This window comes from Acipenser ruthenus, chromosome 19, assembly GCF_902713425.1.
Source record: "Acipenser ruthenus chromosome 19, fAciRut3.2 maternal haplotype, whole genome shotgun sequence".
NCBI classification, from domain to species: Eukaryota; Metazoa; Chordata; class Actinopteri; order Acipenseriformes; family Acipenseridae; genus Acipenser; species Acipenser ruthenus.
This window is the reverse complement of record NC_081207.1, coordinates 30,033,655-30,149,554: the sequence shown is the minus strand read 5'-3', so window position 1 is coordinate 30,149,554 and position 115,900 is coordinate 30,033,655. Positions and strand designations below refer to the sequence as shown.

Genomic DNA, 115,900 nt, shown 5'->3' with positions numbered 1-115,900 from the left:
ATATAGAACGTTAACACTATTTTAAAAAGAAAACCTTTTTTTTTTTTTTTTTTTTCCTCTTGCCGTGATAACTGTATGTTTAACCCCTTTAAGAAGGGATTGAGCGCTTGTTGTGCAAACGGTTTCTTAAATACGTTTGAGAGGGACTTGAGTATCAGGAGGAGGAAACTGGCAGTTTGGACGACCAGATCCAGCCTGTCAGTACATTTTAAACCTTGTTTCGTGCACCTCGCTGCAAAAATAGAAAGTAAGAATCATTTTATTTGTGGGACATAGATGTCCCTTGCACCTTAAAGGGTTAATCCGTGCATTATACCATACTGGCCTAAGTGCAGTTTGACCTCGGACCCATGTCTACAATAGTGATGTGCTACGAATCATCTCCACAATACAGAAGTAAAGCATTATGGAGAAAGAGCAGGCATTGTGTTCACTTGCATCTCATCCCTTCTCTTTTTATAACTTGAGATCAGTGAGATACAGGACTCTATTGTAGTGTGGAAGCCCAGGGGCTTGCACAGTTATTGATCTTGCTGCTTTCTTTAAAAGTGAAAGCGCGGCTCCAGCACAGCAAGAAAGATGAGCAGACCTGAGAGATTCTTTAAGAGCAAGGAGGATTGACAGGGTGGTGATGATGAGACTGAGCAGAGAAGTGAACAGAAAGGAAGTGGGAATGTCTTTCAGGGCATTCCTTTGGGAGTCTGCTTCTCCTGAGAAAAGAAACAGTAATACATTCATTCGTAGATGATTTAGGATTCTGTAAATATTTCAAATAATTCTGCAAAACGTGTATTTATTTGTTTCCAGAGGGGGGTGACATTGTGGTGGTCCAAAAGTTTAAGGTCTCTGGTCCACTTCCCAGCACCCCAACAATTATGTATTTTCCTATTTAGAGCCCAATCCTGTTCTACCTGCTTTTCCCAGAATGCTTTCAAACTAACCATTCTCGCTAAAACCATGATAGGGCAATCATTGAAACGACATGCACCTCGAGAATGGCAGTGGAAACGCAGATTTACATACATGAATTGACCCACATACCAAGACAAGACTGCTGGACTCTTGGATTAGGTTTGCAGACAGCACCTGAACCGGTCTGGTACCGAACCATGTTTGCCCAGTCAGTCCAAGTCCAGGGGCCAACGTATCAATCCTTGACCTTCTGTCTAGATCAGTCTGGGGGCTTTTCTGATGGATCTCGACCACCTGTCTTACTGTTATGTCCCTGGATTCCCCCCCCCCCCCCCCCCCCCCCGCCAATTCATTTTCCTTACACTCTTTCAATACTTGGAAGCTGTTCTGCAATGATTTAGACCCTTGTTACTGTACAAACTTTCTTTTCATTTACAAAGCATCTCAAATATCCCACAGGATCCAATTTCAGCTTCAGCTTCAGTGTAACAGCTGTGATTCTAATGGCTGGAGTGCTTGTACAAGGTGTTTCAAAAGCCTGGCCCTGGAGGCTAAATAATATTGAAACAATCCTGTTCTCAAGCAATTATGAAGTGTTCTGTGTTCTTTTGATCTTGTAACTGGTTAGAGAATGAACGAGCTGTGCATTAACGAGGGAGACGCGTTAGAAATCCCCCTGCTGGTTTTCCTGCTCTTGTTTGATTTCCTCATTCTCTCTCCTGGGACATACTTTAACATTTTTTTTCTGACAAATCTAATTGGATGTTTGTCTGCATTTTTTTTTTCTTGCTAAAAGTTTCCTTCTAACTTGAATTTTATTCCACAGTTCCTTGCTTGGATTACTCTCCTAAGACCGGTCTTTATGTTTCCAGTGTTGGTTAAAACAAGAAATAGAATCCAAAGATTTATCTTCAATATCAAATACAAATACAAATTAAATTCTAAGTCAGTTTTTAATCTTGTTGTTCGGCTCTTTTACCAGCAGGTGGCGTTTCTGTAATATGAGAGTTTTGTCCAACCTCCTAGTTTTTTACGTACAGGACATACCTGATAAACTGAAGAAGCGCAACAGTTTGGTTTATAGAAGGCCAAACACGTACAGTTACAGAGGCGGGTGCATACTTTTATGAGGGGGGGTCAAGACTTTCATGAAGGGGAGGGGGGTCAAGACTGTTATGAAGGGGGGGATACCTGATACTGAACATACACTTAAAGTAAACAATATTGTGACATTTTTAAAGAAAGGGGGTGGGGGTCCGGACCCCGGATCCGCCCATGCGTTATCATGAGGTCACGATTATACTTTAATTTAGAAATTTAACCCAGTTTTTGTAGAGTTCCAGAAGTTCCGTGCCAAAGCTGTGAGAAAACAAAACTGCATTATAGAATACATACATAGATAGCAAACATAACGTGTTACAATTAAACACGCGGTGACAGAACGGGGATATAGAAATGGTTTTGCAATGTATAGATTGGACTAAGAAATGTATTTTAATTTCTACGGATTTTATGGTTGAGGGTTTTCATTTCTGGACGACTCCACCTTGCCGCAGTCTGTCCGGAGGATTGCACTGGACACAGAGAGACCGAGACTAGGTATAGTTGCCGCAGCTGGTGTTGTGAATCAGGCCGCCGAAACACACCTGCTAGAGTCCGGCTATTTCACAACACCAGGGTCGCATCATACCGTTAGCATCATCAGAGGGCTGGAAACCCTGGACACCTGGAGACTGTCAACACTTAAAACAATACAAAGTGTTATGTTCACTCATTTCCAACTTTGAAAACATTTTTTTAAATAAAAAAAATAAATCTGCGCAAATGATGTGTATGCGTGTGGTGTTTTGGTTGATGCAATTGTCTTTGCAGACCACGGTACAGTTACAGGAATATCTTAACTTTAATGTAATTGTATTCTGAACCGCTTAAGATACACAGGAAATTGAGCGCTGCTTGTTCAAACGGGTTCTTCTTAAAATACATTTGAGAGTGATTCGAGCATCACGAGGAGGAAACTGACAATCCGGATGAGGAGATACAACCTGTCAGTAAATGTTAAACCCCGTTTCGTGCACCTCATTGGAAAAGTAACAAACAGCAACGTATCTGTGTGACACATAAACCAGGGATTAAAACGGTAAGGGAATGTGTGTGTGTGTGTGTGTGTATATATAATCAATTAACACAATGCAAATGTTACATACAAGAGCAGATCAAAATGTACACTACACTATATCCAATTATGAAAACCATTTCAAACTGCCCGCAACGTTTATGGTGAAATGAAACGGACTGCAGTGAAACAGCTCCCAATGATTTAATACATGTTTAATGACTCTATAGGGTTTGCTTATTTTCAAATAATTAAACGCCCCTGCTTTAGTGCAGAAGAATGAATGTTGTCACTCAAGCTGGGCAGCTGATGCAGTCAAATTAATTGTTAACTGTTGCCACTAGAAACTCGTCCAACTGGTTGGTTTTTGGCACCTGGCCACATCTGATATATCGTCTCAAGATGCTGAGATATTTGGCTGGATTTTATTTTAACTGTAATTTGACTCTAAAGTTATTTTTAAAATGCTGTACAGTGTATCTCAAAATGTACGCAACCCCTGGCAGCCTCTGCGTAGTTCAGCACGAGGGCAGGATTGTGAATTAGATAAAAAAAAAAAAAAAAACACAATGACTCCGCGGAACTGGAAGCGGAGACGGTTGGATGCGTTCAGGCGAGTAAGTCAAAAGCGCATGACAGGGCTAATGAAAATCGAATGGGTTTTATAGAGGGCTTCGGGGCGTCTTTCAACTGGACTGGAACCTGTTTCACAGTTCACATTACAGCAACGACACCCGCCGCTATCAACAGCGACACGGTTCATGGAGTGTTACTGAAAAACAGTCGGGGAGACCCGGGACAGTTGTAACACAGGTCTCTGGTTCATATATCATAATACTGACATATTCTTGTTTGATAAAGCCTATCATTTTATGGATGTTAAAATAAATTTAAAAGTAGGACAACAACAACAAAAATGCCTTATGTGAACATTTTTATTTTTTAATAAAGATATTCATTTTTTGAGTTAAATAAAAACATCTGACCCTGGCCATGGAACACCTTACATTTCAAGCCCTCTTGCAGTATGTATATCAGCTCTTAAAACAGGATAACTATGGGGATTGGCAGAGGACAGAAGTAAGTTGTTTGTATCAAAGTCTGGTCAAACTAGCTCAAATCATATGTGCGTAATGGAGAGAAAGGTAAAAAAAAATGTTACAACTGTCCCCATTCTCGCCTATTTTTTTTCAATAAACATAAATGCACCATATGGCTACTGCGTTGCGTTTATGTAACACAGTCGGTGCATATGTTACAAATGAATACATACATAAACAGGCGCACTAAAGTATATAGGAATTTGTTACATTTCTTTTAAAACAATGGAAAACGGCTTGAAAACTATACCCCACACAAAGAACGATATTGTCATAGAGTGATAATTCGTTTTAATATGTAGACACTATGCTGGGGGGGTTCTGGTACATTTTAAGAGTCGACCCCTGAGATTATTTTTTAATTATGACGCTTTAATGACCAAATAACAAAAACCTGTGAGAACCGTGTGCAGTTACGCACTGCCAACACTGCACCGAACTGCAGAAACCTGTCTTGTGACCTCTAATCGAAGACGCGGTATCTAAGTTAAAATCTCAGAACACAATTAACGTGTGACTGCAATTTGCACAGTACAGGTACTTACATACCTTAAGGGGGTAGTTTTTTATTTTTTATCTTACATGGAAATCTTATCAAATCTAACCGCGGGGCACTGTCTTGTAAGAATGGTAATAAGGGGTCTGTGCGCACCAGTACCTGCCGGTTTACCGCTGTATAAAACGACCAGGTATTGTAATAGTTTACCATTCCACTCTATCGTCGCTGAAAGCCGGCATGGCAGACCTCCCGTCGCACGAAGTTACGGTGGACGCGCAGTTTGGGCACAGCAGCTTTACTATCAATAAACTCATGGGGACCGAGGACAGCTCCAGGTACCGCTTTGGGACGCCTGAACTCGGCGCCGCTGACACCTGGGACAAGAACAGCAGTACCCAAACGAACACCTTCGGCTACAATACCCTGGACGCGGTGCCCCAGTATGACCACTATGCCAACACCATGGTCAAGGGTGTGAATCGCTGCCACAGACCTTCGCTCGCTCAGCTGCATACTTTCATATACGAGGTCGGTGATGAAGACAACTTTTTTCGTCTTCCTTTTGTTAAACACGCATCTAAAGCAGCTGGAACACGGAGTCACTTTGTGGCTTGGAACGTGGTTTCAGGAGACTAGGTTTCAGGCCCCTGCACGGCACACCAGGGGAGACTTGGGGTTTGATACAGCAAGGTTGCCTCAGACTAGGTCTTCCGGTCTCCTGGAACCATTTCAAGCCCCTGTTCCTAAAAAAGGGGCTTTGTGTTCCCTTAGCTTTCGTTAGACTTTGTATTGCATTTGTAAACATCTTGCTTAACCCTAAATACACGCACTATACATGCCCTGCGGTACCACTCTGGTGGTGATTTAATGACAGGCTACAGTAAGTGTTGGGAATTAGAACCGATAGTCATAGTCCCAGTACGACCTGCTCAAAACCAGCTCACCTCCGCTCTGCAGCAGACACCACTGCTGGGCACAGCTGGCATTACCCTTTTCACCGCGAGTTTACTGTCAAGTCACTTTAAAGTTGCATTCTCGCCCTGTTTCTGCTCTTCAGCCGGATGGGTTTCAGCCGCCCAAGATGTATGACGCTGCGGACGATGCCGAGGGAGGAGAGGCCGTCAAAGAGGGGGAAAGTGCCGATAAACCTCTGGGAGAGCCGGTCAGATTCGGCTGGGTGAAGGGAGTCATGGTAAAACGCATTATTATTATTATTATTATTATTATTATTATTATTATTATTATTATTATTATTATTTTTTTAATAAAATCCATTAAATAGAAGTTGATCTGCGTGCATTCTCTAGAAATTCTCCTTTTAAATCAATAAATAAATACTGTTCACAAAGCCTGCAAGGATTGCAGGTTTGTGTTTGTTTGTTTGTTTGTTTAAATGTATTTGTCTTTCTTATTCAGATCCGCTGTATGCTCAATATCTGGGGAGTCATTCTATACTTGCGGTTGCCGTGGATCACTGGTCAAGCAGGAATCGGTGTGTGGGTTTCACTATATTATTGAGTATAATATACATATAAAATACATCCGTATTAACTATCTTATGCTGTAACTCGTGTGTTAACATAGTTTAGTGTGCCATCATGCTTAAGAACAACGGCGATGTGCACGTGGATTCGTCTTTGTGTTTAAAAAGGTTCGCGGGTATAATACTAGTAGCAATAACATTACTACTGTAGTAGCAAGCATAATATTACTTGGGCAGGCGCGCTAAATCTTCTCAAGTGCTACTGAGTGTTGTTCGCAGGAATAATGACCTTTCTAGAACCCATGGCACGTTAACCGCTCGCATGAATCTGTCGCCTTTCAGGATTGACCTGGGTCATCGTGCTGCTGTCCTCCAGCATCACCGGGATAACAGGCTTATCAACGTCGGCCATCGCTACCAACGGGAAAGTAAAAGGAGGTGGGTAGAGCTTTCTATATCATCGTCAATATATATATATAGAGAGAGAGAGAGAGAGAAAGAGAGAGAGAGAGAGAGAGAGAGAGAGAGGGAGAGAGAGAGAGGGGGGGGACTACAGGAGGCTGTTAATATAAGTTATACAGTATAACCATTATAAGGGTCACACTGTAAGCAGTGAGTAGGGGGTTTAAAAAAGAGTTGTGTTTTAGTAAATGTAACGAGCTGTGTTTTGTGTATATTATGTAAACTGCAAACTGTTTCACCTGCAGAGAGACTGAAGCGAGGCTGCAGTTACAGGGTGATTAGAATGCTGTGGTGCATTTTCTAATCCCCCTGTGTAAGTGCTGTCTGCACCTCTTTGAAGCAGCTTGTCTTCCATCACCTTTCAGGTGGAACGTATTTCCTGATCTCGAGGAGTCTGGGGCCGGAGCTGGGGGGCTCGATTGGTCTCATTTTTGCCTTTGCCAATGCAGTGGCCGTGGCGATGCACACGGTGGGCTTTGCGGAGACCGTGCGGGATCTCTTGAGGGTGAGACCTGCTTTTAATCGAGCCATTATTTGTTTCCTTAGGTTATTCACAAGCCTAATCAAACTCCCAGGAAACTGTTTTACAGAGATATACAGAATCATGATTAAAAAAAAAAATAATCTGGAGTGAATAGTTGAAAAAGGCATGGTACAGCATGACAGTTTTCCACAGTACATGAAAAAGTAAAACATTTGTTTTAAAAAGGCAATGCATTCAGTGATGTCCAGTTCATTATTCCGATGTTTTTCTTATTTTACCCAGGAATATGATTCCACAATGGTAGACCCCACTAATGACATCAGGATTATCGGAGTGATCACAGTGACCATTCTGCTTGGAATTTCACTGGCGGGTATGGAATGGGAGGCAAAGGTAATATAGTTTACAGTGAAATCCATTCACAGTATATCCATGGCCTCTTTTATTTAAGAGATTTAAAAAAAAAAAAAATTAGACGGCATTAATTTTAGCCGTTAAGACAAACTTGAAATGAATTGGCATCTCAGTCCAATTGAATGGAAAGGTCTGGACATGGCTGGACAGGGCTGGACGTCAGTATTATAAACTCATCAGCCGCGAGGAGGAGATCCATTACCGTGTAACAGAGCAAGCGGTTTGCTTAATCCACATATTATTATCAAATAATTCCTCGGACTGAATAAAGTTTATACCAACAGAAAACAAACACCCACACTCTCATGTGTTCCCTTGATTGCATACATTTCTGCATTTATAAATAGGCAGTTGTTTGAATTTGTGACACCTTTGCGTTGGCAGGCCCAGGTTCTGTTCTTCTTCGTTATCATGATTTCTTTTGTAAACTACATTGTGGGGACCATCATCCCCGCCACCCCGGAAAAGCAGTCCAAGGGATTCTTCAGCTACCAGGGTGAGCCTTACAAGATTCATTGATCTGCTGTGTAGCAGATAGAACGACCCGTGTGAATTCATGCACTGCGGGAGCAAAGTGCACGCAGAATGCAGCATTGATCCAGGCAACAGCCTGCAATTACACTACTCACCTTAGCTGTGCATTTATTAATAATGTTGACTGTACATAATCAATTTATATTTTGTTCTTCTGTAGGATTTCTATAACAACCACCACTTGACCTCATTCAAAGTTCTATAGAATTTCTATAGAATTTCTATAGATTCTTTGATTTATATACACAGATGTATAGTGCATAGCATGTTGTTTTTTTTACTGGAGCAGGAAACTAGCCTCAAAAGCCATACTCAACATGCATATGAAATATGAGCTCCAATGGCTGTCTAATGATAGACACACACATGCATGGCATATCTATTGACTGGTTATTAACATGGAACAAAACCTCAGCAGATGGTTAATTGCATATTAATTAAAAAAAAAACTTATTGATGACACTCTAGCCTAAAAAAAAGCGTTGCCCATGTTTTATTCCTAATTTATTCATTTTTTATTTGTTCTAAATCTTTTTCAGCTGGAATTTTTTCAGAAAACTTTGTGCCAGATTGGAGAGGTCCCGATGGAAGTTTCTTTGGAATGTTTTCCATATTCTTCCCCTCGGCCACTGGAATCCTGGCTGGAGCCAACATCTCAGGGGATCTGAGGGTAAGGTAGACCCCTTATATTATATGGAGGGCTAGTGAAGGACAGTGAAGCCACCTTAATTTGCAGAACACTTTACTGTATTTACAAACATCAAACATCTTAGGAAAACCAGCAGCTGGGGGTTGGTAGTTACTCAGTTGTTACATAGAATTCCAAAATAGCAGCACCAAACCCAGAAGTAGGCTTCTAAATCTGTGTAAAAAGAACAAACCCACTCTGTTTTACTGTAGGGTGTTTAACAGAATCCTTTCCCTCTGTTGTTGATATGACAGGACCCGGCTGTTGCAATCCCCAGAGGGACAATGCTGGCTATTTTCTGGACGACAATATCATACCTTGTGATTTCTGCTACCATTGGTGAGTTGCGTCTCTGCTCTTCAGGAGAGTGCACTGTCATTTGTTATCAAATAATCCATTCGACTGAATAACATTCACACCAACAACTAGGAACTGTCTGGGCAGTGATCTGCTCTCCCAATTTGTAAATGACGCTCTGCTTGGTTTGAACCCGTGTTTCCAGGCTCCTGTGTGCTCAGGGATGCCTCTGGGAATATAAACGACACCATTGAGATGCCCCCTATTGGCTGTGAGGGGCTTGACTGCAGTTATGGATGGAATTTCACAGAATGTGCGAAGAATCATAACTGCCAGCACGGTCTACTCAACTACTATCAGGTACCTGCATTGGTCTTTGAGTTTTTATTTGGAGTGTTTATTTGCAGTTGACCAGCTCAAACCCAGCCCTGTCGCCGCTGACCCATTTAATCCGGTGCTGAAATGCTCTAGATTGGAGTATTTCAGATAGAGGAAAACTAAGAACGAGACGGGCAGGTTTAGTGATAGATGCAGTCATTCTAGATCTCTTCGGGTAACAGTGAGCGTCTCAATGAAAAACCATCAATAAAGTGTGCAGGCCTGGGGTTCAAGTGAGGACTTGTTCAGAAAGCAATCCTTTATATTCTTTTTGTTTGCCCTCCAGACCATAAGCATGGTGTCTGGGTTTGCCCCCCTGATCACAGCTGGCATCTTTGGGGCGACCCTCTCCTCTGCGCTGGCCTGCCTCGTATCAGCACCCAAGGTCTTCCAGGTAAGATCACCTTGCAACGGATGTCACAGCACCTGGAGTGAGGCTTTGCAACATTTAGGAAATGTTTTTTTAAAAAAACGCTTTTAACATTTTTTTTTTTATTTCTCTGCCCCAAGTGCCTTTGCAAAGATAACCTTTACCCTTTGATCGGGTTCTTCGGAAAAGGTTATGGAAAGAACGACGAACCAATCAGGGGATACATGCTGACCTACGTCATCGCTGTCGGCTTCATTCTGATTGGTAAGCGGGTCTCTCACCTGGCTGGCTGTGATTAATGTGTGAAGGAGATTAGCAGGCTGGCATTGAGTAATATAAAGATGTGTCTGTGTGCTGTGCAAGGGGAGCCTGGCTCTTTAGATACAGCCTCTCTGAAGCTGCAGATGTGAGGTGCAATCCCCATATGTGAATCATGCTGGATTTTTCCTAGAAGTCTGGCAGGGTTGTACATGACACAGACATGGGATTAATTAGGATGAGGAAGCCTCTTATTCTAGAGAGCCGTTCCCCTCCAGGCTGATTATCTAGAATAAATTATTGACTACTAGTAAACCATTTATAACAAGGCTGGAGTAAAGAACTTATACATATTTCAATAATTACTAAGTAAAGGTTGAATTTCACGAAATGTGTCAATGAATTCAATAAGATACCTTAAGCCAGTTCATATCTGTTCATTCCAGTCGATGATCCCTCGTCCCTTATTTGGATTGCTTCTCATGAAGAGCTGTTTTCTCTTTCTTCATGCAGCTGAACTGAACACTATTGCTCCCATCATCTCCAATTTCTTCCTGTGCTCGTACGCTCTTATCAACTTCAGCTGCTTCCACGCTTCCATCACAAACTCCCCGGGTATGTATGCTCATGATCCCTGTTCATCCCGTACGTCTGCACAGCCCTGTTCTGTACTGTGTGTAACAGCTGTGTCCCTGCAGGCTGGAGGCCGTCATTTAAATACTACAGCAAGTGGGCGTCGCTGCTGGGAGCCATCATCTCCGTGGTGATCATGTTCCTGCTCACCTGGTGGGCCGCTCTGATCGCCATCGGGATCGTCATCTTTCTGCTGGGTTACGTGCTCTACACGAGACCAGGTACCCTCTTGCACCAGGGTGGCCAAAGCTGGCCCTTCCACTCCAGGTCTTTGTTCCAACCCTGTTCTAAATTGTTTGAACTAATCAAACCTCCATCCAGACCCTGAAGTAATTAAGTATCTCATGCTACCTGTTAAACCTGGAGCGACATGGCCCTCCAGGACTGTGATTGGACACTCCTGCTTTACGCAGACCCTTTCCATCACAGCCGTTAAACTGGGCCGTGTATAACGCGACGCCGTTCTGTTTCATTTTCCTGTATTCGTTTCCTATCAGCTGTGGTTCTCCTGAGGTATCTGCGCAGTGCAGAGTGCAGCAGGTCACACTGATCGCTCCCCAGTATACAATGCCTTGGTGTGATGCACATCTGATATCCGTGCAGTTTGAACAGGGTCTCTAATAACTCTTTCATGTGTGTTTCAGCGATCAACTGGGGCTCTTCAGTGCAGGCAAGTTCATATAACAGGGCCTTGTCCTGCTCTGTTGGCCTAAATGAGGTGGATGACCATATTAAAAACTACAGGTAAAATATTCATGTCTTTCATAAGATCTTTCTAAAATATATATTGCATGTCAGATATATTTGTATATAATCAGTCACTGCAAGCATAATTGTACCATGTTAAGTTTCCTATCTATGTATGTATTTCATAATGAATATGAGTTTTTTTCAAAGTTATGGCCGGGCAACTTCTCGAACTCCATAGAGATCACACAAAATTGACCAAAGGGGATATATATATATATATAGTAGTAACTTATTGTTTTCCTTTTCTGCTCATTTTGTTTTCCGTTTGCTTCAGGCCGCAGTGCTTGGTCCTCACCGGAGCTCCTGGTTTCCGTCCAGCCATGGTGGACCTTGTTGGGACCTTCACTAAAAACCTGAGCCTCATGACATGTGGGAACGTGATCATTGTGAGCCTTCCTCGTTTGTTTTATTGCCGTTGTTCCATTAGGGTTATGCTTATTAACTGAAGGTGCTTAATTAGCACTAGCCTCTGGGGTGGTGCTGGAGGCAAGACAAGGGATTGCTCACGCTCTGGATTTCAGGTGTTGTGTCACACATCTCTGGAACACTCCCAGAATCCTGACCCATGACGCAGAGCATCCTTGAGTGGGTTATTCCTCCCTATCCATTCATTACAATGGGGGTGCCCAGAAAGAGGCTGGACGGAATAGTTTCACATGTAAATGAAGTCATCCACTGGAAATAATCCCAAATAAGTACCACCAAATCCATTTGATCTTTAGAGCACAAGCTGTATTTATGTCATTTGATGCGTTACGTTCAGACTTTTGCGGTTAACAAAATCAGAGTATGTCACTGTAAACAATATAGTTCAAGAGAAAATTAAAACAGGTAGATACAGTCATTTAAAAATGCTCCAAAACATTACAAAGTAGTAGCCTGACCTCAAATGAGAACAATGGCACTTAATGCGGTAAAACAAATAAGATGTTTTAAACGGCAGGGCCCTCGTAAGCAGAAGATGCCGGAGGTGAGCCGTGCAGATCGCCATGTGAAGTGGCTCAACAACAGGAAGAGCAAGTCCTTCTACACCGGCATCGTCGCGGACGACTTACGCAGCGGAGTTCAAATCCTCATGCAGGTAACCACGCCTCTCTGCGTCTTTACATGAAGGCATTCAATGAACTCGGCTTCCTATGCTAACAGGGGACTAATGTATTCTCCTTAGGCTTCAGGTCTTGGAAGAATGAAACCTAATGTTCTGGTAATGGGGTTTAAAAACAACTGGAAATCAGATAACCCCAGCAACATGGAAAACTACATCGGCATTATCCAGTAAGTGAAAGCATTTCCGTAAGGGAGAAAAAACGTACGGGGGAGAAACTGTGGATTCAAATTTAAAATTTAAAAACCTTTAGAGAATAAAAAGAGATGGCCCATAGCCACACACGCTTGGCTGTCCCTCGATGGTTCAACAGAGAACACAGCAGCAATCTCCACTTGACCTCTGACCTCTCAAACAGGGCAGCTACTCTGATTGCCGCTATTTGTGCTTTTGTTTCCTTTTTCCAGCGACGCCTTTGACTTCAATTATGGAATCTGTTTATTGCGCATGAAAGAAGGGCTGGACATATCTAGAACGATGCAAGCGCACTGTAAGTTATGAGTTAAGGAGAGGGCCGCTTACAAAAAATTCAGTTACTTTGCTAAATATGTACAAAAAAAAGGATATTTTAATTGAACCTGCCCCATAGGTACTAGTCTTCGGGCGTGTGCAAATGGCAGGAAGTCTTTGTAATCTCAGCAGACTGGACACAGGTCACCTCACCCCATTTAACATGCTGATAAGTGCATTTACCAGTGGTAATTCAGTTAACTCTTGAGCTGTGAAAAAAGCTCTTGGGGGGGGGAAAAAACACTATAAATTCATGCCTGGGTGCTCAGCAATTTGAAACTACTGACTGTGCTTTGTGTTTATCAGTTAGCAGCACTCCCTTATAAAATGTGCACAGTAATGCTGCAGTTCCCCATGCTTTTTCCATAATTCTATTATGCATTAACCATAGTCTGCAATGATTTGCCATACCTCTCCGGGCTTGCAATGTATGTCTGTTGTGTTTTCATGCTTGTACTTTGCTGTGCTCTTCTAAGCTTTATCACAGCAGTAACAATGTGTGTCTCCACAATGAACAGTTAACCCCAGCTTTGAGGCTGGTGATGACAGCCATGGCAATGGATCTGTAGCAGCTTACACCGTCAACGGTACCTGTGAGTATCAATAAAGTGAAATCCCCAGGCTTAGCGAGCAGCGTCCCTTAGACCTGAACCTGGTATAGTGTGTCTCGCATCTGTTAGATCTTCTGTGTTGTGATTCAGCACTGATAATGTGTGAATTAAATCAAAATAAAAAAAATACACATTTGCTTATGTATTTCCTAAATTTTGGGGGTTTTTTCAGCTAAAAGTTAATTGAATGGGGCTTTCAGTCCCAGTGATATAATGTATTTAAAAACAGAATTAGGATGGGTAACTAAAAAAACTTTTGTTCTCATTTCAGTGGATCCAGAGGCCTTAGCTGCCGAGCAGCAAACCACCACTGTGTTCCAGTCTCAGCAGGGCAAGAAGACAATCGATATTTACTGGCTGTTTGACGATGGAGGTATGAATGAAGAAACTTCAACTGGGAAACACCCAAGCCCATACTGCTTCTATCACAAAGACACACTGTAGAATTCTGTCATGTGATCTAAGCACTGGATCACACACCTACTGTATACACAGCATAAAATGAACTGGAATTTCTACAAATCCTAAACCGTGATTGGTCGATTTCTCGTGCGTGACTTACAGTAGTTTCTAATTGCTCAGCCATACTGTGTGTTTGCACGGTTCTGTATGGAGACGGCCAGTGTCCCCTCTGTAAACTGCCCTTGTTGCTGCCCGCAGGTCTGACTCTCCTCATTCCCTACCTGCTGACTCGCAAGAAGCGCTGGAGGAACTGCAAGGTGCGAGTGTTCGTGGCAGGCCAGCTCAACAGAATGGACGAGGAGCGGAAAGCGTGAGTGTCTCTGAGTGCGGGGGTTGAACGCCCCACTTGCACAGCATCTCCACAGCTTTTTGCTGTTTCTCTGTTTTCTTTACTTGAGAGTAGCCGTTATTTACTTCATGCTAATATTGGACTTGGCTTTCACCAAGATAAAACTGGATTTTAGTGGTGGGGACCAACCAAGACGTAGCTTCACTGTAATATATGAGCCTTCAGTGTTTTTCCGCCAGGTAACGTGGACTTCCTATTGGCCCGCTGTTGATGGCTGAAGTGTCATGTCGGCTCCAGGGATCAGCCTATTTTCGGCCTCCCTGGTGCATCAGCACACACAACGGCAGCGATGCTGGCTCCAGGGATCAATCAAAGTGCGGGCTCATAGTGTCTCAGCATGGCAACCGTCTGGAATGGGCTTGGTGGGGCACTTCGCAGGAATCATCAGGTGGGCACCTCCCGTCTTCGGTGTTTCATCAACTAGCCCACGACACCTCAGGAAGGCTCAACTGATGCTGGCGTCGCAGCACCACACCCCTCACCAAATCCAACCCAGCCCAGCCCAGTTTACTTACCTTAGCCCTCCAATCTTTGCAGCCTTCCTGTCCTTGTAGATAGAGCCTGTTTATAGACTGTCAGACCTAAAAGAAATGCTTTCCCCTTGCGTTCCAGGTTTATAGCGCTCCTGAGTAAATTTCGCCTTGGATTCAATGACGTTCAGGTGCTTCCAGACATCAATCAAAGACCACAACCTGAGAAGTAAGATCTGGACCGATGAAGCTGTTAAGACTACAGCGTTGCAGTTCAATAATGTCCTGACAGGAGGGGTCTCTTATCAGTAGAATTATTATTTGTAATTAAAACGTAGAAGTTCAAAGTGCATTACATAAATGATCCGTATTTATATATTCAGTCATGGAATATATGTTGGTCAGTGGGGGTATACGGTATATATAATTCATGTCTGGAGAACTGTTTCATCTCTGCATTTCTCTGATAGCAGTGTCTTCGTGCCTGTTTTGTGTATGTATAGTGTGAAGAGGTTTGAAGACTTGCTGGGTCCATATAAGCTGAATGATGATTTCAAAGATGAAGCCAAAATCAATGAATTAAAAAAGGATTTCCCTTGGAAAATATCAGATGAAGAGATTCAGAAGAACATGCCAAAGGTAAAAACTACTGAAGAAAATAAATACAAGAAAACTAGACTCACTTTTTGACCTTCAGGGTATCTCTTTAATCACCATACTTTAAGGAATGTTTTTAAAGAATTATTTTTTTAAAGAATTCTCTTAGGTTTAGTGCTTTGTATAATTATATTAAATTAACAAACCCTTTGAACTGCAGACTTGAATTAATCAGAATGCTTTAACATAACATTCCTTGAAACAGTCTTGTGAACAAGGCCCCAATATTTGTTCATTTTCCCTGCAGTCGCTTCGACAAGTCAGACTGAACGAGATCTTGCTGGATTACTCGCGCGATGCTGCCCTTATCGTCATGTAAGTAGAAAGGGCAGAGACACACATATATTGTAACTGTATTAAATATTGTAAAAACACGTCACTGCACTTTACAGTCCAACCAAAACACCATTGTGTAACCGAGTGGTAAGCAGCGTAACCACTGTGCAAAAGGATCAGACCCCTTGAAGATGGTATCGTCTTGGGTCACCAGCAGGACTCCATGGGTGTGCATTATATTTGTTTGCATGGGAGTACGGTAACGTGCGTGATTTTTAAATCAGTCAAAATGTTTTGTTGTGCAGGACCATGCCCATCGGCAGGAGGAGCGAGTGCCCCAGCTCCCTCTACATTGCCTGGCTGGAGACCCTGTCCCAGAATTTGAGACCCCCGGTCATGCTGGTCCGAGGAAACCAGGAGAGTGTCCTCACCTTCTACTGCCAGTAACACGGACAGTCACACTGCAGCATGCCTTCAACATACTCGCACTGACCCTCATTCAGTGAGCCACCCTTACCTTAACACAGCAGCAACAGTGACATCGAGCTGTAATCTTAAAGTGTACAAGTGAAACTACAATACAACTGTTTAAATTAAAAAGAAAAACTTGAATGAAATTTGGACTGACACATGAACGTTTTGTCAAGGTACGTTTGTCTGGTCTATTTGATCAAAACCCTTAGCTGGCAGGCTGAATTTTATTGGAGGATTTTACAGCACTGAGGAATCGCCCTGAAAACTACTGTATCTGCACACACTACTGATGCATGCTCCAATAAAATGCAGATGTCTAGATGGACACTTCTGTGTCTCTTCATATAGGAAGTGAATTATCATGCCGCAGTTACACATTCAGGTGGCTAATGCAGCAGCTTGCAAATGGACTTTGATGTTACACAGCAACAGCTATCTGCTGCATTATCAGCAGTGTTGAATGAGGGGAAAGGGTACAGAAGAGGTCAGAGCTGTAGGTGGTTTATTTAAATACAATTTGAATAATCGCATTTGTATAATAAAATATACTGAGCATCGAAAGAAACGTATCACTTATATTTGAGCATAAAAAGAAACTTATCACTTATATTTGGATAAAATTCACTAGATACGATCGAAAAATCGAAGATGCTGCAAAATGATCTGTCGATCTCGGGCAGGTGTTGTGACTCTTGGTCACCCAGTTGGTGGTCATTGACAGAGTGTGTCTGGTTATACCATCTCGCCAGGTTTGAAATCACTGGCTGTGAGCACCCAAGACGGCGAGCCACAGTACGCTGCCCTAGTCCAGCCTCCAACATGCCGATCGCACGAAGGCGCTGCTCTCTTGACAGACGTGGCATATTGTTTTTTTTCTGTGATTTTCTTTATTGCTTTTATTCAAGCTTGCAATTCAACAGCTGAAATCACTCCATATCCAGTGTCCAATCAACTGTCTCACTAATTAGGTGATTAAGTGCATATGCTTCAGTCATAGTCACTCAAGCGTGTCATGGTCAAGGATGAATGATCATTCATATACCTTATTTTTTTCAAAAATAAATGTGTTATAATAGTGATAAGTTTCTTTTGATGCTCGGTATATGTAAGAAAGTGGTGCAATTTTAAATTTAATTTTATACAGTATGCATAATATATATATAAATATATTAAATTCCACTTTGTGTGCATTTCTCAATTCTCCTCTTTTAAAATTAAGTTTGTAGGTAAGAGTTTTATTTTATTTATAATAAAACTGAAAAACAATGCTCTGTAGCAGGAAAAGTTTGTTTATTTAAGTACATTATTAAAATAAATAAATGTTACGGTTGCTTGCTGTATATCGTGACAGACAACTGTGTCATATATTGATGTATAGCATAGCGCTGTTCAGAGGGCGTGTAGCTGGGGATCTCTAATTAGTCTTTAATTCCCCATGAAAGCCCTGCACTCCCGCTGTCTAGTGTTTTCGTTGTTGTCGGAATCCTGACTGATAGTGTACTCGTTACTCTGCTCAAACCTCTACTAAGATCCCTTCAATATCAAAAAAAAAAAAAAATCTGCAAGCTTACCTCCTAACAAATGGAAAGACCTTCTGGATATGACTCCTCCACCAGTCCGGCTGTCCGACCTCCCGACCCTCCTCCTCTCGGTTTTGGCCTGCTCCAGCCCTGCCATCCAACCTTGTTTCTACCCAGCCTTCAGCTAGGCTCAAAGAGCGGTTCCGTCAGCCAGCCCCAGTTGCAGCTTCATTATAAATATTGGGTGACACCTAAGCTGCTGAAAGTCCTTTTCGATAACTCTATCCCCATCCCCGTCGGCGGACACCGCATGTCTCTCTTTCTCACTTATTGCCAAGCTTTGTCAGCTGAACCGATCCTCCCTCCCTACCTGCAAGCTTCTGCTGTCAGGCCTTCCTTCCTCCTCTGCCCGGTGTGGGGACTGCAGTCCGCCAGGACTACCGGAGGTTTTCCCCTAAAAGGGTTATTTTCCTCCCCACCGAGCAGCGGGCACACACACAGTCACACCTACCAATAATCCCTAACCACCTCTGTTTGTCCTAGTCTTTTGTATATGTCATGCGTCGGCATGTGTTCTTTGTCATTGTCTCACGTGCAGGTGTTTTGCGGAGAGCTGGGGGTCCATCCTTTGGAGGCAAGTGAATCTCACTTCCCCGACCTCAGATTCAGGCATCCACCTACCTTCCTTCTAATAGGGGGGGGTTCTCACCACTGAGTCAGAGTGGACCCCCAGCCACACTCTATCCTATCGCAGCTCATGCGCTTTTCTTACCTCACCTAGTGAGGCTCTGTTCTATTCATCCCTCTCTTCGGGACGTGGCCGCTTTACACTTCCAGTGCTCGAGTCCCATACTAACCTGCACGCTTTCTCTTTACTTCAGGTCCCAGGCAGTATAAGGCCAGCGCTGTTAAGATCTTTCACAGTTTAGAATTATTATTAAAACAGACCTCCCTGTCATTACTGAATTGAGAGAAGCGCACAGCTTTGCTCCTACCAGAATTGGACTTCAATCAAGTAATTAGGCACCTGGTGTGAAGAAGCAACTCCTTGTGACTGGCACTGACCTGCACCTTCAGCCTTTACCATTGTTAAAGCAGATTCACACACACAGCTTGAGCAAGGTGAGGCTGGCCACACGGAACAGAAAAAGCCTCCTGTGTGTTTCAATGTGTGCTGTTGGTGCTGGGGCACTGCCTTGTGGGTATTTAATGAAGTGTGTTAATGTGTGTGTCTAGTAATTACTTTATGGTATCTGATACAGAGAACCACAAACTCGCCTCCGGGCAGCAAAGCATTAAAACAGACCTTTTAGTCTGAAGAGATATTGGTACATGTTAGCTGTAAACAGAGAGGCCAAGCTTGGGTGATCTCAAAGAGAGTGACTTTTTCCAAAGGGTATATGTATGTCAATGCAGAAGGTGCAAGAGGGTGTATGTATGTCAATGCAGAAGGTGCAAGGGAAGTTGGCACAACCAGGAGAACAGTTTTAAACTGAGCTGTTTAGCACCACGACATTTCATTTACAGGCTTTTACAACCAGTTATTATTTATCACGAGTTAAACATCTGTCCCTGTTAGCACAGGATATTATAGATACTTACATTGTATTGAAATACAATGAATGCACCTAACAGTCCATTGGGGTGCAAGAACTAAATAGAATTACGATGAGATTTTAAAATCAGATCCAATAAAAAAATGAATAAAAGTCAATTCAAGTAAAATAATTTATTTCAAACGTCCAAATGCGTGGAACAAAAAACCAAGCAAATGTCACATTTGTCTACCTAAAGAAAGGATACGCCGATTACGCTAGTTTTGTAACATAGCTGTTGTGTTTTTATAGAGGATGTTTTATGCCAAAATTAAAAATAAATAAATACAACTCAAAATTAAATAAATATAGAAATAAATAAACACACACACACACATATACATGCATCTATTTTTAACTTTGGCATAAAATATCCTCCAGGTTTACCTTTAAAATGAATATTATTATTATTTGTTTACTTAGCAGACGCCTTTATCCAAGGCGACTTACAGCTGCAGAGTCACTTACAACTACGTCTCACCCGAAAGACGGAGCACAAGGAGGTTAAGGGACTTGCTCAGGGTCACACAATGAGTCAATGGCTGAGGTGGGATTTGAACCGGGGACCTCTTGGCTACAATCCCTGTTCTTTAACCACTGGACCACACAGCCTCCTATGTTTAAATGTTTAAAGAATATGTTTAAAGAATGTTTCAATGCTTTTTTCCTAACCCGTCTGCTGGCATGTATCCATATAATTCAATATAAATTGCAACTTGCAAGAAACAATTAAGGTGCTATACAAATGTATTGTGGTTTGTTCATCTTTTCTGCAATGTACTGTACAGTGCTTTGCGATACTTTTGTGTAAAAAGCGCTATATAAATGCAATAAATTATAACAGTTGGGAGGGTTAGTTGGGAGGGTTAGGTAGTTTGACTCCTTACCGTTACGTACCTCATCAGTAAAGCGCAATACCATGTGTGGCGTGCGGGCAACCAAACACTGCACCTCGGCTTATGCGAGATTAGACAGCTAATTTACTGTATTAACTTTGTGGTTATGCTACCTCAAGCACACACCTCGGGGGGTGGGGGTTGATAACGTGGAATATAAGCGAATACCACTTTGAAACCTTATTATATTTACTACTTCCTAGAACAAGACAACAGGACATGAACTGCAGCCTCAGTTTGCTCAGTTTTTACCACACATTGCATCACATTTCACAGCCAGACAGTCCCCAGCGCTACGCAGTGATATCGCAGGCGTGGCAATCGAGAACCTCCACGTCAGACCAAGCGCACAGTCCAGCCAATCACAAGCAGCCAACTGCGTTTTAGAAACATGCTTTTTTTTTTTTTTTGATTACATGATTACATTAACGAAACTTCCTGTTTTGTACTTTGACTGGATAGGAAACTTTCACATACGTACGGTGGGGTTTCGGTTTTATAAATTAAGACCGAGTCTTTGAACGTTACAGTTATTTTTAAAATATATATAAATACTATTGACTCAGTTGTGTAAGAGACGCTGTTTTGTTGGAATCCGTTGGTTATTTTGTTCTGCTCCTTTTTTGGTTGGAAGAAAAAAACGTAAACACAACAAGGGCGAAGTGAACTTTTCTGTCAAAGAAACAAATAAATAATGGAGCTTCCACCAAATCTCGCAGAGCGAGAACAGCAGGCTTTGACGCTGACGATCAAAACCCCGAATCAAGCGTTCGGGGATCAGACCGTGCCCGGAGTGGTGCTGACCTGGACCGTGAAGGAGCTGAAGACGCATTTAACCAGGATCTACCCCAGCCACCCGGTAAGTTCATAATATAACCCAAAGCAAGGCCTGGCGTAAACACAGCACCGGCGTTTAGATCAGCGATAACGTTTGATCCAGGCTCTCCTGGGTAAATATTGTAACATTTTGTGTTTTAAATATAAATAGTTGTTAACATTCATGCATGTATAAATCTAAACCCCCAACCCATAACTTCAGGGCTAATTTTTTTTTTACAGTCACTGTAGTAAGCCGACAGCACTATATTTCGTATATCTAACTTGGTATTTTATAAGGACTATTTTCCCCGTGTACAATACTAGTAGTATACGCCGCTGAGTGTCGGCTAAGTTTTGTTATTATTTATGTCTTGGCAGACTTACAGTTGTTACAAAATATTACAGTACAAAATATACCTTTTCAAAATGTCAATATAAGTGAAATTAAGTACAAACCTCTTCATGTTTGGGCCCTAGACTGTAAAGGTATTTGCAATGTGTTAAATCCATATAGTTTACAATAATCAATACAAGACAGGCTTTATATGTTAAAACAGGCATTCTAGGAAACAACCATACCCAAATGTACCTGTGAGGGAGTTTGGTTACTTCCTGTCAACCTTGAGGAAGTATAATGCATTCTCATTAATCTGATGTTCTCTTTGCACACCTGTGTTGTTTCTCTGCTAGCCTGAAAAAGACCAAAGGCTGATCTATTCAGGGAAACTGCTGCCAGACCATCTGCACATGAAGGACATCTTTCGTAAGGTAAGCTGGGAGATTTTCTGTAAAGAACACTACTGCTCCGTGAATTTTATAACAATAAATAATATTAACAATCTGCTGCATTATCCGTTTGTGACCTGAAACGGGCGTTCGTTGGGAAGATTCCAGCTAGATGCATTTGCCTAAGAAATGAATCATGTCCGGGGACCAAACTCTGCACGTTGTGGAACAGAGAGCTGGAATGAGATCTGACCCTTGTGTTTTTTTTTTTTCTGTAAATGTTTTCACAGTCGGACACACAGCCTACTCTTCACCTGGTGTGCAGCTTTAAGCCCCCTTTGGATTTGCATCAGCCCACACAAGCCAAGGTATTGAGACATTTACCTGTTCATACACATTGTGTGCAAAACAAAAACCAGTATTTGATGCACTTTCTAAATGTTCTATAAAGTTGACAATCCTCTTGCATAGCTTTAAGATTTAATATTGAATCTCCCCTAAACCATACTTTTTAAATTTAAATGTAAAATTGAACATGACAAATAAGGTGTATGCAAAAAAACAAATGATTTACTGATTCTGTAAAGCAACGCTGTTGAAAACCAAGAACAAGAGTTTGTTTAAATTTTTGGAACGTGAACCTTGTTTGTTTAACTGAAATAGAATACAAACTCATTTTGCATATCTGTTCGGGTGGATAGAAAGTGCATTGTTCTTTCGGACAGCTGATGTGTTGCTCCCACACCGCAAAACCTGTTCAGCAAGCCGCATTCCCCAGGTTGTGTGGAAAGGACACCAATACCATGAACCTTTCCTTGTTTTATAAACAGTTGGCCAGAACCAAAAAAACAAACTCCAAAGAGCACAGCAGACATGCCCTTGGAGATTGGATGATGAAACAGGGTTCTGTTTGGTTAGTCAGCAGGTGCTGCAATTCCTGTTTGTTTGAGATACGCAGCAGAAGTTTCCGTCCACAGAATTTACATCATGTTGTTTTATAAAGAGCAGCATCTGAAAGCAGTAATATTCAGATATAGAAGTGGCTGGTTTCAGATCATGATTTTGCATGCACAGCAGTATGACACAAGAATGGCAAGTAGCGTAGCATGACTGTCATGAGCTCAAGAAGTAACAAAACAAACAAACAAAACATTCTTTGTGTTTTTGATATCATTTAATACAATACCATTTCTTTAAATGTATTTATTTTATTTTTTACGTGCTCAAACTTTGCTTAAATCACAAGGGACCCCAAACCACCCAGTACGATGTCAGACTACTTGCACAGGTCAGCCTTTTTTCAAAGGGTGTTGGTTAAACAGAAAGATATTTAGTTCCACAGTGAAGTGACTCAAGTCCACGGTGTTTATCACTGACAGCAGTGACACCTCTTGATGTGGTGGTTGTTGCTTTTTGTTCAGCTTACAGAAAGGAATCCGCGTGTGGACTCGGCCCATGGCACTCCCAGCCAGGCTGTAGGAGCTGCCTCCCCTCCAGCTGCAGGAGACGGATTGAGACACCGAGGAAACCTGCAGCATGGAGCTGCCGCCTGGACTCACCCAGCGATGTGAGGAGCCCAGTACTGATACTGTATATGATGTTGCTGTTACAGAGTGAATGAATACCCAATGCGTCATTTTGCATAGCTGCTTCCCTTTAGTCACCTTTTTCAATTGCGATTCTACATTAAAATAATAATGTTTATATTATGAACCATTTCGTTTGGTCTAGGTTCTTTTATATTGGCAGCTTTTCAGCCAATATAGGGGTTTGGGAATAGTAAACTGTAATTGGGTTTTATGAGAATGTGATCTTGGTGATTTTATACCATCGGATGGCTCAATAAAACAGACAGCAGTGCCCTCTCTGCTCTGCAGTATTTTCAGGAAGGGTAGAGTTCCTGTATTCTAGTGTTGGTTTTGGATTCTAGAGCACTGGGTTCAGAATTCTGGAATGTTTCCGAGCTGTCACAGACGCTAACATGGATTCTGTATCCTATCAGGCACACAGGAGGAGATCCGCAGTCACACCCTGGCTTTGCAGCGTATTCCATGTACAACCCACAGCAGCTTCTCTGGCTCCAGCAGATGTATGCACGACAGTACTACATGCATTAGTAAGTAGACAACCTGTTTAACAGAATGCACAGTGCAGTACTAGAATCGAGAAACACAAAATACTACTGGGCTGTATATGGCTAGAGAGCTTGTCTGCTGGGCAGCCTTGTTTCTGTACAAAACAGTGACTATGGGATCCAGGTTATTAGTGTGCTTGTTTGTGTTGAATTGCAGCCAGGCTGCTCTTGCAGCTGCAGCCGCCTCCCCTCCGGCCCCCAGCCCCCAGTCTCTGCCCGTGGTGCCCCACGGCGCCCCCGCCCTGGCTGACCAGGCCCCCGTCAACCAGAATATCGCGCCGCCCGCGCCCGTCAACCCAGGAGCCAATCAGAACCTGCGCATGAACGCCCAGGGCGGGCCGGTGATGGAGGAGGAGGAGGAGCTGAACCGGGACTGGCTGGACTGGCTGTACACCGCCTCGCGCTTCTCCGTCTTCCTCAGCATCCTGTACTTCTACTCCTCCGTGAGCCGCTTCGTGATGGTCATGAGCGCCCTGATGGTCCTGTACTTGTAAGTAGAGTCCAGTCCAATTCAGATCTCTATAGCTCCTTTCATCACAAGGATCCCAAAGCAATTCTCTCTCACTCATTTTTACTAAGTGGTTCCAAGCATGTTTGCCCGGTAGGCCTTTTAACAGAGCCGCTCACACCTGTTTTGAAACATGAATAAGGCACTTATGGTGAGGTAGAGAGCGGAATGTGACCTGCCTGCAGAGCAAACAAAGAACTGAAAACACGCGGAGGCACTTTGATTTCCTTATTAGAAATCCTTCACTTTTTAAAACCCAATCAAATGTGGTGTTTGTTGCAACAGACTTTTAATAGAAGCATATTTTATAGAGGGCTGTGCTCTTCTGAAACACTGTGCAGCTGTGTGGTGTTTCTCAGTGCTGGCTTCTTGATGTAGTTTCTAAAAGGATACGTTTTTAAAATCTTAACGGTTTAGATCAATAACGACTAATTCGGGGAGAGGGGGGGTGGGAGATGCTATACTTTTATCCCCTTTATTCTCCAAGCATTGCAGATGACACACTTTCCTATTACAAAAGACACTGACTCAAACCACTCCTTCAGCATGTAGGTCACAAATGCACGCTTCTGAAACATCGGCTGGTTAAAGTGTGTAAGTTAGACAACAGCAAGTTTACCAGGATGCAGCAGGGACGGTGTGCCTAAGGTTCCCAGGGGCTGTGTTATGAGCACAGCTGCTTTAGATCCAAGAATGCATGTTCGGGGAAGGAAGGACGAAACCGATTTCATAGCAGTTTCAGCCAATCCAGGTTTTAATACCAGCTTGATTTAGCCACAGTGTATATGTAACAAGCTCAGCTGTGTCTCATTAAACTCAGGACTGGATCAAACTGCAATGCAATGGGAGTCGTATTTCCATCCCTGCATGTGGGCGTCTGTCTTGCAGATTCCTAAACCCTGCCAGTGTTCGTAACCTTTCCTGCTTCTTGTAGTGATTTGTAATGGTGTCAGAAAGATCGGCATTGCTCTCTTAGAAAAACAAACCGTTTCCTGGGGTTCTAGGGGTCTTTCAGACTGGCAAACTGAAATCTGAAGAGGGTTAAACAGTCAGGTGTATGTGTTTTGATCAGTGGTTTGGGCAAAATGTAATTGCCCTTTTTGCTGTTAACATTGCAGGACTTTTTGGTTGACAAGGTAGAAACTGAATAAATGGTGGCAGCAAGAGAATGAAGCTGTGAAAAACCTTTATTGATGATAGTAAAATAATTACACCAAGGATGGAAATAAGACTCCCATTGCAGAGCAGTTTGATCCACACCTGGTTTTACTATGAGTTTAATGTGACACACCTGAACTTGTTACCTGCACACTTCTGATTCTAGTTGTTTTTTTGGTGTTTTGCAGGTACACTGCCGGTTGGTTTCCATTCAGACAGAGACCCGCACAACCGGTTCCAAACAATCCAGTCCCCGCGCGGGCAGCCGAAGACATCCAAAACCAGGAAAACCAGGAAAACCAGGAAAACCAGAACCGCAACAACCCTCCGGTAAGAGCCGTTACATTTACTGAGTGAATATCTCTCCCTGCAATACCACTTCTCTTCTGTATGAAAACATGCTTTTATAATCTTTATGATCAGTGTGGAAAGATAACGGGTTCAGTTTTGCTCCACCTCAAACACATACACACACACTGCATGCCGAACCGCAGTACAGAGATTTGGGTAACTGTGGGAGAGTTTAAGGTGCTACTGTGTTCAGACTGCTATTATCCCTAAAAGTTTGCTTATCGATTTGTATGAACGTTCCACCCTGCCTACTTGTCGGAAGCAAGCTCATTTTCTCTTCTGACCCCGCAATGGTTTTTTTTGTTTGTTTTTGTGCTCAGGAGGACATGTCTGGGGAGGGGCAGGAGCAGGAGCAGGGGCAGGCGGAGGCTCCGCTCCCAGCCACGCTCCCCGAGAGGCGCTCAGTGGTCAGCACAGCCTGGGTGTTCTTCAAGACCTTCTTTTCCTCTCTCATACCCGAAGGACCTCAAGCGATCGCAAACTAACAAGGAGAGCAGCGAGCTGATTATGTACACCGCTGGCGTCTCCACCAGTTGGCAGCACTGCACAGTAAGTGGCAGGGGTTCCAATGTAGCTGGCTATCGCTCCCCCTCCACTCCCTTTTTATACCTGATCTCAATGTGTGATGAGGCAGTCTGGACTCTGGGGACGCAATATACATTTATATGTTAGATACTATTGAACGCCAAGGAAGGCATCATCAGTTCACAGTACAGTCCATTTCTACTCTTATTCATGCAAACAACAACCCTGTCTCTGAAGCGATGCCCATATCTTCAATCAGACCTTTATTGTATATTGTATACCTGTATATACTGTAAATAGATGCACACTGGGAAATACATACTGGTGTACAGTATCACCACTGCACTTTATGTTCTCGACCAAACGTAAAATCTCTGTGCCATATTTATACCCCTGTAAAAGCAAAGATTTCTTTTTTCAAATTTTTTTTTTTTTTTGTCGGTACACCACTTCAGTATCGTAAACAAGCTTCAAAAATCTTTTGTTGATCAATCTTAATGACAATAAAAAGTACAAGTACACGACCCTTTTACAGTCCAGTACATTGCTTGTGCCTTGCAATGTACTATCAACAGAGCCAAATTGTGAATGAACCGGACTTGTGAGATACCGTGGGAGCGCTGTGTGTAACTCTTCAGTGTAGAAACGCGTGGGCTCTTGCTGCAGTACCTGCTGCAGTGTCTTCTAGTTTAATCGGTCATTAGAAACCGCTGGGTCCCCAGTGCCAGTGTTGTAGGGGTCTTTATCATTTCAAACATGTTACTGGAGCTGAGCTGCAGTTCTACATTGTTACCCGGAGAGTTGTAAAGATAACCGGTACAGCAATTCTATTCCAGAAGCTTTCAACGTCGTAAATAAACAAACAGAACCTTGATATTTTGCTGTGCTCTCTATACATTCTCTTACTATTAACTGTAAATGTAGGAACATTATACCAAGGATTACTTTAACTGTAAATTTTGTAAAAATTCTTTCTTTGAAAAGAGGCTGGATCTGTTAGTTGTATTATATTCTGTGTAATCATGGCAAGGCTCCCTTGATCCAAACTGAAGGTGTATCTGTTTATTTTCTAACAGTACCCACTGGAGAGGTTTGGGTGAAAGGGGCTCTGTTCTATCTCTAGTATATACACAAACAATGCAGTCCCAGTTCTTGTTGTAATTGTTTCGCGTCAGTCAGCTGCTACCAGCGACTCCGCTGTCGTTTGTCGCCTATATGCAGCTCTTTGTTATGAACGATCTTGATATAATAATTCAGTATGTTTGTGGTAAGCTTTATTAATTAATAAAGGTGCATTTTGCATCAATCCTGTGTCCTGTATTTGTTTTTTCAACATGGGCTGTATTCACAAAGAATAAGCACACCACCTATCTATACTCCAATACGCTTGCAGTACGGTAATGCTGAAATTAGGTAATTCTTTTGAAATTTAAAAAGTTTTATATCCCCTTCAGTCACTGTGTGCACAATTGCACCATGTTAAGTTTCCTATCTATGTATCTATTTTCCCATCTGTTTTTTTCCAAAGTCATGGCCAGGCAACTTTTCGCACTCCGTAGAGTTCACGCACACGGTTTTAAAATTTCTAAAAATGTATTTTAAAAATGTGTGACTGAAGAGGATATATAAAGCTTTGTCTTGTGAAGTGTGTGTTTCGTTATTTACAGTTTACAATCATCTTATGCAAGCAAATTCCCTTGATGTCGCGTCATCTTCCTGAGGGACCTCAGCCAATACTCACGCAATCATTACATCACTCAGCAAAGTTCGAACACAGCTGCTGGCAATGCTCCGGTTAACTTGAGAAAGATGCAAAAACCCTCAGGATGAAGACTCTTCATTTAAAAAGGCAGCGTGACTACACTGTTAATCTCTTTGGAGTAACTGGTATACTGTAGGAACAATTCAATAATTGATCATTTAATGTTTATCTGGGTTCTTTAATTGACGTGTTACAAAGATCGAGGATTTACTATGAACACACATACACACGCTAGACACAAGGTTTAATCAATAGTAGTATTTTATTAAGGACACAGGTATTAAACAGAAATCAGAAAAGTCAGAAAGTAAATCTCTTACACTCTAAGCACCAAACACAAGTCAAAAACTCTCACTGCACTCATGCTGGCTAGCAGGCAATTGAAATATGACACCGCCTGTCTCCTCGCACACAAAGCAGCCACTGCAGCAGCTCAAGCAAGCTGTGACATAGCTAATAACTTGCTCACATACACACAAACACATGCCCACATACAAGCACAGCCTCAACTGAGCTGATGCAGACAACCTTATCACATTATAGAATATATCACTTTAAGCTTATTAATGGTATATAGATTAAGGATATGGCAAGTATGCTTTCAAAGAAATTATTCATGCAACAAAATGAGGCAGATTACTTCTAGTTACTTCATCTAAAAGTTTCACTAAATGTTATTTCACACGCAAAGTGTGCAAACTAAATAATTAACAGTTCAATTCAATGTGAATGTGTTACAATTATTTAATTTAGTTCCATGAAAGGAAAAAGTAACTGGAATTATACTTGAAGCTTAGACTTTTGGTCCGCTGGTTTGGAAACTCAATCTGTTGAAGTGTCCAGTACATAGGATCCACAACAGCGCCCGTCCGCTCTGTCCTCTTTGCTGAATCTTTTAGCTACGCAGGTAGCAGTGCACAGTTTCTTTTGGATAGTGTGGTTTTAGGTGTCCAGCAGACCCAAACTGGTTTGTCTGATAACAGTCTCTAAGTTTTATGGCAGTCCTCCAGCCTCAGTCTTGTTGCTTGTGGTCGTTGACTCGCTTGCAGCTTGCTTCCTCGTCTTGGTTCTGTTTTTAGGCAGAGTCCCGTTTTGGTTCCGTTTTTAGGCAGAGTCCCGGGGTTGCAGCTTTGCTTAGCAGAGTGACAGCACCTTGTTTAGCATTCGATGTGGAGCGCAACATGTTCAGGTTTGCTTGGATATTTATAGTGTTTTCATTCTGCTGAGTAACCACTTTCATGAGATCATTAGTGTATCTTGCCTTTTTTTAAACTCGCAGTCCTCTGATGTTTTAATGTCCTTTTCCACTGGGACATCACTAGTTTATGTCTCCCTTGCGTCAAAACAATTGTTGTTGCACGTGTGAATTATCTGTACATAATTCAACTGTCCGCTCAGCCTAATCCAGTTCAGGTGCCAGTCACCTAATCAGTAGGAGGTCACATAGTTCAGTCTGTCTGCAAGGAAGAGGCCCCCTTCTTGAGACACAGCAGTTTGCCCTGTTTCTCAAGACACACAGTTTCATTAATGAATTCAGTTAAATTTCTAATACATGTTCATGTATTATCATATTCAGGGAATATGTCCCACAATACTATAGCAAAAGCATGACAAGAATGGCAGAGAAATACAGCAATACATTGTAAATGCAGAATATAATATTGAAGGAGTATGCTATAGGGTGGTGATGCTCTGTAAGCGCTCAGAGCTTTGCCATGAATGTTTAAATCTATGAATGTGTTTGAACTTTAGCATACTTTAAAAGCAGTTTTGAGACAGAATGTTTTTTAAAGTTCACCCTCTAACCCAGTCTGCAGGAGCAGCCTGTGTGTTTCCTCTGTTCCGGCACTTCCTTTGTTTCAATCAGTGCAGAAGGCCAGCCTGGCTGCTGTGTTCCTGCCAGCGTAGTGACCGACCGTGACTCCGGGGTTACTGTGGATCATTCCCCTTCTCAACTTGCAAGCTTCTTCCTTCATTAGAAATCTCTGTGTTCCACGCACGGTTTTAAACATGATGAATGAAACTGAGCAAAGCGTGTTTTACCCTAGTGACAGTAATGAGAAACCTTACCAGTGTGCTGTTGATACCTGTACAGAACACCGTTACACACAACATTTCAGATTTAGCAGTATGATGTCACTTTGTGGCTAGGAAACTGGTTTCAGCAGACTAGGTTTCAGGCCACTGCATAGCACACCAGGGGAGACGTGAGGTTTGATACAGCACTGTTGTTTCAAACTAGGTCTCCCGGTCTCGTGGATTGATGTTTCAAGCCTCTGTTCTTTGTGTTCCCTCAGCTTCTGCACAGCAATGACAGGTCTCCTTGGTTATCCTTGTATAAACCCAGATGCAAGCAGGGAATTGTATACAACGACCTGGTGACCTAGAATAACTAGGATTGCATTTGAAATCCTCATACCAAACTGCAAAAACTATGATTATTACTGTGTGCAATTATATAATGCTGCATAAAATGACAAAGAAACCACAGTCACCCACCCTTATCACTGTTGCTGCTTTTGTTATTCAGTTCTTTTCTACAATTCAAAATGTAACCCCATACAGTTAGCAAGGCTGGTTTTGTCCTGTGCTTTCCAGAGCAGCGGATTTGCAAGGGTTAAACTTCAACATTAGGAAATGTGATAGGAAATGTGAACTTTGCACAACAGCCAGAGGAAGGTGAGTCATGTCCTGTTTGTTTTTCTCCAGAGGAAGGGCATCAATGTACTGCCCCTTTCAGTTACATAAAGCCAGACTTCTAGGAACACTAAGGTTCACCAGTCTGTGGTTGAGGGCTGGTAAGAGAGCAGAGTTGTATTTTACACTGAGGCACGATGTTCCCTACGCTGGTACTGATGGTGCTGCTGTGCCTTGCTACCGGGTCCTTGGCTTGTGACGCTGGCACATCACCTTTTAAATCCACAGGGATCGCTTGCAGAGTCACCAAACCGGCTGCCTTGGTTTGTAAGTATGCTTGTGTTGCTCCAGTTACCAAACGTCTTTTGCATTTTATGATTTGCTCTTTATGTTATTATTGTAAAAAAACCAAAACATAATAATAATAACATTGCAGAATTATTTGAATTGATAAAGCTGCCCAGACACCAAACAACAGCGTACATATTATTTTATTTTACAGTAAATCAGAAAACTACTCAAGTGATCCAGGCTGCATTCAGACATGCTAAATATCCCAGCATGAAAGGGGAGAAGTCCATACTGTTCATTGGGAAGGTTTTGTATGGGTTAAACAAGTAAGTCAGTGGAATTGATCATTATTTTTGAAAGATTATCAGTCCTTTTTATGTTGTTTTGAAATTTCTCCGTTTCAGAAGATTCCATGTAAGTATGTATGTTTGATCTCCCAATGCTGAATCGCTGTGTATGCAAACAGACCGCTCTTACTAAAAAAAAAAAAAAAAGCTAACTCAAGAGTAAAAGAGTTGAAACAGCAAAAAATAATCCTGAAACCATGGAAAGTGAAAACATGCAATCGTGTCTCTTGTGAAAGTAATCTGAATGCAGCATGTTACAATACTAATGCAATGTATAGGACATTAAATGTATTTCAAATGCAAATTGCATTAGCAGGCATGTATGCACAGTGAACTTACCACAGTGCCAGTCATGTTCTGATCTAATCGAAGTGTTTGTTGTTTTTAAATTGTCCACAGTTTAGAAATCCACAACCTGTCGATAGGTAAGAGTGAGGTGGAGCTGAGAGAAAACGATGCCATTGGGATTGAAATCCACAACGTCAGCGCGACCTTCAAGGGGACCTTGCACTACGGTTACGGGTCGTGGCTGTGAGTAACTATTTCATCCACATCTAATAGTTCATGCACGTTGTACACTTAGTGTGACGTGTTACAGAACACCCTGCACAGTTTACATGAAACGCATTTCATTACCTTTGCTGAGCCCCGGTTGTCCGTATCGCAGTGTAATATTTTTAAACATTTTAAAAATTGGAATCACACATCATGGCTCATTTCTCAACATTTGCTAGGGAGCGTTCGCCAGGAGAACAGTGTTAAAATGTGACTTTTTTATTTATTTATTTTTTTACTGACTGTCCATAAATTTATAGACTGTTGGCAGCTTTGCCCCTTTCCCCTCTCGCCTTCACTTCCCCACTCTCCCTTCCCCGTGTCACAATAAGGCAACATATTTACTGACTGAAACATTGTATATGTTTGGGAAGACAAGACACACAATACACACTTTCTCAACAAATACTAAGAACTATATAAAGCAATAAATACATGTTCTATTTCTTTAAAAAAGTATTTAATATAACAATAACAGTAAACAATAACAATAACAAGCCCTAAAAGGGTATACAGACATAAACAACAACACACACATAACATGCTTCGTCTATTTATTCTAAATAACCCAGCAATAATCACAAGTACAAATACAGAAACATACTATAGAACCTTTATTTGTTCAAACTTCAAACTACGACTTTAAGCCCTCTTAAGCCTTTTCATGGTCCCCTCCACCTGTCCTTGATCGTAACGGCTAAAGGAGTAGCTTTCCATGATAATCTTCCTTTTGCCTTCCCTGGATCTTGAGACCCTTTTCTCGCCTCCTTCCGGTTTCACTTTGCTCACGCAAAGCCAATAAATGAAGGTTATTGTCCTGCTTTGGTCACCAATGCCTGAGTGGTTGCTGGTGCTGCTGAGGCATGTTGACACCTAACAGCAGTGCTAGCGTTGCCGGTGTAGGAACGCTTGTTGCTCATGTTGCTTCATCAGTAATAATGAATTAAAGGTGGAGGTAGTACAGTAGTAGGGAGTATGAAAGTTTACTGCATAGTGGAATGGCAAGAGAAACATCCAACTTGTACTGTTTCAGCATTAAAAAACTTTGCATAAAGTCAACCTGCTAGAAGTGGAATTATTTCTGCTGAGCAGCTTCAGATTCCACAGCTTGACCAGGGACACCATATAAAAAATTGATTTTCCTATGGAAGCCAGCATGGTTATTATATATGTGAAAAGTATTTACACTCAAGCATGGACCCTGGTATTTACCTCATATACCTACTGTGTAATAGGTTTTATAAGTTTTGGCATGACACTTTGTAATTATTATTATTATTTATTTCTTAGCAGACACCCTTATCCAGGGAAATGTACAACTGTTAGAAGATATATTTTATATATACACACACAATTACCCATTTATACAGTTGGGTTTTTACTGGAGCAATCTAGGTAAAGTACCTTTCTCAAGGGTATAGCAGCAGTGTCCCCCACCTAGGATTGAACCCATGACCCTCCGGTCAAGAGTCCAGAGCCCTAACCACTACTCCACACTGCTGCAATTGTGCAAGAAAATCCACAACTGTCAACTTCAGAAGTATGCAATCTTTGAAAAGGAACGTTAATCACACAAGGTGCTGTTCCTCCTTGGGGACTGGGTTTCAAATCCAGCAAATTCCTGATTCAAAGAATTTGATCATTTCCTATATAGACAATGATAAAGATGGCTTTTCCATGGAAGTGAGATGGCACAGTGAGCTAATTCACTAGTATGCTGTGCTTTTCGCCCTAGAGTACTGGGTTCAAATCCTGGTAACTCCTTCCCTTATTTTGAAAGAATTGGTTAAATGAATTTATAATCATGTGCAAAACAAAGATTTCCTGTGGGAGCTGGTGGCGCAGTGGGCTAATCCCACGGCTTTCATTCCCTGAAGACAGTGGTTCAAATCCAGCTCCTGGAGGTGAGTACCTGAGGTAAGTAATGATGTTGGTTGTAAATAATGATGTTGGTTGTGTTTCCACAGATGGAGGAGGAGAAGAAGACCTGTCCTGTGGAGGGAGGAGGAAGATGAAGAGTAAGTAGGAGAGGATAGAAAGGGGGGGGGGTCTGGCCCCCCCCAGCAGGGAGGAGAGCAGAAGGTGGGGTGTTGCAAACTGTTAAACAAGATGTGGCACAAACACAAATCATTTAACACAGTGAGATGTTTTTTAAAAAAAAATGTTAAAACTTTAACTTTTTGTCAAGTTTGCAACATTCCTCTTCTCTCAACCAGCAACACCCCACCTTCCACTGTCCTCCCTGCTGGGGGGGCCAGACCCCCCCCCTTTCTATCCTCTCCTACTTACCCTTCATCTTTCTCCTCCCTCCACAGGACAGGTCTTCTTCTCCTCCTCCATCTGTGGAAACACAACCAACATCATTATTTACAACCAACATCATTACTTACCTCAGGTACTCACCTCCAGGAGCTGGATTTGAACCACCGTCTTCAGGGAATGAAAGCCGTGGGATTAGCCCACTGCGCCACCAGCTCCCACAGGAAATCTTTGTTTCACACTGGCTATAAGGTAAACCATAAGTCTATAAGGTAAATTAAACAATATTTTTGAATATTAACACCTTTGCCATATGTGGGATTTGAACCAACTACCCTGGGACTCAGAGACCAATGCTCTACCAAGTAAGCCAGCCAGAGAGCTGCTTTGCACCCTTGTAAAATGCCAACTAGGGCTTGAATTAATTTGCACACGACGTAGGGGCAGATTGACACGATACTATTTTCAATACACAAGGCAAGGCCTGAGCGACAACTCTTATGTTTATTTATCAATGTATTTCTTATTTATTTATTTATTTATTTATTTATTTATTTATTTATTTATGTATTTATTTATTTATCTATCTCAAGCAGAGAGGACCAGTGTTGTGCCTTTGTGGAGTTCTAGTTGGCATGGCATTTCTTTTGGCGTCATGGCAACCAGAGTTGGGCAGGGTCCTGCCTGTTAAAAAAAAAGATTCTATGATTAACAAGACATGGTGTAGTACAGGTGTCCATATCAGTATCTTAAAAGTATTATAGTTTCATGTTTCTCGTGAAGAATTGTTTTACTATGGGTAATATTTTTAAAAAGGCAGTTTTGAAATAACCAAAGAAAACAAAACAACAAACAAAACCGGATCCTGCCTGTAAGAAGGGCTTCAGAGATGTTTGAACTGTAGTTCTCTACCGATGTTGCCGCCCCTGTGGCGAGGAAGTGGAACTGTCATGTCAATGTAATATCTGTCAATGCAATTGAATGTACTGTATTTTTGTTTAGTGTTGGGTGGAGCAACTACCAGATATTTACAACCAAGTACACCTAGTTAACGTTATCCCCAAGGCAGATAGGAAAAAAAGAGCAGAACTTTTGGTGGAGCTAGAGCAGGGGGTCTCCCTCAGCTCTGCAGCCAGCCTGGAGCTGGAGCAGGGGGTCTCCCTCAGCTCTGCAGCCAGCCTGGAGCTGGAGGAGGGGGTCTCCCTCAGCTCTGGAGCTGGAGCAGGGGGTCTCCCTCAGCTCTGCAGCCAGCCTGGAGCTGGAGGAGGGGGTCTCCCTCAGCTCTGGAGCTGGAGCAAGGTGTCTCCCTCAGCTCTGCAGCCAGCCTGGAGCTGGAGCAGGGGGTCACCCTCAGCTCTGGAGCTGGAGCAGGGGGTCTCCCTCAGCTCTGCAGCCAGCTGAGCTGCCTGAGCTTGCAAAGCCGGAGCACGGCCAACCCTACTCTGAAGAGAGTGGCGTATAGTGGGGACCAAAAAAAAAAAAAAAAAAAACACAGCATTGTTGCATAGGAAGCGTCATCTCAATACACTGCGATGTTGAAGAGACTTTTTTCTTCTTTTTTTTTTAAATGTTAAAAATGTACTGCATAGTTTCTGTATGATGTGCTATATAAACAAAAAAAAAGTGGGGTGTGTGTAACACTGCGATAAGGACAACAGGTAGGTAACTGCAAAGGTAACGTAACGAGTTTCATGTCAATTGTAACACTTTAATTTATACAAAGGAGAGCGACTTATTTTGCAACTTCAGCCCATTATAATGAACACCCTCACTGCTTAATAACTCTTATAAACAGTATATTTAAAACCAATGTTAATGTGACCAAAAGAGTAAACACAATACTGTATAGGAATGATACTGTACATACAGATCTGAATAATACCCTTCTCGTGTTATATAACGTGATATTGAAATTCCCTCCACAGCTTCAACCTGGGGCATTCCGTCGACTTTGAAATTGAATCTCACATCGATCTGCGGGTCAACACAAAGCTGTGTAAGTGTGTAGTGCGCCACTAGGGGGCGCTGCTGAAGAAAGAGCCAGAGAAGGCAGGCAGGCAGGAATGAGTCGTTTTTTAAATGTAGAACATGATAATGTTCAGTAGCTCAGTTTCCAACAAAGACAATTAAGTATTGTTTCCACTATCCATTGTAAAAAAGACAAAACAAAACAGGATGGCCCCAGAAGAGCCTTAGAGTACAGCTTAGTATGCCTGACCAGGGCTAGAATTGTGAGGCTGGTTTCACAAAGCAGTTCTACGTAGCAGTCTGCTAAATCCAATCTCTTCTAAAAATATATTAAAAGAAATGTAAATCACGCAGACTTGCAGAGTGGGTTTTAACAGGTGAAACCCTGGCGTTTCCTGAGGTCATGGGTCTTTACTTTTGCATCCCAGTTTCTCAGTTTCAGTCTCGGTGTCCTGTGTAGCATTATTTCTATAGCTGAGGGTTCATTCAGGTACCAGGGATCAGAGGCTGTTAATATTCTGACAAGCCTGCCATTGGCATGTGCCAGGAGGCAGCAGGGTTTTATTGCTGGGGATTTCTAGAGCATAATGAGGCTTCACGATGTCTTCAACAGACTGTGGGAAAGGGAGAGTCACTGCGGACACTTCAGACTGCACCCTGACCTTCCACAAGCTGCTACTACATCTGCAGGGCGACAAGCAGTACGTATGGGTTCACTGTCTTATACATGTCAGGTATTTGCAACCAGCAAATTACATCAGGGGTGGGGGGGGGGGGGGGAGAGTATATATTTTTTCACCCTAATTGAAATAACGTTCTGCACACTAGCACATTTTAAATTGAATATATATATATATATAAAATGTGATAAGCATGGGAAGATCAGTGCCATCACAGTCATCAATGAACAGGTTAAGACCAGCTTTATCCCAGTAAGTTGCAAACTGCCTGTGCTTTTGATTTGTTCTGTGTGCAGGCCGGGATGGATGAAGAAGCTCTTCACAGACTTCATCTCCTTCACTGTGAAGCTTGTCATTAAAAGTCAGGTAAGAAACGAATGGGGACTGTATAACCCGAGACGTCAGTGCTGAACACTTTCGTACACCGTCAGACATGGCAGGGGTTTCAAAGTACCCCTCAGAACGAGTATTGTTGTACACAAAATAAATTAAAAGGAAACTGCTGTTGCGTCCCTCTTGGCCCTTCTTGTAGAGTATGTTGAAATAATACACGCAGATGTTTTTTCAGGTAAAATATTAAGCAACAGTGGCCTTACAATATAGTGGCTGGTTTCACAGACCTTGGTTAGCACTAATCCAACACTATCTAATGTTACCTAAGGTAAGGTAGTCCAAGACTAGTGTTAATCGGGGTCTGTACAATTAGCTGTGAAAGTGTACAGACAAACCATCTGCACATGCTATGGTTATCAAACAGCTCCATCTGCTGTCACATACATTGAACTTATGGCCCTCATTTACTAATAATGAAATATATATATATATATATATATATATATATATATATATATATATATATTGTATTTAGTTGTTTTTTTTAATATTAAAATGTTATTTTTAATAATTACTTCCGTAATGTCTGCTTTCTTACAGATCTGCAAAGAAATCAACACTGTAGCCAATATAATGGCGGACTTCATACAGGAGCGTGCAGGTAACAGTTAACACCTCACTAATTCATTCCAAGTCACCAGGTGGAGCTGCCAGCTGGAAATGCTGCCCTTCACTGACAATGTGTCTTGACAGAATCAACAGGGAGTTTGCTTTGGGGTTTTTACAGAACTCTTCCTAAGTGACGGGGACATAGGAGTGGATATCTCATTGACAACATCACCGTCCATGAGAGCGAGCTACATAGAGTCCCACCATAAGGTAAGACCTGCTGCTACTGCACAGTACACTGTCTGTGTGTATACATACAGCAGAGAGAGAGAAGAAATACACTGAAAACTCACCGTTTTAATAATTAGCTACTAAATAGGGATCTGCTGCTTTTCTCTCCTTCATGAAGTATTTCTAGTGATTGACGAGTATCCTGTTGGATACAGAGCTGTTTGTCCATGTGTTTCCTTAGTAAATGAATACTTTAAACCCTCTGAATTTGCATGATATTTTGTTGTACTGTTTATTACCCTGTTTTATTTGTTCTTAAGCCTCATTTGTTACAGTAACTGCAGCGTGGATGTTTGGTGTGTTCAATAAGGATCCAGCCTACAGTTCACGTGGCTGTCTGTGAGCAAGCCTGAGCAAGGTGGATGGGTCACATGACCACAAGGGGTGCACTTGTAATTTCTTCCCCTCCTTAGACATTTTCAGCATCAAATCTTTAACAGCCAGCAATACATACTGACGAAGGAACAGAAGATTAAGTTTAATAAGACACAACAGGTTACTGTGATTAAAAGGCATTTGTTTGGGTTTAAGGGGCTTGTTTTGTACAGAAAGGTCCCGTCTTCATTCCTCAACGAGTCCGTGTTCAGCCCTGCCTTGCTGTCGGAGTCGCGCATGTTGTATTTCTGGATCTCTGATCAGGTTCTGAATCCCATGGTGAAGGCTGCCCACGAGGATCGCCGCTTCATACGCCACATAGCAGGAGACGAGTTAAAGGTATATATTCACAAGCACACAATCCCATGTACAACAAAGTGCCAGGGAAGGATTGTGGTTTCATTGACTGTGTTTATTAATTAATGTCTTACTCCTGCAATATTTATTAATACAGTATAATCACGATTCCAATGGCTTGTGATTGACAGACACTTTATTACACAGCATATTCAACAGGGTTCAAACAGAGTTCATTGCTTCCTAATAATACAGATTAACATTCGCTTTGCAGACTGGAATTCTAGATGAATTCAAGTGGTTAACTAGCTTTTAAACAATGGTTTAATAAGTCTATTCATCTCTCCACTGGGAGCCATGTTGACGTGGAGTCTGGAGTTTCTGCAGAGCAGCACTGGAGGTTAGGATTGCAGCTTGGGTTGTCCCATATTTATACAGAATCCATCACAAGACTGAACATAACCCTTCACTCCCACCCCTCTGGGTCTTGGTGGCTTCAGGTTATACAAACAGGTTTTTTCTGTTCCCGCAATAGTTAAAAGATTTGTATTGTTCTTTACAAGTCTCTGTTTACCATTTGCTACTTCCTTATCAACATAGTCACACCTGTGGTCTAAGTTTAAGTGTTATTATGCATTTTCTCTCTCACACAAACAAACAAACTAAAAGCATAATGACAAAGACTGGTTAATCTTTGACCCTTTCTGTTTTTTAAGGAACTGTTTCAAGTTGATCTGTCCAGGACCATGCCTGATATCTTAAACCAGGTGACGTTTGGTTTACATTTGATAAATGCCAACATGGCAGTGTTCATTCACACACTATATATCAACTCTGAAAATATGAATAACCTGACAGTCAGGGTGGACAGCTGACATGTGTTTGGTATTTAAAGGGCTCCATTTAAGGTTGCCGCTGCTTTTCCTTTTCTAGATCATTTCTTCTGACAACCCGGTGGCTAAGGTGTGGAGCCTGGCAGCCCCGGAGCTATCGATGGTCCCACAGGGCACCATAGTGAAGAGCGCAGCCGCTGTGGAGCTGAGGATCAACTCCAGCGACGCAGAATCACCGGCTCTTTATATTGAAACGGTGAGCTTCAGAGGCTGGCCTGCCCCAGGTTGATATCTATAGGGCACACAGCGATTCAGAGTGCTGTTACCCTCGTGGTGTGCTGTCTGTCTGTCTGTCTGTCTATATCTGTCCATTTGTTTGTTTTTGTCTGTGCAGGATGTTGAAGTAGCTGTTCAAGCTTCTTATGCAAATAAGAAATTGTTCTTGGATGCCAACCCTATATCGTGAGTATCTTTATCTCTGCTGGCGTCGGGTGTTTGAGTTGTAGGGTGCTGCATCCCTCAAGGTGGCATGTATACTGAGCATCAAAAGAAACTTATCACTTATATTTGAGCATCAAAAGAAACGTATCACTTATATTTGGATAAAATCTACAAAATGTGATAAAAAAAATGACAAACTCTGTTTTAGAGCAGGTGCAGTGACTTTTTATTGTGGTGATTAACAATTGACATTTTACTGTCTAAAGCTATGGGGGGACGGGGGATACTGTGAAAGTCACAGGCTAATTAGGTGATTAAGTGCATATGCTTCAGTCATAGTCACTCAAGCGTGTCATGGTCAAGGATGAATGATCGAGTGATTAAAAAGAAACCAAAAACATTTCGTCAATGTCCATCATTTAAATACCTTTTTTTTTTCTGAAAATAAATGTGTTGTACTAGTAATAAAAGTTTCTTTTGATGCTCAGTATATAAAACACTATTTTTGCAAAACAGACAAAATACAATGCAACCCCCAGTCCTTGGGAATCTCCACCCACATTCCTATCCTGGATCCCCTCTCCCCCACAACGTGCTAAAAGCAACTTCTAATAAAGTACTGCTTTGTGCTAATGTGGTTGTGTCTGTGTGCATTTCACAGGATAACTATAAGGAAGGTATCAGACTCCGCTGGGATGGATCTGGTTAGTACTGTATCAATATTTACTGGACTGCACTGTGCATTTCGTATTTACACTATCCTTGCATTTTCTAAATTGCATATACATTCTGCATTGTAGGATACAGACTCTGACATGGATTATTTTAAAGAAATGGTCCACAGGATTGGCATACCGAAAGTGATCTCATGTAAGTCTATCCGTATGTCTGCCATGCTATTATTTTTCCTTTTGTGTTAATAATTGAACAATGCAGAAATGTTAATAAGGCTCCTATTGCATAGCAGTTTGAACCACTCCAGACTTCGTTACAAGTCCTGTACGGTTTGTAAGCATTAGGTAAGGTGTGCAAGACCTGGAATGGACCGCACTGCTATGCATTGGGACTCTATTACAGGTCTGTATTATACCTTGTTTCTCTGTCCTGTCAGATCTGGAACCTGGTTTAACATCGCTGATGGACAGTAACGACCTCAATTTATTTGAAATTATTAATCCTGAGATTATAACACAAGAGGTAAATCATGCACGCTATTCTGATTGTATAATTACATGATTAGCACAAATACCTTTTTAAAAAATCTCTTTTTTTTTTTTTGCAGGGATATGTTGTCATTCAGCTGGACTTTGGGTTTCCTCACCATTTGCTTGTGGATTTCCTCAAAAAAAACTTTTAGCGAGAGCGCTCCTGTTAACAGAATAGTGATTTTCAGTTTGAGATCAAAGAATTCTGAAATGTCACTGTTTCTGTCATACATTTAGACCAGCGTTGTTAAGTGAATGTGCAGTGGGAGAAAACGGTAGTAACCAACACATTAAAGTCATCATATTCCTAACCCCCACACTATCTCTCTGGGATCTCGATGGGAATCCAAAGGTTACTTGTACAGTTTTAATGCCAGGGGATTACCGGAAGCTGCAGCACCATAGAGAGAGGCTGCATAATCAAAGCAGTTCGGCAAATCAGCCCACTTTATAATTCTCTACTTAAAATTGGCAGGTTGGATCAAAGTCAGACTGGATAGAGTCTGAAACTGCATGAAAACTAAGCAGCGTACGTACTGCATTGTACCACGTTTACGTCATGGGGGGGGCTTGTTGCATGATGTTTTATCGTTTAACAGGGCATGTTTTGTTTGACACACCACCTTTTCTGACCGGGAAGCGTCTCTTATTTTGTATCATCCTTCTATGTAATTTAAAGCTACTATTCTTTAACGGAGTGACAAAATCTAGTAGAGTATGGACTGGCAATCGGGATTTCTTATACTGCATTACCAGTACAAATTCTGCTGACAGTCACACACCCCTGGAACATTGCTGCCAGTGGCTTAACAATAAAGATCTGATTTGTATGTTACTGGCCTACATTTAGTGAAAGGGTAAGAATTTGCTTTGTGCAGATACTGGTAGCAGTGAAGTCAGCTGCAGTGCCAGTTAAAATCTTTAAAGCATAACCATCTGATTTAGAGTATACATCTGCAACGATATCACCATGAATGCATTTTTTTTTACAAATTGTATTTCGCGTTTTTAGCCAATCCCACAAAATAAGACTGTAGTGCAGGTGTCTGTTGCGTTTGACAAATGTTCCATGAAATAACACTGATACAGTCATGACTTGCATAAGGAAGGAAAAACATTGAGTAAAATAGCTCGCATCACTCGATTTTCAAGGTGTGGTATCCGAAGCATAATCAACAAGTACAGAGACACATCAAATCAACAGGTCACTCTTTAAATTAGGACTTAAAGGATGTGCTGCAGTAAGAATACCTCTGTTAAGAAAGGGGATCTAAAAGACTAAAATATGCACAAGAACACAGAAATTGGACTATCAACGCTTGTCTTCTTTCTGTTCCTTAAGGATATTATCTTCAAGTTTTGCTCATCCTTGTTAGACAGCTTTCTGGGTCTTCCAGTCCTGGGTTTGTCAATTACAGATGATGTTTTTCTGTACTTGTTGATTATGCTTTGGATACCACACCTTGAAAATTGAGCGATGTGAGCTATTTCACTCAATGTGTTTCCTTCTTTATGCAAGTCAAGGTTGTTATAATAGTACAAAACACTAGTGGAGGCTTTGAGTAAAGTTGATGCTCATACTGCATCAGAGTAGAAAAATGCAACATGTCTTTTGCACAGCTGTGTGTGCATATATATATATATATATATATATATATATATTATATATACACAGACTGTATATATACACACACTCACACAGTGGTTTGCAGAAGTATTCACCCCCCTGCAAAGTTGTCACATTTTGATGGCACCTGAGCGTACTCCACCACGCTTTCAAATTAGACTTTACATGTAGAATCTACACAAACTACTCCACATTGATAAATTTAAAAAACGCATATAGAATATAAATAAGTAAGACTTACAGAGAAAAACAGATTAATCTCAGTTGCATAAGTATTCAACCCCTTTGCTACTACAGCCCTAAATCAAATCGGGGATAAAGTGGTAGAGAGGCACAGAGCAGGAGAAGGGTACAAGAACATTTCAAAGGCGCTGATTATCCCTCTCAGCACAGTGAAGTCCATCATTAAGAAGTGGAAGATGCATCATACCACCCAGACACTACCCAGATCAGGTCGCCCTCCCAAACTGAGCAGCCGGGCAAGCAGGAAACTGGTTTGGGATGTCACTCTGAAGCCAGCAATGACCTTGAGAGATCTGCAAAGTTCTGTGTCTGAGGTGGGAGTCAGTGTTCAGACATCCACTATAAGACAGTCCCTACACAAAGCTGGCCTGTATGGCGAGACTTGAAGATTGCAGTCCATCGACGATCCCCAAAATACTTATCAGAACTGGAGCAATTTTCCTATGAAGAATGGGCAAAAATGTCACCATCCTACTGTGCAAAGCTAGTAGAGACCTATCCAAAAAGACTCATAGCAGTAACTGCTGCAAAAGGTGCTTCTACCAAGTACTGACATAAGGGGCTGAATACTTATGCAACCAGTAAATTATATTTTGTACATTTTCTTTGCAAGTTTTGCTGACATTTAACCTCCTCCTCATCTAAGTGTTCAGTTTAACCATTACAGCTTTGAATAAAAAAAAGTTTGTTTGAAAAACTATGCATACATTATCTGTAATTCAACAAAATGTGAAAACTTTGCAGGGGGATGAATACTTCTGCAAACCTCTCTCTCTCTCTCTCTCTCTCTCTCTCTCTCTCTCTCTATATATTATACACTTTACACTTTAGTACCATTATCTAGCGAGTTATTGACGTTTATTTTTAGTGTGTTTAGAACAAGGGATGTTGCCTGAACCAGAACAACTTCCAGTATGCAACTAAGAAAAATAAATGTTGACTCCTCGATTTCATAATTTAAAGTTTTTAGTCAGTCCGTTTAGTTGGTAGTTTAGGTTTTACCGTATGAATTGCCGTTTGGTTGTTGTCCGTCAGTCTTGACTTCGAATAATATGCTTAACATAACAAATAGTTGTTTGATCAGAAACATCTCGGTGTGTTTAAAACATTTGTAATTAATAAATAAATAACATTACGAATTCTATTTTAAAAAAAACCACTTACCTCACTCGTTACAATTAAATTGAAGCTGTACGGCACGAAAGTTATGTTTTTCTCTTCCAAAGAAACATGTAATTTATTCAATTACCTAACCTACAGGTTTGAGTTTGTAAAATCGAAAACAGGTGACTTCGACGCTCGAGCCCCAATCTTTTTTTTTTTTTTTTTCAAAAATCAGGCCGTTAATCGATGTAATTAGTTATTCTACTAATAATCCAATGTTAAACAGTCACCATTGCTTAAAATTAACGTTCCCGTGTTTTGAAAACCAAATTCGAGTTCTGTAATAAACATCAAGAAATGTTTGTTTATTTTGATACAAAAAAAAAAAATGTTTTATGGAAATAAATACAATGTGGGTATATTTCATACACAACCACTCAGCTACACATTGTACAAAGGTTAACCCATTAATATATATTAACATATAAAGTATATTTTGTTAACATACATATTTTTTTTAACTCAATTTCAAATTGACATGCAAATCACAAGGGGTAGCGTAGAAGGTTCATGTGATTTGCAGCAGCAGTATTTACCAGGAAGCTGTAAATAAGTCTCTTCAAATAAAAGTCGTCTGTGTGTACCACTAACACATTTGTGGTAAGATGACATTGTGGGTATTACAGATCTGGGTTCGCTGTATATCTACTGCAGTAACTTAACGCAGTCCCACAGAAGAATAACGCGTCAGTTTCTCGAATTTAATTAAAGTGTAACTAGGGCAGCACTTTGTAATTTATTTATTTAATTTAGTTTGTTTCAGTAAATGATGCATGTTTCTTGTTCACAATCTGTACCACTAGGTGGCAGCACATCCTAGGGAGTGACAGTACCAGAGGAGTTTCCAGACGTTGGTAAACTGTGATAAGAAATCTGCCCTCACTGTGGATACCAATATGTTTGAGTACGTTTTCATATTGCGCATCAATCGTGTGTAAATGTCCTCTGCCAAGGTGCTAAAATATTTAGTTGTCGACTTTCATCCTGTGTGGAGTTTTGTCTGACGGAGACTAAGCTGAAAAGCCCTTCTGCTTCCTGCTATGCAGTGAATTCAGTAGAACCGAAGTTTAGCATAGTCCCGGTTGACAGAAGTTACCATTTCAAATTCAGCCCAGGACAACATGACAACAAATTGACATTGAATGAGGTAGAAAGCACTTTCCCTCTTACCCAGGTACACAAGTTTCATTTAAGAGGATAATGCATCATTTACTGGGTGAGATTGTATCAGTTTTACCTCTCCACTTACATACAAGCTAATTGATGGGCAGGGGTACCTCGAAAGGTGAGACCAAAGACCAAAGAATGTAGTGTAAAATACGTATAGTGTATTAGTGCTGTCTAGTCTGTTTTAACAAATAATCTATCGCTTGGATTTCCTGACTGAACTCTCTTACAAGAACCATTGCATTGCTATAGCAGTTCAACTGTATTGCTACCCAAGATCATGGAGTTGCAAAGCACATGGGAAAAGTATCTGTAGAGCACAGTGAATTAGGATGTGAATTAGGTATGCAGTCCCCCCTGGTCTCTTCATAGCCCCTGTAAGTGATGTATAGCACGCATTCCTTAATGTGCACAACACTTCAAGAGGCAGGACACGTTACAGATTGATGACAAATTTTATTATTGTTGTCTGCTTCTGGACACACGACTCTGTGAAGGAAGGCGCTGCAAAGAGTTAACAGTGCTAGTAAAGGGTGAGCACGGTCAGGGTTGCCATGGCTTACAGAAACAACTGTGAGCAGCCCCCAAACAGGGGTGGGATGGTCCAGTCACCGGGTACCACACTGCCACCAGCAAGAGTAGATCGATAGGCAAAGGAAAATAAAGTGACTTAGTGGAGCTGAAGCATTGTCATCCCAGCCAGCGGGTGGATTGATGTGCAGCTCAGATGTGACCTGCATGCCTACCTGCCTGCCTTCCAGATGGAAAACCATGCCGCTCAAACTGGTCTGCTGTGACCCCAGCAAAAGGATTCCTGTGGAACTCGGAATCTCGGTCTAGCAAAGGGTTTCATGTGGAACTCGAAATCTCGGTCTAGCAAAGGAATTCCTGTGGAACTCGGAATCTCGGTCTAGCAAAGGGTTTCATGTGGAACTTGGAATCTCGGTCTAGCAAAGGAATTCCTGTGGAACTCGGAATCTCGGCCTAGCAGGGGTCTCGAATGGGCTACTAAGTCGATGGAGCTGTGACAGGGTTTGACGATGGGTTACAACAGGCAAAAGTGCTACAAAATGAACTGAATTCTGACATCATTCCTTCAAAAAGCGATAACTTCAATTACGAAGTAACCCCAATCAGGAATCTGTAACCCCCACTTCTCTGTTGGTCCGGATGGTGTTTCATTATTATTTTAATTTTATTTTCATCAGCAGAGCCAAGAGATACTGTGGAAATGATTCATTCCACTTAATAAGAACCTTTTAATTAGCACAGAGAGTTCTTTAATTAAAACGGTCCCCTGACAATGCAGATCACTGACGTCTAGAATAATTGTCTGTCACAGTAAGAACTTTTCTTTGCTCCCCCTCCCTCCGCTCCAGGATTTCAGGTGGTCTCCATGCGCCACCATATTAACAAGAGCCACAGAACAGAGTCCCACCTCTCCTCCGCGCCATTTAAAATCACCTATGAAAAATAATTCTTTTCTTTTTTTTTTCTTTTTTTTTTCTATCTCATTACAGGATTTTTTAAAAACCTTTCTTATCATCCGAAAAGAAAACAGCACTTCTATATACACGTGTTTGAAATTTAAACACCCTTTGATTAATTTTCTCATAATAATAACATCAACAACACCAACAACAACAGCAATAATAATAATAATAATAATAATAATAATAATAATAATAATAATAATAATAATAATAATAATAATCAATATCATCTAAAAACTACTTTTTTTCCTCATTGAAATTGACCAGAAAAGAAACTATATATATATGTGTGTATGTATATATATATATATATATATATATATATATATATATACACACACACATATATATAGTATTTGTAATTAATTTCCCCTCTTGCTAGTAGTGTCTCTTTATAAAAAAAAAAAATATTTACAATCATTAATTTACAACCAATCGCCTTTCACAGTCCGATAATAAGTCCTTTTAAATCTAAAAAGCACAATAAAAAGTCTGATAAAGTCCACCCTCACATGGCTGCCAGCTGCGCCAGCACCATTTGGAAGTGCTGCGTGGTGTTGACCAGGTCGCGCACCCTGTCCATCATGTCCTGGGCCGCGGTGGGCGAGGGGTACTGCAGGGCGGCACTCTTGGTGCTCACCACGATCTCCTTCAGCGTGTCGCAGAGCAGGTTGCTGTGCTGCGTCACCTTGCTGCGGATCTCCTGCGCCTTGGCCTGCCGGGACAGTGTGTCCCCGATGAAGACCAGCTTGTGCGCGCTCAGGATCACGAACTTGCTGTGGGCCACGAAGATCTTGGGCGGCTGGTTGCTGGTGATGGAGGTGTAGAAGGCGTCAATGGCGTTGGTCAGCATGGTGATGTTGGCCTCACACTGCTCCATGTAGAACAGCAGCAGCTGCCGGTCTCCGGGGCTCAGCTTGCTCCTCACCTGGGCGTAGTGCGTCGGGGGCGTCCAGTTGGAGACATCGTTGTCGATGGGCCGGCTCACCTCCTGCTCCAGACGCTCAAACTGCTTCATCTGCGGGGCGGGAGAGGGAGAGGGGACGGGTCAGTACAGAACACAGCACAAGAGGCAGATCCAATACGTGCTTTATGGGGGTGCCTGCTTTCTATTCGTAATACCTTTGGGGTTCTTGCCTTTGCTTTCCACTTTGAAATGAGCACTTCCAAATCAGTCAATCCAGGGATGGAAATAAGATACACGTTGCATAGCAGTTGGATCTGTGCCTGGTTTTACTATGAGTTTTAATAAGATACGCCCGAGCTTGTTGCCTGTACACTGTGGCAACAGGAGTCTTATTTCCATCCCTATAATCAATAAATCATGAAGTCATAGCTCTTGTGTATTCGCTTCAGCACGCTCTGTGACTCATCATCATCATCATGGCACACCCCAGGCTACTCCTGCTGCACACAGCCAGGTGAGACCAGTTCCTACCTGCTGCTGCTCCAGCACTGATTTGCTCTGCCGCATAATGTTTCCTTTTTCTAGCAGCTTCTTCTGAGTCTTTTCAAACTCCTCCTTACCCTATGGAGAAAATAAAAGAAAACACGTTTTTTTTGTCTTTATCTGCAAATAAGAAACTACAAATATAGAACAGAGAGTAAGGCTCACCTAGTAACTACAGAGAGCCTAACCCTATCCCTAACCCTAACCCTAACCCACTCTAAGCTGTAGCCTTGTTGGGCTTCCCTCCCACTGTAATTTTGCATGGTAACTGCAGTTTTCCCATGCGTCCGATGCAATGCATTTACCATTGCTTACCCTGTTTTGCTGTGTTTTTAAATATGATTTACCCATCCTCTATGGGCTTTACAATACATACCTACTAAACATGCTTTCACTATGCTCTGTTATACTTTACCATGCTTTTACTATGGTAAGCTTTTATAAAGGCTGTCTTGGTAGATTTACCAGTTGTACGTCAATTATGGCAACTTATCAGTTCCATATATACTAAAGTAATTACATGGTCCATATGAGTAAGATGCATATTGAATATTAAAACATACACAGATACAAAAATGACAAAAATCTACTTTATCAGCCTACATACATAATTAACATATATATCGTGTCTTCTGTTTAATCAGAATTGTATCTACTTTATTTACACTTCAACATAGCAGTTTTTTTTTACAAAACTGAGAAGAGAAAATTGCATTAAAATAGAATAATTTCTTATATTTTATATTCAGACCAGCATTTTTTAAGGGCAGTTAAAAAAAAAAAAAATTCATGTTACACCCTGGACTGTTGGTATGCTTTGTGTCTGTAGCAGTTACATATGCTACCAGTAGGTGGTGCTGTGCACTTTCTCAAAGAACCCATCAATAGCAGAGTGAAACCTGTTCATGTGCATGTGTTAAAAGACACAAATGAAATGACTCAGGGAGAGTATGTTTTCATACCAGCTATAAAATGCACTTATTCTTCATTCGAGAACCACTTGGTGAATCACAATCTCTGTTGTGCTTTTGGTCTTGTATCAAGCTACAAACGATACACACCTCTATTAAGATGCAATAATAATGTAAAGAGAGTGTCACAATTCACTGATACACGATGAATCATTACACCCTTACTAACACCAAGGTCTAAAAGGCATGTGTATGTGTGTGTGTGTAAAATGAAGATCAGGTCAAATAAATAAATAAATAACCAACCTGTAAATGAACATAGTCGTAATCCTCCATCCAGCCCTCTTCCGTGTTTTCGTACTGGCTGTCCGGGGACTCCTCTGCCATGAACTTTGGTGGCGACGGCAGAGGCCTCGACTGGATGTTGGCTTTCTCGGGGAGGCCTGTCTGGTAGGCCGAGATGTTGTTGTTGATTACCTGGCCCACGTTCTCCAACCCTGCCTGAGACACAGAGAGCCGAGAGTCTCCAAGCTGGGGCATCTGCGGGGCCTGCTGCTGCTGCTGCTGCTTTGTCCTTTTAAAAAGCAGAGAGGCGTTCCCGTGGAGGAAAGAGGCCAGCTGCTTGGTGTCGTCGGGGACGCCCCTGGAGCACATGACAAAGCGGTCCAACTCGTCGCCCGAGCTGGGCTTGCCTCCTGCCAGCTCGCTGAGGGCCCAGTTACATTTGTCCAGCGCCTGGCTGTGCTTTAGCAGTCCCTGGTAGCCCTCCTCCATCTTCTGCACCTGCTTTCCCAGCTTGGCTTGCAGCGTGCGGTCAGTGGCTTGACCGGCGTTGCCAACGGCCCCGCGGGCGAATTCCAGCAGGTCCTTCACCGAGTTCTTCACCCGCTCCACGGCTGACTTGATGCTCTGGAGGTGGGTCTCCATCTGCTCCTGGCTCCTCCAGCTGCTGCTAATGAAAGACATGAGGTAGGAGACGGAGCTCTCCACATTGTGCTGGAGTTTGACCAGCACCTCCATGGCGACGTCCAAGTCCAAGTTCAGCTCCTTGGCCACGGAGGACTCCTTGACGGGGATGACATCCAGGGAGGAGGTGGAGAGGTTGCTCCTGGTGCTGCCGGTGCTGGAGGCAGACAGCCTCTTGAAGCTGATGGTCTTCTCCTCTGCAGAGGCGGGGTCCCGCACCACCTGCGGCGGCACGTCGTAGATGTAGTCGCCCGATTCCTCGCTTGACATGAGCTTGCTACCCATCGAGGAGCCCTGGTGCTCCCTGGGGAAGTCGTACACATCCTGGCTGCCGCTGGTCTTCCTCAGGCTGGCCGGGATGTCATAGATCTCCTGGGCGAGGCTCTTGTCCTGCAGCTTCCCAGACAGGGGGGGCACGTCGTACACGTCCTCCGGGATGTGCTGCTCCAGCCCGGGGGGGCACTGCGGGAGGACCTGGGAGAGATAGTGCTTGATCTCGGGGCTCTTCTTCATTTTCATGAAAGCTGGGGGCACATCGTAAGTCTCTTCTCTGACAGGTCCGTCCGGAACGTCTTTGCTGACCGACGGGGGGAAGTCATAAACCTGCAGGAGAGGACAGACAGGGATCAGAAAATGCTTGAACTTTTTTCTCCCTATAATGAAAAGCGGCAGACTCTGAAGGGGGTTGCTATCCAGTGGCTCACCGTTTGGGACTGCATCTGGCTGTGCAGGTTCTTCTCCACGCTGGGCGGCACGTCGTAGATCTCCTGGACCGTTTCCCGGCTGTTGGGACCCTTGACGGCCATCAGAGGCGTGTCATACACCTGTAAGAAGACACATGAAAGTGAAAGGTTAGCTGTGTAGCCCGCTACAGAATCCCATCTACTGTATCTGTCTGTTAACACTCCAGGGAAACCAATTAACAGCTTCTGCTGTACAAACTCAAACTCCCTAAGAATAGTGTGTGTTAATAGAAACGTGTGCGCCGGAGAGCTCATTATACAGCCTGAGAGAACATTTTCTTCTTCATGTGCCCTATTAAACAAAGTAAGGCCCTTTTTAAATTAGTTTCAGCAGACTGAACAGATTACGCATTATTTGCAAGTGTTGTGTTGTTGTCTGTCTCACTTGTCTTTCTGTGTGCTTGTACAGGAGCGTGAAAATTTATTACAACACCCCATTGCTTCTGGTGTTTTGATTTGTTGTGCGTATGAAATCAAACCACTGGAACTGAAAATCTGGGAAAATTGTCAAAATGGGCAAATTAGTGATTGTCCAATTTAATTGATGACTTTAACAGGCCGCACGTGCAACTGATTTAAAATATAGTTAGAGAAAAGGAACACAGAGGGTAAAAAGAGACCTTTTAGAAGTTGTTTAAGATGCCTAATTAAAGCAGAAAGGAGTCTAATATTTTCACACATGAGTGCCTGTTGTTTCTATGCACTGCTTGCTGATTCGCACACGCAGAGGTATTCATGCAGGTAGGTATGTAAAGGATTTAAATGACACATCTTGAGGTGTCTAATAAATGTGCACACTGCTGTATTACAAGGGAATACATGCATTATCTTTGTAAAAAGGGACCAAACAGCAGCTCATGTAGGAAACAATGGGTTGAGGTGTAGCATCATGCCTACACAGAATCAACCATGTAAAACAGTCCTGCTGAATACAACACACTGAACTGCATGTGCGTTTTATTTTTTTCGTTATGCTTTTAAAACAGTCCTGCTGAATACAACACACTGAACTGGATGCACGTTTTATTTTTTTATAGTAGTAGAAGTATTTCATTCAACAAGCTGAAGAGCAGCACAGGCATCATCCATCTCTGTATCTAATCGGTCCGTCTCTGTCTATCTGCCCTGCTATGTATTTCTGTGCTTGTCAAACAGAATGGCTTTGCTTCTTTCCCCCACTGAAGAATTATTCTTGAGCTGCGTAAGCAAGCAAAGCATTCAGTCAACCCGCTGAAGGAGGGCATTGTGATGACAGAAGCATTCATCTAACGTACACTGAAGATATTCGTACCCGTTCACAGGATAAAATGCTCCTTGTCTTGAGCATTCCTTCTTGAGGACAGCAGTCCTGTCATATTAAGCAGGCGTGTTCACTATGGAACCTGCAGCGTTACTGAGTGCTGCTGGGAAGGGGGATTTGGAGCAGCACTTCAGTCCAATAGAAACAGATGGTTCAGTATTGTTCAATATTGCTCTAAACTACATTCAAATGCAATACTGGTGCATTTACCAAGCTGCATTTATCATTGTTCTCCTATATGCTTTACTAAGCTTCCACTATGCTTTACTACAGTTTCCTACACCCCAACGATGTTCTACTGTATAGTGCAGTAAACCTTCACGAAGAGGAGCTCAATATTGTATCAAGGCTGAGTTTTTTTCTCCAGAGCACAATTTGCACTGTTTTGTTCTGGGTGGAATAACACGAAAAAAGAATACATAACAAAACTAGCTGGCCTAAGAACGAGATCTGGGAGTTTCTTGAAGAGCCTGGAGAGCTCATTGCAAGGAAGCAGCATGCAGGCATGCATACTAATTCTATTTGTTACTTGCCCTTTTAAACCTTCCCTGTGTAAGGCAAGTGCAGCTGAATCAGGGTGGAAGCTCTGTGTCCTTTTAGTTGTTGTTGCAATTCTAATTGAACCCGAGCGTTAAGACATCATCTGTTCTGGAGGCCTTCAGGCGGCAAGGGGACACTTTGAATAACAAGCTAAATATTTACCCTAAAGCCCAGGCAAAATAACATGCTGCTTTGGAACGCTCCCAGTAGCTGGGTTTCTCAGCCAGTCTGGCTCCACGTGCTTGTTGTTTTGCTTCACAGTGTGACTCCACCAATCTGACTGGCCTGCTCCGTACGGCAGAGAACGTGAGGCCGTGTTCTTCTACGCTGCAGTGGCGGTTTCAGCGTGTGTTTGTGGTGGTCGTGGGCTCTGATATTTCTAAACGTGATTACTCCAGTTTATAACTTTATTCCAGTAATTTATGTTTATGTATTACTGTACTTAAAATGACTGTACCTTTTAGGATGCGACTCGTTAGGCTGTACAATGACAAATATAAAGTATTTATTTGTACAATTAGGGTTTAACCCGATTTCACACCAAAACTATTTTATCAGAAAAAGGAAAAAAGCAAAAAACTGAAAATCAGAACGCTCATAAAAAGGTTAAAAAACAAATCTACCACTCTTTTTAAATTGCTCAGGAGGGGGGGGGGGGGGGGGCAATACATTTTCCAAAATAATATTCTGAACCTGATATCTCAGAACACTGTTATCAAGGTATGCGGATCTCGTTTCTCTTTGTAGTAATGGTAGAGTGTTCTCTTTATCAGCGCACACACCAGAGGTTTTATTTAAATCAAACCACCTGATGTGTGCTCCACGCAGTCTCAAGGTTGAAATGAATTCATTCGCATTTCAACGCAAGGTGAGAAAGAAAGAAGTTATTGTGACTGAAGTCGTCCTTCTCTGTGCACTTCACAGAACGCCTGGAGGATTCCAGCACAGCCCTGCTTTAGAAGGACTTTAAAGAGGGACTTTTATTTTTGCTACTTAACTACTTGAGGCACAGCAGACAGCAGTCTGTGAATGAACAGCCTCTGTGTAGGACATTGTCGGGAAGATATCAGCTCTCTGTTCCATTAAGTTCCACTGAGAGGAAAGGCAAGGAACCTCATCATTTCCACTTGTGCGAAGACCATCACGTAACAAGTCATTGTATTTTATCCTGCTCTTAATTGTATTAATACTTGTACTGTGATTCTTGTATTTGTTTACGACTGTAAGTCGCCCTGGATAAGGGCGTCTGCTAAGAAAGAAATAAATAAAAAATAAATATCTACTACTTACACTCCATTTTCTTACCACTTATTAGCTTTATTTAGAACTGCACTCCACTTTTATTGGACTGTACTGAGAATCATATTTTATGTTAATCAGGGTAAGTGATAATGCACCAGGAAGCAGCAGCAACTTTATCTGGTGTGTTGTCTTTGAATTATTTTCATATTCTAAGTTGATGTAAAAAATGACATGATTCTCAACGCAGTAAAATGGTCGGCAGTATTAGAGTAATTAAGTTAACTAATCAAAGGTAAGGCAACTGGTTTTCATCCCTTGGTTGGTGCTTCTACTGTATAAGAAGGTTTATTGGTAATAGCCTAAATGAATTCACAGCAGTCTCTTTGCCATCAGTAGATCCCTTTCTTTTTTGTTATACAGTAATGCTCTGTCCAGCTCATTTATTTTACAGGAGTTACCAGTAAGTGTGGAGCTTGCTCTTCATAAAGGTCGAAAGGCCCTCCTCAAATTCAGAGGCCTGCCTCCTCGTGCAAGAAAGTACAAGTCTCAGTGGAGGGAGCGCAGTGAATCGATTTGCACAGGCACATCAGCCACCTGCAGGCTTTATTGCTTTCACTTTCATGGTGGGGCATGCTGTACTAAACCATTGTGTTACTACTCTGTGTTACTGCTGATATGAAGGAGCTTTACAGCAGTCAGTTCACCACCAGAAACGTATCTAAATTTAAAAAGCTACACAAGCTAAAACGCATGAGCACTTTCCTGTTTATACGCAGCCCTGCCGAGGTTTCATAGGAAAACATGGAGTCCCTCAGCTCTACTTTAACACACTTTGACATCAAATATTCATGGAGTGCAGTGCTTTCAACAAAATACATGGTTTTGGCCTGTGCGTGTGCCAGTGCGACACTGCTTGAGATTTACTGCCATATGAAATGGTAAAGTTGGACACTTTTAACGTGAAGTTTAAGTAGCGTTTTTAGGTCAGCACACAGTTCCTATTGACTCTCACATGCGGGGTACACACATCCTGGAGCAGGGGCTCAGACACAGGGCTTACCTCCTGGCTGTACTGGCTCACAGGAGCCCCCCTGTTTGGCGGGACATCGTAAATCTCCTGCCGAGGAATGTCATATTCGTCTTGCTCCGTCTTGCCGGAGTCGTACACGTAGACCTGCCCCACTCTTGTCGGGACCACCACCTGCAAAAGAGAGCGACACATTCCAGTCAGCAAAACCTACCAGACTTCCAGTGAGCCAAACAACACCTTCCCTGCTTCACAAGAATCAGGCAATTTGCATGCTGTTGTGATAGGAATATTAAACTGAAACAGGCAAACCAAGTGTGCTTTGTAACATTGTCTAAAAATTGTGCAAATAGCATTATGGAGTAAATGATTTATGTGTACCTCTAGAAGTGGTTTACCTTTAGAAAGACAATTTGGGGTTGAGTCCAAAAGGGGCATTGCAAGTTTATGATAACCTTCCTCCCAGTTATGATATTGTACAGCATTTTTGACCATGCATTCTCAAGGCATAAGAGGTTGCAAGAGAGCATATAAGACGTGTCAACAAAACAGGACTGAAACTGGCATTCACTGTCACTGACAGAGGCCAAAGATTAGATGATGGCAATGGAACCGATCTACCCTCTGAACCCCTAACAGGGTGATCCCTCCAGGGCAGGTCTAGTGCACTCTGCCAGGGCAGCGTGGGAATGCTTGTTCAGCTATTGTCAGCACTGCCTGCTCCCTGTGGAAACAGCAGGGTCGTTTCAGCTGACCTTACTGGGTAAATAACCATTATTATTACAAGTACAGTGTTGAATCAATCTGGTGCCATGTTCACACGTTCAACAAAGAGGACAAGGGGATCAAAACTGCTCTGGACTGTGCAAACATAAGCCTGTATTGCACAATTATACCCCTGGAGTCACCCTGCTGACTTGACAATCTGGAATGTAAGATTACGTTTAGGCTTAAGTAGAATCACTTATTCCTTCATTTCAGATGTTTGGGTTTTTTTTTCAGCTGATGCAGCAAGCCCTCATATGATTGCCTTTTCTGATTACAGGGTGTAAGTGCATTTCTCATCTGCAGGTGAAGGCACAGCTGCGAAAAGAGTGCTAGGATAGAAGTGGGATTGCAATGAAAGAAGAAAGACTGCTACATTTTGAGCATTGGTACTGCACCCAATCTCCATTCTTCTATGAATACACTACACATGTGCATACTAAATACAGCTCAGGGATCTTACACAATTTCCATCTTGTTAAAATTGTAATACATCGTCATTGTACAGAATTAAAACAAATCTCATTTAAATAAAAAAAGACAAAGGTGCGGGTTCATAGACCTTGGAATACTTAGTGTGTTTAGGTAAGGTAAGATTAGTGGTAATCGGGGTCTTTACAGTTCTTTTCAGCGGTTTGTCATATACTCCAGTGACACACAATCACAGTGACATGTGTGTTAAAGGAACACTGTTTACCGCAAACAAGCGCCTCTTACTAACCCGCCTGTCACTACCTAGTTTTCTTTGAAAGGCAGCCTAGCTGTCACAACAAACACAACCCCGGATAACAAATCACTTATTTACCAGCAAAGCAATTACTACCCAGCGTAGCAGGGCTGGGAAACAGGACGAAATACACTTCCATGGTGTAAGAAACTCATAAAAAGCTTACAGGAGTTTTGAAAAAGTACTCTTAATAGAACCCCCGCCCCACGAACAGCCGGTTACCATGGCAATAGGAGACGTAGTTTGATAGAACAGCCAGAGGAATGTCTCAACATTCCATTTTCCTGTGTCACAATAAAAACCAAAGCAGCAGATGTACCAGCTGTTGTAGGCTCAGAGTCATGTTGGTAAATGCTCCATTGCAGGGGGTTATTAAAACAATGAAAGGAGTATAGATACTGAGAAGGGACCAGAGCTGATGAACTCTCCTCAGACAGGCTCCCTGAAGTTGCTTGCCCCATTGAGACCTCCTGGGGGCAGAGGTTGGGGAAATTAGCATCATTCCAGAGATTGGATTTCTCCTTGAGGCAGAGATAAATAATGCATCAGTCAGGGATTGCAGTCTGTTCCTACTGCTTGGCATTTAGGGTTGGGTAGGGTATTGGTTATACAGTATTATTGAGCACTGCAGCTGACATAAACTAATCAGGTATAAAAAAAACGAGCCACTTTTTCAGAGTGTCTTCAAGAGGCTCTCAGGCAGGGCTTGAGCTCTGAAGATGAAGTGAGGAAGCGTGGCTTACCTTAGGGTATCCTCTGGAGGCCAGTGGAAATTACTGGCCTGCAAAAAACCAGAGAGACAGCTGTCAGGCCCAGAGCTGCCAGCTCCCCTCCTCCTCCTGGCAATTCTAACTTCATTACCACCGGCAGGCAGAGGAAGCAGCGCTGACGAGATTAAGAGCGGAGGCGTGTTTGTGAAACGGCTGATTTGTTAAAAGAAGCCTCCAACAATAACTTTATTAAAGTCACTTCCGTTAGAACACTTCCAGGTTAACCCTACCCCCCTCCTTTAGGTCGGCCCATGGGTCATCTCTATAACAATCATTCAGTGTTTAGGTGGTGTGTGCACAGGAAAGAAGCCCTTAATCTCTCAGCTGGTCACGCCAGTTTGTGTCGGTTCTGGGTAAATTGCAGTCATGACTTTTCTTTATAATGTTAATCATTTACACTTCTAAGCTTTGCCAAGGTCAGTGTATTGTGTGAGCCAATTGTTTTGCTATCAGTTTCTATTTGAAAACAAAGCAGTTAAGTTCACTGAATCGGCACGCACGCTGGGTACACTGGCAGGAAAGGGCCAGGAAAGGCCTTCTGCTTCCTTCTGCTTCCTTGCTGGCGTCCTTGCTGCCAAGGAGGGTTCAGTCCTATAGAAAACACTGCATGCATTCTGCTATCAAACATGAATCTGTCTCCTTAAGAAACGTCACTTTGTAGGAGATTTATTCAATGGAATAGAAGCACAAGTCAATTTGCTCCCCAAACCTAACAAAGATGCATTAGAAGTGCAGAAAATTCTAGCTTCCATTCTAGCAGCAAGACTAATGAATTGTAACCAAACTTGATTTCTTAAGGGCAGATCTTCTCACAGCCATATCAAACCCTTATATTCTGATGCTTTCATTTATTATTGCGGATTTGTTTTTGTTTTCGCTGGGTGTCTTTCAGCGAAGTGAATCTGAGCCGGCACTGTATGCAGCCGCTGAATAAGTAAGGGTCTGCTTATTGTACTCAACAAGGCGTTCGGCCCAGCCATCAATCTCAGACAGTTAGTCGCACACTACCTAGCAAGCCTCCGACACAAGTCATTTTGGTTGCTTACATTGTGTGCAATGCCGTTGCTTTGTGAATGGTAACATATTGCATTTAGCTTTAGTCTTGAGATATTAAACACTGTGCCTGGAAGAGAAAGGGACCTCTGTTTTCAATAAAGAGACTTTGAGTCTAGAAAAGCAGCCAGCGTTGTGCTATCTAATAAAGCAGAATTCACAAGCATTTCATATCTGTCTTTGTGATTCAAGACTATTGAGCACCAGTTTAGACAGCGACAAGTCTAGAAGAGAGTAACATGGGATGCACTTAATACCAGAGTGCTTAATAACCCACAGGTCGAATCAGCTGGCTTTAAAAACTCAAAACACTTGATTATGGTGCAGAAATCAATGCCCCTTTGTTAAATATTAGGTACAACGTGACCAGTAAATACAGCTGTAATCTGGTAATAAACTCATCCTGTTTGCACTCTTGGCCTTGTAGTAGTGGAGACAAGGTCACGGGACGTCCCGTACAGTACATGCCGTCCCACCACAGGCAGTGTTTTTGACCTGTGAGATCTTCATGCTTTTTGGTTTGTTTAATCACAGATTTATCAACACGAGATGCGCTGCAGTAGATATTGATCAAAGCCACGTGCATGTTCAGTCTTTATTAGATTCAAACAGAGCTTCAGTAAATACACCCAGAGTTTCCGGATCACGCTTTAGCACAGGAAATAAACAGCAGACATTATTACAGAGTGTGTGTTTGCTTTCTCGGTTTGTTTGTCCAATAACTGCACTGTCATCACCCAGCCCCTCCGCAGGCTCCACTGTAGAAACTGTATCTGATGGATGAGATGATGTCAAACCATGGGCCAGCCTGGTTTCAGTGGGTGGGCTACTGGTCCAAAACTGGTCCAAAAAAAGGTCAAACAGACTCTGCATTCCCCATTCCATAACTACTTTAAATATATTAAAGTCTTTAGTTTTTACGACACCCAGTTGAGACAGCACAGCACTAGATCTACCCTGTACAAACATCCTGAGAGATACACGGTCCAGATGGCACACAGCAGCGCCAGGTGCCTCTCCAGGCTACTGACACTCACCTGCAATCAAATGTCACTCTAAACCAAGACATACTACCTAAAGAACTATACACGGGGAGTGAAAAAGACAAGCAAGGATGAGAAAGCGAATGAAAATGATTTACTTTTGTTTGGTTGCCATTGCTGATGAACTTGCTAACGTGCACGTATCTGTGTTTAATACAGTTAAAGAGTTTCTACTTGTTATCTAAACACTTTGAAATTGCTGAATGATTGCTTTTTTATGATGACGATGCATCTGATTTTAAATATACGGTTGTAAATATACATGCTTTTGCTGAGTAATTCATTCTTCATATTTATCACAGAGAGAGAGACAAGTAGCACTACTGGGATGGACGGTACAGTCTATCAGTGTAGCAAGTTTAATTCACCAATCTAGACAGTCTGGTCTTCACATTGTCATTCTGAAGAACGGAGAAACATATATGTTTTAAAACCATTATTATATCTGCATTTGGTAACACATTTTGTAGACACACACACACACACTAAAAGTCTTCCCTTCCATTGAAATCCCTCAAGTAAACAGTAAACAGTATTGATACATTTGCCTTTCAATATCTTTCTTCTTACTCTTTAGCAATCCCTAATCAGCTGTAGGAATGTGTGAGGGAGGTAAAGATCCAGATGCAGTCTTTGTGCTTATCCATTGTTAATCCATTGATGTAATTGTTTTAAACTGTTTTCAATTACAGCCAGCAGGGGTTTAGTCCAACACTAGAAGGCCCAGCTGTTGTATTGAATATTAATGAAGGGGTGAAAATGATGTCACAAGAGGAAGGGGCGGGGTTCTTGAAGAGGTCACTACCCCTCCCACCCCCAAAAACAAGGGGGGGGGGGGGGGCATTATTTAACATTGCTTAACAGCTGCTGAAGGGGCCACACTTTGTATTTTAAACACCTCCTTTGCCCTGAGTGGATAGTTCCTATAGTGTGCAATTTAAAGACAATAGCAACGACCCTGTGGCACCCCCGTGCCTGACAGAGCAATAAAGAGCATTCCTTCTGCCACATACCAACAGACAAAATACTAGAATGTTGTGAGCTTTGCACCCCCTGGATAGCAAACTGTTCAATACCTAGGAACTGGACTGAAGCTAACAGAAGCCCCCTGATTTTGAGAACGGCTATTATGAGTCCATCTGTGTGTTTGTGCATTACCTGGGTATTAGGTATTACCTACTGAATACCTTTCAGTCTAGAGTGGTAGGGCTCTTCTGCTAGTTACATGGATGAGGATTTCTTATGTTCTTATCCTATAAGATTAGATCTCCTTTAGCAGGCACACATGTAGTGCTGGGAAGGAATGCGGTGGGCGGAACGACCTCACTGCTTACAACATTATGTTCTTAGGATCAGATGATGTGGAATAAGTACACACTGTGAATGGCGATCCGGTACTCTGTTTATCAAAATAAGACCTTTACCTGCGTTGATACGCACACTCTGAACTGATGACAGCTAGAAGTGTCCTGGAAACGTGCAGTTCTGTGACTCCCACTTCCCTGGGATAATTACCATGCACAAATACAGCCAGCAGCAGCCTCTAAGTGACGAAGGATTAAGGACATTTGCTATTTACAGATATTTCAGCAAATCCAGCTTTCTATATTGGCAGAGAATGGAAAATGTGGGTGAGCAAGTGCGTAAGTAAAGGGGGTGGGGGAGGGAAGGAAATCAAGACTTTCTTTAGTTCTGAGTCAGGTTCTTGACTGTTCAATCAGGCCTGGGATCTGGTTACAGTACCTGAAAGAATGCTCCTTTAATCAGCTGAGCTCCTCTCATTCTCCTTTCCACTGAAATACCAAGGCGTCTATCAATGAAGTCTAGAGATTTAGCGTTGTTATAATGTCACTGCTCCCATGTGCAAATTGCCCTTGGACACTTTACAATGATGTCTATGGAGAAAAGACCCAGATGGATTGAGTAAGAGATGAAATCCTTTAGTAAACTGGGTTTTAAAGTGTATGTTTCTCGAATAATAGAAACCCTACTGGTGGGTTCTAATTTGTGCTCATAGAATTGTGCTAAGGAATTCAAACAAGTACGGACTTCTGCAATTTTACATGAATGGAGATTCTTGAACCCAGGAAATGACAGGTGGCGATGCTAGTGTTAGCCTCAACTAGCCCCTTGGGCCACCATCTGTGACAGACTGGAAGTGGCTCATTTTCAATGGGCCAAGCTGTCCCCTTACTACAGGAAGGACAAAAGGCTCAGATGGGGTGTGGGGCATTGTTCTACATGGAGCGCTGTGGTTTTTGCTGCCCCCCGTTTCCATCAGCGCTGTAAAAACAAACCGCAGCATCAATCTCTCTCCATCCAGACTGAGCAGGGACAATGCACCGGCATTCACAACTGCACAACTGCTGCAAACAGCCCCCAGGTGATCTTCTGAAAAGGGGACCCTGGAGTGCTGTGTGGAGCTTCTGTCAAGCTGTGACATCATAAGGGGGCGGGGAGTGTGCCTTAGCAACAGGGCTCCAGTGGAAAAGCCAGCAGGGCTAACTGCCTTGTGTTGTTACCTTCCTTCTTCAAGGGTGGGGGGGGGGGTGCCTTTACAGTCATTGATTTTACTGAGTTGTTTTTGTTCAAAGCAGGCTCCTTTGCTCAAAAAGGTTTTTCCAACTGGACTTGTTGACAGTTTGTTTGGTTTTTTTGTGTATTGCAAGGACATTTAACTACTAATAATCCCATCTTTGAGAACAGTAACTCAAACACATTAAACAGAAGTGTCCCACACACTTTCCCGTTTCTTAAATAACACCGGTTCTTTATTCACTCCTACAGCACATCCTTCAGACTGACATTCGTTCAGCGCTGCTGTTGTCTGGACTGGCGACAGGGACGAGGCAGGCAGTGTGTGCCGCTAATCCACAGCTCTCCATGTGCGAGGGAGGCTCTGGACACATGACTGGCATGCCTGTCATTGCTGGAGAGGGTGTGACCCCTGCCTGCATCTCCACACACACCCGGGCAGGCTGCTGGGGTTTGTTAACAGTGATAAGTCACTGTATTCTAAAAGTCTTCAATACGATCATGTTAATGGCAGAGAACAGGCCATAAAAGGGTTGAATAAAAGCCTGTCGCTCTCAAAATCACCCCCCCTCTCCCCCCCACACCTCCCATCTCTCTGTCCACTCCGTCAGAAAGACTTATAAATAGAGTATGATGTCATGCCGTCTCCCTGGAGACGCAGCATCTCCAGAACCCTGCTGTTCCGAGTGCAGATCAGCCAATCACGGGGCCAAATGATCAAAATTCAGTTCCATCAGGCCAGCAGCTTTCTGGAGCAGCGCAGTGCTGGCCTGACATGGTTTTGGTTTCTATTTCTGCATGTGGACTCCGACCTCATACGAAGATTGAAATAACCAGCCGTTACAGGCGTCCAATTAGGTTACACACTGTGTATAAAAATAACATTTTAGGCAACTGCAGTACAATGCTGTGTGATATCATTTCAGCCACTACAACCTCTGAATGTATGATTAGTGTCGTTTGTCAAAAAGTATTTGGCCAACAATTTGTCAATGTCTCTCTGTGTTAGTATAGTAAACACATAGCTCATTTAGCATGCTATGAAGCTTACATTTACTAGCAGTGAAGTTATATCCTATGAAAGCAGTTAGATGGACCAAGTCCAGTTTATTGGGTCATCCCAGCTCAAGTGGACCAATGGGGGGGGGTGAGGGGCGGGGGGGGGCTTGACTCCTTACGTCAATGACTTACGTTGTTAGATTTTCTTTAGTTGGAAAGCCCTTGGAGTAAAAAATAGGTAAGATGTCTTCCAAATCTTTGCAGATATGTTCTCACCCTGCAGCGCTTGAGTGTGCACATGGCATCTACCCTGGAACCACAGTCATGTATTTTAATGTATCAACAGCAACCATAAATAGAGGTAACACGTCCCCAGCATGCAGCCTACTCGAGCTGGAATGATCCTGTAGCAAGTCAATGATCCTGTAGCTTGCGGGTTAAAGACAGGATCAGAACCCTCCGTGGGACGGCTCTTCAAGAAGAACATTCACCCTCAGCCTACAATTACGTACTCCTTTGATGAAGGAATTTTAAGTGCAAATGACACAGAGGCTAGTCAAAAGAAATACATGAACCATGAGCTGCAGTGTTAAAGTCTCCCTCAATAATAATAATAATAATAATAATAATGCACAAGTTCTGATTCCTGCATTGCTGCCTGGGAGTCTAATAACAAGGTATGGAATCCAAATGAAACGTTCCACCTGTCGTTGTGCTTTCAATTAGCTCCCACTTCACGGTGTTGAAATTTGCAGGGCAAACCACTCAAGTTGTTAGAGATAACAGGCTTAGCAGGGTCTAATCTACCCCCTATTTTATCTTTTGACCCCTTAAGTGCTGCTTATTTCTGTTTTTCAGAAATACGTGGTCGGTCAGTATTTTTTTTACACTTAGTCCAGACAAGCAGTGTTAAACTGTACTATCACACAATAGCGCTGGAGCCTTAATGCATGAAAGCCCTTTGCTATATCGTGTCACCCCACTGCTTGACTCAGAAACTCATGCTCCTGATATTCTGAGACATTAAGACTATGGTGGCTTTATTAATCTCTTGGAATAGCTTCAGTGTGCTGGCTGGGATGTAGATAAACACTTGGAAAATACGCCCCAATGTCAGAAATTCTAAACTAAACCCTTCGGTTTTTAAGAAAATATTCTTTCATTTTCTGTACATTGTCCACTAAATTGTTTATTAGTGCTTAACCAGTAAACGTAACCTGAAGATGATGTGTTTGCTGGCATAGGCTCGCTAACTTCTTTTCAATTGCTGGCGTTGATATAAACAGAAAACACATCATATGGTGTTTCAATGCCAGGGGTCAAACAAATCAGTCAGCTCAAACTCTCCTCACTCCCAGTCCACAGCTCTCCCCACTGAGCTTAACGGCCTGTTACTAAAGATAAGCTTCTCCTAATCTCAAAGAAAACTTTTTTTTTTCCATCCCTTGCCGACCTACACTCTCAGAGACTATTACAACATACCTGCTGATTACACATTAACTTTCCAGGCAGCTATCTGTACGCCATCACTGAATTTCAAGCAGAGCCCCGCTGGAGTATAAATGCAGAGAATGCTATTTGGAAATGAAGTGCTGTTAATTGCTAATCAGCATGTTCAGTGTGCAGTGTCCTTCAGTGTAAAGAAGGTTGTTTTGTTGTTGTCATTGTAACGATACATCGTGTAAAGAGAAAGCGTCACGATTCATCGATACACAATGACTCGTTACAACCATACCCATTATGTGTATGTTAATTTCTATAGCAATTACACTGGAGACGTGATACTGTACACACAGGATCTCTAAAATGGAGGGGCACCATTGTAGCCTGGAGGCTACAGACTAGACTGTCTCCTGTTTAAGAGCTGCCTCCCTCCATTTGGGATCCAAAGATAGGCGGCAGTTGTTGCAGCTGCCCCCAACCCCCCCCCAACAGGTTGCATCTGGTCATACCAATTGTCAGTTTCCTCGTGATACTCCAGTCTCTCTCAAATGCATTTTAAGAAGAAACCACTTGAACAGCAAGCGCTCAATTCCTTTATTTCTCAGTTTTGTCCATCACTGATGAATTTTCATCTCTCAAAAAAAACCTCAAAAAGCGAATTATTTTTTAAATTCATGAACGCCGACGCTTTCCTAAAAGCCCCAGATTAAATTGTTCAGTATTATCCGTTTGTAAGTTTCAGCTGAACAAACACAAAGTGTTTGCTGACCCTGCCTGCCCCGGGACTCACCGGAGAACCAGTAGTGCAGAGAGGTGCAGGACAGGCAGTGCTCTGCACAGTACTAGGAAAACAGAGATAACTGCCCAGAATATGCAAAACACACTTCATTACCTTCAAAGCCTTAAAGGCTAACATTAGATCTATCGCTCACAGATATATGGATAGCTGGGTAATATTAAGATCATATTTGGTTAGAGACTTAGTTATTTGACTTTGTTTTTTTTCCCATGCTTCATCCTATGTCTCCCTACTGTGCTTTACTCTTCTTTGCCTCTGCTTTGCTACTCTTGCTATGTTTTGACCATGATGCACCAGTAGCGCATGTTGAAGAGTGACGGCCGGAGACAGGAGATGACAGAATGAACACCCCCAGCTCTGTTTGTTTGGGAGAGGAATGGACAGAGTCACCTTCTCTTGTACTGCTGGCCAACCCAAGCTCATACTGGGAAAGAGACGGGGGGCGTATCAGTTGACTTGAGTATCTGACTCATTCGCCAGCTGCAAATCTTTCAACACTGTTTGAAACAATTGGCTACTGGGTTGCCGAGGACCAGTGTGGTGTAAGTTATCTGACCTTATCTTTAAACTGCATGTGTGTGTCTGGGAGGGCGAGGGGGGCGGGGATCTGGGGTTTTTTAACACCTTGGCTAGTCTGTTAGATAAGCTGTAAAGGCTTCATTACTCGGGCAGCCATGTGTTAACACTTCCTCCATGATCTCTTGATTGCCATCATAGACAATGGAATGACTCACTGGAGCATTTCTGTTATGAGAGGTCGAAGGGGAATGTTCCTGTGTTTTCCTGCTGCTTCGGAATGAATACCTGGAAAATCCCATCCTTTGTAAAGGGTTAGCAAGGTAAATCTGCAGGTTAATGTGGGATTTATTTTTTTCCTATGCTTTACGGCACTCAGCTATGCATTTCCCTGGGAACTTTGCATAAACTACAGTACTAGAGAGAGAACAGCATCACAGAGTCCCAGCAAACTGATCCTCAACACATTACACATCCACTTGTAGTCTACTTTTGCAGTTTAAATTGTGACCAGTTCAGTCTATTATATTTATATTCAAATGTTCTAAAGCATTACTCAGCTTGGCAATTGTCCAGAGCTGTTTCAACTGTAGTTGCTGGTTGGTAGCTAGATGTAGCCCAGACGACTTGCAGGTGATGTCATAGCTACCTTTGAAAGAACAGAATCCCTGTGGCTACTATAGAAGCAGACCAGCAGCACTGAAAAGGGCAGTTAAGTTAGCTCTGAATCACTGCAGGGGTTCAAAAGGTAATGCTTCAAAATACTACAATATTAAATAAATAAATATTAAAGCAAACACTATACAAATGAACAGATTTATGAGTGCAAACTCACCCAATGTGATAAGGACTTTTAGGAATCCATACCCCTTTTTTGGAAAGTTGCCCCGTTTTTTAAATCGATAGTCCCTTTTTTGGCTAATGATAAGTCAGTCTGGGTGCGTCTGGCTCTCTGTGCAGCTTTGCCTGAGCGAGTCTGCCTGCATCAACTGGCTAGCCTTCAAGGTCAACACACACTCAGGAACGCCGGGAGCCAAAAAACACAAGCGGAGCAGCTGAGCAGCGCAGCCAGAACCGGCTCACCGTCTGCTCTGTCTGCAGATCTGGTCACCGCCAACGTCGGAGCCATTGTATACATATTAGAGTAAGAACCCTCGCATAGGCCACAGCCCGGCCACCCCCCTCCCGATCCTGATCACAATGCAATTCACAGACAATTGCATAACAGACCCTATTTCTATTTTTCAAACTGCCTCGTACTCTTCAGTCTGTTTGTTAAAACAGTCCAAAAAAACTACACAGCTCAGGACTTGGAGAATCTGAAGATACCATGCTAGTTTGAGGTGATATGCAAAAGAAAGTAACGGCAGTGATCGCCAGCATGCAGTACGATAGGACGACTGAATATTAAAACACTGTAATCTGGTAGATGTGTAATCAGTGGTCAGGTATGGGGTGTAAAAACTCCAGTTATGTGCACCATTATTCCCAAGACACAAGATAACCCCCCTCCACTGTCAAGGAGATGGTACGCTCTACTGGAGATATCACTGAATCTACATAAGAGATCTAAGCTGTGTAATCAAATACCTGAATGACCAGACAGGCCGTGTCCTTCCTGCTGCTGCTGTCCTGTGTGGTGAAAGACTGGCCAGGCCTGGACCGAGGGCTGATGAACCAGCAAGCCTGAGAGGGGGGACACAGCTCCTGTCGCCTACACCTCTTGTGTTGGGTAACACGCGCCAGTGCCCTGGTTAATCATGACAAGCTGTAACTAGGTTGAGGCCTGTCTTGTTGACTTTTACTGTATTGAACATCTGGGATCAACTGAAGGGCAGAGGCAAGTGTTAAAGGACCTATCTAATCGGCACGATCCCCTGGGCTTTCCAGAAAACTGCCATTGCATCCAAACAGAACAGATCCACTGTGTTACCTTTTAATTACACTAGAATTTCACGAATAACCACCCTCTATACTGCAGTACTTACTTGTGTACATTCTAAATGTATATACTTGAAGTTCGTAAGAACATTTGGCTAGATTTCTGAAAGGTTTATTATCATTTTATTTTTCAGAAACATAACAACAACAGGCTCAGACACTTAAATTAGGGGCTTGTGGGTAGTCATAAGTTTTTTTTTTCCTCATAAGCTTTAGAATTGTAATTGGTGTTTTGGTTTTTCCTTTAGGATTTGGAGTAACAAGCTTTGAACATAAAAACACTGCTGCCGAATATTTCTATATGGAGTTACTGCAGCGAAAGCCGGAGCAGAAACTGATTTCTGGAGGATTTCTAGAGGACAGGAAACAGCACTGCAAGTGAGCGACTTAAAAAACGGCTTAAAAAAAGAGAGCCAGGCCTGTCTGCCCGTGTGGTTATAGAGCTTTTAACCTCATCTCTCCGACAGGTGAACAGAGAGCCAGGCCTGTCTGCCCGTGTGGTTATAGAGCTTTTAACCTCATCTCTCCGACAGGTGAACAGTGGAAACGTGGAATTTCTTTTACGATGTAAATGTGTTTAATAACTGTCGATGCTTCATCTCGGGGACAGAACCAGTAACAGCAGTTCATCACACACATTTACTGGGCTGCTGCTGTGCTGCAGGACCTGGTCCCACAATACCTGTGTCCTGATGCGACTCTCCAGGAAGCAGCTGTAACCAATACTCTGCATCTCCCAGGATCCAATGCATACTTATTTTAAAGCAAAACTACAACGATAAAACAAACCATGCAGGTGCAGTGACAGCCAATAGGGAGTTATTATGAAGACACAGGGCTCTGTACACTGATGTTTTCCTGGGCTGCCTGCTCAGTGACACAGCTCTGCCCTGAGCCACTGCAGTGGGGTGAGACTCTTTGCTCTGCTCCTGTGACTAAGAGCAACATCCCGCAGAGCAAGAGGAGTCCTGTCCCAGTACCATGTGTTGCTATTGACACCTGGGGCTCTGTTAATTACAGGAACAGTACCAGTCAGGACTGCACAGCGGCTAACCATACCCTGGCATAATATATGAGTGCCATAATGAGGACAGTGTGTAAGAGTCAAACCTAGATACAAACATTACACAAACACACATGCAAACAAACACACACACACAGTTAACAGTATAATACTATTTAGAGATCTTTATATTAGGAATATAAGATTCTGAACCATGTTCTGTACAGATTCATGAGGGCATGCATATCAGATGCAATGATTGTAATGGGACAAGGGTGGGGAGGCACTCAAACAGGGGGATGGTTCCCAAGTATTTTGCAATTTTTGAGAAAATCAGATCTGGGGTATGGGATGATATCGGGGAGAGTTACATACAAAATCAAAGCAGGCTTATCTGCTGACCTAAAAAATAGCGATCGATCAATTGCATGCTTGTGTGTCTAGTGACCCCGTCTGTAAGTGCTGTGGTGGGGCTGTGCAAAGACTGGGAACAGCTGGTAATCGTCTCCTGCAGCGCTGTCGTTATTCCGCTTCGTTTAATGGTGAGTCTGAAACATATGGACCAGTGCATGACTGGGTCACTCTGTGGGGCTTTAGTGTCTTTAATACCTTACTCAGAGTATCTCCGCTTCCTGTGTAGAACCACACAGGCTGCACCAAGTCAGTTTAATGATGGAATTCATGCTACTTACTGTCTGTGCGAACTATGTGATGAAATACGAGGCCTGGCTGGCTTAGAAAAGGTACTCCTCACTCCAGCAGACGGTTTCCCCTGGTTCAGGTGGGATTTATTTCATCACCTGTGGCGTTCTGTACCTCCCAACCCCTACCCCCTCTCCCCAAGCACTTTTTTCATTAAAGTGATCCATGGCAACGCTAGTTGCTTAGCAACACAAAAAAAGTCAATAAACCCACTGGTAAGTTTAAAATCATTGTGGATTACAGTGAAAAGATGAAGCTCACTGGCAGCCGTGTTTGTGCAGGTCAATGCATGCTTCCACAGACACGCTGCTGGGGTTAGTCATAATATTAACACTGTGTTTATATCTACAGGTGATGGGGAGAGCGGGCGCTCGCACAGCACACCTGTACGACTCCAGAGTAACCCAGCAGAGGTCTGGCTCCTACCTTTCCCGGTGGCTTGGGAGATTCCCAGCTCCTCTTCTCCATAGACGGAGGGATTTGGTAGATGTCCTGGTTTTGGTTCATGGAAGGAGGCACCTGGTAAACGTCCTGAGGTGGGCTCTTGGACCCTGGCGGGACTTGGTAAATGTCCTGCGACTGGCCTAGCGACGGAGGGACCTGGTAAATGCTCTGAGACTGGCTCTGGTACTGCTGTTGGCTACCCTGCTTCTGGAAGAGCGGCGGCTTTCTCAGGGGTCCCTGGTACTGGGGGCCGGGGGGCACCTGGTAAATGCTCTGCGTCTGCCCCTTGCCGTGAGAGGGGGGCATCATGTAGACGTTGTCCGCGGGGCTTTGGAAAGCCGGATGCATGGCGGTGTACTGCGAGGCGGGGGACGGCGTGCTGTAGGAGCTCTGCTTGTGGAAAGGCAGTGGGGTCTGAGGAGGGGTTTGTTGGGGGAACAGAGGCTGCTGCTGCTGCAGCTGGCCGCCCCCCTCCTGCTTCTTGTCATACATGCCAACCAGGATCTTCATGCGGTTGCCCGGGGCAATGCCCTGCCGCCCGTGCAGGGAGCAGAGCCACCAGCCGTCCAGCCCCTGAGTGTCCCGCTCCAGCACCGTCATGATGTCGCCCTTGCGGAAGGAAAGCTCATCCGGAGACTCTGCCACATTGTCGTAAAGGGCCTTTGCAAGCACATTCTGAGAAGAGAGAGAGGGAGAGAAAGCACACACAGGTTATCTGTTTATTCTGTACAGGACAAACAAATACGAATATGGGAAACAGAAAGGGGTACAAGTAGGGTACAGCCCCTTTCAGAACTTTAAATACGTTAGCGCAGAATAAGCATGTCAGTCAAGGTGATTCCCGCTGATCCACATCCATGCCTGCTCTTTGTGCCTGTGGTCTCTGCTCTTTGTGCCTGTGGTCTCTGCTCTTTGCATAAGAAAGCAAAATACTGGGAGCCATAGGATGTTGCAAGAACACACAAACACACACACACACACTCCATATACCTATAAACCTGGGTGTATACATAATCCCACTAAAAAAGGACACAAGGATCTTTATCACAGTAAGTAATCACTTATTTAGACTGCAGAGGCACACACTTCATGTCTCCTATGAGCTCCTTTTGAATGACGAGAGAGCTTGCTGCCGGATTTTACAGCCAAGTTTTAATTCCCTCATTTTTCTCCCTGTCTATTACAGCACTGCCATTTGCATTGGCTGGTGTTAATCAATCCTGCCTTAATCACGGAGGTGCTTTTCCATTTCACGTTCCGTCCTTCCTCCATAATGACCTCCGGCGACCCGAGATGCGAAAGCCGTGCCGCGTTCTGTAGTGCACATGTATTATTCATCACTACCCAACACAAACATCCTCCACCGCTCTTCATTAACAGCTATATATTCAGAGGACTGAAGCTCCACAGCTGGAGATTGCTTCATTGGTTTATAATTATAAATAAATATACTCTGAATCCAATTCTGGATTATTTATGTATTTTATTTTCTGAGAGCTATAAAGCTTACAGTGCAGTCTGCACAGGAGACCGCAGTCCTCATTCACCAGATAGCTTTCCATCGAGCAGCAGGGATGGAAATAAGACTCTTATTGCACAGCAGTTTCACCCATTCCAGGTTTTACTGCAAGCTTAATTCGCCACATTGTGCAGGTAACGAGCTCCGGTATGTCTTATTAAAGTCATAGTAAAACTAGGAATGGATCAAACTGCTATGCAGTGGGAGTCTTATTTCAATCCCTGGAGCAGTGTAAGAAAGAATAAAGAATTTACCAAACTGTTAAATAATAATAATAATAATAATAATAATAATAATAATAATGTCTATCCACCTATCCAAGCATACATAAATGACATACATACATACATACATAATAATTTACAAATCTTAGCTCAATATCTATTGTACAAAGTGTAATCTTGAGAGGCTCCCTCGCTGTCTATGTGCATTTGTTCTTCAATGTCTCCGTATGAAAGAAAAAGGACCCTGCACCCTCACACACACTCTGACCTGTTTGATAACACAAAGAAGATCCTGCTCTAATCACTGACTGTCTCACCCTCCTCTACCTAACCCCATCAGCAGCTCTTTCACACTAGGGTCGAGCGTTGTTCCTGAACAAACAAGTAAACCCATGCAACTTTCCCATGGCATGACTGCACTGCATACCATACAAACCCCCATCAGATTGATCTCACAATTTGGGAATCAAAGAATTACTCTTAAAACATAGTTATTGTTTTTTTGGCGAGGCTTAGCCTGATTCTGACGTCCGTGTGGCTAATTTGTTTTCTCACCAGAAAGGTTACATCCTGTGGGAAGGACAGTACAAGTATCTCGTACCTCTGGATCTGAGTAACAGCTTGATGACCTGCCATTCGCTGGCTCTCTCAGTAACAGCACTCAGCCTGAACTCTGCCTTCATTCCACGAGACGGCTTGCTTGCTCTCTAGCTCTCCCTTCCCCCTCCCCTATCTCTATCCCTGGCAACAGGAAGTGTATGGAAAATGACTCACAAGTTACAATGCTTAAAGAGGGAGAGGGAGAGTCAGTGACCAAATGACTATTAGTGTCTGATGCAGCGGTTGGAATTTCCATTGAATTCCCAGGAGCGCACACACAGAGCACCAAAAATCTACTCAAATGTGTCACTGCTAATGGGCCTGCACTCCACTGTAAAACATTTTCAACAGACTGGGGCTGAAAAGGGGCACGCATTCTACAGCGCTTCTAACACTTTCATAAGCAATGGCTAAGCTCATTTAATCACATTAACTGGGATGTCACATGATGACCATATTGATAAAGGGATACTGAAATCACTGCTGCTACCACTGAAGACGATTTGAGCATGATTCATCTCTCAATCTACCGATCGCCCCTCGGAAACACAAGATCCACTTACATTAACAGTACAGATTATCTGGATCTTCGAAAGGGTTCAGAACATCTTAAGCAGTGCCAATGTAATTCAGTGTAATTATGTATGAACCTGGATTTCCTGTTGAATTTATAATCGCTATCCATAACACATCCCGCACCTATTCATAATCAATCACTGATCAGCAATAGCTGGTCCTGAACAAGCTCTTGTTTTAAAATGCAGCAGGCCATTCTTTCAGCATTGCAAGGGCAAGATTGTATGTCACTTCCATGTTCAAATCTGTCTGGACCTCTCGTCTTGTGATATCATTGTAATGTCTGCTCTACAAGTGTTTAAAGCCAAACAAAGACGCTGCGTAATTGTATAGTCTGTTTGCCGCTGGTAAGGTAACTTCACTACCATCGCCAGAGGAGAGTCTGCAGTATTATTTACAAGGAGTGAAGACATGACATCATGTTCTCTGCAGACCGCTTGGCTTTACCAAAGGGAGCTCAGTGTGAGGAGGGGCTCATTAACACAGCAAGCCTCTCTGCTAGCTGGTAATGGGGACAGATCACTCATGGATCACATTCATCCTTGTAAAACTCTCGGGCAGTCGGGAGTAGTACCTTATTGATTCAACAGCCTGCTTTAGACTTACTGTAATATGGTGTGCAACATACTGCATTTCGTCTCGATTGCAACGATCCAAGTGACATAATGTTACAGTAAAAACACAGAACTTCTATATACTCATGCACATTGACTGTAGTGCATGTTTAAGCCGACATACATTGTACACGTACTGCAAATTGCTCTAAGCAACAAACACTAATTACTGGTTTGATTGCAATAATGGTAATTAGTTGATAATCTTGTTTTTAGACAATTGTTTGGTTGTTTTTTTTCCACAGATCCTAGCCTCTCTAATTATCTCTTAGCTGTGACTCAAGTAGGGCCATAGGAATGCGTGTTTATAAACAAAGGGCTTGAGATGTGGTTTATACAGTCGGGTTTGATTGAATTGGGGGCACTGAGACCGTCAGCGGTGCATCTACACGCTGCCCGAGCAGCGATGTCACGCTTCACTCAGGAGACCTGACGGGCCAGGTTCACAGGCCAGGTTCATGGGCCAGGTTCACGGGCCAGGTTCACGGGCCATTAATGGATGTGCTTGGCTGAAGAGCAAAGGTAGTAGTGCATTTTTTTTTATTATGTAGCCACTGCTTTTTCAAGGACAATGCATGAGCTACTTTGTTTAGTCTGGTTTATTATCAGGACTTAGGCTTTTTAAGAAGGCTGGCTCTTGTTGCACTGTACCTCACTGTATCTTGTAACCAGATCTGTGTACTTGACGGTCATACAGGAGTATTGTATTGTATTGTATTGTATTGTGTAGAGTATTAGGAGTTTCATAGAGAGACACAGCCACCTGCAGGCTTGTAGACCCCCTTGACCTTATCACAATGTGACATGGCTAATGTCAGTTTCCCTAATCCATTAGTACGGTGTGCGCCGACAAGCTGTGGAACAAAATGAAACAACGTTAAAAAAGAGCTGCCTTGCCCGGTCTAAACGATCAGGCATCGTTTGCATTCGAATGGGTCGTTCAAACAGGAGATGGATACAGAGTGTACACAGCGGCCTCTGAGAAGAGGCAGTTTGCCTTGCTTTAGAAAAAGCTATCGGGCAGGAAGTAATGTGCCATCTGCACTCCGCGGACCCCAGACAGGGTCATTCCTCTGGACAATCGCTCAGTGTTAGCCTGGGTCCAGCTTTTGTCTCTATTTTTTATGGCCCTGGTGGGAAAAACTGAACTGATGTCACATGTTTGTTTTTTTGGGGGTGGGGGGCTGTATTAAGTTTTACGGGTTTATAAATGTACGCTCACCCTTCCCTCAGTGTAAAAGAAAAGACTCATAAAAGCATTCTAGCTCTCTTTAAAGTGTCAGAAGACTACATCAAATCTTCATTCTTATTACTAAATCCACTGTGTGAAGAAATTAAATAAATAGAAATAGCAACAAAAACCCTTATAAGAGTTTACCCTAGTAAAAGCACAGCAAAGTGTAATAAAGCATAGTGAAAGCATTGTAACTAATAGCGAGGTATGGTAAAGCATATTACGAAACACGGCAAACCAGGGTAAATTAAAATCATGAGAAAAGCATGGGAAAACTGCAAAAATACAATGCAAAAATACAATGGTAAGCTTTTATAAGGGTAACTAAGGGCCCAGCAGTTGAATCACATACTGTAATAGTGCAATCGTGTGTGTATATCTGTATTCCTTTGTGTCTCTGCGCAGCATTCTTGTCATTCCTCAGTGGTTGTTTTGGGGTCGTTTCCAGGCTGTTTGCTTGGAACTGTGTCCAGGAAACAAGAAGAAAAATCTTGAATGGAGCTGTCAGATACCCTGCCTGCAGCTCAGCAAAAACCCTGGTGACCACATGAAATAAAAACAACAGAAAAACACGGAAGCACAGGAGACGACTGAAGATTACAGCAACTGTGCTTTTGCACAGCGTTCAAAGAAACAAGAGTTACAAATGAACAAATATGAAGATGGGCAAATGCTAAAACTGTATTACCATATGTTTACACTAGGCTTGGTCTCTGGTCGAATTTGCTGAAGCTGCTCCACCACAAAGACCCGCATGCACGGACACGCACAATGCTGGTTTGTTTTTCTACTTTACAAAGATGTCAATGCCAAAAAGGCCAACGAGAGGGAGGATTAGGAACACTTTCAAACAGCAGGTCAATCCAATATATGCAAAAGGGGACATTGTCCTTAAACCCCAGAAGAGTCAGCGACTACAGCACTCCTAACTCATCCGGAGGTCTTTTTAAAGTGTGATTCACATTATCCTCTTGCTATGCGAGGCGAGGGCTCTACCCGCTGATGTTCCAACGCCTCCACTAGAGAAATGAGCTACGTCTCAGTACCTGGTCGAGACAGGGCAGAGCTACAGAGAGGGGTGAAGTACAGTAATGCTGTGTGTTTATCTCTGACCAGAGTGGGGAGATCAGCACTTGAGACCTGAGGACCCGGGGCCAAATCCATACAATAAAATGTAAACAGGCCAGAATTGCAGTAATTATAGAAACACTTCAAGAGCTAGGTGCATACAGTTGCAGATTAAATGAGACTGAAACAGCACAGCAAAATTATAACTCTACTGTTGGTTATTACCACCTCAAAACAATCTCTGTGCAGGCCACTGCCTGTAGTTCAGCTCTATAGTATCATTGCTAAAGCTCAGTCTCACGAGTAAAGTGAGATGGTTTGTCTGGGTTCAGCAGGACCTGCGCACAATGAATGTCACGCATACAGTAAGCTTTAAACATGCCATTAAATAATATTCTGTCATTTGTTTTAAATGCAATAATTCATTTGAAAATTCAAATACGTGCTGTTTTAATGCTGTAAAGGTTGTGCTAAGAGAACTCCTAGAATTGGTGAATTCACCCCAGCAATGGCTACACCAAGTGCAGCTTGCTGTGCAGAGCTGGTAGCTGTATGTAAAGCCACTCTAAATCAAGAATGCTACAATGTACTAGATAACAAGATCCATAGAGAACATACAGAGATGAGAACAGCACTGATTCCCAGATGCTTTCCTGTAAGAGCAGGGCAGCAGTTGTTTTGGTCATTGTGAGAAGAGCTCAGGAATGAACTTGCTGGACATCTGGACAGCAGGCTGTAGCCCCGGAGCATGCAGGCCCCCCTGACCTCTCTCAACACAACATGGTTTGTGTCCTTTTCTCATGACTCCCTCGATTAGCGACAGATGACCAGGGCAAAGGTCTGGGGAATTAGGAAAACACTGTTGCTAGTTTAGCTCTAGAGCCCATTGGTGGGCACACTTTAATTATATACCTTACTACAGCAATGCTGCAATTCATATTGTGTCCGTATAGCAGCCTTCTTCAAACACGTAGAACAGAAACATACAGCTACTGTATCTGAAATCCTCTTACAACAGCGTACATTCCTTCTACATCAGACCCAACAGACTGTTTTTCTGGGGGGGTTTTTAACCTTAAGGAATGTGTTTGTTTTCTTTAAGGACACTGTTTATAATCCTTGTCTTAGGTTAAACAGTGCAAAATATTCTGTACAACAACTCTTCAAGTTTTATGAATAGGGGCGAGGGTAAGATAAGATAAGTGAACTACTAATCATTGTAAATAATCTGACATCAGATATTGGTTGTAGTGCGGTGTGTCTGTGTGTGTCTGTGTTGTGTGTGTGCAAGTGTGTGTGTCTGTGTTGTGTGTATGTGTGTTTGTGTTGTGTGTATGTGTGTCTGTGTTGTGTGTGTGTGCACACGTGTGTGTCTGTGTTGTGTGTGTACGTGTGTGTGTGTCTGCGTTGTGTGTGCACGTGTGTGTGTATGTCTGTGATGTGTGTATGTGTGTCTGTGTTGTGTGTGTGTGTGTGTGCACGTGTGTGTGTGTGTGTGGGGACACATTCATTCCTCATTTTCCTCCAGGCTGACTCACCCTCCTGAATCTCTCAGTGACTCAAGATGTATTGCCGTTAATCCTTACAAGGTAAGTTTGGTCTCATCTCCCTGCTCTACCCAGGCCTTGACTAGACCCACGGCTGCGTTCCTGAGCAGGAACACAGGCAAGGCAAGAGGCATTCCTGTCTGACAGAGTCTGAACACTGAGCAGCGAAACTGCAGGAAGAGGAGAACATAACAGAAGGGTGGTCCGGAGGTGTGAAATGACTCAGAGTCTCAACGTGCACCTCAACCTACAACTACCAACGGCTCTGTTTGACAGAGGCACTGCACAGCACTCTGCTTGAAAGAGGCACTGCACAGCGCTGGCAGTGACAGCCTGTTTGTGTATCTGCATGCTGTTAAAAGAAAATCCTAGGACGGGGGTCAGGACCTTTTTAATTAGGGCCAGCCCGGGAGATAACGGGTGCATTAGACTGCGCCCCCTTTATGCTGCAAGCAGTTGATCAAAGCCCATTGACAGTGCTGCCACCAGGTGAATTATGAAGAGTGATTTCCAAACCCTCCCATCTGCAGCGGGTACAGCTCCCTCACAGTTTCGACTGTAAGTAAACATCTGCTAAACTTGTAGCTGCAGGCAAAAAGTATTGAGACACTGCCGATTTCACAAGCAGGCTCTGAGGACAAGCAGGTTTCTACCACAGTGTGGGCTGCTTTCGCCTCAAAACAATACAGTAAAAAGCCCCTGGAGTGTCTGTCTGTGCAGTTCATTGTTTTTTAAAGATGGTAATTTGGGGAACTGTACATCCTTAGGGTGTTTTGGTTTGGTATGTAGACAATGTCATGCAATCCCTAACCTGCTCATACATGGAAGAATAATGACATGCCTATCACGAGACAGATAGCAGCCTTTGATAAAGTGTGTCTCTCCTGCCCACAGCTCCTTGTAGGTGCTGTTTCTCTGCCATCCCACCAGAAAGTCTTGTGATGCTCCCCTAACCAATCCGAGTCAGACTCCTAAGCAGCTTTGTGTGAATTTCACGTTCAGAAGGCCCTTTTTTCTCCTGTGACAAGTTTTGCTTATGAGTCAGGTAACTGAGAGAAAGAGATGGGTTTAATGATTTTAGTGAAGCCAGTGCAGTACCTTCAGAAAGCATTTTTCAGCACAGTGCTTCCCAACACTGGACAAACAACAGTCCAGGTTTCATGCATCATCAAACATTATAAAACAATACTTTGAATTAAAACCCTGTACTGTTCAAAGTCCACAAAGTATTAGGTAAACACAGCTAGGGTACGTTTCTGAAACTCTACCCTGAATAATGAGTGGGTGTGCAATCCCACACTCCTGCATGGGGGCAGGGTCGCTGCTTCTGAACTCAGAACACCGGCTCATACGGGACGCCCTTTCTGAGTCTCTCCACGTCAAGCACTTGCACAGCAGTCTGGCTGGGAAGTTCACCGTCTGAAATCTCAGCCAAAATGCTCCCGTCAGTGGCTGACTTTCTTCATTCAGAATTGAAACAGAGACAAGTATTTAGACGCAAATAACTGGTTCATCAGAGATCCCTGCATGACAAGGACTTGACCTGTATGTTTCTTTGATTGCCCTAAACAAGTCACTCAGGACCACTAGATTATTATAATTACACTGGGTTTGCGGCGAGAGAGGGGCAACAAGAAGAGGGCTGAAAATGTATCCTTGCAGAGTCATTTAATGTGTTGATATCTATTGCATACAATTACACCAATGAAGGGGTAGCTTTCCCCAGATACAGTATGGGACTGAGATTTCAAAATATACACACGCATTTCAAAAGATGTATAGATACACATGCCGTACGCCTATACAAGTCTCAGAAACAATAATATCACTTACAATATTTTTTGTAACAACAGACTCTACTAAATGGTACCATTGCATTTAGTGCACAGTCGCTCCTCAAGCAGTAAACAAACAGCAATTTGCAGAGCTTTGTTGAGACACCTGCCCTGCTCGTTTTCCACTGTGTGCCTGGCCTGCTTGCGTCCTGCAGGCACTAAAACTCCCAACGCTGCCCTCTGACCAAGACACTGGCCTTGTGACTGACCCCCTCACGCAAGCAGGCAGGCTGACACAGATCCCTCAGCCCTGGGGGTGTGATTGAAGGCAGCCTGCAACACCTCCCTTCCCTTCTGACAGGAGGAGATAAGCTAGCCACGTAAAGCCTCACCACACCCTGGATTTCCAGCGCAAACAAAGCCAGCTGTCTTTTAACACCTTGCAGTGAAGCGCTGCGGCTACAATAAAGTGAGTGCTGCTCTAGGGTAAGCACAGTAACGTCAGCATCCTGGGGCACATTAGTGCTGTTCTACTGGACACGATAGGGAACCATAAACCAGACTTTGCTACTGTAGTTTCACTGTAAAACAATACGAATACGATAAGAATAGCTGTGTGTATGTCTATGAACGCGCTGTAGTGCACTGAAAACGACTGTGGCAAAGGCTATGCAGAGCCTGCAGACGGACACTTCCTATGGTCCTTCCATCACCCTTTCCTGAAAGCAGCAGCTGCTGGGTTAATAGCTGTGTTTCTGTGCAGATACAGACTGAAACCCAAGCTGACAGCGAGCAGGATTATGTTTCTGTGCAGATACAGACTGAAACCCAAGCTGACAGCGAGCAGGGTTGGGTTTCTGTGCAGATACAGACTGAAACCCAAGCTGACAGCGAGCAGGATTATGTTTCTGTGCAGATACAGACTGAAACCCAAGCTGACAGCGAGCAGGGTTGGGTTTCTGTGCAGATACAGACTGAAACCCAAGCTGACAGCGAGCAGGGTTATGTTTCTGTGCAGATACAGACTGAAACCCAAGCTGACAGCGAGCAGGGTTGTGTTTCTGTGCAGATACAGACTGAAACCCAAGCTGACAGCGAGCAGGGTTGGGTTTCTGTGCAGATACAGACCGAAACCCAAGCTGACAGCGAGCAGGGTTGGGTTTCTGTGTTTGTAGGCGCCATGCCCACATTCTTCTCCATCAGCCCCAGCGTTCACACAGTCTTTCAATGTTGTCTGTGAGTTCCAGCCAGCCTGTGTTGGCTGTGGCCATTCGAGACCCTACTGACCTCGATGGGTTATGCGTCTAACCTTTTCTGGTGGATTTTGTCACTTGTACAGATTTCAGAAGTACAGAAGACGAATCAAATCCCCCACATCTAGTGTAAAACTTCAAAATATTTCCAACAAATCCAGAAATCTATTCAAATTCCCATGCATTGACAAACAGGTTAATGATTTATGAATATATCCCCTTCAGTCACTGCGTGTATAATTGTACCTTGTTAAGTTTCCTATCTATGTATCTATTTTATAATGCATAATGTTTTTGTTCAGCTTCTCGAACTCTCTAGAGTTCACACAAACTGTTTTAAAAAATCTCTAAAAATGTAATTTAAAAAATCGTGACGGAAAGGGTCAAAGTTATGAATTCTTCGTTGTGGTCGTTGTAGTTTTTTTACATAGGGAAGGCATTAACCCTATATTAAAATCAAGTACTTTAAGATAATTTAAACTAAGATCAATATGTGTTGCTCACAGATTCAAGTCTAGGTAACAGGGGGCTCTACAGAAGTTCAAGGTTGTTGTTATTAATGAGCACCCAGGTGACCTGTCTACCTGACGTACCACACACATGCAGTAATATTACAATTGTATCTGCAAAAGCACTACAGTATGGTTTGTGGGGGTTTATAGTTTACTCTTGAAAATCCTGGGGCTGCTCTGAAGGCTCCTGTATCTCTTCTGTACTGGGAGTAAGGAGATACTGGTTTGACTGTATATTTTGCCTCAGGCAGCAGTCATCTTTTCATTTTTCATGAATCACTATGATAAATCTGTGAGAAACAGCCCTGTACCCGTCCGTCTCCCTTAAGTATAAACTCCAACAATCACCCTGTCAATTATCTCTCTTCACCGGCAAACTGCTTTTAAGACAAACAAAAACCTTTCAGACCAAAGAGGACAGGTCGGCAGCCCTACGGGTAATTGCTGTGCGTCCGTTCCTTAGCGTGAGAACAGAAAAATAAAATACAACAGTCTCCCAACATACAGTACCTCCCTAATTACAGACCTGAAGAAGGGCCATTCAGAGCAGCAGCGGTAAGAGCTGTGAAGTTGTGGAGAGAACCAACAAGCCTCATATCAAGCATCAAATGAATGACAATAGTCTTCATCTATCCAAACAAACAAACACTACAGCTGTGCCCCTGTTGTACATGCTGCTTCTTAAGCAATGACGCTCCTCAAGCTTTTGGGATTTTTGTATTTTAAATGGTAAGATACAGGCCCACATTTGCCGAAAGTTTCTTTCTACAAAGCATCAACATTATAAAACAATCTCAGAGCTCCTTCATGTACTATAGTTGGTGTCTTGCTAGTTCTCTAACATCAGCAGATTGCCTCTCCTTTTACAAACAGAATGCTGCAAACTTAGCGCTGCGGGGGAATACTTTGTGAGGGTGTACCATTGTGGAATGCTATGTTAAAATATAGTAACTTTGGCCTCCATACCAATGTGGTTAAACTTCAGTTGTTACGATCTCTGTCTCCCTGCCACTGCAAGTCCCCACCTGCTCACAGGTGCATAACAGCAGAGCAGCCTCACTAAGCTTGTGTGCTGGCTGGCTAGTGGTAATTGCTAATTGATTCATCGCGGGGTCATGAAGTGTTGCAGGTCATCATCAATAAGGAGTGAATGTTAACATCGGATATGGGGCACAGCACGCACTCACAGGGAATGCTGTTTGTGAAAGTACAGTTTCGTGGGGGTGGGGAGGCCAGTAATGATTAAGCAACAAGGCATTTAAGTCTCATTATTCTCCTGTTATTCCGCCAAAAGACTTATAGCACCCCAGTGAAGTGTGAATAATTAACTGGATGCATGTGTAACAAGCAGTGCTGGGTGATGCTCTGCTCTTGTATATGTAACGGACAGTGTTGGGTGATGCTCTGCTCTTGTATATGTAACGGGCAGTGTTGGGTGAGGCTCTGCTCTTGTATATGTAACGGGCAGTGTTGGGTGAGGCTCTGCTCTTATATATGTAACGGGCAGTGTTGGGTGAGGCTCTGCTCTTGTATATGTAACGGGCAGTGTTGGGTGATGCTCTGCTCTTGTATATGTAACGGGCAGTGTTGGGTGATGCTCTGCTCTTGTATATGTAACGGGCAGTGTTGGGTGAGGCACTGCCCCTACAGATTCTGTCCCTGCGAGGTCACCGGTTCCCATCCAGCCTCCTCTCTGGTACACATACATGCTCAGCATACCAAGCCATTGGAGCACTCTGTGTTTTGCAATACATGGCATGTCTTTCCTCTTATCACATTCTGGCCTTTTTTTTGTTTAAATCAGCATCCTGTAATTCCTTTCAGTTCTGCGAATTCCAGTAACTTTAGTATTAGCTTGGTCACTGTGCCAAGTCGACCCACGAGTCAAGACACTGCTTTAGAGAAAGCTGGAACATCTCAATTTAACGACATGCAACCGAAAGAGCTGACGGCCTGTCGTATTAATGCATGAGTTTAATTAAGAATCCACATGAACTTTGAATACTGAGATATTAGGGTAGTGCTGGTCATGGCCACTTGAAACAACTAATTAATGATAACATTAGCTTAATTCCAAAAGAGACCTAGAAACTGCTGCAAGTCATAATACACATAATACTAGAATAACCACAAGAACCCAGTCAGTGATAGTCAATGCAAGGCAAGACGATCCATTATTATAATGAAATCTTGCTGTGAATAAAAAATGCAGAGCAGGATAATATTGTGAGTTTGTGTTATCGCCGCCAGACAAGATTAAAATCCACTCCACATCGGGGAGAGAACGACGTCTCTGACACTCCATTAGGCTGGCGTTCTGGAACCTTGGTGCTACACAGAGGAAGCAGCCAGCCCGAGTCTCATCCCACACACACACACACACACACGCACTCACTCACGCACGCACACACGCGCACACACACATGCACGCACGCACACACACATGCACGCACGCACACACACACACACCTGTTGTGAAGGGAGCCCTGTGCAATCCATCTGCTAATTAACGTGCAAATTAGGATGAGTGGTTTTTTTTTCTTTTTACTTTGATTGGAAACTGTTATACGGCAGCTCTTATTATTCTAATGAACTTGGCTAATCAGAAGGGTCCCTTGATAAGCAAGGCCCTGATCCCCCAGTCTGATCTAATCTCAATCCTCCCAAAACTGGCACTTCCATTCCCAGCCTGAGAAGACACATTTAATAATAATAATAAAAACGGATCAAGTCATTACACTGAAAATGTTCATAAATACCACTGGGCTGCCCTGTTGTATGACTTTGTTAGTGGTGAAATTACCACTGTATTGCTGTTGAAGGTCCTTTGATTTATGGAAGTTCATCTTGCACATGCACATATTGCCCTATCATGGAAAAGCCCCTCAGCTTGAACTAACAGTGCGCAACACTGCACATGTCACCTGCAATAACAGGCAGCTTCACTGTCAAAAAGCACTGTCTGGACACCACCTGCCCCTGTATCATGGCACTGCAGCACCACATGCACTCACTGTGCAGACGATGGCAAGTGATCACCCAGCTCCCAGTCTGCACGTTTCAACATTCAGATACACTGAGCTGTTTATATCTTTTAAAAGGCAACAAGCATATTCAAATGGAACCGAATGCTAAAAGAAGGGGTGTGTGTCTGTTCCATTTGAAATCTTTAAAGCTGTTACTTCACAAAACCGATGCAGAGCTGTTTCTAAGCTTCTGAAATCTGCGGTGAACTCCTGGGTTACAAAACCAGTGACACGTCTCACCTGAGTGGAGTGATTACATGCTGGATGAGACCCAGGGAAGCAAATCGAGGGGAAACAGCTTCCCAGCTCCAAGCACAACCCGAGCAACTCATCTCAACGAGGAGTCTTCTACAACCAGGAGGTGGTGAAAACGCCCGAAAGCCTTGTAAAATACACAGGAGCGGCCTGTAGCTGCAAAGCAGCAGAACAGCACGACCAGAGGGCGTCTTCCAGGGTTGCTTTGTAACAGACATCAAAAGTCACAATTATGGGTTGGCTGGGTTCTCATACTACATCATTATGAGCCGCTACCCACATCAAAGCCCCCCTCCAAACAGCGTGTAGGGTTAAATACTCAGTACACTCAATCCAGGGTTATTTAGAGAAGCTCAAAATATAGTAAGCGCCCGGGCAAAACAGGGTAGATGGGGCCCTATTCACAAAACTGTGAAGGGATGTTTATTGGAAGTTTTTTTTTTTTTTATATATACAAAACCTTCTTAGATTAAACAGTGCTTTGAAAACCAGAGAATAAACTTCTACATCCTCTTAAAAGAGAATGAAACAGTTTTCATGAACTGCTAACTTGATTTATTTAGAGGGTTTAAAAAAGAATCTTTAACAAAACAGTGCTTATACATTCTATCTGTGTCATAAAAAGGTCTCAGATTTGATACCCCTTGAGGTACTGTCCCCAGTTTAAACCCCTATGACTCCTAACTCAGGTTTTTAAATCTATTACATTTAACATGTGCAGTTCCCATGTGCTCTGCGCATACGTGTCAATGCTACAGAACTACATGGCAGGTACAGTAAATGAAGCACACATAGGGCCTTTAATTGCGATGTCCTTACTGACCTCTGACAAATCAAAACAAACTCTGCTTTTGTTCCGTGCTCACTAAGTCTAAATGGAAATCAGCCATCTTAAGAAACATGTGAATGACCAGTGAGGATTAGAACAGGAAACACTCTCAAAAGAGTTCAAGGGGGGAAAATAAACTGACCGCTCACTCAAGTGAAAACTTGCAGTCGCTAGTTGCAGGTGACAATTAAGGATTACAAAGCTGCCACCGCAGTCAGTTCTCTGAGTTAATGGCAAGGTGCTGACAAAACGCAACCACTTCATTAACACATAACCCAGTGTCTTCAAAAAACAAACGTGCACTATGTTGTAATGACAGTGTGTAACTGAACATGCCTGAACAACGAACCCTGGACTCAAACAACAGCAGCAGCTCTTGGGAATGAGTCCAGGGTTACTTACTGGGTGGTGTTTGCTGAGACACAGTGCTTGGCCCCATCAGTTCAGGGGGGATGAGAAAGCAGTGCTGTATCTTATAAGATTAAGCAGCCAGTGACCCAGACAAGGTAAGAACACAGACTAACTAACAACACAAGAGTTAAAACAAAAGAAGAAAATATGTTACCAGCACCCCACCCCCTCCCCTTCCAAGTCTTTTTTTACAGCAGCATCAGCATTCACTCCACAGGCTTTTCACACACCAGCTCCAAACACTCACTTACCAAATAGTTCATTTTCAATCTCTCTTTTTCACTGAAGGTTTTGTAAAGGGAGAGGGGGGGGGTCTGAAAACCCACTCGGGTCCCCTTGGCCTCCTGGAAATGTGTTTTTTGTTGTGTGAAAGGTCTTCCTCCGGTCGTTAGGATTTTAACACATTGTCCAGTTCTATGTGACCTCGGAGGAGAAGTATGAAAGTATTCCGTTCTTGGTTGTGAAGCGCACAGCCTCCCCAGCACTGTCTCACTGACTGACTCAGGCAAGGAGGGAGTGAGGGAGGATTGCTAGGTAACCTTATACCTTCCCTACCCACTCACAATCCCAACATTCCTTTCCTCACTCCTGATTGGCCGGCGGGCCGTTTGTTATGCAAATGCGCCCCCCCCCCCCCCCCCCCCTCTCCTGCTCGCTCCTGCTCTCTCCTGCTCTCTCCTGCTCTCTCCCTGGCTGGTTAGGAATGGGTCTGCCACTGCATGGCACTTTGTGGAATATACAGGCAGGGGTACATGTCTCTCTCTCTCGCTCTCTCTCTCTGTCACTGTCACATCTCCCTGGGCCGATACTGCATGCCAGTCATTTTCTCATACTAAACTAAGCAACTATAACCCTCGTCTAAATTAAAGTAGAATGTTTAGTTATGTATATAGATGTAAATAATGCAAAGGTTTTTTAAAAAGCCCTGCTGCAATGAAACAGAAGCTATACAAATGGACCATGTTCTTACCTTTTAACAGCTTCCCTAACATTTTCACTTCTCTCCCAATCCCTGTGCATCTGACGATAATATATGTGATGTTTACAGTATTTAGGCCATGCCTTTATGAAGACAATGAAGAAGAAACTGGGGTGAAAAAAAAAAAGAAAATGCCTTGTGGATTTCAACAAAAGTGTGACATCGACAAACACTCGCTGGTAGACCAAGGAGTTTCGTCTGTACGGTATTTCAAGCTTAGCAAAGTCACAAAGTGGTCACACCCCCTTTCCTCCCTGGATCAAGGGTATACCCACATGTTGCCAGTGCACACATCCCCTGAAGCAGAGAGAAGGGAATCAATGGAAATGCTTTGTGATGGCAGGCTTTGGATTCCTGTGTAGTTCTCACTCTGGGAGCTGTGTTGTCTTGTTTGTGAGTCATATCATGTGGACTGTCTCTCAACATAGACCCCCTACTGCTCCCAGCTCCTCGGAGGTGTGAGAGCTCCCAGAGGAGGAGGCCAGGAGAAGACAGGCCAGTTAGCAAAGCTATTACCAGCAGTGCCGGGCTGAGCTGTGACAGCCTGCGGAGCCCCGCGGACAAACATGCACGACCACTCCTCCCAGAGATAAACAAGACATCGGTCAGGCACCTCAGCTGCAAGACACCAGCCTGAACTCGACCCCCAAGAAATCACTCACCAGGGACACGCTCTCCGCTGACATCGCTCTTCACACTAAACTGTTCCTGTGTGGATTTATTTACAGGAGAGCGAATTAGGGAACCAAAACACAGACCAGAAATGAGCTTGTCTGAGAAAAAACTAAAAATTGTCATCACCGTACTGATGCAAAACATATTCATTTTAAATGACGACTCCTATAACTCCAATTGTACTGTGTGGAGAACCTGTTTATTCAGCAAGGTGAAGCTTAAGGTATTAGTTTGCATTTCTGCAGTGTCAAAACAACACTACACAATGTGTATTTTGGTAGTTGGCACAATTTTTAAGCTGACAGCTCACATTTTTACAAGCCTTCAAGACCTAACAGGCACTTCAACTGGGGGGGGGGGGGGGTCAGTGAAAAAAAAAATGAATGAAACATAACTCACTTGCAAAGCAGTTTCAGACATTGGAGGATCAGTTATGAGATGCACTCATCAGGGGTACAAACACTGAAACACATTCTGATCTGAAACACAGAGAATGCCTGCTTGGAGCCGTCCAGACACTCTGGACACCCCAGAAAAGGCCCTCACAATCGGAAGAAGACTTGCCACATCATTCATACTGTACAGTCTGTCAGCTGAGCTTTTCAACCACCTGGAGCTAAGACACGGCACCCAATCAGAACTCTAACCCAGAGAGACATACACCCGGCACACACATGTCAGAGAGACACACAGCCAGCACACGCATGTCAGAGACACACAGCCGACACACGCATGTCAGAGACACACAGCCGACACACGCATGTCAGAGAGACACGCGGCCAGCACACGCATGTCAGAGACTGCATCGAGTATCCCGACGGAGGTGAATCAACTCCTCGCCTTCCAGATAGCAGCAGATTCTCTGTGAAATGCAGCTCAATTCCTCATACTGGCTATTTCACAAACAAAATACCTTCTGGTTTCCCAATTCAGTGAATGCACAATTTACATGGAAAAGAAACACATTTCCCAAACATCTGGACGATTGAATGTCATCTGTTCATTTTTTATGTTAATCACTTCATTTTCAGTTTGACTTTATGGGCAATGATTCGTCTTTGCAATTAACAGACAAGTGGGTTGATAATAATCCTGTCAGTACACATATTTCACGCAATATTTTATACACGCAGTTTATAATGCTGTAGTTGGGAGCTCTAGTTAAGAGACTCTGCTATTTGTGTTCCTGCCTCTTCAGAATGCAGTATAAAAGATAAGCTTATAACAGAGCAGCAATGTATTTACACAATAATGTTATTTTAAACCTCATCAAATCCTCCCTCACTAAAAAACGACATCTAATGTCAAATTGATCCACTCCAAAGGTTATTTCACTTAACACTTTTATCAGGACCATTATTATTCTACTCAAACACGATTTTAAAAAAAAAGCATTCAGTGCCACAAATCAGGCTTTTTAATTAAACACAGCGGCGTGATAAACTAATATAAACTAATCCCGTCCCCAATAAACAGGTTCACTGCAGTCTGTGTGATCCTCTGCGCTCTTTCTGCAGTAAATAAAGAGATTATCTTGCATGCACTCAGAAGGTAATTTAATTATCCCTCTCCCAAAGAAAACACCACTGATTGGATTGTGCAGCATTCTTGGCTTTGCTCATCCCATGTCCTGCACTCCCAGAGGAACTAGAATACCCTGGCCAAGCTGGGAACTGTTTCCACTGGGAAAGCAGCGGATTGAGAAGTGGGTTACAGTAGCATCACTACACATGTGAAATGTAACAATACGAATTGCATGTCACTGCAAAGGGGTAATGTAATGTAATGTAATGCTGCTGAATAGCAATGCAGATGTTCACTGCGGTGTGGGGTGTATCTGCAGGACAATAAAAATCAGGGTGTTATAAAAGAGAAGGACCCGAACATTAAGAAGCTGAAGGACTGAAGCCCGGATCTGTCTGTCTGTCTGTCTGTCTGTCTGTCTTGCTCTAAACAGTGTTTTGAGGCAACTTTGCTGTCTCCCCCTGGTGTGCCGTGCAGTGGCCTGAAACCTAGTCTCCTGAAACCAAGTTCCAAGCCACAAAGTGGCTTCGTGTTCCCTCAGCTTACCATGAACAGGTGGGCAAAGCCCCTGCACCCATCCCCCAGTGGGAGTGTACCTCCTCTGGAGAATGCCTAGGTAAACACCTCAGGAATGCAGGAATGCAGGAATGCGACACTCTACAGTCACAATGGCTCCTTGCAATCATCACTTCCTGGACTGGGATTTCCTCTAGGGCAGCAGTGACCTAACCTTTCGGAGTACTTGGGAACGACTGGGAAAAAAAGAAAAGGAAAACCGGCAAAGAAAAATAAAGAAATCATTCCGATGAGGTGACCGAGCCCGCGGCTTCAACCTTCTTCTCTTTCCCTCAATTCTCTGTCAATGCTTTGTGGAAGTGGGGCTCACTTAGACACGCAATTAAAGTGCTTGATCACGCTGCAAGATGATTTTATTAGAACACATTTGTTTCTACATACGTACAGACTTGAGGCTTTAAATCCAAAAAACATATGAAAACAGCGTCTAGACTCCAGGACAAACATATCTATTGTACTGTGAGGCGCAAGGCTGCGGTATTTATCTGGGGCTACACAGACCTGAACAGTTCATGCCAACATGATCCCTTCATAATGTGTTATTGCCTGCTCCACTAATTGTTTCTCCAGATGTGCCCATGGTATTATGTGTGTGTAACCGTAGTGTACAGAACTATTCTGTAGATGGAAATCAGTCCTGGTAGGGTCATTTGTTTTGTGTGGATATATATATATCCACACAAAACACTCTAACACACACACATACAATATATATATATATCACTATAGTAAACTTTTATAAGCAATGATGATCTCAGGGAACTTCACAACAAAACCATAAACAATAAAACAAAACTACATGATTGAACCCCTCTGAAGAGCGTCAGTATCTCTGAGAGACCCAGCATGGTGCGAGCGTGGGGTATGATGCTGTTTTGCTGTTTACAATGAAGCTGACCCCTCTACACTAGGTATTAGTTTAGAAAGTCTTAATTCCTCTGAAAAGGGCATCGGGAGGTCCACAGAGTGAAGCCCCTGTCCTCTGGAGGTGAAAAGTTTCACACCCCACTGAGCCATCGCACCCCCAGAGAGTTCTCCGCCTTAACGAGAGCTAATTACAGAGCACAGCAACGAGCGCTGGCTGTAATAAACTACCTGTAGACGCAGAGACTACAGGCACGTGCCTCAGTAACTGTGCTGCACTTTCTCTCCTGCACATCTGTTTTTCAAAGTCTCTTTCACAGCAGCGCTGCAAAGGTAAGATAAACACACTGGTATCTGCTGTGGCCAACAAGACACATATTAGCTGCTCGCTGCACACTGAACCACTAATGTGAAGCATTGTGTTCTGAAGCCTGTGCAACCCTGATATGCTTCCCCCCCTCCCCTCTACAATCAAAAAAGCAATTTTTGCTGGAGTAATTACAGAACACACCTACAGTAAGAGGTGCAATGTTAGGAAAATGCAGGTGATGTAACGGTATCCCTTTAAGATCTAATCAGAGCCGTTGCTGAGGGCACAGTAGCAGCTTCAGCTCAAGAAATGGTTGTGTGATGTTTGTTAGATAAAACTAGCATGCTGGCAGAAACCCATTATAAAGTTGAACTATTGCCCATTGTTTATCAGATGCCCAAATGTCATTCTTAATGGGCCTTTGCAAAGGTGTAGGTTGTAGGATCTGTGCAGATGGATGGAGAAGAGAAAATGTCTAGTACTTAGAGACTAAATAAGTTTACATATGATGTCATACATGCAGCACCTTGTTCCTGTTTTTTTGTTTTGTTTTATCATGATCCGATTGCTTTAATCACGTTGTCTATAAATAGTAAAGCTCCCAGCAAGCGCGTCTCACTGTGTGGATGTATTTTAAGACAGGACTGTGGGGTTCCATGTGAACCAGTGAACTCGCTAACTCCACTGGTCACTCAGAACTGGAGCAGGTCAGTGTGCTTCTCCTGGTGGGGGAATGGGCTGGTCCAGCAGTTAGCTGAGTCAGGCGGTCAGGCCTGTGTCTCCCAGCTTTGCTTCCCACAGCTCTCCCAGGCCACGGTACACTGAGCAGCCCTTCCTGGTGCATGAACTTTAACTTACAGTAGTTTCTGGTTCTCATCAAGCGCCAGTCGTGGTGAAGCCATGTTCAGAGTAACAAGAACCTGGACTGAAAATGTCCTTTATTCACAGAGGCAGAGAGCAAGTGAGCTAGTATTTTCTGGTCCGCTTCTCATTAGGAAACTGTAATGTACAAGAGGATTGCCTGTTGCAGATGGCTGAAAGATTAAAGAACATGATCCCAACAGCTTCAATAGAGTTTATATATATATATATTCAAAAGCACAATAAAGAAGCGCCGGTGTGCGTGTGCGTGAGCGTGTAAGTGTACTGGGGGAAGGGTGCTTACTGGTTTAAATTGCACTTATAAACCATGACAGTGTGACTAAACCAGCTGGGATTCAGTTACACAGTTTAGTTTAGTCACTCTCGGCAGATCTTGGTACCAATTCAGTGCACTTTCAGAAATACTGCAGCTGTTGTTTTTATATTGTATATTAACATAGCACAGCAATAATTGCATTTATGTTGCACTTTTTTATACACTAAATTAAACAAGCAACAGGCTACATAAGTTTGCACTGGTGCTTCCCCCAGTCAGTATCAGTGCTTCAACAGAGAAGGTGGTTTCGAGCCCTGACAGTTTTTGATTCTAAAGTAACAGTTTTTGGGAAAATATCCCATTCCCAGGAACACTGACCACTGCCCCCCTGGGACTGAGCTGAGAGGATATCAGCGTGGGCAGTCAACCACAGGAATGTCCCCTCGGGTTCAGGAATGCACTTATCAGCTGGCTTTCAACAGCGCAACTGCTCAGGATAATTGTCTGCAGACATCTCCCAGTACAGCAAGCAGCCACTGCAGGAAAAGGGGCACCAACTGAATCGCAGCTCCTGTGAGTGTTGCACTGGTATGTGGGGTCTGGTAAAGCTGGCAGGATTGGAGCTCCAATATGGTCGGAGTTAACCCTGTGTGGTCTGTTTCTGAAACAGTCAATCATTTGGAAGACTAAGTGAAACTAGCTAGGTTTTAAGCGTGTTACAAATACAGTAACCCCGATGTTGCACTGCATCGTCCAAACCCAGAAGTTAGTCAGGTCGACCAAACAGCACTTGGGTCCCTGACAGGGAAGTAAACGTGTTGGAAAAGAATCAAAACAGTGCAGGAAAAACAGTCAAGACTGCAACACCCAATGAGGCAGTTCACCCTGCAGTAAGATGTATCACGGTCTCTGCACACTCCGAGTAGCTGTGCACTGTGCAACTCATGCAAAGAAACTTCAATTGCAATATTCCACCACCAGGTAGCAATGTGCGCTAAAAGTTAAACAAGCTATTGAGTTTTGTTTTGTATAATATCTATTCTGCAATTCCTAGTTCCGAAGTGCATGTGTGTGCTCTCCTTCGCCAGTGGACTCTGTGTGGAACATGCATCAAGCCCCTGTGTATCCTCTAGCTGTGGTTTCCACTGTGGGAACCTTCTGGGGGTGAATGTACAGTCAAACACAAACAGTAGCGCTCAGAGTGGATCTGGGTCTGTGGCTAGTTCACAAGGATCGAGTCTGTACTGCACACAGCCTGGGAGCGGGTAGGAAAGATCTGGGAAAGACTCGGCAGTTCCACTGTGGGTTCTGCGGGCGTGTCACTACACTGGGACAGCCAGCATGGTCTCCAGTTCACTGCAGAAGTGGCGTCTCTAAAAACTAAACTGCCCAACGACTTCTAAAAAAAATAACAGGAGCCCTCATGCAAGTGCCTTCATGGATTTTCTCTTGTACATCAAATCATGGTTTGTTTTTGTGGACGTCTTGTAGTTTCTGCAGGACAATTAATTCAGGGTGTGGGAGAAACACAGAGCGGTTAGGACAGACCACACGGCCGTTCTGAATGAAGAGAGGCAGAACATTGGTTTCACCGCTCTGAATCGGATCATTCAGCAGCAGGCTGTGCAGTGCTGTGAAGGAGAGTCTCTGCGACGTGTGTTTATCCAAACTGTACTGTGTCTTGTTACTGCAGTATACCAGGCTTTGGAATCCCAATGACAGTGAATGGCAGGGAGATTCCTCTTTTTATAATAGGCCCATAATGCTGGGAAATCTCTGAACAGCACGATAACAAGAACAAAACCTAAAGGGTGTTTGTTACTCCTTAAAACTTAACTGCCAACAGCGGATACATGAATACTGCATCTATTAAAATGAATTGTGTGATGTTTACAAGCTGCATCAGGTTCACCAGGGTTTTCCCCCTGTGTTTCTGAGTGAAACTGATTATGTCTGTTCTACTTTTCCAGGGTATTTTGCTTATCTTCCTCAGCGCTGGGGCGCAGAGGCCTTGTTCAATCCTGTATACACAAGCCTGGTTTAGTCTGTACTACAAACACCATAAAGACAACATTTCAACACCTGACATACATGCGTAACACAGTTGAGCTATCACTGAAATGATGCAGTTCAGGGCACAGCTGTATTGATATACAATATATAGAGATTCATGCCTTCATGCAAGCTAGTAATCACTATGGCCTATGGGATGATTAACAGTGCTCAATGTAACCAGCTTGTTATCCAGTACACTAAACTCTATTTGTTGATTGTATTGAACCACCATCGCTGGAAGCCAGCTAAAGAATTTCAGGATTTACTTCGCTGCTGTAGCCAGTTGACCCCCAGCTTAGATCGATATCTGGAGCTGAACACATTATTCCAGGGGCATCAGCTGCACAGCTAAACGGCACTTTCCCCAAGTTGTCCAGGCCCCCATACAGGATCGGATTCCCCGCAGGAGATCAGGGAACTTGGGTTACAGTGAAGGATTTCTCATTGCCTGAACGCATGTCTGCATCAGGAAAACAGCATCAAACCCCTGGCTCAAAGTAACCTTACCTGCTCTTGTACGTTCTATACGGAAGAAATGATGCAAGTTTACACAATGGATTTCTACTGTTCTAGCAGGGTTTTCAAGTGTCCTCAGGCATGCATTGCTTACAAGACTCTGCAAGTACAACTACTGTGACCCAGGGTGAAGTGTTTTAAAAAAAATCACACGCGCTGCAGGAAATAAAAATAATTGTAAGACATTTCTGACACTATTCTACAAGTCAACGGATTTGGAACGCCCAGGATTATTGGTTCATTTTTAAACCAATCAGATTCCAAGGCACCTCTATAGAATTGTTAATTATTAAGGATCAGTGACACACCACACACACCCATGCAGAGTTACACGCAGAAACAGCATTTATAGATTTAGAAATCACATTTATTTTACCAGGAGAAAACCCCATTGAGTTGCACCTCACGTTTGCAAAGGGTTTTTAGCAGATGGCAGCTGACACATGTATATTGTACTGTATCAATATTTAAGAGATTGACTTTGGTTTTCTGTCCTCTCTCTCTGCAGTTTTCAGCGGAATATTTTTTTTTCAAGCAGCTCTCCATCAAACCCAGAGCTCCCAGGTGCCTTTGGGGCCGAGCTTTTTGAGAGAAACTAATTTTCCTGGCAGCGGCGTCACGCTAATCCCCCCCCCCCCCCCCCCCATTCTTCACAGCAAGCCATGCGTGACCTACCTCCACCGCTCCGGCCTGCAGGCAGTCGAACATTTTACACAACACCTGGAAGGATGGGATGAGGGTATTTTTTTTGTAAATGAAGCTCTGCTAAACACAACGAAGCCTTAAATGATATCACTTTTCATTCAAATCTGCCTGGAATAGATAAAAGGAGCCTGATTGGATTTCTGCTGACATCGTCCCAATGAGATATTATTAGATACATGTATACAATATATTCACACCCACACACACACCATATAGTGTTTTCTGCTTCTACTACACATCTTTTATATGTGGTTCAAACAACGCAGGATATTTTAACAATAAATACATCTGCATATCACCAGCCACTATTAATCTCATTGACCTGTGAAGAGGTGCGAGCTGTGAAGAGGTTATGAGCTGTGAAGAGGTGCGAGTTGTGAAGAGGTGCGAGCTGTGAAGAGGTTATGAGCTGTGAAGAGGTTATCAGGGGTGAAGAGGTTATTAGCTGCTTGGCCTGTCCACACTGGCAGTCCTCATTGCCCTCAGTGCATTCAGTTTACTCCGTGCGCACTCCAAACGCTGGGCTTGTTGTCAATGTTCACACCCCCCCATCCTCAGTGCCTTCTTTCGTGCTTCAGTCTCAAAGTATGCTTGCATTTATTAGCTTTAATAAGTGATAAAAGCGTCCACCACTGCATAGCCAGCACAGATTAGATCATCCAATATTCCTATTGGCACACAAGTTCAATAGCAGGAGAATTAGCACACAAGGCCGTGTTTATACTTGGCATAACCTAAAAACATTTCATTAAAGCTTCCAGAGGTATGACAGACTCCTAATAAACCTGCCAATCAGTACACACCGTGATGACATGCCCCTTATAAAAGTCGACCATTTTGCAGGTTTACCATGCTTTTCCCAATTATACTATGCATATCTATCCTAAACTAGCAATTATACTACACATTTACCATAGTTTACCCTGATTTGCCATTATACTACGCTTTACAATACCTCACTGTTCTTTACAATGCTTACCAATGCTTTAACTGTGCTTTATTATACTTTGTTATGTTTTTACTGTGGTAAACCTTTATAAGTGGGAACTCGGCCGAGACCAACTTGTTTTACCTGCTGCCCAGATTATTTGAAGTTCGAAAGGAGAGGTGTTGACTTGAACAAACGGAGTTGCTTGGTCACCTCAGGTCTTCCAGCTCATAAAAATCACACCATCACGACTGGCACGTCAACTCTTCTGTCGAGTGTCAGGTTTCAAAGGACTGCTGGTATCCTGTAACCACGGCAATCGAAACGTGGTCGCCACGCAGTGCCGCGACTGGGTCACTGCTCACTGCTGTGCCATTAGACCTATAATACTGATAATGAATTGTGTAGCTGTACAATCCTGCCTGACCTTATCCAAAAATCGACTGGGGTCTATCCTATCCCTCTGCCCACCCATTCCATCAACTCGTTCACAAGGTGTGCCAAAACCCCAAAAAGTGGGTCTGATAAGACAGGGCCTAACAAAAATCTGGCACACAAATTGCACCTGCGTGCCGCTGTCAGCGAGATGTCGCTAAGCATCGAGCAGCTGATTTGTTGCTGCCCTCCGTGTCCCTCGCTCCCTTTCCTTCCAGCGCACTCTCAAGCGCCTCAGCACACAGAAGACTGAACAAAAATTATACTCAAAAACTAGAACGTCATGTTCCAGACACGACTCTTAATTGGAACAGGTTAATTGAAGAATGAATCCTCGTTTCACTGGCTGACGCTGGCCTGGGCACTGAAAGGAAAATGTAACCCAACATTTATTTATTTTTAACGGTCCCTGTCAATTTCACTTTTGAATTGAGGCCGAGGCCAGGGGGGCTTCAGCAAACAGGATGACAAGCAGCTACTGCAACAGAGGTGGCAGGGCATTTGAGAGGAAGCTCCACTTAAAGGCGTTTGCCCCATTGCAGCCTGCCATTGCCCAGGCTTAACTAGGAGATTTCCCATCAGGAAACAATAGTTGGACACTTTTGCAACACTTAACTGTGTCTTCATACAAAAAGCCCACAGAATGTACTAAAAAATGCAACATTATCATGACAGGGTGCTTGGTAGGATGTTGGTGGTTGGATATTGTAGTTTTGCTGTAAATTATAAAGAAAATCACAGATCACATATAACATGTTTGATTCAAACTGGCCCTTAATACTCAATTATTACAAGTTGACAGAAGCAAAAATATGATGATATATAAATACTGTTTGATAGTGATTGCAAATCTCTCTCTCCATCGATCTAGTTAACAGCTACACGTATAGTAAACACATCTAGAAGCATTGTATTGCATCACATACTGTACAATGACATCTGAATGGTATTTACTTTTGCACTTTGGATCCAATTTGAATATACAACCTGTAATAGCCTCCATTTGTTTGTGATTACTGTATGATCTCACAATGCGATGTTTCCATTTAAACGTGAACCCTGCTTCAATGCTATTAAAGCAGAGAGCAGCAAGCACAGTAGCAGGTGAGGGTGTCCCCGGCTGTCACAAGGATTAGCAATGACGATGGGACACGTTCCCTTACAGAGTGACACACGGGGACACGCCACGTACAAATCACAACGACCACTCGACAGCAAACCAAACTGCCTGGGTTTTTTGTCTTTTCGGTTTGAGAATTTTTAATGAATTCATTTGCATATTAAAACACAAAATAATTACAAAAGCAGCGCTGGGGATTCGGGGAGAGCGTGACGGAGATCCGTCTAAACAAGGTTCTCAGTCTTTTGAAGCTCCATCTGTTGAATAAGTGCAGATATTTATTTATTTACAGATCACGTAAAGGGGGATAGGGTGGGTTTCAGTAAACCATTTACAGTAGAACACCCCATTGCTTCTGCTTTGATTTGTTGTGCATATGAAAATCAAACCAGCGGATCTTAGAAATCTTAGAACATTTTTAAATTAGGCAAATTAGTGGTGGTCTAATTTAATTGATGGCTTTAATAGGACACAAATGCAATTTATTTAAAATAGTAAGAGAAAAGGGACACAGAGCCACACATGGTAAAAGGCATGAGACTTTTTAGAAGTTGTTTAAGATGCCTAATTAAAGCAAAGTGATCTAGCATTTTCACACAGGAGTGCCTATTGTTTCCATATCACAGATTACTGAGCAATAATTGAAATTCTAACACACAGAGGTTTACATGCAGGTGGGTATATAAAGGATATAAATGCCAAAAGTGTTTAATACATTTGCACACGACTGTATTTCTCTTTCTCCGGCATTTATATCAATAACTATCCCAGCCCTGCCTGCGCCCACACACATACTTCACAGCCCTGATACACATTAAACAAGCCACACAGGTGATTAAACCCAATACTGCAGGCATTCATTAATCACATGGTGGCGCACGGAGGAGAGCTGCACCAAGGTCACTTATTCACAGGAAGACAATAGCGGCTGACACCTCCAACTGATGGAACGCTGAAACAGAAAGGACAGGTCTTAAAAGAATGGAAACTAACCAGAGAGCTGCAGTTACTCTCACACTTACTTATACATTTATTTTCTTGATTAATTGTCTGTTATTATCTGTCACTGTCAGTTAGCCATCCAAAGTGATGACGCTTTTTGCCAGCCTAACAAGCAAACGCTTAAAGGATCTACAAAGTCGTGTGCAAATGTATTAAATACCTCATTTATTACCTACCTGCATGTAAACCTCTGTGTGTTAGAATTTCAATTCTCGCTCAGTAATCTGTGATATGGAAACAATAGGCACTCCTGTGTGAAAATGCTAGATCACTTTGCTTTAATTAGGCATCTTAAACAACTTCTAAAAAGTCTCATGCCTTTTACCATGTGTGGCTCTGTGTTCCTTTTCTCTTACTATTTTTAATTAATTGCATGTGTAGCCTGTTAAAGTCATCAATTAACTTGGACAATCACTAATTTGTCTAGTTTGACAATTTTCCCAGATTTTCAGTTTCAGTGGTTTGAGTTGATACGCACAACAAATCAAAACATCAGAAGCAATGAGGTGTTGTAATAAATGTGCTGTCTGCAGGACTGAAACAGGAACTCCCCGTGCTGATGAACCCTTTCTCTGTCTGAAGGGGGCATGTCAGCCAGCCAGGAGCGTGCCCCTGTCTATCTGATCGTCTGGAATGAGGGCAGCAGGTCTGCTGGCACAGATCCACTGAGCTGCTCCAGGGCAGGGGGGGGAAGGTGAGTGAACAAGACAGGACCTTCCACTAAAGGGGAGGCTCTTTCCTGACCTTTTTCTTTTTGCTGGCACACAATTTTCTTTCTGTTCTGTGACAGTATTTTAAGGAATGGTTATTTGACTGCTCTGGAGTTCTCCGAGGTTGAAAGCGGAGTTGTTCTTCCTAGACTTGTATATAGGTATGCAGAGTTGAAGGAGTCCATTCAGATATGAAATAATACTATACTGTACAATAATTAAGTATTCCATTGATGTTCCTCCCTATTCCTATGGGTAATGCCTGGTTCCCTATATTCAGTGTGTGCTCAGTTTAGCCACGGACACTGCTTGTGTTACATACTCCTTATATACTGCTTCCAGAGCAGTTTTTTCCAATAGACCAATGACTATGCATCTTTTTGACCACAGACATACATTTTGTAGGGGAATACCGGACCAGTGTGTAACAGAGTGGAGTTCGGTCTATTGCTAAATCAATTCACAGAACTAACCCAGAGGGAAGGCTCCTGATGGAAACATTTAAAGGCCGAAGGTTTTTCTCAACCAGATAATGAACTTATCTCCAGCCGGTGATGGTCTTCATTTGTGATGAATGTGTTAGTGTCTAGTCTCCTAGTCCTAGTCCACTCTAAAGCCTTGCTTGCCCAGGTTGAAGTCTTCAGGGTTCTTTCTAGTTTCACCAGCGCAAGCCCCTCCCCCTGGGCGGGGCCGTGGGGTTGCTGTGCTGCTAGAGGTGCTGCTGTTTGGAAGCCCCGTCTGCTTTGTAGATTAAAAAAAAAAAAAAAACCCAGAGGACTCTGCCCAACGTACCATGAAATAGATGTTTGTTAATGAAATTGGATATAAATCTGGTTGGTATAAGAATGTGTCAGACAATTCTCATCTGAAAGAAACCACAGTGGTATTGGATGCTGTAAAAGCATGGGACTGCTGACCTCATCACCCTGGCTAAATTAACCCCAAACCCCATCACTTACTGTATCCACTGTATGGATAGTATATAAAACTTGTGGTTTTCAGCATATTTCCCTTTATCTTGAAAGTGCACTTATAAGATTTTGCCTAGCAAGTTACTACAATACAGCACGCTGAGAAAAAACTAACTGACAAGAAATTAGAAAATTGCACTTTGCAAAAACCCAAGGTTTGCAAGGTTTGAGGATATGGCCAGGATTGTCTCCGGAGTTTTTGAGTTACATAAACTATTAACCAGTGGCAACCAGAGAGCCACTGGAGCTGTGTGCCGGACAGCAACGACTCGTCTGCCCAGCGCTGTGACTGACACTAAAAGAGAAGACAAGTGACAGGCTCCGGCCCATCGAGGAAAAAGTCTGATTGAAAAGACGGCCTCCAGCAAGATTAGAGGTAGCTGGAGAGAAAGCAGGGTGACAGGGAGACAGGGAGTAGTGAGTGATGTGTGTGCCTGTCTGTATGGTTTGGGGTAATGTTTTGTGTCTCTGCAGTAATTGGTTTACAGACACATGCACAGACAAGGAGAACTGTTTGCAGAGTGTGTGCTTTTTTAAAGTTGTGTCTTTTCTATGTGGATATTTCACCGATGCATGGGTCTTTTGAATTCACTCAGAATATAGCCACATTTACAGCTCTGATTTATAATGGTGCTTTTGTTTATTTGCATTTGCGTGTGTGCACCTGACCAGTACTAGAGAAGCCCCCGGCCGCTCTCACCACAACTCTCCCCAGCGCTGGCGGCTCTAGGAGGGAAGCACGCTCGCATGTCTGGGGACCAGTGGCCTAAGACAATGTCTTACTTCATTAGCTCCTGTCAGAGACAAGGAAGAGACACATTCATACTGCAAGTCTGACCTCAGAGCCACCAACAAAACAGGACAAAACGCAGAGACAGAGAGAGAGAGAGAGCGAGAGCGAGAGAGAGCTTCTCAATTCTTCGTCTCTGAATCCTTTCTTTCACACTGAAGGTTCTCTGTGCTGCTGTGTTCTGACGTCTTCTAGAGGCCCTTCTGCTCTCTCTCTCTCTGGAGAACAATATAGCAGCACAGACAAGTTTCGGTATTTATTTTTACGTTCCAAGTAAATTCTGCTACATTAACTGTATTTTAGTTGTCAGAGAAATAACAGCGCTGAGCACTCAAACAAACCAAAGTAACTACGAATTCAGTCAACTCGGTTAAAAAAGTTGTTAAATGTATGGTGTCACTAAGGGCATTCGCGTTAATTCCAAAAGGGAAGTCATTTGAGAAAAGCATTCATTTGCTTTTGAAAGTGTCCCACAGAATAAAATGTTATACATCAGTCAGGTTACGCCTACCATAAGTATTTTTTCCCCCCATAACAAAGTTTCCACACAATGACCTTGCTTTCTAGCATCATAAATATATTCGTTCTCTCAAGAGACGATTAACTGTTACTTGCTACTTTGTGCAGTTCACGTGGGGAAACTCCCCTTAGAGGCTGAACCAGACTTCCCATTGCAGAGGCCCTAGGCGCCACATCATTTGAGAACGCACTGAAGAGAAACAAGGCTATGCTTGGAGAATCTGTGCAGCACAAGAGGACACCAGCTTGAGGGTGGCACGTTCTGAAAGCACAGCTTCTCTGATTGGACGACACAGTGCAGGTTATGACCCCTGCATGGGGAGGCCCTGTGGAGCCATTCGTTGCACAGCAGAGCAGCACTGAGGCACTGATGGGTAAGCCAGCACTCCCTCACAAACTCACAGCAGAGACTGGCTCCCCTAATTGAGATCTCATCATTGTCTACCTTACTGGCCATTGGCCAGCCAGGCCCACCCCCCCCCCCCCATCTAGTTCCCCTCCATTTTTAAGAATCCTTTCGGTCAAAATCATAGTATAAGTTTTACTTTAAGGGGGAAAAAAAGCAATACAAGCATTGGTTTATAAGAACCTGGATGCTACTCCATTCTGAGAGTAACACAATGCCCTGGTCAGGGAAAAACAAAACAAAAAAAAATCACATACCCAGCAGAAAACGAAAACTTTACAGTCAGCAACAAAAGAGGAAAGAACTGCAAAAACAAAACAGCCGCCCGTTACCTTAACTGACCTTGAAACAGTGTTAACGGCCAGAGGGTGTGGAACTCTCTCTCTCTCTCACACACTATACTATCAGCATGGGATATACACTGGAAACTGCGACTGTCCAAACAACACAGAGCTTTCAGACATCGCTAGCCTCTTATAGCAGCAAGCAGTGGCAAAAGCATGGCTAATGCCACTGCCAAGTCGTACAGGCAAGCAGACCAGCCTACTCCAGACTACTTTTCATGCCCACCTCTGCAACCCTGCCGCTCCACACAACGCGACACTCACACATTTGACATTTTTACTGCCCAACGCTTGCAAAATGACTACAATTGAGAGGGGGGAAAAAAACAGCATGCAATAAAATGTTATGAGGCTAACTCCGAGCGGTATCCCTCTCTCAGCCAGGATATAAAATGTATATCATTCTCAATACCGCACTTTGCAGGAGTCTTTAGCAGACAGGAGGCCAGTGAATATAATGGCTAAATCATCACCATGAGAGCTTGGGCTATTTGCTGAATTTGATTTTCCAATAAAGCGAATGCGAGCAGCCCGGCAGCATGGGAGTGCAGAGCACTAAATCCAGTCACCTGACAGCGAGGGAGTGGCCTCCAACCAAACCCTAAAAAAACAAGCAAAAAACAAGAGCTACACAGACTTCCTGAGCAAGCATTACATTAATTCATTGGATTTAAATCAAACAGCGCGCATATTGCATATTTACAACATGAATTCAATGTGTATTGCATACAATCTATCATGTACAAATGGTTCCATCTTTTCACTGCCTCACTGACACTTCGGCACAATTGCCTCTTTTCTGTTCGACAAACCTACCATGTATAGCGATTGTTGCCTGTTGTACACAGTTGACAGTACTTCTCTTGACTCTCACTAGGTGGCAGCATCAGGCAACACAGCACCGCCTAGTGGACATGGCAATTTTAGCGCCATCCAAAAATGGTCTTTTGAAACTGATTTACCATCAACACATTGTTACTTAGCCTGCAGTTGCATGACACTTAAATGCTTGCCCTCTAATATCACGCAAAAGACAAACAGTACTGGTCGAAAGACTATGCTGTTTTGTTCCTCATAGTGACAACGCAGTACAAAGGTTACCCCACACTCTGGTTAATTCTAAAAATACCAACACAGTCCCTCTCCTCGACTCAATACTGTGCGTTCTCCAGCACCTATGATAACATGCATTTGCAGCGCAGCTTTCAGGAAAGATTAGCTATCCTTTCCCAAGGTCAGAGTAAAGAGGCAGACGTGAAGGCTTTTAAAAGCAGCATGGCCCCTGTCCTCTAGAAATACAAGACAGTGCTTGTGTTCTGCACTCAGCTTTGTCCATTCAGTCTGTCCCTCACTTACTTAAGTTGAGGGCAGGTAGCCAATGCATCTCTGTATATCAAACTCAAGATATTGTTCTCTATCATTTTCATTTAAAAACTGCTTGGTGAAGTTAACCTTACATGTGTGCATGGGGTTTGGTAATTGGGAGAGCTTCACAGTGAAATGCATTGACACACTTTGTGTGGAGGCAGGAACTATGTGGCTCACAATGATCCCTGTTTCTTTCAGACAGTGCAGGAGCAATCTGGCAGCTATCGATTGCCGGCCTTTCACAATATACACAATGTCTGCTCTTTGATGTTAAATATCGCACAGCCAGAGCAAGGCTGGTGTTTTATATCGCACGTCTGTTAGATAACTGCTCTCTCATGACTCTGGGTAGTGCGATATACTGAGCTCAGCACACTAACTATTAAAAAAAAGAAATGTCAGCAAATTGATTTTTATCTATAATTGAATTTATTGTGAGAGAGCGCGGATGAGGTTTGGAGAGGAGGTGTAACTCTATCTTCCTGTCTGAAAAGCATTCTAAAATTTTACCAAGGTTATTTGACGGTTGCCCTATGATTATACTATGTTATTTTACTGAGTACGGTTTACTTAGGCCTCTCTTTGTATTAGTATTAAGATGTACCTGTGCTGGCCCTGTGGGCACAAAGTGAATAAATTAAACAAGCCCAGTTTGTGCTGCACCTGTGTTACCCCCACTCAGAGTCTTCTTCAGAAGGGAACAGCAGCACCACCTGCATCCTGTTTAGAAGAATGGATTAAGAGAACAGCAGAATACCCGTCCGCCTGGGGAACAATGACACGACTTTCAGGACGTGTTCACAGGGAGCTTTCCCACAACACCGGTAAACGCAAATCTACATTTAGTAAAACCAGCAAACTGGTCCTGTGAACAACAGCAAGTCCACTGGAACTGAAGTGCTTCCATTACTGTAAAGTGTTGCACTAACCCCAATGCTTCTAACCCTCTTTAACAGCCTTGGATTTAAACTTACAGCTAGATGGGAACTCACTCACACGAAGGCTTGGCACGCGAGTCACTGCAACAGCATATCAAGCGGTCTCGCGCGTGTTACAACACTCTCATGGGATCCAGACTTACACACTCAGTGCTGCAGATCTGGAGGGGAGACAGGAGACAGGTACCTGTAGTCGTACCAGCCCATGGAAACTTAAACAATGACATGTGCCACAAACAGACTGGCACCCGACTGGAAAATCTCCTGCACCGACACGGACTTTCTACATGAATTCCTCTTCCCCATCCTAGCAGTACTCTTGGCGGCAGAGTTCCTTTTTCACTCTCATTAAATTTCCTTAGAATGTTAAACTGAACCACCCTGGGGTGATACTGGAATGAAAGAGGAACAGAATCAATTTCCAGTCACAGGGCTTACTGTCCATTAGACTGTAGTAATGGGATAGGATTTGCCAGGGGGGCACTGCACCACCTCTTATAATTATGGTAATTAATTAGCTTCATTATAATTAGCTGGGGTTGGTAGGAAGGGTCTTCCCTTGTTGCTTGGAGGGCTGATGGACCATTTCCAGGTCCAGAAAAGTGCTTGTGGATTTATTAGGAATGCCTGTATTTCAGAATCACAGAAATACTCTATATATGTTTTTCACACCACGGACTCATCTGACACCTGCTGGGAGAGGAGCTGGGACAAAAATGCATGAGGAGTTTGAAGTCCCCTGCCACTGGTACCTAGGGCTCCAGAACACAAACAGCTGACTCACTGGGTCTAAGGTCCTCTGTGACCATGCCAGACCCCATTCCTGTTTCAGCTGCCAGTCTGCCGGTCACCGATAGCCGCTTGTCTGTCGTTGGCAGAAATCTCAGCTGGTTCACATCTGTGGAAGCGATGCTCAAAAGAATAATGCCTGATTAGTTTTCTTCTTTTTTTTTCTGGTGCTTTCCCTCCTTCCCACTATCAGAATTGAAGAATAAATTGCTTGCCCTCGCGGTTCAAAACCAATTAAACAGCAGCTCAAGAAAAGCAGTCAAGTAGAAGCTCCGTGTCTGCCGAGTCTTAAAGGCAGCTTAAGAGGCTGTCTGCTAATTTAAAGGCAATGTTCTGAGGTGCTGGATCTACTTCAGTAAGAGGCACGGAGAGAGGGCTTGCATGACAAACAATACACATTCAAAACACTGTAGCTCTGTGTGCGGTGCCTCCACGCAACACACACACACTGTACAGCACACCCAAATCAAATTACACCCAAATCAAAACATTTCTGGTTACAGCATTTGTCAGTACAATGCACAATGTGAAGGTAACAAAACTACAAACCCTGCACTGCTCCTGCAAGACAATGACATGACATGGTAAATATATACATGCAGGGGTGGAATAAAGCTTACAGTAGATATGCAGACTGATATACTGTATATGTGTATATATATATATATATATATATATATATATATATATATATATATATATATATATATATATATATATATATATATATATGTGCATGTGCAGTAATGCTTACGCACTGGGGACAAAGAGACAGGGAAGGGCAGCAGGGCAGCTCGACTGTGGCTAATCTTGGTGACTCCAGAGGTTGTGGGTTCAGTTCAGTTCAGTTCAGAGCTTGGGTTCCAAATCCATTGTGATGACATTGCTGGGAATTCTAGTTCTAGTTCTACAACGCAGACCATTCCAGCCTTAATGCAACAATCTTTTGCAATGCGCATATTTGCATAAACCTGTTTGAACCCCTCCAGCAACAGTGAAGTAGGCTTTCATCATGTTTGACATGCAATGTTTAATTCGGGAGAGCCTGGCTATTGAGAAAGGTATTGAAAGGTCTTTCTGCCGTCCTGTGCAATGTAATGGAGGCACTTGATGTAAACCGCGTCAAGTGACAGAAACGCTTTTCTTTTTAAATCCCAGATTTCATTGCAGGTTCAATAACCAGGGGTCACGCAGAGGCAGCGCCTGCAAAATTACCCAGTTCCATTCCCCTTTGAGGAACGGAATTACTTGTGGGGGTTTTACACTGTCGGTTTTAAGTGGAAAATCCACTTAATTATAACAATAAGTGTGTTTTAATGACAGCTCTCATTACCGCACCATTTGCTACGGTATGTAAAGTTTCTAACAGCATTGCATCCACTGGGGAGCGTGTGCAAACTTGGCAACGGCAACCACCGAACTGCAGTCTTATTTACTTCTGATTTACACTTCCAAGCTTTTGAGTCTCGATACACTGCAGGTAACCTTAGCTTGTGCAGTCAAGGCACCTATAAACTATTAGAAGAAAAAGCGTGTAGATCCAGGTATCTATTTGAATGGTCTTAACAGCGCTGGATCTAAGTACTGTCCTATTTTAAAGCTACGATCCTGCTGGTGTTTTCCCAAGGTCTCATTTATTGATCCTCACCGGTATTAATAGTCTTTTTACTGACTGATCTGAAACACAGTGAGTGATGTGTCTGAAAAGCCCCCCAAACAGAATCCAAAGTTCTGAATGTAACCCTGAACTTCGAACCCCTCGTTACCACCCAGTCCTTGTGATGTTATCAGAGTCTCTCTGTCTCAGAGGGGAGCCTGGAGTGTCCTTCCATCATTCCTACCATTGCAGCTTCCTAGACTTCAATGAGAGCACAAGCTCAATGATCTCACTGAACACTGGAAAGGAGGGCGGGGGGAATCAATACTTCAAACGCAATTCCCTTAAAAGCCCAGGCACGGTTCACTACAGTATGAATGATCTCATTCCTTTATTTATTCATTTGTTCACTCGCTTGAAGGATTGGAGTCCTCTACTACACCCTTTAGCCATTTTCACAATTGCCAGCAACCAAATCAGTCCAGTGAAGCAATCAGCTACAATAATAGAAGTGGACTCCAGTCTCGTCCTATTCAAGGATGGATACAGCAGCAGTTGATGTAAGCTGGCTGGAGGTAGAGAGGGTGTATTTATTTATTTTTGTGCTACGTTCTGAACTGCTGGAGAAGCGACAGGTCCTACCTGTTGTACAATGCCATTCAGAATGGCTTGGTTAGATAGTCAGTAGGTTTATGAGGAGGTTGCATAATGCACTGATGACCACGCACTGAGAATACTATGTACCATTGTGATCCCTGCTTTATACAGGAAGGACACTGCAGGCTTTGGGGAGGAGACCAGGGAACAGTAACCACACTAATCCAGATAGGAAGATCGCATGAGGTAAAGGTCAAAGGAACGGTCAAAGAAATACAGTCAAATCTGTATAATACCAGCTGCCTATAGAAACCACTGTGCAGAATCCCTGCCAGTCCCAGAAGAGGAGTAGCACCCTGATTATTATCCCTTTACCACCAATGCAGAAGAATGTCTCTATATCCACCTTTCTATAAAGACTGCTTGAGCATCTGTAAAGCAGGTTTGACTGTACACAGAACTGTGCCTAACACACACACAGAGCTTGAACCCTGCCCAGCACCAGTCTATAAGAAATGATAGGCAGCTCAATAGCATCTGTCATCCCCTTGATCTAGTATTGGCAGGCCAATTCACTAGTAACTGACTCTCTTAGGTCACTCCATGGCACATGGCTCCAGTAATTCAAACATATACTCCTGATCAATAGTGTCCTGTTAACGCACCAGGGGAAGGAGATTTATATGTGGGATGCTTGTTATCTTTAAAACGAAATACAGTATGACTGTTTCAATTGTTAGCTGAATAAAAAAACAAAACAAAATCCTGAGACACTTTCTTTGTATAGAGACACAGTGCTGATCATCATTTATTTTCTGTACGCCAGACGCAGGCACATCTAATTCATTATGGAATAAATAAGTCAGTAATTAGCTGCATGCCAGTCGCACATTCGTTTTACCAGTGCCAGGGCCTTGCTTGAACTATTAAAAAATGGGATTGCAATCAGAGAGATTTCACAGCTATGCTTCTGCAGACAAACAACCCTTTCTTTTCTACACTACACGCCAGCTCCAAACTAATCCCTCCTCTTCGCTCGATGCAGACCACAGCCAGCGTGACAGGAAAAGCGAGACAGTGTGAAATAACAGCGGGCTGTGAAAGTGTAGCGAGCTGCCCGAATCTCACACCGGGGTGCCGAGCCTGCAGCAAAAAAACACACAACTGCTCTCACATTAGCCTTGAAACCATCTGAAAAGGGTGTGTGAGGGAGAGGAAACAGCAAAGGGCACGTTCAAGAGCACTGGGAGGACCACGAGTCACCATCACTGCACTCTTCTGAACTGTTTTGGGTGAATGCACAACTCTCATCAACACAACCCAAGATTTCCATTATTGCGTCCCAAGCACATCGCTGCCACTGAAAAGGATGCAATATCAGTAATGCAGTGGGGCAAACAGAAAGTTCTGAAACACTTTTTAAAAAAATAAAAAAATACAAATAAAACAAATGAAGCCAGTCTTTCAGTTTGGTTCTGCACATCCCTCTGAGAAAATCCTTCCTCCGATTACCTGGGAGCACACCTGCGCGCTCCTGGTTTTCTGTTACTCTGTCAGACTCTGCTGTGGGATCTGTGGTCTTGTCCTTGAACCCCTGCTCCCCAGTACGCAAGGGACAGGCATGATGTCAGAGAGCACGGAGAGCAGTCAGGTCCAGCACCAGAGAGATACAAAGGTGACGTTCCCCTTTGATTTGGTTGCATTTTATTTTTCCCCACTTGTTACCTGATCCTTTACTGGGGTAAATCCAGGGTTAGCTATATTCATCAGCAAAAACCCTTTTTGTAACTGTCCTTTTACAAAATCCACAAATCCAACACCTGCTGACAATCTCAGATACAGTTCTCTATCCAAGGAGAATCGGGATCCAACAGGATATTCAGTCGCTAGAAATACTTCATGAAAAAGAACAGTAATTGAGAAAGTGAAAACTCATTATTTTAATAATTAGCTGCAATGTAGACAATGCATTCCTTTAGGATTGGAACTCCACTTCAGAACTGTCTGTGTCACAGTGTTCTTAGAACATTCACCTGCAGGTCGCTGTGCAGCTTTCAGACTGAAACAGCAACATCAGTCTACCTGGCTACTTCCACCATGCCGTCTGAAGAAGATGGAAGCCCAAACGTTATAGCTAATTATTAAAATAGCGAGTTTTCAGTTTATCGATGACTCGTCTTCTTCACGAGCCTATCTATATGTCATTAGTTAGCAAGGAGGTCCAAACAAATATTATATATATATATATATATATATATATATATATATATATATATATATATATATATATATAAACAAACTCAGCAGCTCATTAATGTAATTAAATGTCATACAAACGGAAGCACTGATGCTGAGGAGCACTTTGATTTGGCCCCATGAATTAGCTGCACTGTTTGAGGACAAGACCCCCCCCTGCCCTGCATTTCCAGTCACATTCCCAGGCTCTGGACAAGACTGGACATTCTTTCAACAGTGAAAATGAAAAGAGAAAGCCATGGTGCCACCAGCACTCTGGATTGGAATATTTCATATCCACGAAGCCGCCCCCCGCCCACATGCGGAATCAATTAATCAGCATCCCCTTTAATACATCACAGGAATGCAGAAAGGGCACAAAGGCATGGTATGTACTTGGGGGACAGGGTTCCCAATTAAACTCTCTTGTCCATTGTGAGACTCCTTTTTAAAAGAGCACTGCCCTCGTCTGTCTCCTTCCCCATTATTAAAAAGAAGAACACAAATAGGCTGCTGTTGAAAGAGCCTCATTTCATAGTTTATCGGTATTAAAAAAAAAATCCAGGCTCAAACTAAGCTTTTGTTACTGTAAAAAATGCATGCATAGATTCAAAGGGCCCCCCACACGCAGCTAAGCTGTTTCTCAATATGCAACAGTGCTCGGTGGAGATTGTACTCGTTTTCACTGGTGTTAAAGCAGATTAAAATCCAGCTTTCATATAATAAAACTGGGAAGGCCTGGTTTTCCAGGACCCTCTTGAAGATTCAGATGTATATCCTGGTTAAATAAATCCATTTGAAATTTGAATCAGTAAACAGTGAACAGTGTAAAGATTAGTGCAGCTCCGCGGAACTGTCAACTCAAAAGCAACACATGTGTTAACTGCTTTTAACAAGATGCTGCACCTTCCCCTCCGAGCTATGCAATCCTAGGCTCTTCTGTGACGCTGGACGAGAAAAACAAACTGCTGGCTTACCGTTGCCTTGGGCAACCTTTATAAATAGCCGGGGACTCAATGGAGTTATTGAAATGCAAAGACCTTCTTAGGAAAGGAATATGAATATGTATGTGGGGACCTTGTCTATAATAACTGTCAAATGTCAGCCTCCTGGTAGAACTGTATTACACGTCTATCTTCTGTGATGCAGGGAGCTGTCACTCAAACCCCCAGCTCCCTTGCTCAGTGTTTTCATTCAGAAGCACGCAGCACTGGGACTTTCTTGGTAATATCTGTTATTTGATTTGCTTGCTTATTATTCATATTCATTTCCTGTATTATTATTATTATTATTATTATTATTATTATTATTATTATTATTATTATTACTTTGTAATTTGCACTATATCTTGATGCTGCAGGCTTCTTTCTGTCTGAACTGACACACAGACAGCGCTTTGAGATACTGCGGTATGGCAGGCGCTATAGAAATACAATACATTGAAAAAGAATACATTGCAATTAATGAGACAAGCAGCTGCTTCCACAAACGCTTCTCAGCTTTTTTGAATTGATCTCTTTCTGCCTTCTGGCTTCGGTCTTGCCTGAAACAATGAACGCATACGTCAGATCCAACAGAACTGAAAGGGGGCATTACAGTAATAATAATAACTACAACAACAATAATAATAACCATAATCATTTTGGCTGAAGGAAGGTTGGGACTGGAGCAGCAATTGTTACTGCCCCCTCCCCCCCACCCCCAGGTCAGCCCAAAAGAGAAAGCCACCTGTATCCTCTTTGTGACTGCTAGTGCTGTGGAGTCCTGGCAGGAGCCCAGTTTGCACTGCAGAGACTTGACAATGCACCCGCTCAGCTGACTGCTGCTTTTAATGGGATAAAGACCTCTTTCATGTGACAATGCCAGTCACACGTCCTTTGTCCAGCCAGGCACAGAGGGGACGGGCAACTTACTGGCATTCCCCTTGACCAGCAGACTGCCCCCTACAGGTTAATGCAAAAACTACAAGCACGTGTACCGGATTTAAGGCTGGTAATATTTACCAAGTTTTCCAAATGCTGCACTGTTAAGCAGCTATTTTGCTTAACGGTTTAACCACTGTCAGAAATATGCATGTGTTCTTGTCTTGGGTTTCCAGATTGGTTTCAAACACGTCAGAGTTTAAATACACAAAAGAGTGGTCATTATACCATCACCACAGAGTGGGAAAGTCTCACTCAGTAAGATCCACTAAAAGAAGCACCAAGAAGGTAATCATCAAGCAGGTACATTTTCAGACTAGGAAAGATTCTATGTGATTCAAGACCTCGGGGTTCTAAACAGCACAAATGAAGATGCAATTAAAGCCTTTTACGTTGTGAATGGAAACAAAGACTATCCAAACTGAGAGATAGGGAGTAAAATAAGAAACACAAATAAAAGCCCTTGCAATGAACCAGCCTGTTAAACTGATCCACATTCCCTCAAGCACAGGATTCCAGCACCACTGCCCTGTCCAAACACTCCAGCCACTCAGCCACCAGCTACAGTGACAGCAGCGAGGCAAGGTATAGCAAACAAGAGCACAGCTCACGGAATAGCCACGCATTTTTCCAGGCCTTCAGCCTAAGGTTTCTGTGAGATGAAAGAATCCAGACTTGCTCGTGCTCTTTAAGATAGCGGGTTAGCAGAGTAACTGATGTCTCAATGCACTGCTGTGCAGACTCTGTGCATTCTGTAGCTCAAATCTCAGCAGGGGGCAGCAGGAGGTTCACTGGCAGGGTGTGCTGCAGCATCAGATACAGACGCTTTTTAAAATTCTACAAATTGATTTTTACCTCCTGCTCTAAAACTATTTTGAAAAGGGTTGAAAAAACAGCTGCTGTGCTTTCTGTCAAAGCACACTGTGAAGAGTGCACGGTTCGACTCTGTCTTGTCACTTGCTATTTATCCCTGTTCCGACCAGGGTCAGCTTTCTTTTGAGTAGCTCAGCACCAAGTCTGTAGGATGTGAAGAAGTTTGTCACAGGCGACATTAGGAGAGTCCTTGAATCATTTGCAACACATCCCTGATTTCTTTCAGGTGTTTTTCTGGGCAGAATTAACAAAAATGCAAACCCTACCAAGCTGTGGCTCCAATGCACTCAAAATAAAACTCACTACACAGACTTTGCTGTAAGCACATGAAATAAATATTTGAATACTTCTTTTTTTTCTATCCAGTTTTGAGTCTGGAATGCGGACGAGGACTGTGAAAAGTTAACGGCAAGCCAAGATTTAGCTTCAGTTCAATGAGTAATCCCTTGAACTGCTGAGAACTTCAACACCAAACTGCTACTCGAACTCCGAGGAGAGTAACGGGATCACGAGAAGAGAGAGCCATGGCAACTGCAGCGCTACACAGAAGGCAAGGCCAAATCTACAGGCAAGGTCAAACAGTTACAATGTAGCACTTAACTTTTCACTGACCTAAACGCTAACACCCCACTCCAGTGTGACAAGACCACAACCAAACAGGAATATGAAACTGTACAGTACAGTAAAACATATATATATATATAAAGAGAACCTGCTTATCAAGTCATAAACCTGCTACAACCATGGTGTGCAAATAACTTGCAAACTGACCTTTCTGAGGGATACTGATCCAAAGCTGGGGTCTCCAATCGTGGTCCTGGGGGGCCAGTGTCCCTCCTGGTTTTTGTTCCAACTGTACCCCAAGTTACTTAATTGACCCAATTAACTGTGTATTAGAAGCTTCATTTGTCCAATTAACTAATTTAGGGTACAGTTGGAACAAAAACCAGGTTTGAGACCCTTGATCTAAAGTATCCAGTAGCAAGGAGTCAATATGAAGCATGATTTATTCAGACACACCTGAGTTTGTCTCTAATCAATCATGCCCATTCCACCGGCTATCTATTAGCGCTTAGGTTACAGAGCGGCACGTGGATGGGCTATATAGTCTTTGACCTGTGAAGCCGGGGTGTATTCTGGTCAGGCTGCGACCCTGGTTCGTAGATGAGCCGGGACAGTATTTTCTGCCAGCAGTTACCTGAAGTTCAATACAATATGTGAATTGAGTTCGAGTTTCAGCCGCTGCTTGCAGGTAAACTAACCACTGCAATGATTTACCTAAACCGAACACAAGCGCATTTTTGTAAGACAGCGCCATGCTCTAGTACACACTATGAATGACCCAAAGTATAACAAAGTTTAGCAAGAGGCACCCACGATTCAAGGTCATAATAAATTAGTGTAATGGTGAACATTTTCTGACATTTTTTTTAACTAAACACGCGCCAACGGTTTTACATAAGGTTATTGTAAAACACATATAATTAATTAATTAATTAATTAATTAATTAATTAATTAATTAATTAAATTATGGGGCGGTTCCTCGACAGTCACTTTAACAATACAATGTATTGCTTTCAATATGTATGCAGCGCGGATGAAACATTTTTAAAAATGCATGGCAATAATAAAACCACATAATGGAAAAACAAACCTTTGGAAACACCTCATTCTAAAAATGGTTCAGATAAAGAGACACTACTTTTCATAACTTCTCCACCGGCCGGCAGGAATGTTTTGACAGCCCGGTTTAATCAAGACCTCAAAACTCTCTCGCTAACGTCCGCAGTGCGTTCTGCCTCTTAACTAGAAAAAAAAAGGTTTTATTTACGTGTGTAACAGTTTATAAAGGTAGTTCAACCGATACTGTGTTTTTTACCATACCTAGACACAAACTGCAACACAGTTATTCGGTTCTCCTAAATTGACAACACGTTAGCCGGCAGACCGCTGCCTGTATCGACGCTCGGGTTGCGTCTGCCTGCACCATAATAATTTTGACAGGTTGCCAACCTAGCGGAAAACGGATGAGGCACAAGTTTTCTCCTTTCCCAGACTGTGGAAGAAAGGGTAGGATTAAGAAGGATGCATCCTAAATCGTCCAAACACGATTTATTAGATTAAATCTCTCTAAACGCTTCCGATTACCCGCAATCCCCCGCGATAACATAATCCAGAAATTGGATCTTAAACCAAAAAACAAATATATAAATAAATATGTTTTTAAAGGCAACACCGCCTAGCGCAAGCTGGTCATTTTTGGTAATATGATGTACATTATTGTCGTAGTAACTCACTTACCGGCACAGACATCTTGTTATATATTTAGTTCTCTTATTACTGCAAAACAGTTCTTAGTTCCGAACTTTCCGGTGTAGCTTTACAGCAAACCACTATTTCTTTAAAATCCAGTTTTCTACATGTATGGCATCATTTTCAGTTAAAACCACAGCCAGCGCTGTACTGTGTTGATCAAAATAAGAGATGCCGCTTCTACTAGAAGAGGTACTGTATAATCTTAACTCTCCCCCAGAATCAAGGCTGCAGTCCAGCGCATGTACTTGGTATTTACAGACACGTCTTCCTTCTGTTCGGCTCCGTTTTGTAAATTCGACTTGATTGTTTTCTAAATGTCACCACTTGTTTATTTATTTTTTCACAAATGCACAGAACGTTAAAAAAAAAACTCTTCAGTGCAATCGGCCTCTGAAGCGAATGCATTCAGCGAAGGAACGCTTTGATTTCCAGCTTTCGGATTATAATGTCACTCCGCTGCAGATTAAGACCTGGAGCTGCTTCTGCTCGAATGATGGAATCAGCAACTTCGGTTTAAAGGGATGGTCCATCCCGGAGGGGGAGCGCAGGCGCTTGGAAAATAGCTTTTCCAGAAGCAGGCTTTTAAAGGGGAAGGTTTTACATTTTACGTCGGCTGTGGTTATATTGAGAGTTCTAGAGATCTCTCTTTTCTTAGGTTACTGAAAGTAAACGTGACGCATCTTTTCCATATGCATGGGTAGTTGCGTTAACTCCCAAGCACAGACACACGTTTGAACACACAGCAGTAGGATCTGTTACTTCCTTACCGTACCGCATTTCTGAATATGCTAAACATAGTAAATTGGATTGCAAATGTATTTGACATTACTGTTGAAACTGCCTTGGCAAGCTCTATGCAGACACCTCTTTATTAACTCATTTCTTACATGTTTTAAAACAGAGCAGTATATCACAGAGACTGTGTGATTTATTGTACTCGTTTCAAACTTGTAAGAAATGTGTTCGTTAGTGAATCGTTAGCTAAACTTGCACGACACATTTATAATATTGAGCAAGTGTTGTTACTGAATGCAGTTAAACTATCTATGACCTCCTTCTGGCCCACAGTCTTCTACATGCTACAGTGCATTAGTTCAGCTATAGGGTTACTGAACTCAACCCCAGGTAAAGTACTGAGATGCCCAAAGCCTGCACTCTGACCTCTGGGGTGCATTTGGAATCCCCCATGGTTAGGGCCTAATGGCTTACAGGATCATTGTTTGCCTTCAGCAGT

At 43.0% G+C, this 115,900-nt stretch overlaps 4 protein-coding genes across 5 annotated transcripts; 3 read left to right on the top strand and 1 right to left on the bottom strand.

The window, feature by feature from the left end:
- Positions 1-4,853: 4,853 nt before the first annotated feature.
- On the top strand, positions 4,854-16,435 carry LOC117424058 (solute carrier family 12 member 3-like). Its single transcript, XM_034040084.3, has 26 exons — positions 4,854-5,155; positions 5,685-5,819; positions 6,044-6,119; positions 6,453-6,548; positions 6,938-7,077; positions 7,339-7,449; positions 7,855-7,966; positions 8,544-8,674; positions 8,947-9,031; positions 9,195-9,349; positions 9,654-9,761; positions 9,878-10,001; positions 10,509-10,610; positions 10,694-10,849; positions 11,273-11,372; positions 11,653-11,764; positions 12,322-12,459; positions 12,547-12,653; positions 12,891-12,973; positions 13,512-13,586; positions 13,876-13,977; positions 14,265-14,376; positions 15,028-15,114; positions 15,389-15,524; positions 15,790-15,857; positions 16,124-16,435. Exons 1-26 carry the CDS (start codon positions 4,865-4,867, stop codon positions 16,263-16,265), a joined length of 3,084 nt encoding a protein of 1,027 aa, XP_033895975.3. The 5' UTR covers positions 4,854-4,864; the 3' UTR covers positions 16,266-16,435.
- A 4,285-nt stretch (positions 16,436-20,720) lies between these two features.
- Positions 20,721-27,830, top strand: LOC117424171 (homocysteine-responsive endoplasmic reticulum-resident ubiquitin-like domain member 1 protein). Its single transcript, XM_034040295.3, has 8 exons — positions 20,721-21,162; positions 21,813-21,890; positions 22,139-22,216; positions 23,270-23,415; positions 23,851-23,964; positions 24,140-24,472; positions 25,837-25,978; positions 26,320-27,830. Exons 1-8 carry the CDS (start codon positions 20,998-21,000, stop codon positions 26,482-26,484), a joined length of 1,221 nt encoding a protein of 406 aa, XP_033896186.3. The 5' UTR covers positions 20,721-20,997; the 3' UTR covers positions 26,485-27,830.
- Positions 27,831-31,021: 3,191 nt separating this feature from the next.
- Positions 31,022-42,242, top strand: LOC117424236 (cholesteryl ester transfer protein). The gene is made up of 16 exons (XM_058992814.1): positions 31,022-31,250; positions 31,426-31,540; positions 31,961-32,092; positions 36,301-36,371; positions 36,957-37,044; positions 37,320-37,389; positions 37,957-38,017; positions 38,144-38,235; positions 38,788-38,970; positions 39,645-39,695; positions 39,862-40,017; positions 40,156-40,223; positions 40,864-40,906; positions 41,003-41,072; positions 41,314-41,399; positions 41,485-42,242. The coding sequence occupies exons 1-16, from the start codon at positions 31,121-31,123 to the stop codon at positions 41,557-41,559; spliced, it is 1,491 nt and encodes a 496-aa protein (XP_058848797.1). The 5' UTR covers positions 31,022-31,120; the 3' UTR covers positions 41,560-42,242.
- A 2,489-nt stretch (positions 42,243-44,731) lies between these two features.
- On the bottom strand, positions 44,732-115,216 carry LOC117424712 (breast cancer anti-estrogen resistance protein 1-like). 2 transcript variants are annotated; one of them, XM_034041376.3, is made up of 7 exons: positions 114,652-115,216; positions 70,003-70,695; positions 55,314-55,454; positions 51,133-51,252; positions 49,769-51,031; positions 48,540-48,629; positions 44,732-48,119 (listed from the first exon to the last, which is right to left on the bottom strand). In XM_034041376.3, the coding sequence occupies exons 1-7, from the start codon at positions 114,661-114,663 to the stop codon at positions 47,610-47,612; spliced, it is 2,829 nt and encodes a 942-aa protein (XP_033897267.3). In that variant the 5' UTR covers positions 114,664-115,216; the 3' UTR covers positions 44,732-47,609. The 2 variants fall into 2 exon arrangements, with proteins under 2 accessions (XP_033897267.3, XP_033897268.3); XM_034041377.3 differs by lacking the exon at positions 114,652-115,216 and adding an exon at positions 85,715-85,981.
- Positions 115,217-115,900: the final 684 nt, after the last annotated feature.

Coding starts and splice junctions, on each gene's coding strand:
- LOC117424058 (XM_034040084.3), top strand. CDS start 4,865: ATGGCAGACCTCCCGTCGCACGAAGTTACGGTGGACGCGCAGTTTGGG. Junction 11,765..12,321: donor CATGTGGGAACGTGATCATT/GTGAGCCTTCCT, acceptor TTTAAACGGCAG/GGCCCTCGTAAGCAGAAGAT. Junction 13,587..13,875: donor TTACACCGTCAACGGTACCT/GTGAGTATCAAT, acceptor TTCTCATTTCAG/TGGATCCAGAGGCCTTAGCT.
- LOC117424171 (XM_034040295.3), top strand. CDS start 20,998: ATGGAGCTTCCACCAAATCTCGCAGAGCGAGAACAGCAGGCTTTGACG. Junction 22,217..23,269: donor ATCAGCCCACACAAGCCAAG/GTATTGAGACAT, acceptor CTTTTTGTTCAG/CTTACAGAAAGGAATCCGCG. Junction 23,416..23,850: donor GCCTGGACTCACCCAGCGAT/GTGAGGAGCCCA, acceptor GTATCCTATCAG/GCACACAGGAGGAGATCCGC.
- LOC117424236 (XM_058992814.1), top strand. CDS start 31,121: ATGTTCCCTACGCTGGTACTGATGGTGCTGCTGTGCCTTGCTACCGGG. Junction 38,018..38,143: donor CTTCATACAGGAGCGTGCAG/GTAACAGTTAAC, acceptor GGGTTTTTACAG/AACTCTTCCTAAGTGACGGG. Junction 40,224..40,863: donor TTGGATGCCAACCCTATATC/GTGAGTATCTTT, acceptor TGCATTTCACAG/GATAACTATAAGGAAGGTAT.
- LOC117424712 (XM_034041376.3), bottom strand. Junction 51,032..51,132: donor GCCAGATGCAGTCCCAAACG/GTGAGCCACTGG, acceptor CCTCTCCTGCAG/GTTTATGACTTCCCCCCGTC. Junction 48,630..49,768: donor ACGACTATGTTCATTTACAG/GTTGGTTATTTA, acceptor TTTTCTCCATAG/GGTAAGGAGGAGTTTGAAAA.